At 43.1% G+C, this 128,655-nt stretch overlaps 4 protein-coding genes across 6 annotated transcripts; 1 reads left to right on the forward strand and 3 right to left on the reverse strand.

Annotated features, from left to right (window-relative positions):
* Positions 1-1,139: 1,139 nt before the first annotated feature.
* On the reverse strand, positions 1,140-35,917 carry LOC139474589 (uncharacterized). Of its 3 annotated transcripts, none has more exons than XM_071257658.1 (2): positions 35,528-35,917; positions 1,140-3,092 (listed from the first exon to the last, which is right to left on the reverse strand). In XM_071257658.1, exon 2 carries the CDS (start codon positions 2,991-2,993, stop codon positions 2,367-2,369), a length of 627 nt encoding a protein of 208 aa, XP_071113759.1. In that variant the 5' UTR covers positions 2,994-3,092; positions 35,528-35,917; the 3' UTR covers positions 1,140-2,366. The 3 variants fall into 3 exon arrangements, with proteins under 3 accessions (XP_071113759.1, XP_071113760.1, XP_071113762.1); XM_071257659.1 differs by lacking the exon at positions 35,528-35,917 and adding an exon at positions 10,398-10,668; XM_071257661.1 differs by lacking the exon at positions 35,528-35,917 and adding an exon at positions 9,099-9,350.
* A 5,166-nt stretch (positions 35,918-41,083) lies between these two features.
* On the reverse strand, positions 41,084-65,434 carry LOC139473956 (uncharacterized). The gene is made up of 11 exons (XM_071256803.1): positions 65,318-65,434; positions 50,729-50,944; positions 50,435-50,568; positions 49,675-49,788; positions 48,746-48,850; positions 47,403-47,507; positions 46,870-47,223; positions 44,296-44,331; positions 43,628-43,873; positions 42,579-42,815; positions 41,084-41,780 (listed from the first exon to the last, which is right to left on the reverse strand). Exons 1-11 carry the CDS (start codon positions 65,395-65,397, stop codon positions 41,422-41,424), a joined length of 1,986 nt encoding a protein of 661 aa, XP_071112904.1. The 5' UTR covers positions 65,398-65,434; the 3' UTR covers positions 41,084-41,421.
* Positions 65,435-85,260: 19,826 nt separating this feature from the next.
* On the forward strand, positions 85,261-90,805 carry LOC139475631 (uncharacterized). The gene is made up of 4 exons (XM_071258819.1): positions 85,261-85,510; positions 85,877-89,094; positions 89,510-89,528; positions 90,618-90,805. Exons 1-4 carry the CDS (start codon positions 85,261-85,263, stop codon positions 90,803-90,805), a joined length of 3,675 nt encoding a protein of 1,224 aa, XP_071114920.1.
* A 1,713-nt stretch (positions 90,806-92,518) lies between these two features.
* LOC139474502 (N-acylethanolamine-hydrolyzing acid amidase-like) lies at positions 92,519-103,383 on the reverse strand. Its single transcript, XM_071257548.1, has 10 exons — positions 103,126-103,383; positions 101,008-101,102; positions 100,382-100,451; positions 99,390-99,516; positions 98,708-98,798; positions 97,694-97,773; positions 95,717-95,889; positions 95,082-95,144; positions 93,836-93,931; positions 92,519-92,816 (listed from the first exon to the last, which is right to left on the reverse strand). Exons 1-10 carry the CDS (start codon positions 103,299-103,301, stop codon positions 92,744-92,746), a joined length of 1,044 nt encoding a protein of 347 aa, XP_071113649.1. The 5' UTR covers positions 103,302-103,383; the 3' UTR covers positions 92,519-92,743.
* Between the last annotated feature and the right edge of the window lie 25,272 nt (positions 103,384-128,655).

Genomic DNA, 128,655 nt, shown 5'->3' on the forward strand with positions numbered 1-128,655 from the left:
TGAGTGTGTTAACAATGTTTTAGTTAAACGCGGGTCGTAAACATGAAACACACGAGCAAAGGCATAATGCAGACAAACCATATATTTTTGGGGCAGATATGGAATTGGAATATGGAATTGGAATATGCGGTGGATTCTAGAAACTAAGGAACGCATCATCGCACCTTAGACCACTGGGCCACCTAACCACAGCATCGCAGGGGCAAGACGACCTGTCATCTAACCAATGTTGTATTATAAGATTTCATTTTATTATTTACTTATGTATGAACGTTTTCCGAAGTTGAGAAAAGAGATTTTTTCTATTGCAGTGAACATAACAATTTATATTTTACTGCAGTGAAAATGACACTTGATTCACTGCTGTGAACATAACACTTTAATTGTCATACGAGTGACCTCCCCTCAAATTGTCTCCCTTCGTCTTAAGTGTCTAGCCCGAACAGTTGACTTCCTTTTCACGTTAGTACCACATTGACAAGGCAAAATAATGACATATGGACATTATTCGAGTAAATATAGCTTTAGGCTGTTTGTTATTCTCTTGAAAATGTTTCGTTATACACTGTAAATTTCTCACTTAACTCGTCAAGCGAAACTGTTCGTTTCGCAAAGCGCCATTTTTGTTACTTGACCAGCAGGTATTCTTTCGCTTCCAACAGCGATTTTGTAGTTTTCAAGTATATTTCGTGTTAAACTTGGTTTTGTATATAATCATATCTATATGTAAGATACAGAATTTTCATGCCCCTAAACATTTTTTGTTACTTTTGTATATAATTTTTTAAGGTTTTGCAAACACGAAACTACTTTTTAAGTTGCTAATACAAGGGGTGGTGATCCGTCCCTGTGTGTTAGGTAGGGAGTATATACGTTTTAAGGATTTACATTTGTAATGAAATAATAAAATTTCCGGTAGACAACTTCACAAAAAGTATATAATAAATAGGATATTCCATCTGTCTCGTGAAATATCATGTTTCTCTCATCTCGTGACGGGTGAAAAGAAGATATTTTCACGAAAATATCTTCTTTCCATATATATCTTCCAATATAGCCCCAATAAACCCTATTATTAATTGTGTCTGCCAACGTTGCTTATACCAAAACAACTCATGATTTGTATTGAAATAATAGTTTATTTGGACAAAACATTAATTTGCCCAGTATTGTTTACAAATACGAGTAACAAGGTATTAATCTCATTTGATGGCAAATGCGCAACATCTAACAGAACATTCTTTACAATGCAGCATACGACAGCTGTAGAACCTACAGAAAACAATAAATCCACCCTAATTCATAATTTCAGTTGGCTATAGTACAGCAGCCAAACCATTGTTAGATAACATTGGACAGTTTTCGGCTAACTCTGGATTAACACACACATGATTAGGCGGTCGGGTGGTCCGAGACCCACAGACACTCGGCGCAGAATCATAAAATCAAATCGAAAGGAGCCCTCTGTTCACGTTCGTAGCTGTATATTCGTTCATTCACAAATATAGACCTATGTCCATTTTGACCTACGAAAGGATTTTCCCCTCATAGTCGAAATTCTCTTTTTCATCAGACAGACTTAGAGTTACGAAAGGCTCTATTCGCTCTGCAAGAGATGGACTTACGAAGGACATTTATCTCTGTATGAGCTAGAGTTACGAAAGGCTCTATTCGCTCTGCAAGAGATGGACTTACGAAGGACATTTATCTCTGTTTGAGCTAGAGTTACGAAAGCACTGATTTCTTTTCTTTTCTTTTCTCTATTAAGGTAGCATTGGAATGGCTCATTTTCGATTTCATCTTAATCAGTGCTGTGGGCAAAGCCTACCTTGTAAACATGGCCGCCAGGGTTGACGGCAAGGCACGAGACTTACGGATAACTCCACCAACTAGGCACATCTACTATCGTACATTCCACAGTCGCCATATTGCAGGACACTTATAGGAACATCGGCACTAAGGAAGGCGAAACAGTGGGTAGAGAGTTTGAAAATAAATATAATCCACGAGTGTTGAGGCTCCATGGCAGTCAGCAGTTGATGGCGACCAGCAGATTACAAAGACGGAAGAAATACAGCGATTTTATGTAGAAATCCAAGTCCAAAACACAAGCTCTGTATTGGGAACCTCATCCGAAGCGATCACATAAGCCCAATATTTACGAATGTCACATCCTGACGGTCGCTCCACAACTGTACAACGCTAAGTTATCTCGGGTAGGAGAGGACACTGTAACCACATGGGACAATGTCTAAGTAATTTTGATAATTAATCCAGTACATGTCATCGTATATTGGTATATATTACACAAATAGTGGAGAGCTTCACCTTCAGGCACACTCGTACGTCACTTTGCCAAGACCAGTTTACGTCTCCTTCCCGCCGCCTGTTTCTGAGGCTTTTTGTCTCTTCTTGGCCTTGGCGGTTATCTTCTGTCTCCTGTGCGCTGTGTTGGGGGAGGGAAGAGGCACGACTGGGGAACCGTCTTCCGGAGATGACGGTGTGCCAGGCGGAGTCAACGTTGCCTGCAGCTTCTCCTCTGTTAGGTTTGCTTCTGTGAGTCGTGCTTCCACTCCTTTCCCCTTCGTCGGCACAGCCTTCACCTCGCTCGGAGGCTCCTGTAGTCGTGACTCAACCTCAGCATCTTTCTCTTGGATGACAGGAGGGTGACCAGGATGCCTCCGCCCCGACGACTGCTTGGGCGACCCTGCCGGTAACTTGGGCAACAATCCATCCATGGACCTCGAGAAGGCCTGGAACTTGCCCTTCAGTCCCTCCTCCTTCTTCTCCTCAGTCGACGGTTCCTCATCGACTTCCTGTATTTCATCAAACGTCACTGGTTGCGTCTTGTAGCGTGCCCCCGACCGCTTGGTGCGCTTCTGACGCCGGACGGAGGAGGACAGCTCGGGGTGGAGGTGCAGACGGGACAGACGCTCAGGGAAATGAGTCTCAAAGTTGTACAGGGGATCGTGCACCTTGGCGGGAGAAGACATTCTCCCAGCAGGTGGCGTCACAAAGGAGTCAAAGGTCAATCAGATGCTGCAGACGTCAATCCTTCAAGTGATGACGATTACTTGGCCTCCATACTGGATCTGGAACAAAGAATGGATTATCACCATGGTGCTTGATTGTTTATACATCGTGATTCAATACTATTTTCATTAGAAAATAAAATCTCATAATAAATAAATTAATAAATTGATTGGTAAGCGTACGCCGAATTAAACTCGACAATGACCATTCTTGAGAATGAAAGTACATCTATCTATCGTGAAATTGTTAAATGCCTAGCCTGGCGCTATGTCTTTGTGTTGTACACAATGTGCACCATCCGGAAACCTGTCACATCCACAAGCTGTAAATGTGTGTCCAACAGTTAAAACATTAGTTCAGACAGGACACACAATCACGACATGCTATCTACACATTAAAGGTGATTCATGTGACAGGATGACAGCGCAACCTGCTTCTCGGTATAAAGCGTTATCTGCGACTTCAAGATAAAAACAAAATACGGGCAGAACCTTTGATGCTGATAAGTGTCAATCTTATATCTCGACCAACGGAAATAGCACTAGTACCGGTCCAGCGGGCGTGAAGAATCATTGACTGCGCACAGGGTGTGCGCAGAGACCGATAGTGGTTTATACGGCTTGCGTAATGGAGTAACCGTTTCCAGCTGCGGAAGAGGTCAAGGCCGGGTTACCCCGGCGAACCCCTTGGCTGAACTATATTGGTGAAGCTTGAAACAGGCAGCCTTGGGGCTAGACTGCCGTGATCTACGCCAGATTGGGCCGGGACGATACAAAATATCCTTCGTGGGATAGCCAAAGACTTGCACAAGTCTCAAAGGCAATAATTATTAGTTTAAATCATAATTTCTAGATTAGGCAATTGTAAGAACCAGTTGTCCCTGTAAGAGACTGGTTTACTGTCCACATATAAGACTTGCCTATTAAGAGGATAGAATTACCACACATCCATGGACTTTTCTTTCAGTACAGCCTTGGAGCAAGGCTAGTGATAGCTAAATATTAAACTATAAGAGACGCATGATTTGGTTGGTTGGTTTGTTGTTTAACGCCGCACTCATCGATATTCCAGCTATATGACGGCGATCTGTAAATAATCAAGTCTTGACCAGACAATCCAGTGATTGACATCATGAGTATCAATCTACGCAATTGGGATCGATGACATGCATCAACCAAGTCAGCGAGCCTGACCAGTGACCACCCGATCCCGTTAGTCGCCTTTTACGACAAGCATAGTCGCCTTTTACGGCAAGCATGGGTTGCTGAAGACCTATTCTACCCCGGATCTTCATGGGTCAAGAGACGCATGAGAACAGATAGACTAACATCTAGTCTCTGAATTGAAATTCTATTCAGATTTTCTCTTTTTCTAGGTCTGCTCAATTATTATTGAATATATACTAGTCCTCCAGATACTTTCTTATTACAATAGTTATACTGTCATGGAATGCCACTTACTAAAGTAACATTAAAGACTTCATTAGTGTTTAACTTTTTGTGAGTAGTATGCAACAGCAACGATCCCAAATAATCTCTTCATGTTTAAACTAACCCGTGAAGATTCGGGGGTAGCATAGGTCTTCAGCAACCCATGCTTGCCGTAAAAGGTGACTATGCTTGTCGTAAAAGGCGAGGAACGGGATCGGGTGGACAGGCTCGCTGACTTGGTTGATGCATGTCATCGATCCCAATTGCGTGGATCGATGCTCATGATATTAATCACTGGTTTGTTTGGCCCAGACTCGATTATTTACAGGCCGACGTCATATAGCTGGAATATTGCTGAGTGCGGCGTTAAACAACAAACCAACCAAAATCATTTTTAAACTGAAGTAATACAGACTTGCTTATGGGCTTCGGTTATAATTGTTTCAGTGTCTGTATGAACATAATGAAGAACATAAAGCAATTGCGAGAGATAAAGATAAAAACGTATTTGATATTTAATATAGGTATTAATATTCCTAACTAATCTTGGCAAAAACCATTGTTGGGTTGGGCGATATATATTTCCCAACTGCTGACGCAAGTGGTATTTCCCGGACAGAATCAAGTTACGAAGACTCGATAATAGGAGAACTCACATATTATGACTGGATCTAGTCTCTCAGACCCTGGAAAATAAATTCAAACATGAGTCCAACTCAAGGCTGTTTTGGTTTGGTAAGTCTAGATTTCCTCTGCACACAGCGATATATACATGTACACGTGCATGCATGTCGCAATATTAGTGCAATAATCTAGAACGCGACGTTAAACCCCATTCCATCTCACCTATTTACTTCAGTGTACATGTGAACAGATACAGCGCCGTCCACCAGTCATAAGGTAAAAGATCAAATGCACACTACACCATCGTTTCGAGTGGTGATACCTACCCTATACTTCTACCAGTCAGCAGTTACCATGGTTACTAGCCACTGTCCGTCGTTGCTGGGACCGAGAATTCAACTAGACAAAATAGACGGAATTGGAGTCACCGTGAGACATAACCAAACTATTTGCTTGTACTCGAAATAGGTTCGGATTCTTCAGCGTCTTTCGTAAATATTCCTAAAAGAACAGTAACCATCAACGAAACGCGGTTCCATGTGAGAAACTCATTGTCGATGTTATAACCTACACAGACACTGACATTGCAGTCAGACCCTGAACTCGCGGGGTGTATGTGATCAACTGAAGACACACTGGCAGAATGTAATCATTTAGAGAAACTGAGAGAATGTAATTATCTAGAGACACTTATACAATGTAATTATCTAGAGACACTGATACAATGTAATTATCTAGAGACACTGATACAATGTAATAATTCAGGGACACAGAAACAATGTAATCATCTGGAGATACTGATACAATGTAATCATCTAAACACACTGACAGAATGTAATCATCTAGAGACACTGATACAAAGTAATCATCTGGAGAGACTGATACAATGTAATCATCTAGAGACACTGAGAGAATGCAATTATCTAGAGACACTTATAAAACGTAATTATCTAGAGACACTGATACAATGTAATCATCTAGAGACACTGATACAATGTAATCATTTAGAGAAACTGATACAATGTAATCATCTGGAGATACTGACACAATGTAATCATCTTGAGATACTGATGCAATGTAATCATCTAAACACATTGATACAATGTAATCATTTCGAGGAACTGATACAATGTATCATCTGGAGATACAGACACAATGTAATCATCTTGCAATACTGATACAATGTAATCATCTTGAGATAGTGATGCAATGTAATCATCTAAACACACCGATACAATGTAATCATTTAGAGAAACTGATACAATGTAATTATCTGGAAATAATGATGCAATGTAATCATTTAGAGAAACTGCTACAATGTAATTATCTGGTGATACTGACACATCTTGAGACCTTACTACAATGTAAACTCCTGGAGACACTGTCACAATGTAACCCCCTGAAGACCCTGCTACAATGTAACCTCCTAGAGACACTTCTTCAATGTAACCTACTGGAGACACTGCTACAATGTAATCAACAAGATACACTGCTACAATGTAAACTCCTGGAGACCCTGCTACAATGTAACCTCCAAGAGACACTGCTACAATGTAACCTCCTGGAGACACTGCTACAATGTAATCAACAAGATACACTGCTACAATGTAAACTCCTGGAAACACTGCTACAAAGTAACCTCCTGGAGACCCTGCTACAATGTAACCTCCTGGAGACACTTCTTCAATGTAACCTCCTGGAGACACTGCTACAATGTAATCAACAAGATACACTGCTACAATGTAAACTCCTGGAAACACTGCTAAAATGTAACCTCCTGGAGACACTGCTACAATGTAACCTCCTGGAGACACTTCTTCAATGTAAGCTCCTGGAGACACTGCTACAATGTAACCTCCTAGAGACACTGCTACAATGTAATCAACAAGAGACACTGCTACAATGTAATCAACAAGATACACTGCTACAATGTAATCAACAAGATACACTGTTACAATGTAACCTCCAAGAGACACTGCTACAATGTAACCTCCTGGAGACACTGCTACAATGTAATCAACAAGATACACTGCTACAATGTAACCTCCAAGAGACACTGCTACAATGTAATCAACAAGATACACTGCTACAATGTAATCAACAAGATACACTGCTACAATGTAATCAATAAGATACACTGTTACAATGTAACCTTCAAGAGACACTGCTACAATGTAACCTACTGGAGACCCTGCTACAATGTAACCTCCAAGAGACACTGCTACAATATAACCTCCTGGAGACACTGCTACAATGTAACCTCCAAGAGACACTGCTACAATGTAACCTCCTAGAGACACTGCTACAAGGTAATCAACAAGATACACTGCTACAATGTTACCTCCTGGAGACACTGCTACAATGTAACCTCCTGGAGACACGACTACAATGTAACCTCCTAGAGACACTACTACAATGTAATCAACAAGATACACTGCTACAATGTAATCAACAAGATACACTGCTACAATGTAACCTCCTGGAGACACTGCTACAATGTAACCTCCTAGAGACACTGCTACAATGTAATCAACAAGATACACTGTTACAATGTAACCTCCTGGAGACCCTGCTACAATGTAACCTCCTGGAGACACGACTACAATGTAACCTCCTAGAGACACTGCTACAATGTAACCTCCTAGAGACACTGCTACAATGTAATCAACAAGATACACTGCTACAATGTAATCAACAAGATACACTGTTACAATGTAACCTCCAAGAGACACTGCTACAATGTAACCTACTGGAGACACTACTACAATGTAACCTCCTGGAGACACTGCTACAATGTAACCTCCTGGAGACACTGACTACAATGTAACCTCCTGGAGACACTGCTACGATGTAACCTCCTAGAGACACTGCTACAATGTAACCTCCTGGAGACACTACTAGAATGTAACCTCCTGGAGCCACTGCTACAGTGTAACCTACTAGAGACACTGCTAGAATGTAACCTCCTGGAGACACTGCTACAGTGTAACCTCCTAGAGACACTGCTACAATGTAAAACCTCTACTCAGCATTCAAGACTGCTGTATGATCCTCCAGAAAACGTGATGCAACAGGCACCAGTTGGACTAGTGGGGCTGGAACTTAAGTGTCATTTTCTTCCCTCAAATCAAGATATAGCGTCAACATATGTGTGTGTGTGTGTTTCAGTAGGTTACTCGGGCAGCAGCAGCAGCAGCAGCAGCAAGTAACAGCAATAAAAGTAGTGGTAGCAGCAGTAGTAATGGAAGTATTTGCAGCAGTAGCAGTAGTCGGAGTGGATACTCGCTTGTAGGTTTATTGTGAATACAAACAAACTGAAAATAACCTGTTCAGTCCCAGACACGAAACCATCGATAGTGTCACATCGATTGTGTCACCTTTAATATTGTATGTCTCCAGCCATGCTGTGCCATTTAGTCCTTGCACCACTAACAGAAATGTAATTCTCAACGTAGACTAACATCTAGTCTCTGAAATGAACATATCGTGCATAAAAAAAAACAGTTGTTCAGTTATCTTGATAAAAATATAATAAAAAGGAGCCCAGTGACTCTCTTCATTTTCCTGATACTGCAGTGATCTAGACTTGCCAAACATTATAGACTTGCATGGGCTGTATTTGATATATATTTGTATCAGGGTCTGTAAGACAGACTATTCTCAACGCAAACCAATGCACTACAATCCCATCATGTAAGCATGTAATTCCATGTTACAAGTGACAAAGATGCATTGTATTTTTAAAGACAGCCTGTTCGATTCTAAAGCTTTAGACTGCTGCCCCTTGCCTCACACATACCGTATTACATTGAGTATACTTCCCCGTGGGTAGTACACTCAAATAGTCGACAGATATATCAACGCAGCCCACAGCCTAGACTTGCACACGTCTCTAAGACAAAACATATTTGTTTAAATCATAATTTCTATATCATATAAATAAGAAGAACGCATTGTCTTTGTACGAGCTGTCCGCTAATCTAGACTTTCCTATTATAAGGATAGACTTACTATACGCCCATAGACTTCATTCAGTACAGCCTTGGAGCAAGGCTGCCCACTGCCAGGAGAAACGAGCAAGGTACACATCACGACCGACAGCTGCAGTAGCAAGTCAGTGTGGACCGGATCATCATCATGGTACTCTCTCCATGTAAAAGTGCCTTTGTTTGTTTACTCTGTCTCTGTTGTCGAACACTGCAGCCGATGGAGGAGTATGTGCGCCACAGAACGTGTAACAGTGTAGTGACAAGCGTTCAAGAACTTGGGGAAAGAGCCCGTCCTTGCAGATGGCTTCACCGCATGTTGAGAATGGGTTATACAATGTTAAATGTCGACAGCTCGCTTTACCCTGGTGTACCGAGGGGCTATAATGATGAAATAATGCGTTATACCAGATTGAGAAACCACAGGGTAGAGACATCCGCCATAACGCTTTAATGATATAAGTACTCCTCTGAGACTCCTAGCAGACGGGTAGGGCATAAACAGGCATGTACCAAGGTGATCGTGACCCTGATAATTTCACGTCTACGTTAAGGACTTATATAATCTGGGCCCCGTTCCACAAAACGATCTTAGCACTGAGAAGCTCGTAAATCCTATACATTAACAGAGTAACAATAGTAGTGCTAAGATCGCTTTGTGGAACAGTGCCACGTTCCCTAAAATGCTGAAAAACATTCTTGGGTTTTGCTCCAAAGATATATCGTAAAATACTGGATGCTCTGTAAAATGGCGTGTTTACCATGTATTAACAGGTATCGGTAACGGTATATTACCATGGGAATTATTTCTGCACATAATCAGACATTTATGAGAGTTATTTTGTTAAATGGACACCATTTGAAGGGTCTGCGTCAACACAGACCCTGATAGTATGGATATATTACTGCATGCCCTATATCAAGCACACCTCTGCGCTCAGAACCCGGAGCCGGTGAGGAACTATGCAGTATTGCGTTGTAGGATCTTGTAGACCTGACACAATTATGAACCCCTAGCTTCGTAATTAGCCTGGCTAAATCTAAGTGCTGTCGGTCGCATGTCTGTAGTGCATGCCTGTTAACATTGTCGCCGTGCATGTCGTCGTACACAGAACACTGATTCGACGCCTGTAAACCACACCACTTCTGTTAACCAACATGAATACGTTACAACGACACCCTTCACGGCGTCACACGCAACCAAACCTGCCATATCTGGAACCTATATCAGTCAATCGCGCCAGCCCCTAAACCGAGACAGAAACACATATATTCAATGCTGGATCAAGACGCTACCTTAAATTACAGTTGCGAGTTCTGTTACCTGTTGCGAGAAGTCGTTCCACACAGCCAAAGGGGTTCTGTCTGTACAAAATGTCAGTATATCCACACTTGAGATAAGGTTCAACCAAGCTACGCTTGTCAGCCGTGCTGTAACTGTCGTCTGCTACTATTGAGATAGACAATGTCGTCTGCTACTACTGCCACTGACAGCAGACGACAACACTGCCAGCGAATCTCCTCACGTGTCGCTCCAGCCAGTGCTGTACACTGACGGTTGATCGTATCTTTCTGACCCCACACCAGGTCTTATATTAATCTAAAACAACGGTGAGATCACCCCTCTCTCAGACGTGTGCACAACTCCGTGAAGGCTCCCGCTTTGCCCGTGATAGATAGATACTTCTCAAAACAAGTTAAGGAACACGATTCTTTTACATTACTACACCTTATCTGTCACGGCAGGACAGATTAATATTAATGTAAAAGAATCGTGCATTCTTGTAATTGTGTGTTGTATGTAATATACTAAATGCTCATTACATATCATACAATGGTAACAATACGATTAGCTATAACATGTTTAGAAACGGAAAAAAGGTTCCATCCGCTCATATCAATGGACGACTGATATGTGTTTATTGAAAAAACAAACGTATAATAAACGGATGAAATACGTTATTCCTACGCACAAGTGTGTTTAAATAGTTATATATTACGTGGACGCAGCCGATGCTGATTACGGAACAGTATCGTCAACCACACTAACAACAAAAGGATTTGTACATTACTGGTTTTCGTACACCTTACACGTATTGACGTCACCACTGAAATGGTATAATGAGTGAGTTATATAGTTTTTAAGCAATAATCCAAGCAATGGGCTTCACATATGGTGGGAATCGAACTTCAACTCTCGCCCGGCATGACAAATGAATGCCTATACCACTGGGCTACCCCCCCCCCCCCCCCCCCACACACACACACACACACACCTAGACTAACATTTTGTCCCAGAAATAAGAAATAAGTTATCTTATTTATAAATATATTTTACAAAATAAATAAAACAAAATACAAATGGGGTCCAGAACAATGCTTCATTTTAGGTCCTGAGGTAATCTAGACTTGCCAAATCATTCTAGACTGGAGTTGGACTCCTTTTTAATATATTCTCTATTCTCCACCCTTAATGACACCACGACAGTACTGTGATACAATAATCACTCACGTAAATACCAGTCATCTTATATCACTATCGTACTAAGAACAAAGCAATATATTCACCCCACAATACACCCACCGGGACGGTATTTTAACAATAACGGTATTTACTTGGATGTTAAAACTACTGATAATTACTATCTCTGATAACACCAGACACCCAGATCGACATAACCTCCTCGATATAGGAACGCAGACAGTAGAGGCAGTTGACACAGATAAGCCCTTACACAGAACGCGCCCTTCAACAGTCATTTACTCGAGTTAATCGCCCCGAGCCTTTAATAATTTTTTGTTCTAACAAATTATTCAACGAGCTGTGTTTTGCGTTGCAACTGTGTCTACATGGCGGAAATGCTCTTTGGCGTCGGCTAATGGCTAAAGTCCAAAAGTGCAGATTACTGCTTGTTTACTTGTGTTCGTTATCAGCGACACACAATACGCCATCAAAGCCTTGATTCATATCCTCACAGCCGACAGGAATTCTGTATATAACGGATTTGAAATTACCAACGTATGTAATCCCCAGTTATAAGTGGCGATCTCTGAACCCTATAACTACACACACTAATTTCAACACTCATTGGTACATGAAAGCGTGCCGCGTATTAAGTTTGCATTTACATAAGACTATGTAACGCTGTAAACAACAATATTTACTTTTCTCATAAGCAGCCACGCGACTGTGTTGAAAACGTGCCAACCGTCCGAGCATCCATGTCAGTGCGCAGGTTGAACTATGGCAGGCTAAAGGGTCGCGGGCCGAGCTGTTACTGGGATGTGGCAGGCGCCGTGAACACCGCAGGATTTATTGGCAATGGAGAATTGATAGAATACTTGCACAGGATATTAAAACTACTTGTTTGCGTGTGTGATGTGATAAAGTTACTCAAGAAACACGGCGGCCAAATTGTAATGTATCAACGTCATATGATTTGTTTTGGCGCATCTGTTTACAAGAACACTCTTGAATTATGTAGGTTTATTCTCCTTTTAATTAAAAACGCCATAGGGAAAAACTTTAATCCGCAGTATGTCTTTGAAGTTTACGATTGATTAATTATCCAAATTAGTCCCGCAAAAAATATGTGTCATATAATAAAGTAGCCTTGCTCCATGTCACTACTGAATGATAAGTCCATGTTTGTATAATAATTATTTAATAGAATTAGATCTTTAATCTTTAATAGGCAAGGGACGCCAGTCTTTTATAGGGACAACTTGTTATTATATATATACTCAAAGAATTATGATCGAAAAACATAATCATTTGCTGAGAGACCTGTGCAAGTCTAACAACATAGAGACAGAATGCGAGTATGAAGAAAAACTAGTATAATGTGGTCATTGCGGGACGTGCCTCTCTTACGTTCGTTGACACAACTCTGATGACTGGAGCAAGACTAATTTAAAGTAAAGGAATTGAAACATATTGTCCGGGAACATTTTTTATATACACATGTATATTATGAAAGTCAAAACGTACCTGCGCGTCATATAAAGTTTATTCAAAAAAGAAATCTGAAATTAAATAATGCGTCTTTTGATACATATTCCTGACGTCTCCTCTGTTACAAGGTTGTGATTCACATTTTGCACGTACATGTTTATGCATGACGCACAATTTGGATGTTTGTGTGTTTGTTGGGAGCTTGATGGGACACGTGTTGTTTCTAGTGTGAACAGCACACAATGTTTGTTTACCTATCAGGTGCTCATAAAAAAAAACTTTTTTGTTTAACCGTAAATAACGCCTAAGCAATACCATGGTTGAAATTCAACGTCTACGCGCCCTGGGTATGCTGCAAACAGGAATGGCGCAAAGTTGCCAGACATTTTAATGTTCATCGCAACACAATATCATCTCTTTGGAGACGTTACCTACAGCAGGGCAATACTCATTACTTGCCACGGACCGGTCGTCCACGTGTGAAGTCACAACAAGACCACCATATTTGGTTGGAATCGTACGCAACCGGTTGACGGAGCGCAACATCCGGCCCCGCCGTCCAGTGATATGCCCAGTTTTGCTTCCAAGTCACCTTCAGGGATGCCTAGCTTGGTGTAGACAGCATCTGGGTATGTCATTGAATTTGAAATCAATAAAATATTTATCAGACGACCAAATAACATTTTATTTTCAATAACATGACATTTACACCATTTTATGTGAAGCACAGTTACTTTTTTCCGTAAGTATATATCTGGAATAAATTCGCCAACAAACACCTACCCCACCCCCGAAAAATGGGCATCTCCTAAGTGCTGTACCAGCTCTAAAAGCAAGGCATGCACGCCGACCCCCCGGAGGAGCATTAATCAAGAAATATGATAGCTCTATAAGCTGGTACGCTGCATTTGAGCAATATCCCCAATGGGGTGTATCTAATATATTGTCAGATGTATTACATATTAACTATATTATTACAATCGGCTACATTCAATAGTCAGTGTATATACGAGTAATATGTTATCTGTCATGACACAGCTATAACCTAATGTGGGCGGTCGGGTAGCCTAGTGGTTAAAGCGTTCGCTCGTCACGCCGAAGACCCAGGTTCGATTCCCGACATGGGTACAATGTGTGAAGCCCATTTCTGGTGTCCCCCGCCGTGATATTGCTGGAATATTGCTAAAAGCGGCGTAAAACTAAACTCACTCACTCACTCACTATAACCTAATGTACATATCAGCTATATTTTGTTTATTGTTTTACGCCGCATTTAGCAATATCACAGCTATATGACGATCCGGGTTGGTCTTCAGCAATTGTTTAGATCGATGCTCATATTGACAATCACTGGAGTGATGTAATAGATGTAATATTGCTGAATGCGGCGATAAACAACAAACAAAGACACAGGTTAACCCGGTAAATCCACACATCGGTATATTCCAGACACTGTACATAGGATGTAATGTGTCTCGATGAAAAGGGTTCGTTAGAAGGTAGTCTAACTGTTCTGAGAATGCTATGCCCGTAACCCCTGCACCCATACTAACGGAGACCGCCTCCTTGGTCTAGTGGTAGAGCGTCCGCACGGAGAGCGGAAGGTACAGGGTTCTATCCCCTGCCGCTTCATACCAAAAGACGTTAAAAGATGCTACTTGTTGTTACCCTGTCTGGCGCTCGGCATTAAGGGGCTAAAACAAGGACTGGTCGCCTCGGAGTCAGTATACTGTGCCTGAGTGGGGTATTCATGTTAAACTGCGGCATGGTATCTCAGTGAGCTAGCACTATAAATCGGTATCAGTCCGGACTAGTACAAGCAGCCACACACACATACACGTGCATGCACGTCGCTATATAAGTGCAATAATCTTGGACGCGACGTTAAAGCCCATTTCACCTCACCTCACCTCACAACGATGAAAAATACTGTCGTAATACTGCCATATACCATGGTATATTTTCACATCAGCTATATTCTTGTCAGTGTACGTAATATGTTGACCCGTGAAGATTCCGGGGTAGAATAGGTCTTCAGCAACCCATGCTTGCCGTAAAAGGTGATAATGTTTGTCGTAAAAGGCGACTAACAGAATCGGGTGGTCATCCTCTCTGACTTGGTTGATGCATGTCATCGATCCCAATTGCGTGGATCGATGTGCATATTGTCAATCACTGGATTGTCTAGTTCAGACTCGATTATTTACAGACCGCCGTCAAATAGCCGGAATATTGCTGAGTGCGGCGTTAAACAACAGCCAAACCAAACCAAACCAAACGTAATATGTCGCGATGGGTGTCTTTGTGGGCTGTGTGAGAGAAGCAAAGATTTCAGGATGCTGTAGTGGAATGAGGACACTGGTATATGCCAACATTGGTAAACAATCAGGGAGGAAAGAAGTACATGGCTTTCGAAACACGTGTGACTACATGGTGCAAAGTCCGCCTTATTGCGCATCAACACCAATGACAGAATCTGAAAAAACGTCCCACTTGTGTTTTTCCAAAGTAAACAAATATTTATCTCGCCACCTTGCCACAGTTATCAATACTGGGTCCGGTTGGCACCGGGCCAATCTCTGACTAAGGGAGACAATCCTCCATGAAAACAAATCTCACCCAGTTTTGCAGATGTACTACGAATATATATGTCTTGTTTGTTTTCTTCTCTGATGTCAGGTCTAACGTGTGTGTTTGCGAATTCCAAACGTAACATGGTTCACTTTCTTGCACTTGAACTCACAGTAAACTTCACTGCACAGAGTTCTCTAAGTTGAGTAGAAGTAAGCAGGCACGCTTTAACGGGGGTCGTAATTAACACTGAACGTCAAAACGTTTGTTGGCGTTTATGTTGACAACTCCGCCATCTTGCACTACCCAGCTGATATGACGTGTGTCAACGGTAAATGGTGATTAAAGTACCGGTTAATGACCAGGACTGCAGGGTCAAGCGCCTCCTGAACCCCCCCCCCCCCCCCCCATCTGATGTCTTAATTATCCCCTCTCTTCGCACCGGTCACATCAATGCCCCTGGTCACTCGTCTGCCAAACCGACTGCTGGTCAACCAATTGTTTGTCCTTGGTCACCCACTCGCTGCTAGACACTGCAAGCGTTATCGCCAACGTGGTATTTAACCCACCTTCGCGAGGCAAGGGAGTTAACTCATGGTAAAAGTCAAGTTTCCACCCTTACCGAACTAGGGCTCGACCGTAGCGCCCCAGTGGCTATTACGTGTTTTGTCCATTCTATGTCCCTCCTATTGACCAATCAGATTCCACTTCTCATATCACTTGCAGTTGCTTCAAACAAAATGGCGGCGCCTGGTGAAGACGATCAAGATCCATATTGTGATAAAACGGGATTTGCTTCGCGAAGTGCATCAAATCACGTGACCACCTTGATTAAACACATGAAAAGATCTGGGATATATATGTTTACGCAAAATTCACAGAACATATGCTTTGCAAATCCTGCAATCGACCGAAATCTGCACGGCAGTTTACGAACCGGATGTCTAGTTCGTTACGCGATTTTGATTGGTCTATGCATAGGCTCGTAGGTCAATCCAAACTATGAGTCCATTATTCCAGCCTAATTTCGAAAGGGTGGAAACTGAACTTTTATAGTCAGTTAACTCCCTTGTCTCGCGAAAATGTATTTCACCCGTATGTTGTTAAAGGGTCTGTTTTAATAAGTGACATTTTTCGTTGATCTCACCAAATCCCCTTAACCCAAAGAACTAAATTACACCTTTTCCATGCATACCTAATGTAAATAACGGACACTAACCCTGACCAAGAGAAACCACAGAGCACCGACTCATCCTTACATCCGGGTAACCATGGAAACCAAACTTGGTAGTGACCATAAACCCTTGAAGCCAAAAGGTCAAATCTGGCACAGAAACCATGAAAATTGCCATCGCTGAAATACACAACCAGCTGCTCCTGTGGCAGCCAGGGGGCATAACTCTGCGCAGACAGGTGGTCCACGGGTGGCTCGTGACTGAAGTGAGTTCACTACTAATCAGATGGGGTAGCTTGGGGTTGAAGGGAGGTGCAATTGTGTTTAACGTCGCTTCAGATTATTGCACTTATATAGCGACGTGCATGCATGTGTGTGTGTGTGGCTGCTTGTACTAGTCCGGACTGATGCCGATTTATAGTGCTAGCCCACTGAGATACCATGCCGCAGTTTAACATGAATACCCAACTCAGACACAGTATACTGACTCCAATCCGACCAGGCCATGTTTTAGCTCCTTAACGCCGAGCGCCGTCTTTTTGGTATGAAGCGGTCGGGGATTGAACCCTGGACCTTCCGCTCTCCGGGCGGACGCTGTACCACTAGACCACGGAGGCGGTCCCCGTTAGTATGGGTGCAGGGGGTACGCGCAAAGCATTCTGATAACAGTTAGACCACCTTCTAACGGCAGACGAGCGAGAGATGTTTGTTTGTGCACCTAGTTGGAATGTTCGCGCTAACCCAGACGATCTTACTTGAAACGCTATCTGGTGGTTGTAGAGACTCGCTCCCAGCAGGGGATCCCATACCTCAGTCAGCTGCGTTAGTTGGGGAACAGACACGTGTATTACTTTAATACAACATCACACAGGAACAACTGCGGGTTTTCTTGTCAAAAGCTTGTAATGACACCTCTCTCACAATTTCATTTAGATACGCATACGAGGCGGTGTTTGTGTGTCGTCGCCAGATTGCTTCTGAGAAACGTCTGGGCTGACCTTTAAGAGTGCTTCCTGCTAATTTAGCTGGCGTAACAGGCAGTATGGGCAACATTGTGTAACATTGACGAGGGAACTGGGTGAAACATTGCGTAACATTACCGCGGGGTGATGTGGAAAGCATTGATTTGTAAGGTAAAGGTAGACTCGAAAAATAACGCCGATATACACATTAAATACTCCAGGAGGATAATACTCACATCACTGTAATATCTATAGTACACTCCACCACTAAGATAACACTGATAACACAGGAGAAGCAATATTCTACCTGCATGTGTTCAGGTCCACACAGAAGGAGCTAGTTTCTATCTGGAAGTGTTCAGGTCCACACAGGAGAAGCAATGTTCTACCTAGAAGTGTTCAGGTCCTCACAGAAGGAGCTAGTTTCTACCTGGAAGTGTTCTGGTCCACACAGGAAAAGCAAAGTTCTACCTAGAAGTGTTCAGGTCCACACAGAAGGAGCTAGTTTCTATCTGGAAGTGTTCAGGTCCACACAGGAGAAGCAATGTTCTCCCTAGAAGTGTTCAGGTCCTCACAGAAGGAGCTAGTTTCTATCTGGAAGTGTTCAGGTCCACACAGGAGAAGCAATGTTCTACCTAGAAGTGTTCAGGTCCTCACAGAAGGAGCTAGTTTCTACCTGGAAGTGTTCTGGTCCACACAGGAGACGCTATGTTCTATCTGGAAGTGTTCAGGTCCACACAGAAGAAGCTATGTTCTACCTGGAAGTGTTCAGGTCCGCACAGAAGGAGCTATGTTCTACCTGGAAGTATTCAGGTCCACACAGAAGGCGCTAGTTTCTACCTGGCAGTGTTCAGGTCCACACAGGAGACGCTATGTTCTATCTGGAAGTGTTCAGGTCCACACAGGAGAAGCAATGTTCTACCTAGAAGTGTTCAGGTCCACACAGGAGACGCTATGTTCTATCTGGAAGTGTTCAGGTCCACACAGGAGAAAGTATGTTCTACCTAGAAGTGTTCAGGTCCACACAGAAGGAGCTAGTTTCTACCTGGCAGTGTTCAGGTCCACACAGGAGACGCTGTGTTCTATCTGGAAGTGTTCAGGTCCACACAGGAGACGCTATGTTCTATCTGGAAGTGTTCAGGTCCACACAGGAGAAGCAATGTTCTACCTAGAAGTGTTCAGGTCCACACAGGAGACGCTATGTTCTATCTGGAAGTGTTCAGGTCCACACAGGAGAAAGTATGTTCTACCTAGAAGTGTTCAGGTCCACACAGAAGGAGCTAGTTTCTACCTGGCAGTGTTCAGGTCCACACAGGAGACGCTGTGTTCTACCTGGCAGTGTTCAGGTCCACACAGGAGACGCTATGTTCTATCTGGAAGTGTTCAGGTCCACACAGGAGAAGCTATGTTCTACCTGGAAGTGTTCAGGTCCACACAGAAGGAGCTATGTTCTACCTGGAAGTGTTCAGGTCCACACAGAAGCTAGTTTCTACCTGGCAGTGTTCAGGTCCACACAGGAGAAAGTATGTTCTACCTGGAAGTGTTCAGGTCCACACAGAAGCTAGTTTCTACCTGGCAGTGTTCAGGTCCACACAGGAGACGCTATGTTCTACCTGGAAGTGTTCAGGTCCACACAGAAGAAGCTATGTTCTACCTGGCAGTGTTCAGGTCCACACAGAAGGAGCTATGTTCTACCTGGAAGTGTTCAGGTCCACACAGAAGCTAGTTTCTACCTGGCAGTGTTCAGGTCCACACAGGAGAAAGTATGTTCTACCTGGAAGTGTTCAGGTCCACACAGAAGCTAGTTTCTACCTGGCAGTGTTCAGGTCCACACAGGAGACGCTATGTTCTACCTGGAAGTGTTCAGGTCCACACAGAAGCTAGTTTCTACCTGGCAGTGTTCAGGTCCACACAGGAGAAAGTATGTTCTACCTGGAAGTGTTCAGGTCCACACAGAAGCTAGTTTCTACCTGGCAGTGTTCAGGTCCACACAGGAGACGCTATGTTCTATCTGGAAGTGTTCAGGTCCACACAGGAGAAGCAATGTTCTACCTAGAAGTGTTCAGGTCCACACAGGAGACGCTATGTTCTATCTGGAAGTGTTCAGGTCCACACAGGAGAAAGTATGTTCTACCTAGAAGTGTTCAGGTCCACACAGAAGGAGCTAGTTTCTACCTGGCAGTGTTCAGGTCCACACAGGAGACGCTGTGTTCTATCTGGAAGTGTTCAGGTCCACACAGGAGACGCTATGTTCTATCTGGAAGTGTTCAGGTCCACACAGGAGAAGCAATGTTCTACCTAGAAGTGTTCAGGTCCACACAGGAGACGCTATGTTCTATCTGGAAGTGTTCAGGTCCACACAGGAGAAAGTATGTTCTACCTAGAAGTGTTCAGGTCCACACAGAAGGAGCTAGTTTCTACCTGGCAGTGTTCAGGTCCACACAGGAGACGCTGTGTTCTACCTGGCAGTGTTCAGGTCCACACAGGAGACGCTATGTTCTATCTGGAAGTGTTCAGGTCCACACAGGAGAAGCTATGTTCTACCTGGAAGTGTTCAGGTCCACACAGAAGGAGCTATGTTCTACCTGGAAGTGTTCAGGTCCACACAGAAGCTAGTTTCTACCTGGCAGTGTTCAGGTCCACACAGGAGAAAGTATGTTCTACCTGGAAGTGTTCAGGTCCACACAGAAGCTAGTTTCTACCTGGCAGTGTTCAGGTCCACACAGGAGACGCTATGTTCTACCTGGAAGTGTTCAGGTCCACACAGAAGAAGCTATGTTCTACCTGGCAGTGTTCAGGTCCACACAGAAGGAGCTATGTTCTACCTGGAAGTGTTCAGGTCCACACAGAAGCTAGTTTCTACCTGGCAGTGTTCAGGTCCACACAGGAGAAAGTATGTTCTACCTGGAAGTGTTCAGGTCCACACAGAAGCTAGTTTCTACCTGGCAGTGTTCAGGTCCACACAGGAGACGCTATGTTCTACCTGGAAGTGTTCAGGTCCACACAGAAGCTAGTTTCTACCTGGCAGTGTTCAGGTCCACACAGGAGAAAGTATGTTCTACCTGGAAGTGTTCAGGTCCACACAGAAGCTAGTTTCTACCTGGCAGTGTTCAGGTTCACACAGGAGACGCTATGTTCTACCTGGAAGTGTTCAGGTCCACACAGAAGCTAGTTTCTACCTGGCAGTGTTCAGGTCCACACAGGAGAAAGTATGTTCTACCTGGAAGTGTTCAGGTCCACACAGAAGCTAGTTTCTACCTGGCAGCGTTCAGGTTCACACAGGAGACGCTATGTTCTACCTGGAAGTGTTCAGGTCCACACAGAAGCTAGTTTCTACCTGGCAGTGTTCAGGTCCACACAGGAGAAAGTATGTTCTACCTGGAAGTGTTCAGGTCCACACAGAAGCTAGTTTCTACCTGGCAGCGTTCAGGTCCACACAGGAGACGCTATGTTCTACCTGGAAGTGTTCAGGTCCACACACAAGCTAGTTTCTACCTGGCAGTGTTCAGGTCCACACAGGAGAAAGTATGTTCTACCTGGAAGTGTTCAGGTCCACACAGAAGCTAGTTTCTACCTGGTAGCGTTCAGGTCCACACAGGAGACGCTATGTTCTACCTGGAAGTGTTCAGGTCCACACACAAGCTAGTTTCTACCTGGCAGTGTTCAGGTCCACACAGGAGAAAGTATGTTCTACCTGGAAGTGTTCAGGTCCACACAGAAGCTAGTTTCTACCTGGCAGCGTTCAGGTCCACACAGGAGACGCTATGTTCTACCTGGAAGTGTTCAGGTCCACACAGAAGCTAGTTTCTACCTGGCAGTGTTCAGGTCCACACAGGAGAAAGTATGTTCTACCTGGAAGTGTTCAGGTCCACACAGAAGCTAGTTTCTACCTGGTAGCGTTCAGGTCCACACAGGAGACGCTATGTTCTACCTGGAAGTGTTCAGGTCCACACACAAGCTAGTTTCTACCTGGCAGTGTTCAGGTCCACACAGGAGAAAGTATGTTCTACCTGGAAGTGTTCAGGTCCACACAGAAGCTAGTTTCTACCTGGCAGCGTTCAGGTCCACACAGGAGACGCTATGTTCTACCTGGAAGTGTTCAGGTCCACACAGAAGCTAGTTTCTACCTGGCAGTGTTCAGGTCCACACAGGAGAAAGTATGTTCTACCTGGAAGTGTTCAGGTCCACACAGAAGGAGCTAGTTTCTACCTGGCAGCGTTCAGGTCCACACAGGAGACGCTATGTTGTACCTGGAAGTGTTAAGGTCCACACAGAAGCTAGTTTCTACCTGGCAGTGTTCAGGTCCACACAGGAGAAAGTATGTTCTACCTGGAAGTGTTCAGGTCCACACAGAAGCTAGTTTCTACCTGGCAGCGTTCAGGTCCACACAGGAGACGCTATGTTCTACCTGGAAGTGTTCAGGTCCACACACAAGCTAGTTTCTACCTGGCAGTGTTCAGGTCCACACAGGAGAAAGTATGTTCTACCTGGAAGTGTTCAGGTCCACACAGAAGCTAGTTTCTACCTGGTAGCGTTCAGGTCCACACAGGAGACGCTATGTTCTACCTGGAAGTGTTCAGGTCCACACACAAGCTAGTTTCTACCTGGCAGTGTTCAGGTCCACACAGGAGAAAGTATGTTCTACCTGGAAGTGTTCAGGTCCACACAGAAGCTAGTTTCTACCTGGCAGCGTTCAGGTCCACACAGGAGACGCTATGTTCTACCTGGAAGTGTTCAGGTCCACACAGAAGCTAGTTTCTACCTGGCAGTGTTCAGGTCCACACAGGAGAAAGTATGTTCTACCTGGAAGTGTTCAGGTCCACACAGAAGCTAGTTTCTACCTGGTAGCGTTCAGGTCCACACAGGAGACGCTATGTTCTACCTGGAAGTGTTCAGGTCCACACACAAGCTAGTTTCTACCTGGCAGTGTTCAGGTCCACACAGGAGAAAGTATGTTCTACCTGGAAGTGTTCAGGTCCACACAGAAGCTAGTTTCTACCTGGCAGCGTTCAGGTCCACACAGGAGACGCTATGTTCTACCTGGAAGTGTTCAGGTCCACACAGAAGCTAGTTTCTACCTGGCAGTGTTCAGGTCCACACAGGAGAAAGTATGTTCTACCTGGAAGTGTTCAGGTCCACACAGAAGGAGCTAGTTTCTACCTGGCAGCGTTCAGGTCCACACAGGAGACGCTATGTTGTACCTGGAAGTGTTAAGGTCCACACAGAAGCTAGTTTCTACCTGGCAGTGTTCAGGTCCACACAGGAGAAAGTATGTTCTACCTGGAAGTGTTCAGGTCCACACAGAAGCTAGTTTCTACCTGGCAGCGTTCAGGTCCACACAGGAGACGCTATGTTCTACCTGGAAGTGTTCAGGTCCACACAGAAGCTAGTTTCTACCTGGCAGTGTTCAGGTCCACACAGGAGAAAGTATGTTCTACCTGGAAGTGTTCAGGTCCACACAGAAGCTAGTTTCTACCTGGCAGCGTTCAGGTCCACACAGGAGACGCTATGTTCTACCTGGAAGTGTTCAGGTCCACACAGAAGCTAGTTTCTACCTGGCAGCGTTCAGGTCCACACAGGAGAAAGTATGTTGTACCTGGAAGTGTTCAGGTCCACACAGAAGCTAGTTTCTACCTGGCAGCGTTCAGGTCCACACAGAAGCTAGTTTCTACCTGGCAGTGTTCAGGTCCACACAGAAGCTAGTTTCTACCTGCCAACGTTCAAGTCCACACAGGAGAAAGTATGTTCTACCTGGAAGTGTTCAGGTCCACACAGAAGCTAGTTTCTACCTGGCAGCGTTCAGGTCCACACAGGAGACGCTATGTTCTACCTGGAAGTGTTCAGGTCCACACAGAAGCTAGTTTCTACCTGGCAGTGTTCAGGTCCACACAGGAGAAAGTATGTTCTACCTGGAAGTGTTCAGGTCCACACAGAAGCTAGTTTCTACCTGGCAGCGTTCAGGTCCACACAGAAGCTAGTTTCTACCTGGCAGTGTTCAGGTACTACGACGTCCGCACCCACGTATATAAAACCCTTGGACAAGGCTGGTGTCCTCACCTCAAATACCTTGCTACTGGTTTGGTCAGATTGAAACTTGGGTTCCGTTAGGAAGTGGTTATAGGGGCAGTTTTTTCTCTGATACTGACTTACTCTGGTGGTATTGAGCTAAAACTTATTGGCTAGGTATTTATATTTTGTACTCCGTTTTTTTCTAGTAATCTGTGAATTACCAATTATCTCGCAATTGTCTAGTTTAGGTCAAGTACCTGTTTTCTATTAGTAGTCAAGTTGGTCAAGTACCTTGTATTTTTGGAAAGTTTAGAATTTCCTTTCCCAGTCAAAGTGACGGTGTCTTTAGTCAATAAGACTAGTTGGCTATTCAGGCGTTTTTCTTCTATTTTATTGTCCAATAGACTTATTTTTTAGAGATAGGCCCTCTGTGTTTATTTCCCGCTAGTTGACCCAGCCGAGGTTAGTCACTCATTTGAGTGTTGAGTTATATAGTTAACTGTCAGGTTTAATTGGTCGCAGCCAACTTAAATGGCTGTCTATATATCTTGTCAATTATCTTTTCAAGTGTTCATTTAGCTACTCTCTTTTTATTACTGTTATACAGTTGCTTAGCTAATCAGCTTGAATATTTGTTTTAGTTTATTAATCAGTGATCGTTGTCAGGGTAATTTTTATAATCCTTTTTTTTGTCATCTATATTTACACCTAGTTCATAATAATAAACCTGCGATCATATCACCACTAATTCTTTACGTTGTTCTTGTTTAATGACACTCTGGTCTCTGGAGGACAGATCCGTCACACTTTCACAGGGACATCGTGTTCTTCTTATCAATGTTCTTACAACACCCCTAACCCTGTACACATAGTATACTCAGTGTATAATAATATAGAAATTATGATATAAACTTATGATCCTTGCCTCAGAGACATGTCCAAATCTCAAGGGTTGAGGTCCACACAGAGGTATTACCACACAAATGCATGTCCTATCCGAGTGAGTGAGTGAGTATGGTTTTACGCCGCTTTTAGCAATATTCCAGCAATATCACGGCAGGGGACACCAGAAATGGGCTTTACACATTGTACCCATGTCGGGAATCGAACCCGGGTCTTCGGCGTGACGAGCGAACGCTTTAACCACTAGGCTACCCGACCGCCCCCCGTTCGTCAGTGACAGCACATGGGAGTCTATGTACTGCCCTGGTGGGGATTTTGTAGACTAACACTTAGTCAATGAAAACATGTTTTTAAAATAATAAAAATATTTCTTCGAAAAAAACTTCCCTCTTCTGCTGTTTTCATATCAAGCAAACTAGACTTGGTTAGTTTGATCTAGACTTGCCTAAGCTTTTAGTAAAGAAAAATACCTAAAATATATATTTTCCACAGTCATGGTGCAGGACTAGGGATTATGGTAAGCGTGGAGAATATATTGCCTTCGTGGCCAGAAAATCCAAGTGTGCCTAAGTAGATAGATAGTCATGCCCTTCCTTGCGGGGAGTAGGTCAAGGTGACTGTAACACCACACAAGCAGTATCGTGATGGAGGGCAGAACGCAAACCAGGCGCTGTCAGAAGATGGTCCCATATGTATTCCTAACATGTCTGTCAGCCAGCTTACGTCTCCCGTGACGACAGACTGCTGCACCAGTTATCAATGCTCCAACGTCTACTCGTATACATTCCACTTCCACCATTTCCCATTACGCGTCTTCCGACCTACATAACTGTAAGTTCAGATGTTCCTTATAGCTGCTCCCTCTCTACGTCGATAAGGTTATCCTTGGTTATCATTTCACGGCGCCCAACATCCGCATCCACAGGAATATGTCCTGTAACCCGGTACAAGGTCAAAGTACACTATTGTTGGTCGTAAGAGGCAACTCAATTGAATCGGGTGTCGGGGTGGCTGGTTCCATGTTTTCAGTCACAAGGTTGCCTACCCAAAACCTGATTGTCTACAAGTGGGTGTCATAGAGCTGAAATATACACACGCACACGCACACGCGCACGCACACGCGCACGCACTGACAAGCAAGCACGCACGCACACACGTACTATGGCGTAAAGAACATTCACCTAGTCATTACTAAAAGGCGAATAATTCTCGCACCATGTACATTTTATTCCTCCACGTGTAGCGTCAAATGCATAACAATATCATTCTATATAATTCAAACAAATGTTTCGAAGAAAGACTTTCCGATGTACACGATATCTGAGTTTTCAGATGGGAGTTAAAACAAGCTTGATGGTGGGGAAAAGTGATGCAGGTCTTAGAAGTTTACCACTTTGGTGAAACCCGCGAACACGGATGGCATAGAATCATAATCAGGCCGAATCGGGATTCGAACCTACGTTTATTAGTTTCTGTCACACCCAAGGGGCGCAACTCTGCACAGCGAATTGCGGCGCCTTAGACGACTGAGCTACCGTTCCTCCGTATTATTCTTTATTGAATGAATTTATGAGAATGACCTTGACCTTGGACTCAGATGAAATATGGGACGCTGCTGGTTCAGGGACAAATAATATCTGCTGAAGGAATGCCTTGTGAGTCGGGCCCCCATGGTCTACAAGGTGACCTTTGGCCTCTGTAGCTTGTAAAAATACGATGAAATGAGGACTCCATCTATAGAGATGAGGCCCGCCTTGCTCTGAACATTTTCAATTCGCTTCCATAGGATTACTTTAATAAAACCAGTATTGCTTTGGGTCTAATATTCTCATATCAGTTTAATTTGATCCCTTTTCCGTGGAAATGAGAGTACAACACAATCTTGAAATATCTCAAATGTCAAACGGTCGTCACTGAAGTGCGCTGTTGTGAGCAGTGTGTATTAAGCCTTGCTCCAAGGCTGTAGTGAAAGAAATATCAATGGATGTGTAGTAATTCTATCCTCCTAACAGGCAAGTCTAGATATGTGGACAGTAAGATTCCAGTCTCTTATAGGGACAACTTGTTCTTATTTTTTACATAGTCTAGAACTTATGATTTAAACTAATAATTATTGCCTTAGAGACTCGAGCAAGTCTATGTGTATTGAAGATGGGTAGATTCTAAGTGAGGATGCTAAACCCCACTGTGATCCCTTAGCGTGTGTAGCGTTAATGATGTAAATAAACTATACCACTTATGTTACATGTGTTCCGACTGTTCCTTCGTGAAGATATCTTCAATGTGTTTTTCTCAATTCAAGTGTTCGTTTTGTTTGTTTGTTGTTTAACGCCGCACTCAGCAATATTCCAGCATATGACGGCGGTCTGTAAATAATCGAGTCTGGACCAGACAATCCAGTCATTGACATCATGAGCACCGATCTACGCAATTGGGATTCGATGACATGCATCAACCAAGTCAGCGAGCCTGACCACCCGATCACGTTAGCCTCCCCTTACGAGAAGCATGCGTTGCTGAAGATCAATTCCAATCCGGATCTTCACGGGTCGTAGATTCTCACCGTGTATGGATCAATGCGTTGAATCGAACCCGGATCTTCACGGGTCGTAGATTCTCACCGTGTTTGGATCAAACCCGGATCTTCACGGGTCGTAGATTCTCACCGTGTATGGATCAATGTGTTGGATCGAACACGGATCTTCACGGGTCGTAGATTCTCACCGTGTATGGATCAATGTGTTGGATCGAACCCGGATCTTCACGGGTCGTAGATTCTCACCGTGTATGGATCAATACGTTGAATCGAACCCGGATCTTCACGGGTCGTAGATTCTCACCGTGTATGGATCAATGCGTTGAATCGAACCCGGATCTTCACGGGTCGTAGATTCTCACCGTGTATGGATCAATGCGTTGAATCGAACCCGGATCTTCAGGGGTCGTAGATTCTCACCGTGTATGGATCAATGCGTTGGATCAAACCCGGATCTTCACCACTTAATCATTCAACCAACGACTAGTCAATAAAGACCAAGTACCAATAATGCGCCCTTTAGACAGTGCATCCTATGCATATGGTGGCTGTGGTTAAATGAAATGCTCGATACGTCGAAGGCCCATGTTCGAATCCCCCCAAGTTAATAATGTGCGAGCCCCTGTGGGGATCCCACGTGCATAATAATATTAATAAACGACGACACAAATTCATTGACAAATGTCTCGTTACTGCCCCGGACACGAAATGTGCTGTGTCCAATACCTTAGAGAATGAATTAGAAAAAAAGATCCAATTCAAGTCTAGGAAGATTTAGCAAGTCTCATTGTTCTGGTTTCCATTTGGATTTTATTCTTTATTTTGTAGATTTAATACATTTTAAATAATATATCTTTATTAATGGGACTCAATGCCAGTCTAGACAGACGGGGAACCATTTTTGGTTGAACTTTTCGATAACTTCATGTTTTCATCGGTAGTGATTACAGAGATCAGACAGGCCCCAGTCATTGAAATGAGCGCTGGTAGTAGCAAGAAACAGAACCGGTCGAAACTAAGTCCCTTCTCACAACAAGCGGTTTGTTCCATTTAATACCAATCCAAATATGTAAAGACCTACGTCTTCATGCTTATTCTCTCTAATCCCCACTAAAATGATACGACGATGGTAACTGTAGTAGTCTTCATTAGCAACTAATGTAGCAAAGGCTATTTACTTAACGTGTGTAGCGGCTACAGTTTTAGCTGTAGTATAACAAAAGTTCACTGACCACTTAGCATCCAGCTGGGCGAAACATGCGTGGTGCACGTGCCCCTGTTTACAAAACATCAGATACTGTTGGCCACCAGTGTGGCTAGTCACGTGACCATCCAGTTGCTATGGCAGCGGTATTGTTACAAAACATAATTCACTGAACGCGGCGTCAGTCCTGCAAGTGATATACCACAAAATCGCTAGAGGCGTAGAATGGGTTCAGCATGGCCAGTTTTGTCAGCTGATGAATTCCAGTGCTAGTCAGTATGTGAATGTTCACTGAAGTTGCATTCGGGGAAAGTAGCCTCGACTGTGTTTCTTAGGGCGACACGAAATACATGTTTAGTATTGTTTGTTTGTTTGTTTTTAAACACCGCACTCAGCAATATTCCAACTATACAACGGCGGTCTGTAAATAATCATGTCTGAATCAGACAATCCAGTGATTGATAGCATGAGCATCGATCCACGCAATTGGGATATGATGCCAGGCATCAACCAAGTCAGCGAGTCTGACCACCCGACCTTACGAGAAGCACAATCCCCTTTCACGGCAAGCATGAGTTGCTGAAGAGCTATTTTAACCCGAATCTTCACGGGTCGAAGATTCGCCCGTTGAATGGAGCCTGACCACCCGAACCCGTTAGTCGCCTCTGGCATGGGTTGCTGAAAGCCTACTCTCGCCAGTATTTTCCGGGACCACTGAGCGCGTGCATCCTTGTATGTACAGATTCCCTGGGAACGATATAAGGGCGAGTTTCCGAGAACGATAGTATACGCTGTTGTGTGTAGATTCTCTGGGAACCACATGGGGTTGTATTTGTCTGCATGTTGTATGTAGTGTTGGGGCATGGAATGTTATATTGTGTGTCGGAGTCGGTGTGTAGTGTATGCTGTGTTGGGGCACAGATGTTGTGCGTGTATACGCTGTCGGTTGTGGTACATATGCTGTGTCGGGCACAGATGATGTGCGTGTATACGCTGTTGGTTGTGGAACATATGCTGTGTCGGGGCACATATGTTGTGCGTGTATACGCTGTTGGTTGTGGTACATATGCTGTGTCGGGCACAGATGATGTGCGTGTATACGCTGTTGGTTGTGGTACATATGCTGTGTCGGGGCACATATGTTGTGCGTGTATACGCTGTTGGTTGTGGTACATATGCTGTGTCGGGGCACATATGTTGAGCGTGTATACGCTGTTGGTTGTGGTATATAAGATGTGTCGGGCACAGACGTTGTGCGTGTATATGCTGTTGGTTGTGGTACATAAGATGTGTCGGGCACAGACGTTGTGCGTGTATACGCTGTTGGTTGTGGTACATAAGATGTGTCGGGCACAGACGTTGTGCGTGTATAAGCTGTTGGTTGTGGTACATATGCTGTGTCGGGGCACATATGTTGTGCGTGTATACGCTGTTGGTTGTGGTACATATGCTGTGTCGGGCACAGACGTTGTGCGTGTATACGCTGTTGGTTGTGGTACATAAGATGTGTCGAGCACAGATGTTGTGCGTGTATACGCTGTTGGTTGTGGTACATAAGATGTGTCGGGCACAGACGTTGTGCGTGTATATGCTGTTGGTTGTGGTACATAAGATGTGTCGGGCACAGACGTTGTGCGTGTATATGCTGTTGGTTGTGGTACATAAGATGTGTCGGGCACAGACGTTGTGCGTGTATATGCTGTTGGTTGGGGTACATAAGATGTGTCGGGCACAGACGTTGTGCGTGTATACTCTGTTGGTTGTGGTACATATGCTGTGTCGGGCACAGACGTTGTGCGTGTGTATGCTGTTGGTTGTACATATGCTGTCAGTCCAGTTTCCACCCTAGCCGAACTAGGTTGCAATTTCGTGTTTCGATTGTAACGCCACCAGTGGCTATTACACGTTATGACCCTACTAGGTGCCTCCTTTTGACCAATCCGATTCAACCTTGTAACTCGCCTTTGCTTATACCCAGTCAAGACGAACTGATCGATAAACAAGATCTATAGTGTTAAAAATCGGGTCTTACCTCGCGAAGTGTATCAAATTACTTGAGCACCCTATTGATTAAAAACATGAACCGATTTGGATAATATCCGTCGGCGCCCAGTGGAAGGTACACAATGTTAAGCTTCTGAAGTCGAGCGAAATCTTCACGGCAGTTTACCAGGAGGATGTAGATTTCAGGAACCCATGCTTGCCGTAAAAGTGACTATGCTTGTCTTAAGAGGCGACTAACGGGATCGGGTGGTCAGGCTCCTAATTCACTGGATTGTCTGGTCCAGGCTCGATTATTTACAGACCGCCGCCATATAGCTGGAATGTTGCTGAGTGCGGCGTTAAACACCAAACACACAAACAACAACCGTGTGGAAGCACAGTCTCCACGCACATGCTTTAAGTGTCATAATGCTTTCACACACACACAGCTAGCTATCGTTATTTAAACCATGACAGAATTGTCTTTCACCGTGGTCTGACTAACTGAATTATAAGTTAAACACAACTTGGAAATGACGGAACTTCTTTTTTCCTGTATCTTTTGTCTTGATGATAGAACAATTTCATGAAAAACGTTTGTCGCCAGCGGTATTCGAACCCGCCAAGTCCGCACTGAAGGCTAACGAATGTAGTCTTCTGCTACGGCGACATGGGAGATAGGGTATGAAATTAACAACTAAATATTTACTTACATCAGTACCAATTGCTTATCCCTTTATGAATTGCGAAATGTGTTTTATGCAATTTTTATACTGTACGTTACCTTAGTATTTGTACAGTACTAGTGATTTTGTAGCTTTTCGTTCTTAAAAAGAACAGATAGAAAAGAAATGACTATTATCTTGATCAGGGCTATGTTTGCTCATAATAGGCCCATCAACATGGGCAAGTAATATTTGGTTGATTGATAAATGTGCTCGAGTTGGTCCAAAATGAATGGTATACTTGCCCCGGGACATGCATTTCATAACCTGTATCGGCAAAGTGCGAGGTGCACGTGCAAAAGGCTCGGGGAACACATTTCACGTGCATCACGCAGGGCCGACTCACACAGTGTTCTCACAGTTGAGCAAAGAGTTCCTGAATATCTTTCAAGATACCTTTAACAAAACAATGTTTTTTAAGCATTTTAAATATGTTTGACCACTCGGACCCCAGTGTCTATTCGTTGAAATGATCGATCGCTGTGCGCCTCGTCGTTTAACGAACCATTTCAACGATCAGACACTGGGTCCTCGTGGTCTAACCTATACATAACGTTTTCGTAACAAAATGAAGTATCTTTAGAACCTAAGATAAAAATTGTTCCTGCAAGCAAACTCGAGACGTTTCTCAAATATCACAAGTGTATTTGATAGTGATATCTTGGTTTACCTGTAATATGCGATCTGCCCCGGCTATGCGGCTGTGTTGCGCGCGATAGCACTCATATCTCCCCTCCCATTAGTGCAACATGCAGAGGGGAATCACGTTTCAAAAGTGGCAAAATAATGGTAATAATTTCACAGGTGGCGTTGTTAAAAACAAATTAGACATATTTATCCCACATACATTTAACGATATATGAACAACACGTCAGTCACATGGTAGAAGAAGGGAAAAGTTAAGAGCTCGTTCTGGGGAAATATGTCCGCGTTACGTGAAGGCGGGGATCTACACGGCAGATAACAGGAGGTTTTGGGGGAGATTAATTGCATCATTTATTGCAGCAACAGGATGAGGCAGCTGAAGAGGGATGCTATCTCCCTCCCCACAACGCCACACGGCTGCCCTGTTCGCGACACTTTCACACAGTGCGTGCAGAGAGATAGGCATTACACACAGAAAGGCATTCATTTGTTACTTTTTTGAAAGAGCGACCTACATTACATGATGCGTGGAGACAGAGACCTCATTAATCCAAGAGAGACACAATTACATGATGTAAACAGAGGCCTGATTACGCGATGTTTACTGACTGACAGTTCACTACTCAAAGAGTGAGTGAGTGAGTGAAAATGTAACGTCAGATCGGCACATTTCAGCCACATCGTGATGAGTAAGAGAGATACACGAGAAACTAAGGACACACTTTACGCACTTTGAGAAACTAATGACACTTTACGCACTTTGAGAATCTAACGACCCCCTTTACGCACTTTGGGAAACTAACGACAGTTTACGCACTTTGAGAAACTAATGACACCTTTGAGAAATTAATGACACTTTACGCACTTTGAGAAACTAAGGACACACTTTACGCACTTTGAGAAACTAATGACACTTTACGCACTTTGAGAATCTAACGACCCCCTTTACGCACTTTGGGAAACTAACGACAGTTTACGCACTTTGAGAAACTAATGACACCTTTGAGAAATTAATGACACTTTACGCACTTTGAGAAACTAAGGACACACTTTACGCACTTTGAGAAACTAATGACACTTTACGCACTTTGAGAATCTAACGACCCCCTTTACGCACTTTGGGAAACTAACGACAGTTTACGCACTTTGAGAAACTAATGACACCTTTGAGAAATTAATGACACTTTACGCACTTTGAGAAACTAAGGACACACTTTACGCACTTTGAGAAACTAATGACACTTTACGCACTTTGAGAATCTAACGACCCCCTTTACGCACTTTGGGAAACTAACGACAGTTTACGCACTTTGAGAAACTAATGACACCTTTGAGAAATTAATGACACTTTACGCACTTTGAGAAACTAAGGACACACTTTACGCACTTTGAGAAACTAATGACACTTTACGCACTTTGAGAATCTAACGACCCCCTTTACGCACTTTGGGAAACTAACGACAGTTTACGCACTTTGAGAAACTAATGACACCTTTGAGAAATTAATGACACTTTACGCACTTTGAGAAACTAAGGACACACTTTACGCACTTTGAGAAACTAATGACACTTTACGCACTTTGAGAAACTAATGACACTTTACGCACTTTGAGAAACTAATGACACTTAACGCACTTTGAGAAACTGATGACACATTACGCACTTTGAAAAATTAACGACACACTTTACACAATTTGAGAAATTCATCACACATTTTACGTAAAATGTGAATCTAATGACATACTATATCATAATAATATAAAGTCCATCGATAGAGCGCCAGTTTCCATTCACCCCGTGAATACCCATGGCGCTACAGTGTGTTGACCCCGGTCTTTGTATCAGCGTGCACTCACACGCCATTCTCAGCTCCATGGGAGGTATACAGTTTGTGATTAAATACATAAAGTGTAGCTCGTGAAATATAACATAAAGATAGAAGCACTCGTTACATACTGCCCCATAGAGAACACCAGGTTAGATTTGACCCCCAGCAACCTGTGCTGGTCGTAACAGGAGACTATACGGACTGGGTGGTCAGGCTCGGTGAGTTGGTTGTTTGCGTGTCATCGTACCCCCGTTGCTCATAATATCGATCACTGGATTTAGTGGTCTAGATTTGATTATTTACAGGCCGCTGTGATACAGCTGGAACGTTAAACAACAAACAAACAAACAAACAACATACCACTTATAGACAGATGCAAGTGGTTATAATATGTACATTCACATACTCTCACCAGACTTGCTGGTGATACTGTATACAAAACAGGTTGTGAGGTGAAATGGGGTTTAACGTCACGTTCATGTGTGTGTGTGTGTGTGTGTTTGTGTGTGTGTGTGTGTGTGTGTGTGTGCACTAATCCGGACTAGTTGTATAGTGGTAACCCATTGAGATACCATGCTGCAGTTTTAACATGGATATCCCACTCAGACACAGTATACTGACTCCGAGCCGACCAGTCCTTCTTTCATCCCATTAATGCCGAACGTCAGGCAAGCTAACATCAAGCACCATCTTTTAAACACTTTTTGTATGACGTGGCCAGGGAATAGAACACCTGACCTTCCATTCTCCGGGCACATGCTCTATCCACTAGACCAGGCAGGCATATAAACAATATCTCGTTAAATACCATTTACAGATAGAAGTGAGTGAATGAGTATGTTTTTACGCCGCTTTTAGCAATATTCCAGCAATATCACGGCGGGGGGCACCAGAAATGGGCTTCACACATTGTACCCATGTCGGGAATCGAACCCGGGTCTTAGGAGTGACGAGCGAATGCTTTAACCACTAAGCTACCCGACCGCCCCTACAGATAAAAACCCACGGTACATACTGCACAAAGATTGCACCATTCGTTACGTGACGCAAGCAGATGACGAGATATCAACACAGGCTCTGCTCCGATTATAAGCCTACTTCTTTCAGCGGCCACGGTTCGTAAGCACCGATATGACCGCAGACGGTTAAATTCAGTGACAATGTTATCGCGAGACGAATCTGTTATTGCGTGTAATATAGCTACTATGGCATGCTCAGAACAGCCTAACCGAGGTATTAACGTTCTATAGTGATCAGGTTAATGCCATGGGCGTACTTGAAACATAAACATATTGGTGGCCTGGTCAAACCTCTAATGAGTCACGTCAAGATACATCTCATGTTGTAGAGATGGTATACTTGTCTGTCATACAGACCCTGAAACAAATATATCTAATACAGCCCATGCAAGTCTATAATATTTAGCAAGTCTACATCATTGAAAATGAAGAGACTCTTAGTCTGTCATACAGACACTGAAAACAATATATCCAATACCGCCCATGCAAGTCTATAATATTTAGCAAGTCTAGATAATTGAAAATGAAGAGAGTCTATCTCTTGGCTCCTTTTTACTATTTTTCATAAATGTAATTTAACAACTGTTTTAATCCGTTAAATATGTTCATGTGACTGACGAAATGTTAGTCTCGTAACATCCAATCGAGAACATTTCACAGAACAATTCTACATTACAGGATTTGAACGACCATGTTGGTCGCGATGTGTGTGTATTGTAAACCATTCTATACAGAAATCCCTGGTTTTATTTCTTCCACCTGTATACGTGCTTAGAGCAGCCTTCATAGATGCTGCCGTATATCTGCATGAGATTCCTGACAGTGGTTAGCGATCTACGAGGGCCTGTTTCACAAAACAACGATACACACTCCGTCTACCTGGACTGATAACGGTAATATACTATCTCAACTATTCCCATCTGACCATGGATGTACATACCTCTCTGTCTGTTTGAGGTCCTAGTATCAAGGGAGGGTGTGTTAGATCCTCTGTAGACACAGGCTCTGCCAGGAGTAGGATCCCCGGGGTCACCTGTCGGTCTCGGCCGCTGTCGGAACTCGCTCAAACTAGCTCCTTTCTGTGCAGGCGAAACATCCACAGAACTCCAGCTTAAGCTACAAGTGTCTCTTTCCTCGATGTTTACAGTTATAAGTAAACACAGGACGTGAGAATCTCGGATAACACGGACGGACGAACGGACAATGCGAAGTCGTTACCGTTAGATGGCTGAGCACCCGAACCAGCCTACAGTACTTATTGGGCGATCCTGGCATCGGTGTTTGGTTTCGTGACGTCAGACGCTCGCAGTAGCGCGAGCCAGGCACGCGCCCGGCAATGGTTAAGTCGGCCATGGCGGTAGCTCTCCCCTATCTATCTGAGTGTATCTCATGGATTCCATTGCATCCACTCAGGTTGTCTCTCTCCATCACTTTATGTCGGCCATGAGAGTTGTGGCAACTGTGCTGTCGTCGCCGCGAGTCGCCCGAGACAGCTGAAGAAACAGGTTGATGCAAGGTGTGTGTCAGTGTCCTTGTCTGTGATATGTCGCATAAAATGATGACACAGTTGCCTTATTAACGATATATATGATAATATCAAAGTTATTTTAATTACAATGTATGAGACAACGGGTGTGTATGTAAACACGATACAGGGCGTCGTCTTTCTTCGCAGATACAGTTCCTCAGTGTAATGTAATAGTGCTGGAATATTGATAAAAAGGGACCTGGGGAGGGGACGGTCCTGTATGTGTGTGTGTGTGTGTGTGTCACAGTCATGGCGCAGGACTAGACAATGGGCAGACGGACCCTTTAAAATATATATCTCTTCCAGACCCCAGACCATATTTTTTTATATCACGCACACAATTTCTATTTCATCTCCCTTCTCACCCATATATGCAGGTTTATCCCCTTTTCAGATTTGAAATAAGAGGGGTCCATAATAGAATTATTTTAATTTAACCTAATCCGAAACGTTTTTTTGGTGACTTGTGGTGCGAGGCAACTTAATTGTGGGATGGTCAGGATCGTGCTGGTCTGGTGACGTGGATGACGTGGTCAATCACTGATCGGGGGCGGTCGGGTAGCATAGTGGTTAAAACTATCGCTTGTCACGCCGAAGACCCGGGTTCGATTCTCGATATGGGTACAATGTGTGAATCCCATTAGCAATATTGCTGGAATATTGCTAAAAGCGGCGTAGAACCATACTCACTCACTCACTTATCATGAATTGCCTGGTCCAGATTCAAGTCCGCCGTAATAGATGAAATACTGTTGAGTGCGGCTTTAAACAATATACAAACATGCAGACAAGCAGAGATCACGGTAAGCAATAGCAGATACTTCCTTCTACAGATCGAGGATAGGGGGGTGAGGAAATGATTCGACCTGATTGGTTCCTAAAGCTGGTGTTGACAGTTTGAAGTAGCTCCGATTTGTCTCCGTGCGTCAGCTGCACAGTGTGTTTTCCGAACAGAGAGAAGTCATGCAAAGTTCGTGATGATAATGGATGTTATAAGGCGCAGAATCCACCCACTGATGCGTGCTCCCGGCACTGTTTTATGATCCCTATCAATGGAGTGAGTGGGTTTGATTTTTCGCCGTTTTTAGCAATATTCCAGCAATATCAAGGTGGGGGACACCAGAAATGGGCTTAAACATTGTACCTATGTCGGGAATCGAACCCAGGTCTTCGGCGGAGTATACAACCCACGCTACCGTATGAGGCGTTAGACGGGTTCACAGTCACAATTCCATCTCATCCTCCCGGGTACCCTATTCACTGCTGGGATACAGGAGCATATTCGAACAGTCACTTGCCTGTGGAGACTCAACTGGCAGGTCAACTCATCTCAAAGCTCCAGAAACTCTCAGGATTCAACTTGCTGAACACGGTCACCCATCCACCTACTCTCCGCAAACCAACTTTGCTTAACTTGATCAGGGAGTCTATGTCGGCTTGTATAGTCTCCGTGGCTTGGTGTTGCTTGATTTATGACCTGTGCGCTGTGCATAGGACCACGAGTGAGTGAGTGATCATTGTTTGACGCCGCATCAGCAATTTTGCAGATATAGGCGTACAGATATGTGTCTAGTCGCAGACAAATATCACATTCAAGGACACAGGGTCACGTACCAGGATGAGATGAGGTGGACACATATTGCCAAGCAGGCGGTATAAAGTATCCTTGTCCTCATTCTATTATAGTGATACTACGATACTGATATATACATATTGACACATGTCCATCCCCCATACAAAATACCATTGAGATTGTGATAGACAAAGGGGGTACGTGTGGCCCAGGCGTCTATAGCGCCGATTTCGCTAGCGCTGTGCAGAGTTACGTCCCTTGGGCACGCCAGAAACACATGACTGTGGGTTCGAATTCCGGTTCGCCCAGATTATGTTTCTAGGTTTGTCAGCACCATATCCATGCTCGTGGGTTTCACCAAAGTGGTTAACGTCTGATACCTGCATCACTTCGGGCTCTCCTCCAACATTAAGCTGACACGCCGTGTTTTAACTGGAAAACTGTTAAAAGGAGCGTTAAACCCAACTGACTCCCTGTAACAGACGTCCCATGCAGAATCCGGGTTAGAACTGGTCTTCTGCAAACCATGCTTGTCGTAAGAGGCGACTAACGGGATCGGGTGGTCAGGCTCGCAGATTTGCTTGATGCATGTCATCGTATCCCAACTGCGTAAATCGATGCTCATGATGTCAATCACTGGATTGTCTGGCCCAGACTCGATTATTTACAGACCGCCGTCATATAGCTGGAATATTGCTGAGTGTGGCGTTAAACAACAAACATCACCACATCACTGTGGTAGACAGATGCCAATATTTATCGACGGTTTACCTACTCTGCAATGTTACGGCAATTGTACCACACAATATCATTGTTTGAACACAACGTAGGCTGTCCACTGTCAGCTACATAAACTATAAGGAAACACCAAGTACATTGATGCACGTGTGAAGAACATATTTGTTCATGAAAGTAAAAGTATAGTAAAAACGTCCATAAAATACCTCGTCCGGCAAGCATTCAACTAGCAAAGTGGAGTTACCTCCCTTCCTTCAGACGCCTGCCGTTGTTCGACCATCTTGTATGACAGTTGACGTCTTTCAGATTTCCCGGACATGTCATTGAGTTAACTGAAAGGTCATGCATTGCTATCGATGTTTCCACCATCCTGTTTTTGACCGAAAGGGCAAAATATATCGATGTTTGGTTCCCATAGTGTTTGTGGGCGACATATAGCATGGAGATGTGCCGACACACTGACACTGGAGTGAAACATTGAGTTAGGCCTATACAGTAGCGAGGTGGTTTGACAGTACTGCAGCAAAATAGTTAACATGATTAAGCTGGTGGTCGTGATAGAGTACCCAGCTGTGGTTTCTCCGCAATATTCCAGCTGTATGACGGCGGTTAGCAAATAATCGAGTCTGTACCAGACAATCCAGTGATTAACATCACGAGCATCATCTACGCAATTGGGATACGACGACATGCATCAACTAGGTCAGCGAGTCTGACCACCCAATCTTACGAAAAAGCCTTTTATGGCAGGCATGGGTTGCTGAAGACCTATATTAACCCGGATCTTCACGGGTCGTATATTCTCTCGTTGTATGGATCAATGTGTTGAATCGAACCCGGATCTTCACGGGTCGTAGATTCTCACCGTGTATGGATCAATGTGTTGGATCGAACCCGGATCTTCACGGGTCGTAGATTCTCTCGTTGTATGGATCAATGTGTTGGATCGAACCCGGATCTTCACGGGTCGTAGATTCTCTCGTTGTATGGATCAATGTGTTGAATCGAACCCGGATCTTCACGGGTCCTAGATTCTGTCGTTGTATGGATCAATGTGTTGAATCGAACCCGGATCTTCACCACATAATTACTCAATAACGGCCTAGGACCAATAATGCCTTCTTTTATATGGTGCATCCTATGCATATGGTGGCTGTGGTTAAAGATGTGGGTATGTGTGTGTGTGTGTGTGTGTGAGAGAGAGAGAGAGAGAGAGAGACTTTAAAACAGACGACAGTAACAAACGATTGGTTTCAGAGATTTCCTGGTTTTATTTCGGTTTATTTATTCCAACAAACATTATCACCAACAAACAATGGAATGTTTTAATGAAACTTTAACAAAATCTATCTCACAAACACCGCTTCGTCAGAGGATAATGATGTACACTTGTAGAAAACAGTTACCAAGAGCGAACGGCCTCCACGCTCAAGACGTACATAACATAACAAAGGTTGCGTTTGAGGACTTATAACGACATTTGCTCTTTTATCAATAATAGTCCGGGTAATCTGTAAAAGTAGAAATATGATCAAGGAAACCTTTTCTGAACTACGTGAGTTGAGTACGTGAAGATCACAGATAGCTCGTGCTGTTAGTTTGTATTTAAATTCAATCAGTTCATCTCATTTGTTATAATCCTAAGAACAAATGCACGGCAAAGCATACCTGTTAGTACCTTAACTACCTATTATAGAACTAGACTGTCGTTGACAGTTGACGTTGTTGTCAATTAGACGAAAATAATCTAGGATATAACATTCTAGGCCGTGATATACTTCGTATAGTCACAACAATCCAAACTCTTGAAAGACATTTGTAATCAGAGTATGGTTGCATCGTCACCGTGCAAGCTATAGATTCTGACAGAACTATTGCACTAAGGGACAGCACTCTTCTGCCTCATATTATTTTCTCCTATTCCAAAATCATTTATGAAAGTAAAAATGATTTTGATGTAAGCTTGTTACAAGAATAATGACTATGAAAATACAATAATCAAAAATAGCAATATACATTAGTACATATTTGAGTCACGATACGCCAACCTTTCGTACGTATCATACGTAATTTGAGCCGATTTTGCGCAAAAGTCTCCATGTTCCAAGCGTCCTGGCCAAAAGCAGGTTGTTGCTTTTAACCAGTCTGTATTTAACTCCCACGACTGGTTAATTTAGGCTCGTTCTAAAAAATATTTTGCAACGCGGAGTTATCGTAAAACTTCGAAAACATTATTTCTTGAAATTCAGAATTAAAGAAACAGACATCAATAATGCATGGTGTATGGTGTTTCGAATCGCAAGGTGTAATATAAATTGCGATGCAAAGATTCATAGGGGGCCTTGACACACCTGGTGATGCACATGTATGTTTCCTGGAATTCTTCATAAATGACGAATCGGATTCATTTCAGAAAACCTCAATTATTTAAGTAGTAATTGTACATGGATAATTATATTAGTGAGCGATGATATACAAAACACAGCATAGTAGTAGCATAGTAACGGACTGATTAAGGGGTGGTCATAAAAAAACATAACAGAGCGAAAGTGGAACATTAAATAAGTTGGGTGTGTCACCAGTAGATGATGCAGTCCAAATCCCCCCAGCACCCCCCTCCCGCCCCCCCTCCCCCCCCCCCCCCCCCCCCCCCTCCCCATCCCCTAATAATACATGACCAGTCCCTAAAGTAGCATGGCAAGTGGTATTTACAAGATCCAGCGGTCCAGGGCACCGTTCCACAAAGTGATCTTAGCGTCTTACTTATCTTTTGCCAGTGTGAAAGTATGAGAGTTATGATCACCTTAGAGACAAGATGGCTTTGTGGAACGGGGCCCAGCTCGCTATACTCTGAGTATTTTAATATCAAACTGAAAATGAGCGAAAAGAAGGGTAGCGTTAGGGTGTATCATCTGAGCTGGGTTTCGTCTCCATTTTATCACTGTCGGTGTACAAAGGGAGACAAGCCAACTCAGTCTTGCCCAAGTTGTGTCCCCTACATCCGGTAGGACGGGTTGTCGATGCCAAGTTTGACGTCCACGTCGTCGGCATCCAAGGGGTATTTGTCTTCCTCTCCCATAGCTTCCTCCTTCTTCTCCGGGATGACCTCGTTCTCGTACACTGGGGGCTTCTCCTTGTAGGCTGGGGGCATGGGCACTCCCGTTAGTGAGTAGATGGCGTTCTCGTAAGATGGGGGAGGTGGTGTGGCTTGAGGCTCCCGGCGACGGTGGCGACAACACAGCACGGCAATGATGATGATGACAACAACGAGGAGGAGGAATGCGATGCCACTTCCGATAAACATGAGGGTTTTGTCCTTGGTATAACTGTCATGGTTTTTATTAATGAGCGCGTCTGAAAAAGAAAAGAAAGAGGTGAATAAAGGAGTGAGCGAGTGAGTGACTGAGTGAGTGAAGTTAATCATATCATTGTACGTCATATGATTGTACGTCAAAGCAGTATTGAAAGGTTAAAACAATGTGAGTATGTATTTAGTAGGGACAAAAATTGAACTAGACCGCCTCCCTGGTCTAGTGGATAGAGCGTCTGCCCGGAGAGCGGAAGGTCGGTGGCTCCATCCCCTGGCCGTATCATATCAAAAGACGTTAACGATTGTAATAGCGGATATTGTTACCCTGCCTAGCGCTTGGAGTGAGTGAGTTTTACGCCGCTTTTAGCAATATTCCAGCAATATCACGGCGGGGGACACCAGAAATGGGCTTCACACATTGTACCCATGTCGGGAATCGAACCCGGGTCTTCGGCGTGACGAGCGAACACCACCAGGCTACCCGACCGCCCCTCCTATATTCTATGAGTTCATGTTTCCATTAACTGAAAAAAATTGTTAGGCTACGCCCACTAATGGATTATAGTGTCCTGATTGGCTGATAAAAGAATGGGCGGGGCTTGTGTTGCATTTTTGCACTGAACGACGCCACTGATTTCGTATTGTTCTCTGCAAGTTTTTATCTGAATGTGCAATCAGTTATAATTTTTGGCGCGGATTTACACACTGCGCGCGTCTTTTTTATGTGTATTCCTCTGTAAGCGCAAATAAATATTGAAGTCAATTCTGAAGTAGCACATTCCAGTTGTGTTACGTCATAACATGATCAAAAGCCTACTCCGACCGAAAAATGAGCATCTTACCGCTTTCTGGGACCTTGACAAAGAAGTGGCAGCGGGCGATGTTCCCTTCGTAGTCTTCGGAGACATAGACAACAGGGTGATCTCCCTTCTTGAAGTAGTCTCCGGACTTATGGCGGGAGGTGGGGGGACGAACGAGCCCCACGTTATCCTCTGCCTGGGGCATTACCCACGTGGCCTGTCCCTCCTTGGGCAGGGAAACGTCCGTCGGGCAGTAGGTGAAGTTGGGCGCGTGGACGTCTGGGGAGACAACATCGTGGTAGTCAAGGTCGTGACCATCACATCAATATTTCTGCAAACGCTCTCTAAGAACGTCCAAATTAGTTTTTATTTCAGACAAGCTGTTTATTAAACGAAATCGGAAGTAAACTCCCGTGCAAAAGAAAGTACACATCCGGGTATTATTGTTGTGTCTTGGACATTAAGTTTACAGTGTTTCGGCGACTGTTTTCAACCAAGTCATTCATGATCACTAACCCAATTGAAACATTTTGTTGAGTTGTTTTCAGGGTGGTTTTCGCAAAGGATATTCCACCTTCGATAACAATTTTACATTGCAAAGTATCATACAAAAGTATATCTCCAAAACTAAAGGTAGTTTTTATTGTTCATTTGTTGATTTCCGTAATGTTCATACCTACCAGGGATCGTTGAAAGTCGTTCGTTACATCCGTAGTTCGTGAATTCGAAATGATGATAAGTAGAGGTGCAGTTTGGCTCTGTGGTCTAATGCCCCGCAATTCGCTGTGCAGAGTTGCGGCCCTTGGGCACGCAAGGAACCTGTGATTGTAGGTTCGAGTCCCGGTTCACCACGATTATGTTTCTAGGTTTGTCAGCACCATAGCCAAGCTCGTGGTTTCACGAAAAAATGTAATCGTCTGAGACCTGCATCATTTTTCCTCCTACATAGCTGACGCGCCGAAAAATAATTGGAATACTGTCAAAAGCTGTGTTGAACCAACTCGCTTTATCACTCACTCACACTATAACTATGTCTGCGCCATTACTGACAGATCAGGTGCACCAAGCTCACACTATTTAAAGCAACATACCTCGGATTCTGACATGGAACTTGCAAAGAGCGAAATTTCCCCTCGCGTCCCGGGACGAGGTAGCGATGACAATTTCGTAGTTCTCCCCGCCAATGCCTGCCGTGAACACTGTTTTGGACAGTACGACACCGAGGACCGCGCCCTTGTGATCACGTGCGTGCAACGTCAGGCGCAACCGTGCCTCGTTCTTGTCGTGAGCTACATCGATTGTGACGAGCACCTTCGGACAGTTGAGAAAGCTGGGCTCTGTTGAACAGACAACAGATAATCATGTCTTAGACTGTTGAAAATATATAGAAATTGTTTGCCGCAAAACATACATTGCTGCAAAATGTTTTTAAGTATTCTTTATAAAGGCCAACATTTTAATTTCTGTTTTTTCAGCTGAAGCTGAAACAATATGAAGTCTCCATAGAAATTTAGGACTAATGCCAGTGTTGTAGTGCTATCGCTCGGGGGTACCATGCCGCAGTTTAACATGGATACCCCACTCAGACAATATACTGACTCCGAGCCGACCAGGGGGTTTCATACCCAATTGCCGAGCGCCAGGCAGAATAACATGAAGTACCATCTTTAAACGTCAATTGGTATGACACGGCCGGGGATCGAACCACGGACCTTCCGTTGTCCAGAAGGACGCTCTATATGACATCGATATAACTTACCATTATACACTTCAGGCGCTACTGTTACCGGTGGATCTGTGAAACAAAGCAAATATGCGATGCTTATTCAAATTAAACACGAATAAAACAAAATTGCGGTCACAATATTTAGTAGCTTTGAAGTGGTTAGGTCATATCAAAGGAGAGCGTATTATTGCCTGGATACAACACGCCATGTTGGACAGTCCTAAAACACTCTACACCCGCGTCTGGTGAGTGAGTGAGCGAGTGAGTATGGTTTTACGCCGCTTTTAGCAATATTCCAGCAACGTCACAGCGGGGGACACCAGAAATGGGCTTCACTCATTGTACCCATGTCGGGAATCGAACCCGGGTTTTTGGCGTGACGAGCAAACGCTTATACCAATAGGCTACCCGACCGCACCTCCCGCGTCTGGTGTTAAGTAGGTTATAATGTCTAACGTATAGCAGCCTACAATATATATGTATAAGTTTAAAATCGAAAAATGCACGCGAACATAGACACTATTACTGAAGTATGCTGCCCACTGACACGAAAGCATTGTGACACTTAAAGCATGTGCATGGAAACTGAGCTTCCAAATGGTTGTTTGTTTGTTGATCAACGCCGCACTCAGCAATATTCCAGCTATGTGACGGCCCTTCGTAAATAATGGAGTCTGGACAAGGCAATCCAGTGGTTGACATAATGAGCATCGATCCACGCAATTGGGATACGATGATATGCGTCAACCAAGTCAGCGAGTCTGACCACCCGATTCGTTAATCGCCTCTTACGACAAGCATAGTCGCCTTTTATGGCAATCATGGGTTGCTGAAGATCTATTCTACCCCGGATCTTCACGGGTCGCTTCCATACGGCACATGGGGTAGACTAGATACGAACAGTATACATATGCACGTGTAACCTGTCAAAGCAGACATCAGATCTGTAATACTTCCTCCAACACAGACACGATCATGTGTAGGTCAACGTGACAGACACAAGTATAGATCGGGTTCACATTCACATGCATGTGTGGTGCCACACGTGAAGAGTCGTTACAGATACATGCACGTGCTTAGACGTTAAAACTAGACTCTTGCACGTGTGCACCGCCTTTACAGACACAGTGGACATGACCATCTCTGTTACACATGCATTTGTACATACCCGTGTACGCCGGCGTCAAATATACATGCACACGGGCGTCATATATCTAAGCACACAGACGTCAATTATAAATGCACACCGGCGTCAAAAACACATGCACACCGACGTCAAATACACATGTACACCCACGTCAAATGTACATGTACAGCAACGTCAAATGTACATGCACACTGCCATGAAATATACATGCACACCGACGTCAAACATACATGCACACCGACGTCAAATATGCATGCACACCGACGTCAGATATACATGCACACCGACGTCAAATATGCATGCCACCGACGTCAAATAAACATGCACAAAGACGTCAAATACACATGCACACCGACGTCAAATATACATGCACGCCGATATCAAATACACATGCACACAGGCGTCAAATATACATGCACACTAAACGAGCGACGAAGCATAGCACACATAGTACATCAGTGACAACATCGACTCCAGGGACATGCACGGGGAATATCCGAATGAAGCGACACAGTGATCCCCACGACATCGACAAACAACACTGTTGTTACCAGTGGAGAAGGTGTGGTCCTCGATAGTAGGGGAACTCCTGGGTACCGTCGTCATAAGCGACGTTGTGACATTGGGCGCTACAGTGGAGAGATATTGGAGGGAGTTATTGGAGCTTGATTGTTTGTTTATTTGTTTGCTTGTTTATTACACCGCACGCAGCATTATTTCAGCTTTCTGACGACGGCCTGTAAATTACTGAGTCTGGATCAGACAATCCAGTGATTGATACTTTGAGCACCGACCCTGACAACTCGTCACATGAAGTCGCATCGAACGATAAGCATAGGTTGTTGGGGACCATTTCTAACATCATGACTTATCACAGTGATAATTCAGGAATTTCACTGGCATACACATTACACAGTTTGATGGTCAGCAATATTTTAGCTCTGGAGGCGACCAGTCCTTGTATCAGCCCCTTAATGCCGAGCGCAGGCAGGGTAACAACAAGTACCATCTTTTAACCCCTTTTGGCATGACGCGACCAGGGATCAATCCCCCAACCTTCCGGTCTCTGGGCGAACACTCTACCACTAGACTACGGGGGGCGGTCTCTACTACTTAAAAGACATTAAAGAACACCCAGTTATTTCATATTATAAGTTAATATGAAAGAATAGGGTTTCTCTAACTTCTTTTGAGTAGTATTTATAACCACGGCCTGAAAACCAGTGATTGAAAGCATGAGCAGCGCCGATGACACTCAACCTAGTGTAAGAACTTGACGACCTCGTCCACTACTATAGCCTCCTCTTACGGCAAACATGGCGCATTATGGATCTATTTTGACCCACATTCCATATCAATTATCCACTCAATGAAATATGTACACAATTATTAATATTGCTTATGAGTGCATTCCGGTAATTTGAATTTAACGATTTATTTTTTTCGCTTTGAATCCGTACCTGCGCAGTACTCGCAACATCTGGTTTCATCCTGTTTGATTTCTGTGCAGTTCTCAACTTTGGGACAAATCGGACGCTGACATTTGGCACCGCCATATACCTTGCTGGGGTCAGGGGTCACGCACGTGCACACGTCACATGGCGTAGGGTTGAAAATGTCGCCGATCTTGTAGTTGTGTCCAAGATAGGGGCAGGTGTAGTTGGCCGGATGGGCACACATGTGGCCGCATCCGTTACTGCAGCACTTCTGCTTCCCGGGACATTCCGAGTCCACTTCACATGTCTCTGCGCATGTACCGACGGAAGTTGGAGTCAAGGGGGGACAATCGCCTTCCTTCTCTGGCTCGGGGACACCTGTGGATTAAACGTCTGTTGTTTACAGTGAAAACATGCGATATGTGCTCCTCCACTTCATTAGTGAACCTGAAGGTGAATACGATACCAATGTCCACTGGGAAGCGTATATATTTATATTGGATTCAATCACGATAGTAAAATGTGTTTCTGAAAGAAGATTGACATTTAGTACTCACGTCGCTCACAATTCCTCCCCATGTAACCATGGATACAGTTACATCTGGCTTCCCCCTCCTCAGCAACGCAATACCCGTAACTTCCACAACCGTTTTCACAGACAGCTGGAGACATAAAAGTGAGTGAATGAATATTATTTTACACCGCAGTAGCAATGTCCTCTCCGTATCCCTGCGTCTTGTGTATAATCCTATATAGGCTAGGGTTTCTCTTTTTTCACAAACGAATTATTTCCTACAATGTATGGGGAATTGCATATACAATCTCAACGTTGGCAAACTAGTGGTTGATGGTATGACCAGCCAGTAACGCCATCGGGACATTATCCTATATTGTGAGCTAGATAACAAATTGTAAAACGCATTTGCATTGGCCAGCTCTTATGACAAGAATAAAGTACTAGGTTCACTGTATTCCGCCCCGGGATCCGCATTGGTGAACCCTCGCGAAGATCGGGGTTAGAATTGATCCTCAGAAACCCATATTGTGGTAAGAGGCGATTAACGGGATCGGGTTGTCAGGCTCGATGACAATAAAGTGAATCACTGGATTGTCTGGTCCAGACTCGATTATGCCGTCATATAGCTAGAATATTGTTGAGTGTGGTGTTAAACAACGATCAGGGCCTGACTTCTACAGAGGGGTACAAAAAAGGTTACTGCTGAAACACGCACTCGTGACCACTCGAACCTTTCCGTAACCTGCAAGAAGTCACGCGGCATGTCCCGGAATTACACGAGTGATCACGAATGGTCTAACAGGTGTCCGGAAAAATATCACGGGAGACAACTCAGACTTTCCAAGACTATAAGGAAATGATTATCAGTTTAAATCATGCCACAGATTAACTAGATATGAACAAGTTGTCCCTATAAAGGATTGGCGTCCTTAGACTGGTTATCTGGACTTGCCTATTTTAAGGCAAGACTTACTATACATTCATGGAATTATCATTCAGTACAGCCTTGGGGGGCACGGGTGGCCCAGTTGTCTAAGGCGCCGCGATTCGCTGTGCAGAGTTGCGTCCCGTGGGCATGCCAGAAACCTATGGTTGTGGGTTCGAATCCCAGTTCGCCCCGATTATGTTTCTAGGTTTGTCAGCACCATACCCGTGCTCGTGGGTTTCACCGAAGTGGTAAACGTCTGAGACCTGCATCACTTCGGGCTTTTCTCCCACATTAAGCTGACACGCCGCGATATAACTGACATACCGTTTGAAGCGGCGTTAAACCCAACTCACTCACTCACTCACTCACTCAGTACAGCCATGGGGCAGCCCAGAGGAAACTCTGAATGGTATTTTATGGAATTTTTCAAATGTTATGAGGAGCTAACTACTCACGGTTCTCGCAGCGGGTTCCATTGAAGTCATCTGAACACACACAGCGTGGACGTCCCTCAAAGACACTGCACATGCCGTCGTTCATACACTCAAGCTCACACCGAACTGAGGAAGAAACAATGAGATGTCACTGGAGAGGCAACAAGGACTCCAATAATTTTGTGTGTTTGCACCATTCGTGTTTGTTATACCCCTAATTAAGAATCTTGCAATTTCATTGGTTAATCCGTACCACGTGATGAAACATTTCAATGTATTTCCCGAAATGATATGATTGACATTGACCTCGAATAGTGACTCGTCACACGATCAGTATTGACCTCTCACGTGTTGAATAGTGACTCGTCTGCAATATTTCACGGTTCGCAAGTTATTGTAATGGGACTTGGATGGCCCAGTCGTCTAAGGCGCCGCGATTCGCTGTGCAGAGTTGCGTCCCTTGGAAATCTATGATTGCGGGTTCGAATACCGGTTCGCCCAGATTATGTTTCTAGGTTTGTCAGCACCATACCCGTGCTCCTGTGTTTCACCGAAGTGGTAAACGTCTGTGACCTGTATCACTTCGGGCTTTCCTCCCACATTAAGCTTACACGCTGTGATATAACTGGAATAATGGTAAAAGCGACGTTAAACCCAACTCACTCACTCACTCACTCACTCACTCACTCAATCACTAAGTTACTGTAATTAAACAGAGGACGGTTTGAAGACTTCAATAACTATTAAGTGAATTTCGGTTTAACAAAACGAATGACTACTCTGGACGAGGTCCATATGCGAAAACAAGGACCCTTGGACCCGACCCTTCGGCCTCGGCCCGGTGACACCATCTCATCGGTCGGGTCCTCGGTCCTTGTCTTCGTATATTGACCTCGTCCAGAGTAATTGTTTGTTTGATATTGTCTCTGAGTGGCGAGGGAGAGGCTCACCTTCCTCGCATCTTGTGCCGGTGTACATGGAGGGACATTCACATCTTGGGCCCGAGTCGCCCTGCACGGCCGTTCCTCCGTTCATACACTCGATGGCGGGTTTAGGGTCCTCACCTGCAAAAGTAACGCGACCATTAACTTCATCATCAGAACTGGTATCAACTTCAACATCAGCACTGACATTAACTTCAACATCAGCACTGACATTGACTTGAACATCAGCATTGGCATTAAAATGAACATCAGTATTGACATTGACTTGAACATCAGTATTGACATTGACTTCAACATCAGTATTGACATCGACTTCAACATCAGTATTGACATTGACTTGAACATCAGTATTGACATTGACTTGAACATCAGTATTGATATTGATTTGAACATCAGTATTGACATTGACTTCAACATCAGCACTGACATTGACTTGAACATCGGCATTGGCATTAAAATGAACATCAGTATTGACATTGACTTGAACATCAGTATTGACATTGACTTCAACATCAGTATTGACATCGACGTGAACATCAGTATCGACATTGACATGAGCACCGGCATTGGTATGAACATCAGCGTTGACATTGACCTGAACATCAACATTGACATCAACATTAATATCAGCATCAACCTCGTTCAGGATTCTGTACAATCATATTCATCTCACAGTATGACTTAAAGCTTTGTGGTTTGTTTGAAAGAAATAAAGCGTTTTTCCAGGAACCTTTATCAACGAAAGTAAAACCAGTTTTCAACTCACGGATGGAACAGGTCCCCAAGTCATCGTCCACCTTCCACCCGGGGCAGCAGGCGATGTAGCAGCGGAACATGATGCAGGTGTACGTCTCCTCCTTCTCACACCACTTCACGTTAGAGAATCTACGTCGGTAGCGGCTGCAACATCGGATACGGAAACACTTTAAAACACATGACCAACCAACACTCGGAATGTGGAATCAGTTTCACCAGAGACCATAGAATCTATTATAACGTTTCTGGTTTCACCAAAGAAAAATAATTTTTAAAATCCAACTGAAACCGTATACTGACTTACAATCTCCAGAAGTTGGCAAAGTAGTCGGACGAGCGCCGTCGCCTTGACAACGCGCCATCCTCGTGCTCCTCTTCCGACGCGTCGGTGCTGTCTTCCTGACTGTCTCCCTGACTGTCTTCATCCGGGCAGGGGTAGTAGACGGTCCGGGTACAATTGTCTACCTTGGTCTCCGTGTATCGGCAAAGATGGTTAACAACGCGGCGGCGACCACCGTAACTGCAATGAAAGTATTTCGATGATATTGTAAAGAGACTTAATTATTTGCTAACCCACTTTTGCTATGCTTGATTCGGGGGTCCATTTAGAGGGTATGCGGGACTCGGCAGTGTGGTAAGCGGGACGCAAATAAAATCGTATTTGGTAAGCAAATTCAACATTTAAGCAGAAATAATGTATGTACAAATTTCCTTCATATCATGCCTTTTTTTTTTATTTTTCAATAGTTAACTTCAAATCGCACCCCTTTCTCAATGCTTTATATATAGTAGTATTAGGGATTCACGTGTGGGCATTGAGGTGTGTGAGGTGAAATGGGGTTTACCGTCGCGGCCAAGATTATTGCACTTATATAGCGACGTGCATGTACATGTATGTGTGTGGCTGCTTGTACTAGTCCGGACTGATGCCGATTTATAGTGCTAGCCCTCTGAGATACCATGCCGAAGTTTAACATGAATACCCCACTCAGACACAGTATACTGACTTCGAGCCGACCAGCCCCTTAATGCCGAGCGCCAGACAGGGTAACAACAAGTACCATCTTTTAACGTCTTTTGGTATGACGCGGCCGGGGATCGAACTCCGGACCTTCCGCTCTCCGGGCGGACGCTCTACCACTAGACCACGTGCTGGCATTGAGAAATTGGGCAATGTGAGGCATTGAAAATTAGATGATGTTTGGGATTCGGGGTTGGGGTGCGGTGGGGTAGGGAAGGTTGGGGATTAGCTCTTCTCTGGGACTGATAACTGACATAGATGTATATACAATGCACCCAGGGGGATTTCTGACTAGACTCTCCTCAGCAACCCCTGGTGGTTATAAGAAGCGACCAAATCGGGTGGTCCGTCTTGGCGACTTGCTCGATGGCGTGTAATCGTACCCCGGCGGCGTGGATAGTTGCTCACAATATCAACCACTGGATTGTCTGGTCCAGACTAGATACTTGCTGAGTGCGGCTTTAAAAAGCAAACAAACAAAATGTTGTTTTTTTAAGTATTTGGGAGAAGCAAGTTTGACCGCTGTCTCAAGTTCAACTAAGGGGCGGTCGAGTAGCCTAGTGGTTAAAGTGTTCGCTCGTCACGCCGAAAACCCGGGTTCGATTCCCGACATCGGTAAAATGTGTGAAGCCCATTTCTGGTGTCCCCCGCCGTGATATTGCTGGAATATTGCTAAAAGCGACGTAAAACCATACTCACTCACTCACTCACTCATGTTCAACAAGCTGCTGTCATATGGTGGAACCTGACCTTACTCGCTAGGCTACAGTACAAGATATCTCATTAAATGGACAGCCCAGTCATACATACCTTATTCGGATTGTAGAACAGAATTTAAAAACTGTCTGAAATAACAGGTTTTGATCAAGGATATCGTTGCAAGCGTCGCCCCAGCATTTGAAAATGGATGGAGCATTTGTGATGTAGAATCCGCGTGAAGTAATGTGTTATTTATTAAGAAATAAATCACTAAATATGATATAAGATAGTGTTGTTAAACGTTTACGTTAAGTATTCCCGATTACCTATAAAGTTTCCGATAAATGAATGTTTCGCGTGTGACTCGGTTACAAGGATTATCACTGGTATATGCCGGGGTAGAATAGGTCTTCAGTAACCCATGCTTGCCATAAAAGGTGACTATGCTTGTCGTAAGAGGCGACTAACGGGATCGGGTGGTCAGGCTCGCTGACTTGGTTGATGCATGTCATCGATCCCAATTGCGTGGATCGATGCTCATGATATCAATCACTGGATTGTCTGGTCAAGACTCGATTATTTACAGACCGCCGTCATATAGCTGGAATATTGCTGAGTGTGGCGTTAAACAACAAACCAACCAACCAATATGTCATCGGCATTGAGATGCTGGTAGCTCTGTTCCTATTTTTCAATCGTGACACAGATAGATGTCAGCCTTGATGGCGGTACCTTTCGCTGATAAAACCTCTCGTTACAAAGACGTTATGTTTAGATTGCATGACCTCATACAAAGCCCCGCGTTCGTTATTGACAGACCTATACACAAGTACAGCTCCAGGCCTATCACACTATGTACACGTGTAGCCGGGCGTGACTGATCCCGGGTATACAATAGCTGGAGCATAACAAATAACGATTCAAGCAACGTGACCCACTTGGCACGTGACCTAACAACAAAGCCCAACACACTCCACAACATCACACAGTTAACAACAGACGAAGTTTCTATTATTTTTTGCAAACATGATGCAAGATTCTACATTTTTTAGTTGTTTTTTCTTATTTAGTGTACAATTCTATACTGTCATATACCGGTACGTTAAACTTTAGACCCGTGAAGATTCCGGGGTAGAATAGGTCTCAAGCAACCCATGCTTGCCGTAAAAGGTTACTCTGCTTGTCGTGAAAGGCAACTAACAGGATCGGGTGATCAGGCTCGCTGACTTGGTTGATGCATGTCATCGATCCCAATTGTGTGGATCGATACTCATGATATTAATCACTGGATTGTCTGGTCCAGACTCGATTATTAACAGACCGCCGTCATATAGCTGGAATATTTCTGGATGCGGCTTTAAACAACAAACAAACAAACGAAACAAACGTTAAACTTTAACCTAAAAACTGTTCAGCTTTTTCGATGACGTTGACAATGGCTTCTCCTGTTGATGGTTTTCTTTTCGTCCATAGTGAAGGGGACGATCACCGGAACGTCGCGGACACCATTGTCACCATTACGCAACGACGTTGTCAACACGACAGACTGTTACTGCAAACGCATGCAAGTATAGCAAGTTAATCATTCTATACTCGTTAGACCCCGATTAGAATTGATATTCAGCAAGCCATGCTTGTAAGATGTCAGGCCCGTGACCTGGTTTACGTAGTACATCGTATCCCAATTGCGTAGATCAATGCTCATGATGTCAATCACTGGATTGTCTGGTCAAGACTCTATTATTTACAGACCGACGTCAAACAGCTTGAATAATGAGTGCGGATTATAACAACAAACAAACAAACAAACAACGCCCGCCCCGTCCGTTTGTGGAGATAAAAAAAAGTCCAAATACCCCATTGCGCCTGCGCCGTATAACAACATTCACTCCTGGCACGAAAACCAAAACTGTTTTCTGATACACGTTTATGTTAACTGCAGTCATACCGTCAATGTCTTTCGCCTTTCTGCGCTTTTGAAAGAGCGTTATATAAACACGAATTTTGCATATGTCCATCACATTCTTTAAAATGCCTTTGTTGTGTGTATATATAAAGCCATGTATATAAACTAAAGCTCAGTGAAGCATAACTAATATCTTGCATTAACAAGTCACCCGCAACATAAAGCCAACATACCTGGCTATCCAGGTAGTTCCCAGCGGTTACGCTAATCACAATTGTGTGCCTGAGTCCTTGTGTGGGGTATCAGCCATGTTTTAAATCTACATACTGCTTCGGTGCTTCATAAGAGGTTTTTATGTGTTTTAGCGTCACGTAAATGTGCAATATTCGACAACAATAAAACGCTATTTAGCTATAAGAATCACGCCATGTGATATATACACGGTGTCCAGTTATGTTATACATGCATAGGTATTGCTGCTATGGACGCTGTTAAAGTCGGCGTTATTGTTGAGCGCGGCTATGGAATATATTTTTCTAAGGAAAGCTATTTGACACGCTGTTTGAACAGCATGCACAACTTGTCACGGAAACATTAATTGGTCACGTCACCTTGGTAATCCTGAGATCCAGGGTGAGTCAGAACTACCCTATCCCATCTATTCTGGGTAGTATTCAGGGTGTTGCGATCAGGTCTCGGGTTACGAGATCACACGTGTCTGTATGTTATGAGAAGGGTAGACAGAAATACCTTTTATCATATGGAGGCCACATGCATCTTATAAACACACAGGGGAGGCGGACGCCCGTAACATACCAGCCAGACATGGGATGGTACAGATTGAGGCCCGTAACATACCAGCCATACATGGACTTAAACAGATTGAGGCTTTTAACATCTAAGACAGACATGGGGTCGTACAGATTGAGGCCTTTAACATCTAAGACAGACATGGGGTTATGCACATTGAGGCCTTTTACATCTAAGACAGACATGGGGTTTTACAGACAGGGGCCTTTAGCATCTAAGACAGACATGGGGTTATACAGATTTGGGCCTTTAACATCTAAGACAGACATGGGGTTATACAGACAGGGGCCTTTAACATATAAGACAGACATGGGGTTATGCAGATTGAGGCATTTAACATCTAAGACAGACATGGGGTTATACAGATTTGGGCCTTTAACATCTAAGACAGACATGGGGTTATACAGACAAGGGCCTTTAGCATCTAAGACAGACATGGAACTATACAGATTGAGGCCTTTAACATCTAAGACAGACAAGGGATTATACAGATTTAGGCCTTTAACATCTAAAACAGACATGGGGTTATGCAGATTTAGGCCTTTAACATCTAAAACAGACATGGGATTATACAGATTTAGGCCTTTAAGTTCTAAAACAGACATGGGGTTATGCAGATTGAGGCATTTAACATCTAAGACAGACATGGGGGTTATGCAGATTGAGGCCTTTAACATCTAAGACAGACATGGACCTTTTACAAAACAGGATGGGACCTCTAAAGTCTCAAATAAGGGGTAATATGAACTGGGGCCTTAAACATCCTAGGCAGACATGGGGTTGTAGAGGTGGAGAAGGCTGACATTTCACACAGACATGGGGTTGTAGAGGTTGAGACGGCTGACATCTCATTCAGACATGGGGATGTAGAGGTTGAGACGGCTGATATCTCACACAGACATGGGGATGTAGAGGCTGAGACGGCTGACATCCCACACAGACATGGGGTTGTAGAGGTTGAGACGGCTGACATCTCACACAGACATGGGGTTGTAGAGGTTGAGACGGCTGACATCCCACACAGACATGGGGGTTGTAGAGGTTGAGACGGCTGACATCTCACACAGACATGGGGTTGTAGAGGTTGAGACGGCTGACATCTCACACAGACATGGGGTTGTAGAGGTTGAGACGGCTGACATCTCACACAGACATGGGGGTTGTAGAGGTTGAGACAGCTGACATCTCACACAGACATGGGGGTTGTAGAGATTGAGACAGCTGACATCTCACACAGACATGGGGTTGTAGAGGTTGAGACGGCTGACATCTCACACAGACATGGGGGTTGTAGAGGTTGAGACGGCTGACATCTCACACAGACATGGGGTTGTAGAGGTTGAGACGGCTGACATCTCACACAGACATGGGGGTTGTAGAGGTTGAGACAGCTGACATCTCACACAGACATGGGGGTTGTAGAGATTGAGACAGCTGACATCTCACACAGACATGGGGTTGTAGAGGTTGAGACGGCTGACATCTCACACAGACATGGGGGTTGTTAAGCTAGAGTCTCGACTTGCATACATTATTACATACATTGCGATCCAATTGTCAGAGCACATAACAATAAATGCATAATTGCACAAAGCGTTCGCGGCGATTAGACAACTCGACATTGACCAATGACGGCGGACGCACCAGGAAGCGCCTCTGGTACGGCAATGGATACAGTTGTATGACCCTATTATGTGTACGACAGCGCGCACGACATCCAACCAGGTGTCCTCAATGAGAACCAGCCAGGATTAAGTGTATGTGGGTTACTCTATATGGAAAATGACACAGTTTTGGGACTTCATGTTCTCCTAACTAACTCAGCAGAAAAAGGGATTCCAATAGAGAGGCCCTCCACCCTTCTCGGTGACCTCTGGGTATCCTATAGACGCCTTGCCAAAGGAGAAATAGTCACTATCGTATCGTGATGAACAGCGACTTGAAACTTCAGATGAAACATGACTGCTTGACAAACATGACCACCCCATTTACATCCCTACACCCTACAGCGGTTCACGATTTAGGCTTTTGTGTTGACAATCTGTCGAAGTTGGACAAGATTGTGACCTCGGACCCGTTCTCCAAAACGTTCTTAGCGATACGAGTGTCGTAAGTATCGGCGCTGTAACAGTCGTAGTTGTGCATGTGCAAAACCAGCGTTAGCAGTAAAATCATCAAGTCAGACAAGGAAAGGGCTAGACTAAAGCTAAGTCTCTGAAAACATGTAATTTTGATAGAGACAGACAACTACACTTTAATTAGAAAGGAGCCTCGGTGAGAATAATTAGAGGAGGATACCACATCGTCATGAATATTAGGAAACATTATAAGTTGTCCACAAAGAATGTATCTCAGCACATACCTAATTATATTACAGGTATGTCTTATGTATGTATGTTTGGGTAAGAAAAGGTGAGAATACCACAGTTAGGCAATTCCAGCGGAAATGTACCTTATATGTGAGCGGAGTACATTGAAAATCAACCAATCAGAATCCTACATTCGTGGTGAGGTAAGATAATATATATTCAGGGTATCCATTTCAGTTAAATTGTCGAGAAAACAAAAACATGAATGGGTAATGACTACAACATTTACATATGCATAAACAAAGGGGCAAAACTCTTTCAGCTTTGTCTGAATCAGAATTTTCAATCGGTATATGATGAGACACACCAACATCTGAGGCGGTGGGGTATCCTAGTGGTTAAAGCGTTAGCTCGTCACACCGAGGACCCGGGTTCGATTCCCACATTGGTATAATGTATGATGTCCATTTTGTATGTCTCCCGCTGTGATATTGCTGGAATATTGCTAACAGCGGCGTAAAACCATACTCACTCACACCAACATCTGAAGCCGCTGAAACAACGCCAACACGAAAGAAGACGATATCTTGTGCGGACATGCTTATGCATGTTACAGTTTGCTGCAGTAGAAAAAAGTCCCATCTGATCACAGCTGTGACAATCCGGAATTGCCGACTGACCTACTTTACGTACAGGCGATAATAGTTTACAACACGCAAGTCGTTACAATGGCTTGTATGTGTGAAAGCTGTTATGTCGGACACAGACAAGGATTTCATTTGTTAACATTAACGACATATGGAACAATAGCCTTGGAGACAGTATAGATTCGGGCAGTGGGAACGCCTAGCAAGGGTTATCAGAGTTATCCAATGAAGATTTTGTCTGCTAACTCAAAGGTCCCCGTTTCAACTTAACGATTACCATATTTTGATTACATAGAAGGAATAGCTCAGTTTCACAACAGTTGTTACTGTAATGCGGACACGATGCGCTGAAGCGTAGTCCACCGGTAACAACCAATCCAATTGTTACACAGCCTTTAGATAAAAAAAAATTGACGTAAGCCAGGGCCGCATTCAAGAACGTGGCTGTAGTAGCATGTCGCCCGTTTGTCTTTGTTAAAGTGTGTGTGTCTATATATATATATATATATATGCATCAAACTTGAGGATCTGGACGTGGACATGGTTGTTACAATGGCTACCGTCATGAACAGCCATTATATTATGAACCTATTCACATCACCGATATCGCTGGTCTACATAGTACATTGTAATACCTTTATATTATCAGTTCATACTATACTGAAAAACACAACTACATTGAGGTTCCAAATGAAACACACAATGGTGTATATGACTAAGCGACGAAATCGGAGATATGAAATCTGATAAAGATTTGGCATGTAGTATAATGAACAAGTATATACTGCCGGACAAAAGAAAGTCCCCTATTTTTGACGGTAGCTGAAATGAAACAAACAAGGATTGGTTATTCGAGAGTGATGTATTTGATACCGATATCATATAGTTGTGTTTCGGACAAGGTTCATCACAAGGAAATCTACATCTAAGATTACTCTGCCATCACAAAGGGGGGGCACGGGTGGCCAAGTCGTCTAAGGTGCGGCATTTCGCTGTGCAGAGTGCGTCCCTTGGACACGCCAGAAACCTATGATTGTGGGTTCGAATCCCGGTTCGCCCAGATTATGTTTCTAGGTTTGTCAGCACCATACCCGTGCTCGTGGGTTTCACCGAAGTGGTAAAAGTCTGAGACCTGCATCACTTCGGGCTTTCCTCCCACATTCAGCTGACACGCCGCGATATAACTGGAATACTGTTAAAAGCGGCGTTAAACCCCAACTCACACACTCACTCACTAAATTATTTAATTTAACAGGTGGTTACATTGAGAATACAGCTGGAATGTATTTTGTCTAAGTTCTTTTTGCATGTGTGTGTTAAAAAAGAAGTCAAGCCACCATACGCAGAGCGGACAAGTTTCAGTTACACAAATCTAATCCAGATTAATAATTGAATAAGATTGATTGTGGACTTTCTCAGCATGTTGATTCAAGCATAAGGAATAACACAATAAGTCAAGAATAGCACTGGCATTTGTAAGACCGTACAGACGACGAATAACGTCTTCTCATAACTTGTCCACAATATCAATTTATCCGATTGCGATATTCACCTATACATGTCATTATAAAAACTAGTACATTAAAGTTGGGGCTTTTATAGTCTGTCTTAACGACCCTGATACAAATATATATCAAATACAGCCCATGCAAGTCTATAATGTTTGGCAAGTCTAGATTACTGCAGTATCTGTAAATGAAGAGAGTCACTGGGCTCCCTTTTATCATATTTTTATTAAGATAACTTAACAACTGTTTTTTTCTGTACGATGTTCATTTCAGAGACTAGATGTTAGTCTAGGGCATTTGGTAAGAAGTGAGAAACTTTGCGGTTTACTTAATCTTTCCAAATGTGTCTGCTATATCATAAAGGAGCGAAATAGTGGGGTATATCATAGTTCCAAAATACATCATAATTTCTTTTATTTTTCTGACTTTATAAATATGGCTTAACAACATATTTTGTGTATAATAAACAATAGTAGCATGTATTGCTGTGCGAGATACTGTGAAGGTGTATATCGTGTTCGACATGTGGCCTTTGAAATAAACTTTACCTTGTCTTGCTTATGTACTGCTTAACATTTGAACATTTTATATCTTTAGACTCGTTTAATCAAAACCATCGGGTAGATTTAAATGGCTTTTGGTTTGATTTCAAGTAAGGAAATAGGGTCAAAACCATTAGTCTTCCAACTGCCGAACTGAGCATGACAGATTCTAAGGAAAAGGTGAACTGTGCGGACGATCTATGTATACTACTCAAAAGAAGTTAAAGTTCATCCGATTCTTTCAAAAAACTTTAGTTGTTCCGTCATGCCATGACAGATTAGGGGCGGTCGGATAGCCAAGGGTTAAAGCGTTCCCTCATCACGCCGAAGATCCGGGTTCGATTCCCGACATGGGTACAATGTGTGAAGCCCATTTCTGGTGTCCCCCGCCGTGATATTGCTGGAATATTGCTAAAAGCGGCGTTGAACCATACTCACTCACTCACTCACTCATGACAGATTAATTACATATAGTATAGTAATATGAATGAATTCTGTGTTCTTTAAAGTCTTTTGAGTAGTTTATTTATATGGTTTGAAAATCGTGTAATGAAATGCAGACAGATCAGTTTGATGCTTGTATCCCTGAACATATGTAGGCTATATTGGTTGCCTAGTCTGTCTTACAGACCCTGATACATTTATATCAACTACAGCCCATGCAAGTCTATAATGTTTGGCAAGTCTAGATTACTGCAGTATCTGAAAATGAAGAGAATCACTGAGCTCCCTTTTAATTATATTTTTATTAAGATAACTGAACAACTGTTTTTTTCTGTACGATATGTTCATTTCAGAGACTATATGTTAGTCTATTGGTTGCCATGTCAACATGTGCTGTGTTAATTATTAATTATAATTTTATATACATATCTGGTTACTAAATGTCGGTAGAAAGAAAACCTGTTATTGATTCCGTCGTCTTGGTAGAGACATGTACATATTTAAACAGTCCTGTTTCATCTGACACTGAACATGGCAATGCTCTGCACTCGGTAGTGTGGCGTGGCAGCCACGAGTTGCATGGACACAGACGTTAGTCTATCAAAAAACTTTCTTGCACATTTTGATTTATGAAAAAGCAAATCAGAGGGTGGGGGTAGCCTAGAGCTTTGAAATTCGCTCGTCACACTAGACATATCTAGCCTGTATTACACTGACAGTATTTTTCTCTGACTTGCGAGGACATGATATTCTGAGTGTGTATCTATACATCAAGAAGCGACCCGAAAAGATCCGGGGTAGAATAGGTCTTCAGCAAACCCATGCTTGCCGTAAAAAAAAAAACACTTGCGAAAAACACTTTCCATATGCCATATTAATCTATGTTAAAAGCAGGCTTGATTGTACGATTCCGACTGCAGTGGAACCCCGCTTATCCGGACCCCAGATATACGGAAACCCTACCTTCCGGACGATATTTGCATGAGACGAAATATATACCAAATAAATGCTTCCTTTACCTAGAAATCCTGTTTTAGGATCCGTAAAGTGAATTTCAGTTACCAGCCGCGCAAAGTACATATCTTAAGTATGTATTTTTAAACCTTTGCAACGAAACCAAGAACATTTAAATGGCGGGCAGTGTATTATTCACACCCAAATCAAGCATTGTGAAAATTTGAATGTATTTGATTTTAATCTCGTCAGCAAGCATGGTAGAACTTCACGGATAAGAGACCCTGTACATACAAATAGCTATACAAAACAACATTTTCATGTCGGAAAGGGTTCGGTCATTCAAAATCCAGCAATTGTTATAATCTAAGACCACGGGCAGATTATGTGCATAATGATTGGCCATGACGCCTATATCTAAGGTGGGTATAGATTAGAGTATTTATACGTTCGCACGATTTCAACGGCTTTCCTATTATCATGGATAATCTGTCATGCCATGATTAACTATAGTAATAGGAAAGAATCGGGTGTTATTTAACTAATTTGAGTAGTATATATCCTACTACCTGCGAGTATGAACATGACCGTAGTTAACTTTTTTTTGACCGGGGGCAAAAGGAAAAATGTTTTCTATCAAAAATCAGGGGTGGGTGGGGGTGGGTGGGGGGGTGGGGGTGGGGGGGTGTGAGTGTGTGTGTGTGTGTGGTGGGGGGGGGGGGGGGGTGTCCTTAACTGTGAATACTGTGATCCTAAACGGTGAGGCAGCTACGTGGTTAAATAATTGGTTGTTGAAAACGTCGATGGCCCTGATTCGATTTCTCACATGATCACAATGCCCATTTCTGTGTGTCATGGATGGAATTATGCTTAAAAACGGCGTAAAACCATACTCACTCATCCACATTAAACAGTTGAAATATTTTCCTTACATGACACTAAACTGCCGGGCAAAAGAAAGTATACACTTGAAAATACCTGGTTCACTCTGCTCAGTACTGTGTATTGTGAAATTGCGATCCCTATGTTCCCATTCGTGACAAACTCGTGTTATTTCGGGACAAGCCTAATAGCGATTCGTGGCCATTTGGGGAACTGGGTTCCGTCTTAGCGCAAACGGGCATAGCTAAATTAATTGTCAACTCGTTGCTACTGATTCACGCATATTTCCTTCATATGTCATATATATTCCAGATGCTATTGGAAACACGTCAGGACTTATATTATTAAACACTATAGTTTAATACATTTAAATGTATCTTGGGTATATTTTTAAATGCAAGACATTTGTTAAATCAAACATTATTCCTGCGGGATTCTTTGACAGATGTAATTGAAGTCATACGCGCATTCAGATTGGTTTGTCGTATTTTCGCACATGACATTTATCGACAGGGGTACGAGTCTTCTTGCACGTTACGGAAAGGGGCGAGTGGTGACGAATGCCATGTTTATTGAGACGTCACGTGCACGTCACCTGATAATCACTGATATGATACATATAATTACCACCTATGATACCCGAATGAAATACATCGCCATTGAATAATCCATTTCTTGTTTCCTTCATATTTAGCCACCATCAAACATGAGTGTGTACTTTCTTTTGCCCAGAACTGTATATGACCAGAGACAAGATCTATTATATGGTCTCTGATATGACGCAGTCATTGAAAGTTAGCATAAGAGGTGCTGCATATGTAAAGCACATAATCTTATATAATAATAAGATAATAATCTCATATATCTGTCGAACAGGATGTTCTCGTGTGTTTACGTAATATTATTATAAGATCATGCGGTGGGTTAAAAAGATATATACTTTCTAGCATTGTACTAGAACTCGTACACACATTAGAGCAGTTGGTATTCAGATTCTTACACTATACAATGTCAAGGTCGGTGTATCACGTTGTTGTCATGTTCTTGTTTGTGTACATGTATATATATATCATCAGTCGCCCGACGGTGTTGTTGCATGGGTGGTTGACCTGGGTCATACGATTGACTGCCTGTTGAAGTGGAGACGAAAACAAACATGATACATCTACCCAATCGTAAACAGCGACAAGGTCACGTGGTATCATAATATGCATGTCAGGTTAAAAAATACCCGGATCTGTGCACAACCAATCAGAGTTGACGGTACATTTTGCTTTCACAAGGCATGGCTTTTCGTGGAATCATTATGAGATACATATTGTGCTTTAAGACAGTGATGCTTTTGTCATAGAAATATATCATGAAGTTTCTCAACACGAGAACAAAGCATTAGAACAGTTCATTATCATTGCAACCATAATTGATAGATAATTCGGTGGGATGATAATTAAGCGTGACCTCCCGGGCTAAAGAATACTTCTGGGCAAAAGAAAATATACACTTGAAATTTGGATTTATCCACAAAATGACGTACGGTATCAAAATTAGGCTGAACACAGTTCTGGAAACGTATGGTCTAAAGCAATAAGATACCCGTATCAAAGATATCACCGTCAAATAACCGTGTCTTGCTTGTTTCTATTTTAGTCACCATCAAGCATGAGTGTATACTTTCTTTTGGCTGTCAGTTTATGTGCAGTGACATTGCATTTTCTTCCCATTTGAAAGGCCTATCCGAGGAGACTTTCGCGTTCAGGGAACATTGATGCCCGGGTGTGTGACCTTGAAGAAATATTGCATCTGTAGGATTGTACTTTTTGGTCGTTTTAAATTTCTCTGAGACACATTAATAATGTCCAAGAATCCGGTCGGTTCTGTTTGAGTCATGGTTGCCATGGCGACGTCCTAGCTGGGTGAAGAACCTTGAGATCTGATGTGGATTAAAGTTTAATCACCTGTATTGACGTCGGGGCTTGTGAGGTATAGGATAACGTACCGATGTATCTCAGATGGAATTAACAGTCAACTTTAAGGCGTAACGACAAGAATGCATTGTGTTCATATTGAATGACCGATACAGAGTATAATCTAGTGATGATAAAAGTAGTCGTCTTTACATTCAATCTGACATAGATGCCTCTCGGGGACAACTCGGATCAGGGACAAATGTGAGTGCACGAAAACAAGCTTCTTGAAAGTACCTCACTGTTAACGTTCCCTTGAACTCGTCTCTGTTTGTATCAACCCTCCAAGTTCCCAGTGGTCTCGTTCCACCCCTTTCTTCGTTCCCTGTAGTTAACCCTATTCTTCTCTTTATCCTCCTCCCGTCTCCCTGTATTTACCCCCCCCCCCCCCCCCCAACACACACAAACACATACCCCTACCCCCCATCATATCTACATCTCGTTTCCTGATACTACCACATCCCACCCCACCCCGATCGCCCAGCCTGCATATTCTACCCGCTTTCTACAACAACAATATTAGAAGCAGGATATCAACAATTAATCGGACAATGGTACCCAGTTGCATAAGCCAGCCCAGAATCCGGGTGGATCATATACCCGGGTATCGTGTCCGTGTTGGTGCGCCAATGCCACAAAGCAACTACACACTCAAACTCTTGAATATGGACTAACTAGACCATGTGGTAAGAACTATATACAGTAGAACATGGGTATAGCGAACGCGGATAGAGCGAACAAACGGATACAATGAACTGTTTTAAAATCCCCGATTTATCTCCTCTATATCATTATATACTGGTTTATATATTCAAATTTATGCCTTTTATACTTAAGATGGAGTCTATAATCATAACGATCCTCTGTACATGTGAATCTGTCGTGGGCTATACATTACTCGGAGAATGGCTCGTATTTGGTGACCGTGTCGTATTATCGATTAATATTAGCTATTTTCATGTTGTCGTGAAAGTGATCAATATCCATCAATACCAAACATCCCCACATAAGTCCGACACCGACTTCATACCAGAGGAAACTGTGGTTGCAACATGTACAGTATACTGAAATCAATAAAAGCCGATCACATACTAACTATACTGCGCAATTGTAATGTCAATTGGATGCATCCATTGTTCTGTCTTATTTCTTGAAATATGTTTGGGCGTTTATCCCTTGATGGGGCAAGAAAACCAGTGTAACTCACCCTTCAACAGACACGGCCATAAGAACGACGACAACGACGACAGTCAACGTGAGCGCCATAGCTCCACAGCGCAAGCCCATCACACTTGGTACAATGCTGCTCCGCTGTCGGGTATGAGGCGCGCTCGCACCTGGCCAGGTATACCTACCTCCCTGTGGATGTCACGTGATCCGTCTCGCTCTGCTCACCAAGGCCCAGTTTGCTTCCTGGTACAATCACAAAGCTCCAACAGTAGCTGTTGCCTCTCGATCTTTTGTCAAGACGAATATTAAATCATAGCTCTGGTTTATACTTCAGTATATTTCAGCTATGATATGAGATGTGGGGCTGTCACGGCCATTCCTTTAACTTTTTAACTTGTATTTTAAATGTTTAGCTTGCAATTGGTGTGTCGGATTCGTTCATTGTGTTGTGCAAAGTTGTGCTTTCGTTTGGTGATGTGGGTTATGTGTTTCGCTGACTTGAGTGGCTTATTATACAACCGTCACAATTGTATTTCCAACCCTGCTGCTTGTGGGTGTGGGCGAGTGACCCTTTTCTCTGGTGCGGGTACAGAGGGTGGTATAGGAGGTGTTATTGATGGTGGTATTGGAGGTGTCATTGAGGTGGTATAGGAGGTGTTATTGAGGTTGGTACTGAAGGTGTTATTGAGGGTGGTAGAGGAGATGTTATTGATGGTGGTACTGGAGTTGTTATTGAGGTGGTATTGGAGGTGTTATTGAGGTGGTATTGGAGGTGTTATTGGGGTGGTATTGGAGGTGTTATTGGGGTGGTATTGGAGTTGTTATTGAGGTGGTATTGGAGGTGTTATTGGGATGATGTTGAAGGTGTTATTGAGGGTGGTATCGGAGGTGTTATTGAGGTGGTATTGGAGATGTTATTGAGGGTGGTATCAGATGTGTAATTGGGGTGGTATCAGATGTGTTACTGAGGGTGGTATCAGATGTGTTATTGGGCTGGTATTAGAGGTGTTACTGAGGGTCGTATTGGAGGTGTTATTGAGGGTGGTATTGGAGGCGTTATTGAGGGTGGTATTGGAGGTGTTACTGAGGGTCGTATTGGAGGTGTTATTGAGGGTCGTATTGGAGTTGTTATTGAGGTGGTATTGGAGGTGTTATTGAGAGTGGTATTGGAGGTGTTATTGATGGCGGTACTGGAGTTGTTATTGAGGTGGTATTAGAGGTGTTATTCGGGGTGGTATTGGACGCGCTATTGAGGGTGGTATAGGCGGTGTTATTGGTGGTATTGGAGTTGTTGTTGAGGTGGTATTGGGGGTGTTATTGAGGGTGGTATTGGAGGTGCTATCGAGGGTTGTACTGAAGGTGTTATTGAGGTCGTATTGGAGGTGTTATTGAGGATGGTATTGGAGGTGTTATTGAGGGTAGTTTAGGAGGTGTTATTGGGGGTGGTACTGGAGTTATTATTGAGGTGGCATTGGAGGTGTTATTGAGGGTGGTATTGGAGGTGGTATAGAGGTGTTATTGATTTCGTATTGGAGGTGTTATTGACGGTGGTATTGGTGGTGCTATCAAAGGTGGTATTTGGTGGTGTTGTTGATGGTGGTATTGGAGGTGGTATTGAGGATGGTATTGGAGGTGGTATTGAGTTTCAAGCAGTTGTTGAAAATGATATACATAGTCATTTGTTTCAACAATTTGTACACGGATATAAAAGCTATGAAGTTTGAATCGTAAGATGTTAACAAGCCACTGACCACAATAATTGTGAAGAAAACATAATATCCAAATATTTAAGGTAAGCTACAACACTGACCGGAGCATTTCCATAAATCCATCTGCCCTGTTTTTCATCTATTCCGCCATTTAGAAACAAGATCATGTTTATTATATTCAAATTTGACTCCAATCCCCATTTCAAACAAAACGAATTAATACTTACTAAGCCACTTACTTCAAATAAAAATATGACAATTTCATCAGCAAACAAAACACCAGGTATTGAGGGTGAGATGTTATACTGGTTACTATAGAGATGGTACGGAGGTTGGTATAGGGTAGGAATAGATTATAGTATAGGCGGTGATGTAGGTGGTGGTACAGGATCGGCTATGAGTGGGGTAGGTGGGTATTAAAGGTGAAGTGAGGTGAAATGGGGTTGAAGGTCAAAGAAAGAAGGAATAACGCGGACACGATGCACTGGAGCGTAGTCCACCTGTAACACTCAATCCCCATGTTACACAGCCTTTAAATAGAAAAAGATTGAGGTAAGCCAGGGCCGCATTCAAGAACGTGGCTGTAGTGCCATGGTGCTATGGTGTGGCATTGATGATGGTATAGGGGTGGTATAGGGGTGGTATTAGTGATGGTACTGATGATGACATATGGTGGTCTTTGCACGTGTGTGTCTCAAGTGGCTTATTTACAAGTGTGTGTTTGTGTTTGCGTGCTCGCTTGTGTGTACGTGTGTGTTTGTATGTTCGTGTATGTCTTTGATCATGTGTGTATATATATGGGTGTGTGTATGTTTGTTTGACATCACATCTTTGAGTGTGTGTGTGCAGGTAAACAGGAATGCTACTGACGTGAACGCTATATGTGTTACAGTCAATGTGTAAAATGATTCAAATCTTCTTGTAGTCAATTTACAAAATGTCCAAATATTTCAGATATTTTACAATTATATTTCCGTACGATTAACTAAAAGCTATAACGAAGTTCAAAAGGGCTTATAAACATCACAATAGACATATAATGCTTGGATTAGAAACCCAAAAGTTAAAAAATATATACACTGACTTTCGTTTTCGTTTTATCCCCGTCATTTTTAGTCACTGGATGATGTAATAGAGTATAAAAATGTTTGGAATTTGTTATCATAAAATACTAAATAGAAAACAATTGTAAAATGACGAGAATATTTTGCCTCTTTTATAAATTTCCTAAGTGAAAATTACAGTTATTTTACACATTGACTGTAACATATATAAATATCAGCTTCATAGAGTACCTATGTACTCGCAGCTCCAAGGAGCACAATCACTGGGCTTGGGAAGCGTGGGAGCTGGCGCTTACATAAAGTTGAAAAGTTCATGTTTTGGTCTCTATATAATGGCACTTGACGACAGTCATAGAGGGCGACCTTGACCCCCCTGTAACCAATGGACAACTATGTATTTGAGCATGACATTTTGTTCATGATCACTCAACCGCTAAGGTCGGGTATAAAACGTGTAGCCAAAAGCATTAACTCACGTGTCCGTCAATGTGAGGATATTGGTGATGTTGGAGGTGAAGTCTTCACTGTAAGATGGTGTGGTCATTATTCGGAACATGATGTTACAACAACGACGATTAACAGTAAGAGTATTGATTGCGAATATAAAGATATATAGTCACCGACTAAAGAAACGCGAATACCATACACGTTGGTTATTATATGACGAATTACTCATATTCAAGAGATATTAGATTTGTTCGATGCACAAACGAACATACTGGGATGTTGCGTGAACCGACGATTATGAACGCATCATCAGATGCGTCAGAGATCCATGACTCGAGATGCAACATTTGTCTCGTGCAGGATAAGCGTGTAAAGTTTGAAAATCTCGTGCAACCTATCGTGATAATATAGAGAATAAAGACAATGTGTGGTAATACTTAATTGGTACACATTGGAAACATCTCTTCATAACGTACACACTTCTCTATATGTTTCTATGGTTCGAGTTTCTTTTAGCAGTGACTTTATATAACAGGGAGCAGGGGATATGAGAAAACCACACACACAAACACACACCCACCCACACACCCACACATACCCATAAACACACACACAGACACACACGGAGAGACACACGCAGACATGCACAGACATTTGGATACAGACACACACGGAGAGACACGCAAGCAGACGCAGACACACATACACACACACACACATACACGCACGCACGCACGCACGCACGCACGCACGCACACACACACACACACACACACACACACACGAACGCGCAGGCGCTCACCGGAGAGTAATTTTCCTTGTTCCCTTTTTTCCTATTATATAAAACTTCATACATTCACACATGAATACATTAACTGTTGGTTGTCAGTATTCACATGAATGTAATCTCCCTTGTTTCATGGAGAAGACCATATTTTCTGATTATAAACAGATCAATAAACTCCGACAGCCCGGAAATCACGCCTTTTGGTATGTCCACTTTGCTGATCTGACTCTTTACAAAGCGACCTTTTCAACTCGTTAATCCGAACATTTAATTATCCGGACAGTTTCAACGACACTGTCTGAATTAACAGGGTTTCACAGTAGGAGGTAATCAACAAGGTAGGACAACACTAGACTAAGTCACAGTCTCTAGCAATCTATAATTTTGAGAGAAACAAACAATTGAAAAGGAGCCTCAGTGGGTTGCGAGGACCTGTGGAAAATCTAGACTTGCTTCATTTAGGATCGTAGCATTACAATAAGGGCTGGTCAGAAGGGTAAATTATATGGTTCAAGGACTGTGCGACAGACTAGGCCAACACACAATCCTAAGCCCTCGTCTGGAACAGCAGCTCAGATGTACGTAAAAAGAGACAGCGCATAAGGTGTTATGGACAGCTTACACAATGAGATGCGTTCAACCACTGTGCTTCTCTCGGTCCGGACGCATGACTGACTGTGGTTAATTTTGGCATCACAATGGATTGGTCTAAACAGCGCATGCGCTTTGTGGTACTCGATGACTGTGCAAAAAACTCGAAATCACGATGTCATGTAACGCTGTGTTACATATACTTTGTTCGAGGGTGTCAACTGGAATATGTGTCACTTCCCATGACCCACTAGTAATGGCGCTTTATGTATATCGTGTCTGTGTCTTGTACATATTTATATACTGATGGAAACGAATAAAAACAATAAAAAAATATAGGTAAAAAAACTTTACTGTCAGCACATTTGAACTAGCACTCATACAAATTCAACACGTCAGAATCAAATGTTGAGATGTGTTTGTGTGCACTGTTTCAAGGCTGAGAAGACAAGGCTGGAACCCACAGCCTATCATGTCACTGTGTCTACAACTAAGAGTTCCCTTTTTCATTTCATAAGTAAATATGTTCTTTGTTAAACGTACGTATAATATATAACGGAAAGGACCCAGCGACCTTGGTTACTATGGATGTAGTGCCATATGACAAAACATGGTTAATATGGATACAGTTTCATATGACAAAACATGGTTACTATGGATACAGTTTCATATGATGTAACATGGTTTCTTTGGATACAGTGTCATATGGCAAAACATGGTTACAGTGTCATATGACAAACCATGGTTTCTATGGATATAGTTTGATATGACGTAACATGGTTACTTTGGACACAGTGTCATATGACAAAACATGGTTACTATGAATACAGTTAGATATGACGTAACATGGTTAATATGATTACAGTTTCATATGACAAAACATGGTCACTTTGGATACAGTGTCATATGACAAAACATGGTTACTATGAATACAGTTAGATATGACGTAACATGGTTAATATGGATACAGTGTCATATGACGTAACATGGTTACTTTGGATACAGTGTCATATGACAAAACATGGTTACTATGGATACAGTTTCATATGACGTAACATGGTTAATATGGATACAGTGTCATATGACAAAACATGGTTACTATAGATACAGTTTCATACGACGTAACATGGTCAATTTGGATACAGTGTCATATGACAAAACATGGTTACTATAGATACAGTCTCATATGACGTAACATGGTTAATATGGATACAGTGTCATATGACAAAACATGGTTACTATAGATACAGTTTCATATGACGTAACATGGTCACTTTGGATACAGTATCATATGACAAAACATGGTTACTATGGATACAGTTTCATATGACAAAACATGGTTAATATGGATACAGTGTCATATGACGTAACATGGTTAATATGGATACAGTGTCATATGACAGAACATGGTTACTATAGATACAGTGTCATATGACGTAACATGGTCACTTTGGATACAGTGTCATATGACAAATCATGGTTACTATGGATACAGTTTCATATGATGTAACATGGTTAATATAGATACAGTTTCATATGACGTAACATGGTCACTTTGGATACAGTGTCATATGACAAAACATGGTTACTATGAATACAGTTAGATATGACGTAACATGGTTAATATGGATACAGTGTCATATGACAAACCATGGTTACTATAGATACAGTTTCATATGACGTAACATGGTCACTTTGGATACAGTGTCATATGACAAAACATGGTTACTATGAATACAGTTAGATATGACGTAACATGGTTAATATGGATACAGTGTCATATGACAAAACATGGTTACTATAGATACAGTTTCATATGACGTAACATGGTTACTTTGGATACAGTGTCATATGACAAAACATGGTTACTATGAATACAGTTAGATATGACGTAACATCGTTAATATGGATACAGTATCATATGACAAAACATGGTTACTATAGATACAGTTTCATATGACGAAACATAGTCACTTTGGATACAGTGTCATATGACAAAACATGGTTACTTTTGATACAGTTTCATATGACAAAACATGGTTACTATTGATACAGTTTCATATGACGTGATATGGTTACTATGGATACAGTGTCATATGACAAAAAATGGTAAATATGGATACAGTTAGATATGACGTAACATGGTTATTCGGGATACAGTGTCATATGACAAAACCTGGTTACTATGGATACAGTTTCATATGACAAAACATAGCTAATATGGATACAGTTTCATATGCCAAATCATGGTTACTATGGATACAGTTTCATATGACGTAACATGGTTTCTTTGGATATAGTGTCATATGACGTAACATGGTTAGTATGGATACAGTTTCATATGACAAAACATGGTTACTATGGATACGGTGTCATATTGGCATATTTTGACATATTGGTAATTAATTTTCCGAGACACGTATTGTTGAAATAATTGTGTTTTATTTCAAAAACCTGGACGACCCTTGTGAACCCTCGTCGACCAAGGTATAACCCAAGTTAACTTTGTGTTTGACCAATGACTGTTGTCATACCTACTGCTTCCCTAGGTTGCGGTACTCTGGTTAACAGCACTAAGTGACGTCATCGTTAAAGCTCAATAGTTTCAGTGTTTCAATCATTAATACTAACATTTTGAACTTTCTCGTCGTCTTTCATGAATCAAATAGAAATGGAACAATTACAGTTTTGTAAAGCAATAAAACAATTGTTAACCTCCAGAAAAACACATGACTGTTGAGTTTCATCTTCTCCTGTCAGTCATTTTATATTATGTCGAAGCATCCACTTGTATGCGTTTTATTTCAGGCGCTACCCTAAGTTGTGCTTGGTTAACAGTATGTGCGATCAACTATTTAAATGTGAAACACATGGTCCGAGTCCGAATTATCCATGGTCCGAGGCGAGGCAGTTACTGATTACACAAGTCAAGTTTTCACCCTTGTCAAACAAGGCTGGAATTTCGTGGCTCGATCGTAGCGCCACCAGAGTTATGTCCCTTCTATGTGCCCCCTACTGACCAATCAGATTCCACCCACCTATTACTTGCATTTGCTTGAAACAAAATGGCGGAGCCGAGTGAAGACAATCTGGTCGACAGTCAAGATCTATACTCACACGCAAAAGAAACACAAGTGGTTTTAAGCAAATAGGTAACAAACACGGAACCATAAATTGATACGAGTTTTAGCATGTAGTGAAGCCTGATGGTGTTATCAATATTTTTAATTGCATCCTGGAAGCCCCGAGTAAAAACGCAACATAAAAAACGATTCGCCAAAACGCACTATTTCAATGAATATGTGGGTATCAGGCACCCATTTCTCGCTAAATCGAAAATGCACGAACTGTCACGAACTGTAGTGGGTATAAAACTGTGGCCGATTCTTGGAACTACCACTCCTTTGTCAACCATGCCACGCCTAACTCAAATTCAGAGAAACCAGGCTATCGGACGTTTGGAAGCTGGAGAGTCTGTCCAAGATGTTGCCCGCCATTCAACGTTAACATAACCACAATTTACCGTCTCCTGCATCGATACAATGCTACACAGACCACAGATGACCTTCCTCGGAGCGGTCGTCCTAGGGTCACCAAAACCTCGACACGATCGGCAGATTACCCGTCAACACCAGCGACATCCGTTCCTAACTGCAAGCGAAAGTGCTTGACAGACCATAGGAACACATAATCGACACATTAGCCGGGACACTGTTATCCGACGTCTCCGTTCCAACAACCTCAGATGTCGCCGACCAGCACGTCGTCCTGTTCTCCAACCACGGCATCGACAAGCACGACTTCAGTGGGCACAGGTTCATCACAATTGACGTCATAGTGAGTGGAGGCGTGTCATCTTCTCTGATGAAAGTCGCTTTTGTGTCTCCCATGCAGACGGAAGAGTCAGAATTTGGCGGCGTCGAGGTGATCGTTTCGCTGACAGAAACGTTGTAGAAAGGGATTCATGGGGTGGACCTAGCGTCATGATATGGGCAGGGATTGGACTTGGACCCTTGTGCTTTCTGAATGTTGGTCAAGGTCGGGGACACGGCGTCACTGCTCAGTGGTAAATCGACCAAGTGATCAGACCCCACGTTGTTCCATTTTTTTAACAACATCAACAACACATTTTCCAGCAGGACAACTCTCGTCCCCATGTTGCCAGAGCTACCATGGCCTTTCTGCAACAACACAACATCCGTGTTCTGCCGCGGCCAGCCCTCAGCCCTGTTCTGAACCCAATCGAACACTTGTGGAATGAGGTTCAAAGGCGTCTGCACAATGTGCGCCCAGTCCCTACAACTGCCGATGAACTACGCACAGCTGCTCTGGATGTGTGCAGGAGGATCCTTAGGGCCTTCACAAATCGTCTGATCCACTCAATGTACAGGAGATGTGTGGCAGTGATCAATGCTAATGGTGGTCACACCAGGTATTGACTGACATTTTAGGTATTGACCCGAAACTGTGTAAGCCCTTAACATTTGGAAAAAAACAATTATGTCATCTGCCTTTGAATCCATTAAACTGTCTTCAGTCAAATTTTTGTCAATCTTGCACTATTAGTATTTCTTGTCTTTAATGTTGAAAATAAATAACATGTATACTGCATACTCGACTTGCGTTTCTTTTGTATGTGAGTATATATTGTTAAAAAACGGGTCTTACGTCGCGAAGTGCTTCAAATTATTTGAGCACCTTGATTAAAAACATGAAAAAATTGGAATATTTGTCGACGTCCTGTTGATGGTAAACATGTTTCGCAAATCCTGCAGTCGACCGTCTGTTTTCGAACAGGATGTCGATTTCATTAGGCGATTTCGATTGGACTATGCATAGACTCGTTAGTCCAGCTAAAAGATAACTCCGAATTTGCAGCCAATTTCTGCAAGGGTGAAAACTGGACTTAGTTAGTTAGTTCCCTTGCTTCGGGAAGATGCTTGCAGTGTTGACATATAATACATGTGACGCAAAAATATCGAACAATTATTGAACTGAATATACCTGGATAGGTCGTCTTGTTAACTTCCTTGCCTCGGGAAGATGGGGGTTACCAGAATTCTGGTACCCAGAGTTGTCTAGATCAACTTGTATTTAACCAGTGTTCATCAAGGATAAGTTAAGGCAGTACCCGAAATAAAACGCAAAAAATGCAACCTTAGTTTCTGTGTGCACCGACCACACCACACAGTGCTGAATGCTGCTGTACGCTCTTCAACAAATCAATATTTATCTACTTTGTCAGTTACAATCACACAGTCTCATGGGGATGGTAAGAAGGAAAACTGTTTACTTATTTTCACAATCCTGGAACAATGGTCATATTCAAATAAAAAAGCGACAAAATCTTTTCAATATTCATGAGATCATTGCCGAAAGCAATGCCGAGTCGATTTACGATACATAGACCGAGTAAACACAACACCGCTAACTTTATATTTCCACATCAAAGATAATATTTTTCTATCCCATATCCTGATTCATTTGTTACCAACATTCCAGCTTTACCTGTTTCAATGTGTATGCAAGTAGGTTGGTGGGTAAACCAAGTAGAGTTTTATGTCCATCTCATACGCTAGGGCACCACGGGCGGATTGCTGTGATCACACAATTCCGGGCATACAACATCTCACATTTACCATGGCGCCTTTGTTTGGCTTCACTATGGCCAGGTGAGCTAACAACTCTAAGGTCCCATGATACGTGTTAACCAGGCCACGTGATCCATGCAGACTCGGTTAGTTAGTTTCATTCTGGATGACGTCACCTCAGCCATCTACCGTATATTTCTTGAGTTGTGTTCTTTTACACCACTTTGAGTAATACTTCAATACTTCAGCAGCTTCAAAACGGAAGAGGGGCGGTCGGGTAGCCTAGTGGTTAAAGCGTTCGCTTGTCACGCCGAAGACCCGGGTTCGATTCCCGACATGGGTACAATGTGTGAAGCCCATTTCTGGTGTCCCCCGCCTTGATATTGCTGGAATATTGCTAAAAACGGCGTAAAACCATACTCACTCACTCAAAACGGAAGTGTGATTGAGTCAGTAAAGTTTTACGCCGCTTGTAACAATATTCTAGAATTAACGTCACTCACTATTAGCTAATCAGAGAACAGCTTTCTCGGGCAATACGACACTAGTTTCAAACAGGGGACTTTGAAAAATAGTTTGACAAAGTTCTCGATTCACTATTTGAAAACTGAACAAAAGAACATACGGCAATGTTTGTTTGTTGATTAACGCCGCATTTAGCAAAATCAGGTCTGTAAATAATCAAGTCTGGACCAGACAATCCAGTGACTGGCATCATGAGCATCGATCCACGAAATGGGGATACGATTAGATGCATCAACCAAGTCAGAGCACCTGACCCCCCGATCCTGTTAGTCGCCTCTTACGACAAGCATAGTCGCTTTTTACGGCAAGCATGGGTTGCTGAAGACCTATTCTATCCCAGATCTTCACGGCTCGGAATGTCTTATATATGGCATAGACTGTACGGCAGGACTTCCCACAGGTAATGCAATGTCTCTTCGGGTTCATCGAGAGCGAGAGATAAACGATGATTTGGACGGATTCAGTCGTAAAGCCGCTGACTGTTGTTCGGAATACCCCGTGTAAAAAAATTCGAGGTTGTATGTTTAGAAAACACTCCGACCTGGTCATTCGTGACCAACTCGTGTTATTCCGGGACAAGCTGAATAGTGTCTCGTCTCGTGGCCTCTTTTGCAACTGGGTTCCGTCCAAGCGCAAACGAGTATAGCTACGAGAATTGTCAACTCGTTGCGTAATGATTCGCGTATATTTTCCTGATGCTATTTAAAACACATCTGGACTTAAGGTATTGTACAGCATGCTTGAACACATTTAACCGTATCTTGGGGATATTTTTAGATGCAAGACATAGGTAAAATATAAAATTAATCCTGAGGGATTCTTTGCCTGAAGTACATAAAGTCATACGCGCGGTCTGATTGGTTTGTTGTTTTTTCGCACATAACATCAGGAGGACGAGTCTTTTTGCAGGTTACGGAAAGGGGCAAGCGGTGACGAATGCGACCTGGTAAGCGACACTCTGATTGGTCGGATGAAAGGTCGTTCTGACATGACCTATAATGGGATGTCCTGAGATCCTTGTTGGGCGGCAGGGAGAATTTACTAGTTCTAAAATTGGAGGGGATTGTGCTTCATGCCTTACGTCACGAACGACGTGATGTGTTTCTGAATGTGTAAATATATATATATATAACTGAGTCATCCCTAAGCTATGTCGGAGTCCTAGACTGTAACACAATACCCGAACTTTGTGTTGAAGTATCCATGCTGGACCAAATAGTTTATCTGAAACTACCGACATTAGTGAGCTGAGAACGTGCATGTAGGTTCAATATAAAATACAGGTTGTGTCATAGATAGAGATTATTATGCATGCATATGAGTCATACTGATTTTACGAAACGAGTGTCAGAGTTCTTGTACTTTCCGCGCGAGAGCTGCCCTGCAGAAAAATGCCCTGATCATAATCTCAAGCTATGACGTCATTTCTAGTGTAACAACATATCGAATGACGTCAACAATGTCGCCCGTATGACGTTAATATTAAAACACGGATATGTCTAACCCTATGGGGCCAGAACTACCTTCACTTCAAAACCGAGACAAAATATTCTCTACGAGTTTAAAATGGTTTGTTTATATGAATACTTTCCTAATCCTTGGATATTTTAAGCGGGCGAAGGTGACCAATGGATATAAATCGTCCATGTCTAGAGTTGCGTCCCTTAGGCGTTCCAGAATCCGTCGTGTTCGTTGCTGATGGTCGCTCCGATCATGATTGGTTTGTGAGCGCCAGCACTCATGTGTTTCACTGAAGTGGTAAACGTCTACGAATGGGTCACATTTGGTTTCCTCCTCCCGCGGTGGAACTGGAAGTGGCGTTAATCCTAGTGTGACTCACTCCCTCTTTAGGCTACATGCTGGCACGCTTACCTCGCGTGTTAATACGTCTCTGGTCAATACTAGTGTGTAGTCATGGTATCCCTTTGGTTCTGCCAGACAGTGTATGTTGCATTTGAGTGAGTGAGTCAGTGAGTGATTTATCGTCACTTTGAACAATATTCCAGTTATATCACGACGTGTCAGCTTAATGTGGGAGGAAAGCCCGAAGTGATGCAGGTCTTAGAAATTTATCACGAGCACGGGTATGGTGCTGACAAAACCAGGAACCATAATCGAGGCGAACCCGGATTCGTTCCCACAATCATAGGTTCCTGGCGTGCAAAAGGGACGCAACTCCGAATTTCGGCGTCTTTGACGACAGGGCCACCCGTGTCCCCTGTTTCATTTGAGGACAGTTCCGCATCATTGCCCTATATATCCTTCACATCGTCGTTCAACGGGTACAAAGAACCTCACAACACACATTATTATGAAAAAAACAACCTTAGCCGTTCAGCGAGAACAATACCTGTACAAGGCTGAGCAAATGTCTTGAGATCGTGATCACAACATATCCTGTTTGTATTTAATAGCACACTGGACACGCTACGTAGAACACATGTAGAGAATCTGTCCATGTGGTGTTTTAATAGCCTACGGGGAAACAGCTCGTCTTGCTGGTGACACTGAGTTCGTCTTCCTTTGTGGCTATCGGTGAACATGGCATACCCGGAACATCCCTGTCTTTCATATTCGTTGACGCCAGACATATGCATGTGGCCCACGGGGGATTTCCTTTGCTTATATGATTATTATGTTGCGTAAACCTGGGAGTGTAACCCTGCGTTGTGATCGCTTTCACTGATTTTTGTACTAAATTGTCTGCTTATTTCAGTTTGGATCACCGACGAAGGTTATGCAGTCACATAAATGGTTACTAGTATATTTAATATGTATATACTGCTGAAGCCTTCTTCCGAAGAAAGATAACTAATGTTCAAGTATGAATTACACAGACACCACATCATATGTCACACAGACAACGTTATATGTTACACAGACGCCACATTATGTGTCACACAAACGACACATTATATGTCACACAGACAACGTTATATGTTACACAGACGCCACATTATGTGTCACACAAACGACACATTATATGTCACACAGACAATATTATATGTTACACAAACGCCACATCATGTGTCACACAAACGAAACATTATATGTCACACAGACAACGTTATTTGTTGCACAGACGCCACATTATGTGTCACACAAACGACACATTATATGTCACACAGACAACGTTATATGTTACACAGACGCCACATTATGTGTCACACAAACGACACTTTATATGTCACACAGACAACGTTTTATGTTACACAGACGCCACATTATGTGTCACACAAACGACACATTATATGTCACACAGACAACGTTATATGTTACACAGACGCCACATTATGTGTCACACAAACGACACATTATATGTCACACAGACAACGTTATATGTTACACAGACGCCACATTATGTGTCACACAAACGACACATTATATGTCACACAGACAATATTATATGTTACACAGACGCCACATTATGTGTCACACAAACGACACATTATATGTCACACAGACAACGTTATATGTTACACAGACGCCACATTATGTGTCACACAAACGACACATTATATGTCACACAGACAACGTTATATGTTACACAGACGCCACATCATGTGTCACACAAACGACACATCATATGTCACACAGACAACGTTATATGTCACACAGACAACGTTATATGTTACACAGACAACGTTATATGTCACACAAACGACACATTATATGACATACAGACAACGTTATATGTTACACAGACGCCACATTATGTGTCACACAAACGACACTTTATATGTCACACAGACAACGTTTTATGTTACACAGACGCCACATTATGTGTCACACAAACGACACATTATGTCACACAGACAACGTTTGATGTTACACAAACGATACATTATGTGTCACACAAACGACACATTATATGTCACACAGACAATATTATATGTTACACAGACAGAATGTCTTCTCGGGTTGGCACAAGGGAACTTTGCCAAAGAAGTTTTATTTAAGCTTGGGGTATATCGATAATCTGATATTGTTCATAAATGGTCAAAAAGCCAATTGCCTCCCACTGATATACCTACCTGGGCTAGAGATAAGAGAGAAACTGCCACATAATGTTTTATATTAACATCTGTGCAATATATTCATAGTGACAATTAATGATCCAGAAGACAGTAGGGGCGGTCGGGTAGCCTAGTTGTTAAAGTGTTCGCTCGTCACGCCGACGACCCGGGTTCGATTCCCGACATGGGTACAATGTGTGAAGCCCATTTCCGGTGTCCCCCGGCGTGATATTGCTGGAATATTGCTAAAAGCGGCGTAAAACCATACTCAGTCACTCACTCACTCACAAGACTGTGTGGCACAAGACACGACTTCATCTTTCCAACCGTCAACTTACCATTTATGCCGAGCAATATTCCAGCAGCTCCAGCCCTTGGTGTCTACATTTTACAACTTTTCAGGCACAAACGACCATGCTTCTTCCACGAAGAGCGCAAATCTTACTCAAAACTTGCTTGATCAGGGTTGCAAAATAAAGCGTTCAAAACGTTTTATGGTAGACATGTGGAGGACATTTCCAAATTTGAGGCCACGGTGACAAAAATGATTCAATTCCCTATTTAAACTTGTCCCCCATGTCCCCGTATCTTTTCAGGTAAACAGTTGACTCGCCATTGCATGTGTTTGTGACGGGTGCCATCGGTGGGGCAGGATTTGCTCACCTTTTCGTGAACACTTGGTATCATCACTATTTGACATTGATTCATAAACACATGATCAAGATACAGTTGGAATCGTACGATCAGAAGAGGTTGCTGATGATTATGGAAGCGTTTCGTGGCTTTTATTCGCAGGTGTTAAAGGTGCTGAACATCTTGCAATCAACTGATAGATATCCCGAGTAATAGTGATTGGTAATCAGTTTTTGCTTTCCTAGTACAGATACATGTCAACATTTACACCTTTGACTCAGTGTGGACATGGAAGCCTGCTGGATAAAGCGTTTACCAATGTTGACTTTACATCTGTTTTTCGCAATGCTGGTATGTTTTGTTTATATGACGTAAAGATCTTTTAGTAATATAATTATGTATGCCGTACAGATATTGCTTACTGTGGCGGAAAGTAGCATTCAATCACGCACATATGTTACATATTCTTCCATCATCCAGAGCGTTTTGGGGTTCCCCAGACACACGTTAAGCTTACAGTAAACTACGTTTATAACGAACACGCTTATAACGAACTGACGGATATAACGAACTTACTTTTTTGTCCCGATTATTTGCTGTCGTTATGTTGTATATATGCTTATAACGAACTACGGTTATAACGAACTAAAATTAGTGGTCCCTGTGATTTCGTTATAACCGTAGTTTACTGTACTTTGTTGTTTAACTCCGCACCAAAGTGTATTTACCGAAATGGTGTGATCCGTGGGGCCAAAGATCTTAAATAACGCATTCAAACCCACGATCAGAGGATCCTGGCACAGATAAGGGAAGCAACTCTGTAAAGCTAAATGTGGCGTTATCACCACTGGACCAAGGTTGACTCCAAAGTTTCTGTATTAACTGTTTTCCTCACAGACCGATGCAAGTGTTGACTGACATTCAAATTGTGATTGTTTGTTTGTTGTTTAACGCCGCATTCAGCAATATTACAGCTATATGACGGCGGTCTGTGAATAATCGAATCTGGACCAGACAATCCAGTGATTGATAGCATGAGCATCGATTCATGCAATTTGGATACTATGACATGCATCAACCAAGGGAGCCAGGGAGCCTGACCACCCGATCCCGTTAGTCGCCTATTACGACAAGCACAGTCGCATTTTACGGCAAGCATGGGTTGATGAAGACCAATTCTACCCCGAACCTTTACGGGTCTCTCTACAAACATAAAAACCCAAAGCAGTGGAACCCATGATTATATTTTTCGTAATGCTGCTCTTTTGTTGACAGGGACGTGATTCCAATTAATCGTTGGCTGATCTACCTCATGTACGTAGTAAATATAATCTCGATAATCGATAAAATTAGACTCGATAATTTGCCGAAACCAAAGTCAAAATGGCGAGAATAAATATTATATGAATGGACCACTGTGCTACATGTATATATGTATATAAACACTCGACAAATAGGACAAGGGAAGTAACTCCGGTGGCCCTGATTGCCGCACGATTCATCAACAAAAGAATTCGCCTCAACACTCTTCTTTGAGTACATACCGCGGAACCTTCTCCGAGCTTTCGGCTTTCTATAAGCTTTTATAAGAGTTATTAAATACATTCATGAAGTTATTTAAGGAGTTTATGGCCGCAGTTCAGACTATTGATTCTTGAATGCCTGGAACAAGATGATATGTTATCAATGAAGTTTGAAAGACTGACATACATCAACAACGATATTGTCGTGGTTATGACCCTGGTCGACGTCGTAGGAAATAAGTAGATCATTAGCCACACTAGAGCTAGCAAGATCAGAGGTGAACTCTACCAGATTTAGTTCATTTCTAAGAGATGTGGAAGTTTACAATAAGAGGATGTGTAACTGTAATCCAGGGATGATGCTGCAACTGGACGCCATCTTTATTCTTTATGTTCAAAGGTTGGCTCGTATGTCACAGTTAACCTACGTAGTGGCAAACAGCGGCTAGAACAACTAGCCACACCTGTAAATAGACTAGCCATACTCGTAAATCAACTAACCACATCTGTAATTAAGCTAGCCACACCTGTAAATCAACTAACCATACTCGTAAATAAACTAGCTACACCTGTAATTAAACTAGCCACACCTGTAAATCAACTAACCATACTCGTAAATAAACTAGCTACACCTGTAATTAAACTAGTCACATCTGAAAATCAACTGGCCACACCTGTAAATAAACTAGCCACACCTGTAAATCAACTAGCCACACTCCTTAATCAACTAGCCACACCTGTAAATCAACTAACCACACTCGTTAATCAACTAGCCACACCTGTAATTCAGCTAGCCACACCTGTAAATCAACTAGCCACACTTGCAAATCAACTAGCCACACCTGTAAATCAACTAGCCACACCTGCAAATCAACTAGCCACATCTGTAATCAACCAGCCACAGCTGTTAATCAACTAGCCACACCCGTTATCAACCAGCCACACCTCGTCTCTCAAGATCAGAGATGAACATTGGTGAGTTTAGTCCATGTCCAAGAGATTGATATTGACACAAAGAAAAAGTTCTAATTGTAACCTGGCAACAGATGTGGGATGATGATTGAACAGAAGGAAACAGTTGTTCTTGGTTGGGTTGGTATAGCTCGTCCAAATACACTCGATTAATATGGAAGTGCTCGCCCAAACGCACCTGTTGCTCATGTTCTTTTTTGTGGTAAATCTCGTGCGTGTCATGCTGATGAGACGGACCACTACGTTGAACGGGGTACATGTAAAAGTTGACATTTATTCGTTGTGGGACGAAGACGTCCTCAGAGCTCCAGTCAGGAGATTGCCTTTGCTAATACTAGAATTAACTTCCATTATCCACTTTATAACAGAAAGTGGTCAATTATTCACTTTTGATGAATATATAGAAACATTACATTTTGGGGCCATTTGGTTAGTGTGGCAATGAAGGTTTGTGTTTCTGTCTTCTGTTTCTGTTTAATTAAAATGCCCGACATGATATTTTTGACTTGTTGTTTATTTAACGGGGAATAACGTGCCTCATTCCCATATGGTAGCAGAGCGTGGTTTCAAAAGGTAAGTCAAATAAATTATGTCGTATCTGCAGGAGGGAGGCTCTGTAAAGAGCAATGAGTCTCTGGCCCAAGAAACAGAAGGGTCTCTGTTAAAACTGGAGAATATTTTGAAACTAAAACAACAAAAAGCAAATGTTAAATCAACCTTTACAAAAGCCAAAAACAAGCTGTACAGCTTACTAGAATCTTCTGACCAACCATCTCGAATAGACATACGAGATGGTATAGATAAAGTAAATGAAAGTCTGGTGAAAGCAATCGATGTTATGACACAACTCACTCTGGCTTTTGCAAAGAATCAGCAAGGTGAAAATGTCGCTAAAACTGAAAGAGAGATTAGTCACCTTGAGGATGAAACTAATGCTGTAGTTGAACAGGCACAATTTCACTTAGATAATAGGTCAGATGTGACTTCCTTGTCAAGTAAGGGACGCAATAGATTGTATAGACCTGAACAGGCTGCGGGAAGTGAGCCATGTATTCAGAAAGACATTGGGCATGATGTTCATAGCATACCACATGAACACACACATGCTTATAAAGCAGAGTCACACAGTTATGCAATAGGCACTGATCTATGGAAACAACTCAAGCGTGTTTCTATCCCAGTATTTTCTGGAGATGTTAAATGCTATGAAAGTTGGAAGGCTGCATTTCTGACATGCATAGACCAAGCACCAGCAACTGCTGAATACAAGCTATTACAGCTAAGGCAGTATCTTTCTGGTGAGGCTTTGAAAACAGTACAAGCTTTGGGGCATAGTGCTATAGCTTATGACATTGCATTAGAGCGCCTAGAAAGGAAGTATGGTGGTAGGAGGCGTCAAGTAGCGTTACAGTTAGAAGAAGTGACAAATTTGAAGCCTATTCGCCAAGGGAATGCTAGAGATGTTCAAAGATTTGCTGATGTCTTGGACATTGCAGTCGTTAGTCTGAAAGAAGCAGATAGAATAGAAGAGCTTGGTAATGGGTTATTTTATGCCACTTTACAAAAGAAAATGACTGAGTCAATGATCGCACAATACCAAAGATGGATTCATGACAGAGATAGGCAAGAGTCTGTCGAGACTCTAAGAGAATGGGTACTTCAGGAAGCTGAATACCAAACGATAGCAGCGGAAACAATACATGGTGTTTCTGATAAAAACAAAAGACTAGAGTTAAAAAGAAAAGAATCGTGCTCATTTGTCGGTGAGCTGAATAGAAAGTCAAAGAAGGAGGTCATATGCAAGGTTTGTGGTGAACAGCATGTGTTATGGAAATGCAATGTGTTCAAGAATATGAATGTTTCTGAGAGATGGAACACTGCTAAGAAAATGAAAGTATGCTTTCGCTGTCTTGGTGGTAATCATCGTGGCTCACAATGTAGATATGCATATCGCTGTGGGATCAATGGGTGTACGAAAACCCACAATAGACTCTTACATGAGAACATACCCAGAATTGACATTGCGCAAGGCAATAGTTTAGTTGTGGATAAGGAGGATATTCAGGTAGGTTCTCAAACAAAAGGTCATGACCAGGGCTTTTCTGAAAGGGCACATGCAACTATGCCATTGGAATTTGACCATCCGTTCACAGCACTTCGGACAGTCCCAGTAGTGCTGAAGAATGGAACTAAAAGGATCCGTGTCAACGCATTATTGGATGATGCAAGTACCAAGTCATACATTAATGCTGATGTAGCTTCAGAATTAGGGATGCAGGGGTCAATAGAGAAAATATCTGTAAGTGTCTTGAATGGTAAGAAAGAAACATTTGAGACCAAGCCAGTGGTATTTGGAATTGAGAGTGAAGATGGTAGGGTGGATATGGAAATGACAGCACTGACTACTACTAGGGTCACGGGCGATTTGCAAGTGATTGATTGGCAAAAATGTAGACACAGATGGAATCACTTGAAGAACATAAGCTTTCCAAGTATTGGGCGACGTCCAATTATCGATCTCCTGATAGGTATTGATCATGTGCAATTACATCAGTCATTCGAAGATGTTTGTGGAGATAAAGGCGATCCTATTGCAAGGAGAACGCCTCTCGGGTGGACATGCATAGGCAATGTAAGCAGTCAGGCAACATCCCAAACACACTGTGCATATACATACCACACATACAGCAAAGACAGTGAATTGTGCTCATTAGTGAAGTCATTTTGGGAAATTGAAGAGTTGAAGACTCCTCTCAAACGCCTTATACCAGATGACGAGCAAGCTCTTCACAAAGCACAGGAGACACTAGTGTATATGAATGGCCAATACCAGATTGGTATTCCTTGGAAGAACGTTCCATCATTACCAAATGACTATGCCATGGCATTTCGTAGGCTGCTTAGCACTGAAAAGAAGTTATCCAAAGACCAGGACACGGCACTAGCCTATGACAATATCATCTTGCAGTATGTTGAAAAAGGTTATATCCATAAAGTAGATCATGAGGAATCGAGGGAAGATGTGTGGTATCTTCCTCATTTCCCGATATTGCGCCCAGATAAGACCACAACAAAGGTCCGTATTGTTTTTGACGCTTCGGCAAAGTATCAGGACACATCATTGAATGATGTAATCAGTCCAGGCCCGAAGCTTCATAGTGAGCTTTTTGATGTGCTGATACGGTTCAGGAGAAAACCAGTAGCTCTCATTTGTGATATAGCAGAGATGTTCTTGCAGATCAAAATATCACCGGAAGATAGACCTTACCACAGATTTCTCTGGAGATCTATGAATACAGATATGCCTCCTGAGGTATACGAGTTCAGTCGTCTTGTATTCGGTAACACCTCTTCTCCTTTCTTGGCTCAGTATGTTACCCAGGAACATGCTAAGGCACATCTGGGAGATCTGCCTATGGCTGCAGAAACTGTCATAAAATCCACATACATGGATGACAGTATGGACTCGGTAGAGAATGTGGATGAAGGTATAGAACTGTACAACCAATTAACTCAGTTATGGTCCAGTGCTTCAATGCATGCTCGGAAATGGTTGTCCAATTCCCTGAATGTCCTTGATAACATTCCTGAAGAAGATAGGGCTTCTGAAATTGATCTTTGTAAAGGCCATTTACCATCAGTGAAAGCACTTGGGTTAATGTGGGTGGCTGAAAAAGATATGTTCACATTCAAAGTTGGTACGTTTCCTGAAGAAGAAACCACTAAAAGAGGTTTTCTCAGGCAAATTGCAAGACTGTTTGATCCGCTTGGATTCATAGGACCATTTATAATCACTGCAAAGATTCTGTTACAAGAAATGTGGTTAACAGGACACGATTGGGATGATGAACTGCCTCAGAACCTGCAACAGAAAATAGAAAAATGGTTAGTACAATGGAAAGAAGTACAAGGTGTTCAGGTACCCAGATGTTTGCGCCTTGATGCTGAGGTTTGTTCAGTCTCTATTCATACCTTTGTTGATGCATCACAGGATGCATATGGCACCGTTGTTTACGCCATCTATACTTACATGGACGGAAAGAAGTCAAGCAGGATAGTTGCTGCAAAGAGTCGTGTAGCTCCGTTGAAAGCCTGTAGCATACCACGCCTTGAACTGATGGCAGCTGTACTTGGCCTCAGACTTGTATCTGAAGTGGTCAAAGTCCTTCAGATTGAGATTGAAACGGTTACCTTCTGGTCAGATAGTAGGAATGTCTTGTGTTGGATAAGAAACAATAGTCGTACTTTCAAACCGTTTGTTGCCAACAGAGTTGGAGAAATACACAGCACTACAAATCCATCTCAATGGCGACACGTACCATCTGCAGAAAATCCTGCAGATCACTTAACAAGAGGTCTGTCTGTTTCACAACTCATACACAATGAGTTATGGTGGTCTGGTCCTACGTTTTTGCTCAGAGATGAAACGGAATGGCCATCTGATAAAGCATTTTCCCTTGACATCATCAATGATGATGAAAGAAGAACGAGCAATAAGCAGGTTGCTCTAGTTTCAATACAGAAACCTGACCTTGCGACGTGGAGACTTGACCCTTCCAGATTCTCCAGCTGGAGAAAATTGACACGTGTGAATGCTTGGATTTTCAGATTCTTGCATAACTGTTCCACGTCAGATGATTACAAAATGAAAGGTGAACTGACGGTAGAGGAAATAGCAGATTCTGAGCACAGAATTATTGCTGATGCACAGACGGAAGCATTTGCAAGTGAATATGCAACTTTGTTGTCAGGTAAGATGTTGGCTTCCAGTTCCAAACTCCTTACACTTCAGCCACATCTAGATGAAAATGGGGTCATGAGATTGAGTGGACGCTTAGGCGATGCTGAATGTTTGCCACTTGGAGCACGATTTCCTATAATTCTACCTCGTAGAAGTTGGGTGACAAAGCTCATCATAAAACAGTATCACGAAGATGGTAAACATGTTCTGGGCACAAACCAAACATTGGCTGCAGTGTCATCTAAATATTGGATTATCTCAGCACGAGAAGCAATACGTGAATGGGAGAAAGAATGTGCTCGATGTCATAGGGACAAAGCAAAACCTGCCTATCCAATGATGGCTCCGTTACCAAAAATGAGACTTCGAACATCCTTCCGTGCATTCAGCCAGGCTGCTGTTGACTATGCTGGACCTTTCATAACAGTCCAAGGCAGAGGAAAATCACGTCAGAAACGTTATTTGTGTCTATTCACCTGTTTGACTACAAGAGCTGTTCACCTAGAGATGGCATACAGCTTGGACACCAGCGCATTCCTAAATGCGTTTTACCGAATGGTAAATCGAAGAGGTCTACCACAAGATGTCATATCTGACAATGGAACAAACTTCGTTGGTGCCGTCAAAGAACTCAAGGAACTTCTTCACATGCTGGATCAAGATGCTGTTCGGCGTTCCATGGCCAATCGAGGAGTGAAATGGCACTTCAACCCTCCATACTCGCCGCATTTTGGAGGGGTATTCGAGACGATGATAAAATCGGCTAAGCGTGCTATCTTCGCTATCCTGGGGAATGGTGACGTCACAGATGAGGAACTGGAAACAGCATTCACCGGAGCAGAAGCGCTGATCAACTCGCGCCCTCTGACATATCAGTCGACTCATCCCCAAGATGAGATTCCTCTGACTCCGAATCACTTCCTGCATGGCCAGATTGGAGGAATGTTTGCTCCGGAATCCGTAGACACAACCGATTATCACCCAAGGAAGCGCTGGAGACGTATTCAGGAACTGATGAGGCACTTTTGGAAGCGTTGGATGAAGGAATGGCTCCCAGGTCTGAACCCAAGACGGAAATGGCGAACTCCAAGCAGAGACCTGTGTATCGATGATGTTGTGCTGGTGATATCTCCTGACACTCCACGGGGACAGTGGCCACTTGGTAGAATTGTCAAGACATACCCAGGAAGAGATGGACATGTGCGTGTCGTGGATGTACGGATCGGACAATCAGTGATTACTAGAGCAGCAAACAAGATTTGTCCACTGGAGTGGTCAACTTTGAACTGTGATCCGGGATTGTGACTTCGGATAATGTGACTTTGGATAATGTGACTTCGGATAATGTGACTTTGGATAATGTGACTTCGTGAACTGACGTCGTGAACAGTGACATCGTAAAACTGAAATGTGTTGTGAACTGTGACTCTTGAACTGTGACATTGTAAAATGTGATATGAGCATTCATGGATATTCAAGGACTAATGGATTGTTATAATTTCAATCATTTTGTAAGTATGGTACAGTTTTATTTCAATTCATTGCAAACGCTAGAAGTGTTAGTATTGTGTTGAGATTGTGTTGATATTGTGTTGATATTGTGTTGATATTGTATGTATTGTGTTGCCAGGAATCTGTCAAGGAGGGGGGTATGAACAGAAGGAAACAGTTGTTCTTGGTTGGGTTGGTATAGCTCGTCCAAATACACTCGATTAATATGGAAGTGCTCGCCCAAACGCACCTGTTGCTCATGTTCTTTTTTGTGGTAAATCTCGTGCGTGTCATGCTGATGAGACGGACCACTACGTTGAACGGGGTACATGTAAAAGTTGACATTTATTCGTTGTGGGACGAAGACGTCCTCAGAGCTCCAGTCAGGAGATTGCCTTTGCTAATACTAGAATTAACTTCCATTATCCACTTTATAACAGAAAGTGGTCAATTATTCACTTTTGATGAATATATAGAAACATTACATTTTGGGGCCATTTGGTTAGTGTGGCAATGAAGGTTTGTGTTTCTGTCTTCTGTTTCTGTTTAATTAAAATGCCCGACATGATATTTTTGACTTGTTGTTTATTTAACGGGGAATAACGTGCCTCATTCCCAATGATACAACTGGACGCCATCTTTATTCTTTATGTTCAAAGGTTGGCTCGTATGTCAAAGTTAACCTACGTAAACAGATGAATCCGTTCCTGTGAGACACCAGCCTGCCCATTGTGGCTATATGCACACCGAACCAGGATTGATGAAGACGTTCCTCCTTTATGTAATAATTGTAACGACGCAGTGACACAGTAGCCATACAGGCCCGGTCATAATAGCATTAGGGAGAATGTAAGAAGTGCACAGCTTGAGAAAGATAAATCATTACACAAGAACGCTTTCAAGCTTAACTTTCAAGGTTATTCAGTGGCCTCTTATAGATCTTGAGTCTGCGTCGGGTATATGAAACATTATATTTTCTCGTACGTCTTCTGAAAACAACTTGCAGCAACGTTCTAAGATTTTATCTTATTCTTTTTAGTTTTATCTTCTGTATTGTATTAACAGAACGGCTATCACCTTTTCACCGATAAGATAGTTCTTACTTGAAGTTTTAATCTGAATTCAATTTAATGAAGAAGATTTCTTCTCCTCAGCCATATAACCAAGTATTAATGAATGTTTACACATTAAATTCAACTACAATAAACTTCCGACGGTGAAGTAACGTTTGCATTACTTGTTACCAGGCTTCCATCATAGCCTTCGAAGACCCCTTGTTAACCTTGACCTTGCATCACGGCACGTGACACTGACGGAGGGAATTGTGGGACAATCCAGGAAGTCGCCATGTTGCAATCATCGGCCCGAGAAACGTCCTGAGCAGATCCAGCGAACCAACAAACACCCGACCCAGGTGACTGTAGGACACAGGTGAGGTGAGGAGAGGTGAAATTGGGTTTAACGTCGCGTCCAAGATTATTGCACTTATATAGTGCATGCACGTGTGTGTGGCTGCTTGTACTAGTCCGGACTGATGCCGATTTATAGTGCTAGCACACTGAAATACCATGCCGCAGTTTAACATGAATACCCTACTCAGACACAGTATACTGACTCCGAGCAGACCAGTCCTTGTTTTAGCCCTTTAATGCCGAGCGCCTGAGAGGGTCTTTGGATATGATGCTCTCCTTGCGGACGCGCTACCACTAGACCACGGAGGCGGTCCTGTAGGACACAGAGCATGCAGATAGCACTCATCAGTTTGGCAATGGGTCATCCCCATATGGGATATATAACACCAGTAATACCCTGGCCTTTGTAACATTGGTATCGTGTGGGTTTTTTTCAAGTAAAACCAAGTAGTCACCTGTATTTTCTTGTCTTCCTGATGTTTTGTTCAAACAGAAGCAGCAATTATTGTTTTGAATGGAAGAATCATATTTTTTGTGTCAATTTGTTTGGAACGGAAATGTTGCAATGGATAACAAATTTCAAAGTCAAAGTGATGTCAAAGTCCAAAAAAAGTGCATTCCTTCTACTCTTGTCTTCTCAGTGTCTTTCATCATTGTTATTGGGATCAATAACAACAGTCGAGTTTACCGTATTTCCTCTATTAGACGCCCGGGCTTCTATTTATTTCGGACAAGCCTTTGACCCGGCGTCAATTAGAGGCCCGATGTCTATTGGAGGCCCGGCTTCTATTAATACCCCCATTTCACTATGACCACGAATATCCCGAATCGTCTCGAAATGGAAATATTTCAATTGATCGACCGGGCGTCTATTAGAGGCCCGGCTTCTATTTTTTGCACTGAACAATTGACCCGGCTTTTATTTGAGCCCCGGCGTCCATAGTTAACCTTTCCATGACGGACCAATCCGAGAATCACCTAGAGCCTGACACGCTCTCAAGTCCGCCATTTTCTTGTGGTGTTTGTTTAATTATTCGACAATGTGAATAAAAAAATCTATATATCTTATATACATGATTATACCTTGTAAAGAATTGTATGATATTAAATTCTTTCAACATGGTAACCCATGCCAGTCATGATGCGAGGAACATCTCTACCTATGGAAATGTAACCTGTCATATAGATCCAGTCTACAGGTTGAACCAAGGACATGTGTACGACTAAATCCTTATTTATTCCGTGTCTCGGGCCATCCTCAGGGTTTTCTTGATCCGAACTGTCAATGCAGAACGCGCTAGTCTAAACATGACATGTACGATCGCCTACAGCTAATGGCATTGTTCATGATAACTCGGAAGATGTTTCTGTTTGAAACTAGATTATTTGTCCACTCTACATTGATTCACACAATGAATGATGGAGTGGGGGCACTTTGAGAGTTATCTCCCTTGGTTGATAAGGGCGTGGTTGTCTACTTTGGCGAAGGGTTGGTAAACTGTAGCTAAATTATTATTATATATAATTTGAACCTGATACTGTTAAAGCAGTCATAACTGAAGGACTCCACGAAGGGACTTCGTACACACCATAGCCGTGATGGCAATGGAACCATGATCGGTGTGAAGTGAAAACGCGTGGTTCTCGCGATCACAAATTACTCTCCCTTACGAGAGCTGGAGATACAGAGGATGCATGACCTCATAAACAAAGAATAACATAACAAAACACATACAGATAGAAAATAAAATTCTTTTTATTGTTTGAAATCATATAAACATGTATTTATAACGATGTTCACATGAGTGCGTTTGTCGTACAGATTTTCCGAAACGAGGTTCGAAAAGTTATGTGGATGCACATACGAATGTAACGATCTCTTAAAGATCCCCACTTCATTATGTAGCTCTATGTAGCGGTAGAAATGTGTTGTCTGTGAGTGGGCGAGGCAAGGGCGGGGCTTAAGGGATCCTGATCCAGGAGGTCAGGGTGGTAGGCTGGGCTGCAGACATGACGATGCTGTAGACCGTTTTGCTGTAACAGACAAGTCAGTCAAACAACACGGCGTTCCAGATGACTTAGTTGACAAGAAGTGGTAAAAGCAATTCATGCAATATGGCAGGATTCCGATGCCTTTTGAAAGCGTAAAAAAAGATGGCTTCTCCATTGATTATCTTAATATGTTCGGCTAAATTAGTTTGAACGTGAAATAGCTTTGCGAAAACGACAACCATCTTGGTTGTGCGGACAACAGTTTGCTAAGTTTAGTCTTTTTTATGTGATGCAATCTGTCAGGCATTCGGATAAGAGCTGTACAAAATACAGGTAATGTGGTTGCTGCGGCTAAGGTACTTAATTACTGTATTAGAAGCGAAACTCGCATGGGCGGTTGCTCAAATGGCAAATCTTCATTGTCTGCGTGACTTTGAAAACACTTCTTCATATCCCACCCAACAAAACCAATAACAACCACAATTTGAATGAGCCCGTGAAGATTCGGGGTAGAATAGGTCTTCAGCAACCCATGCTTGTCGTAAAAGGGGACTATGCTTGTCGTAGGCGACTAATGGGATCGGGTGGTCAGGCTCGCTGACTTGGTTGATGCATATCATCGTATCCCAATTGTGTAGATCGATGCTCATGATGTAAATCACTGGATTGTCTGGCCCAGGCTCGATTATTTACAGACCGATGTCATATAGCCGGAATAGTGCGACGTTAAACAAAGAAACAAACACAATTTGAATGTCAGTCAACAGTTGCATCGGTCTTGTGAGAAAAACAGTTGATACAGAAACCTTGGAGTCATGCTTTGTCCAGTGGTGATAACGCCACATTTCGCTTCACAGAATTGCTTCCCTTAGCTGTGCCAGGATCCTCTGAATCGTGGGTTTGAATCCGATATTTAAGATCTTTCGTCCCACGGATCACCTCATTACGGTAAACGTCAACGAACTGCGTCACTTTGGGTTTTCCTGACACGCCCTGAATTGTGTGCACAGCCCAACGCACTCACTCACTCACTCACTCACATAAACCCTTGAACTACCTACTTGTTGAGGACGGGGTGGGTGGAGATGACGTTGTAGAGGCTGGTGACGCTGATGTTGCCTTGGCCCATAGCCTTCATGGCGTTCACGGCGGGGTCACTGTCAACAGAATACGACTAAATCATATTATTATTCCCGGCCACGAAGTGGGGCAGGGAATATAGGAACGGAGTTCGTCCGTCCGTCTGTCCGCTTCTCAAAAGAGGCTAATTTTCTCCAAAACTATTTGAGTCATAGAATTTCACACACAGATTTTACTGGTCATGACCTCAAATGACTTCGAAAATTGGTGTCGTAAATTCATGTTTTATAGAGTTATGGCCATTGCTTCGTGCTTTTCAACTAAGTTTTCATGATTATCTAAGTGATTCTTGTGAAGAATGCGTTCGAAAATTGGTCCTGTAAATTATTTGTTTACAGAGTTACAGCCCTTGGTCCATGTTATTTTGCTTGGTACATGGTGTGTAAAATGTTGATAAGTTTTCTGAGAAACTATTGAAGTTAGCTTATCTAAGAGATACTTATCAAGACCGAGGTTTTTTTTCCAGAGAAGGGGCCTTTTGTTTGTATTAATTTAACATTCAATCACTTTTTCTGATGACATAAAGCGGCCTCAGTGGCTATCTCTATTTAAGGCTTTATATGACTTTTATAGTTTATATTCACTACTGTATGAACAACTAAAACTCTAATGTGCCCCATGGCGGGGGAAAGTGATAATGCTGTTCTCTTGTTATGTTGATCTTGAAGCAATACTTGGAAGCTTAATATCTCTTGCATGTTTCTTACTCGGTAACTGGCATAGGAATAAGTTTAGATCATCACCATCATCATCATCATCATTATTATGATCATTATTATTATCAGATTAAATAAAGAATGCAGCAAAGAGGGTTAGGATGATCCTGGCACAGTCATCATCATCATCATCATCATCATCATTATTATCAGATTAAAATAAGTGATGCAGCAAAGAGGGTTAGGATGATCCTGGCACAGTCATCATCATCATCATCATCATCATCATCATCATCATTATTATCAGATTAAAATAAGTGATGCAGCAAAGAGGGTTAGGATGATCCTGGCACAGTCATCATCATCATCATCATCATTATCAGATTTAAAAAAATGGTACAGCAAAGAGGGTAAGGGTGATCCTGGCACAGTCAGGCTGATTATGCTAATCATGAGCTCAGAGCCCCTGCCCCCTATACACGCAGCCCAGACAGCGTTAAGTCGTCATTACCGTCTGTTGTCATCTGTAGGTGGAGGAACCCAGTGATCGTAGTTCGTCTCTACAATGAACCATCTGAAACAAACACGCCTTACTTTGCAGTCATGTTGGATACAAACACAAGTTACTCATATGCCAAGATCACACATTAAGTTTCAATATCACGGGCTGTCATTGACACTCCATCGGTGTCATGTGATATGTAGACCTTCCCGAAACAAACAAGTCTGAAATACCCTGTGTCGACCATTTACTGATGCCATAGCTCAGATGCACGCAACTGATGACCTGTGGTGTGTCGGGACCATATCAGTCCTCTTCGTATCACTGAAACTGTAATTCAACGACCAGCATTCAATCCACAGTCGCACCCCCCCCCCCCCCCCCCCCTTACCCCTCCCTCCCTCACCTAGGAGCCGCTTCGTTCATGTACCACTGGTCGTCTGCTCACTCACACCGAAACTGTAATTCAACGACCTGAATGGCGTTAAATCCACAGTCGCACCCCCTTACCCCTCCCTCACTCACCCAGGAGCTGCTTCGTTCATGTACCACTGGTCGTCTGCTCACTCACACCGAAACTATAATTCAACGACCTGAATGGCGTTAAATCCACAGTCGCACCCCCTTACCCCTCCCTCACTCACCCAGGAGCTGCTTCGTTCATGTACCACAGGTCGTCTGCTCCGATCCTCGACTTGGTGATGACCACGCCCTCCCCGCTCTTGGCGCCCCCTACAATGAAGTAGGCATCGGCCTCGGTGTCGGTGCTGGAGAGGGTGTCCACGGCGTCAGCATATGTCGTCGAGGTGGCTAAGACCTGGCGTAAGAAAAAAAGCTACCTTGATCAGGATCTGTACCAGGCTCCTTTCCACCACGTTTGTTTGATGCTGATAATTATAGCAGAACTTTCCAGAAACCAATTGCCGCTTGTAATGGGGATCATATGGTTACAATGGCTGCTGAACAGGCCAACTGTCAACTTGAGCTGTGTGACCCATAAAACCCCAACGGCGTCAATCGTTGCTCACACTATCGAGAACTGGTTTGTCTGATGCAGGCTCGATACTGTGGTACTGAATATAGGGCTGGGACGGGTAAGTCGGGTGCTCGGGTCGGGTGGTTACCGAGTAGGACCCTGGTACCCACAGGACTACCCGGACCCGTGGTTAGTCACGTAATATATTGTTTCATGACAAAAATTCACGATATAACAACATATGACTATGAACACGCTCTTCTGACTTTTATATGTTTGAACAAAGCTAAAACCTCAGTCAACTTCAGTGTATGCATAACCACATCGTTTTATACGTGTATATAGATGCATTCTGCCATGGCTACTGTCAAACTGTTCCCAATCGGACATGTTGTACCTATCTCTTTACACCAACAGCAGGTACCCGGGTAGGGTCGGGTAATAGGGGTGTGGGTACCCGGGTAGTAAATTTGGAGTCGTCCCAGCCCTAGTACTGATGTGATACTGTAGCAATATCTGCAGTGCGAAACACTATTCACTCAATCCTGCTGTTCACTCAATCCTGCTGTTCACTCAATGTTGGTGTTCACTCAATCCTGTTGTTCCCTCACACATGGTGTTCATTCGATCATGGTGTTCACTAAATCATGGTGTTCACTCACACATGGTGTTCACTCAGACATGGTGTTAACTCAATCCTGGTGTTCACTCACACATGGTGTTCACTAAAGCATGTGTTCACTCAATCCTGGTGTTCACTCACACATGGTGTTCACTAAATCATGGTGTTCACTCACACATGGTGCTCATTCAATCCTGGTGTTCACTCACACATGATGTTCACTTAATCATAGTGTTCACTCACACATGGTGTTCTCTCAATCCTGGTGTTCACTCATTCGTGGTGTTCACTCAATCCTGGTGTTCACTCATTCGTGGTATTCACTCACTCGTGGTATTCAATCAATCCTTGTGTTCACTCAATCGTGGTATTCACTCTCTCGTGGTGTTCTCTCATTCGTGGTATTTACTCACTCGTGGTGTTCTCTCATTCGTGGTATTTACTCACTCGTTGTGTTCTCTCATTCGTGGTATTCACTCAATCCTTGTGTTCACTCATTCGTGGTATTCACTCACTCATGGTGTTCACGCACTCATGGTATTTTGCCAATCCGGTGTGTTCACTGAACGTGGATGTGTAAGTGGATGCTACATCAGGCAGTGTCCTATATTATATTTCACAAACCGAGGTGTGTTTCTAATGCTGATTCCTATGTGGAATGTAGCCGGCCTATTTGGGGAATCGAGACTAACTTGGAGAAGATTAAATGCATATATTCCCCAGTCACGGAGCAGATCGATATCACATAGCGAAGAAGTGACACATAGCTCTTGGCCAATTATTCGTCACATGAATCAGTGATATATGTAGGGATTCTTGTCATCTTGTAAAGGGTGACATATCTGGGTCGGGCATCCTTCACAGAGCGATCTCAGCTCTACGGTCGTTCTGAGTCCCATAGTTTAACGAATGGTTACAGCAGCCGTATTGCTTGGATCGAGGCCCCAGAACGTACTCTCCTGGCCTCCAGAGGCGACTATTGTCTTCAGAAGCACTCTGCATCATGTCGTGAACAGTACTTACATCCCTGACGAGCAAACTGAGGGGCTTGGCGGTCTGGTCCAAGATGGCGATCAGAAGGTTCATCCACCACTGGCCCTGATCTATAAACACACATTGAGCTATACTTTATACCAGCGATCTATCTGGACTAACATGCAGCCTATAAAATAGTTTATTACACAATACACTTCTATCCTCTATTTATTTTCTGAGGCGATTTTGGAATAGAGCTGGCCTGGCTTACTTTTATATAAATCTAAATTTGTTTTGTTTTCATAAAATACATAATATTCAACAGTCATGGTGCAGGGCTACGAATTGTCCTACATGTATAACATACATAGCCTCAGTTTCGAATTATCGTCGTTAACGACTGTTCTGGACGTTTTCTATCAAATGTAGCGGTCCATTTGCGTGAGACTCTGCAGAGTTGCGCCCCTTAGTCGTGACAAGGTCTGTGGATAGTTTGTTCGAAACCTAGATACATCTTGATCATGATCAAAAGTTGCTCATGCACCACTTTGAGCTTTCCAAAAAAATAGCTGAACACACTGTTCGATTAACATAGGAAACGAAAAATAATTTTACTACTCTTTCAGATAATATGAATAAATTTCAAAATTGTAATTGTAGCAGGCTATTTACCAGTTGTAATGTACAGTAAACTACGGATATAACGAACTTACGTTTTTGGTCCAGACTATTTGCTGAAGTTATGTTGTATATATGCTTATAACGAACTACGGTTATAACGAACTAAAATTAGTAGTCCCTTTGAGTTCGTTAGTTTACTGTATAAAGAGGCCAGTCTTAATGCTAAGTAAGGACACATGTTACAATCGAAAACGGAATAAACAGTGCCAATGGCCAAGATGTGAGAGGCCGTTGTAACGTGTGCTTCTGTACAAAGTGAAACCTCAGCAAAGATCTCACCTCCCGGCCAGTCAGGCTTGTTTGGAAATTAAATATGTCCTAAGGAGCACTACGCTCAATCCATGATTTGTTCAACGGTACTATTTAACGGTATGTTCCTACCCCTCTCGTCCACGGTAACGGTGAAGGCCTGAGGCCGCTGTCCGGTCAGGAGGCCCACGTAGCCGGCGAAAGTGACGCCGGTGTACACCGTCTGAAACACAACGTACACTACAGCAAGCAGAACACGAAATGGTGCCTGATCACACCAAACTGTACCACTTCACCAGACCTCCGCAGGAGATCGTATCTCAAATGATTGGTCCCAATACATCCACCACCACCCCCCCCCCCCCCCCCCCCCCCTACTGCTGGGACTGGGTAGTTTAGGTCCTTACTCCCCCGCGCTTGACGTAAGAGTGATTGAGTATGGTTTTACGCCGCATTTAGCAATATTCCAGCAATATTATAGCGGGGGACACCAGAAATGGGCTTCACAACTGTACTCATGTGGGGAATCGAACCCGGGCCTTCGGAGTGACGAGCGAACGCTTTAACCAATATACTACCCCATGGACCTTGACGTAAGAGCCGGCAAATGAGGATTGGTTGGGTGCAATGTGTGTCCAGACTTGTGTGTCACGTGATCATTGTTCATGCAGTCAACCTTGTTTTGCCAGCCAGGATCGTTTTACTTGCAGACTACAGGGTATATTGCTTACTGCTGAGTACAATAACTTTAATAAAACTCACTCGTCGGTCTACAAGAGTTTCTCGGAGTTCCTGAGAGTACTGCCTGTCTTACCTGGCCCCCCTTCTGGAAGTCCACCTTGATGGTTATTGAACGGAGGATATCGCCATAGCTGTAGTCCAGGTTCCTCGCGTGCCAGATCTGACCCTTGCTGTCCTGGCAGACGATACTCGTGCAAAATCTGAAGCAGGCGACAGAGAGTTGCAGGAACAGAGAAAACAAACACCTCCCACGAACACACATGTCATGCGATGTCGTTATCGTTGGGTTAGTGAGTGAGTTAGCTTTGCGGTTAGCAAATGACACAGGGCATAAAAGAGAAAAGAGAAGGGTGTGTGTTTGACCACCTAAGGAAAATAGGTATGGCGGATCTCGGATTTCGAAACAATAGGGCAACTTGCAAAGATACTCTGTCTGTCTGTCTGTCTGTCTGTCTGTCCGTCCGTCCGTCCGTCCGTCCGTCCGTCCGTCCGTCCGTCTGTCTGTCTGTCTGTCTCAACCAAAGATATACAACCAGCGACGACCCTGGCAACAGATCGGTATATAATCAGATCATGTGCTCAATTCAGCTAGCCTTGCCCCGTGAGGACAGTTTGTTTGATTGTTGTTTTTCGCCGCACTTAGTTATATTCTAGCTATATGATGGCGGTCTGTAAATAGACGAGTCTGGGAAAGTCAATCCATTGATTGACGTCATGAGCATCGATCCACCCAGCTCACGCTCACGACAGAACGGTATATAATCAGATAATGTGCCCTAATCAGTTCGCCTTGCCCCATGGGGACAGATCGGTATAAAATCAGATAATGTGCCCTAATCCGTTATCCTTGCACCGCGGGGATTCGGCTTAGAATAGGGCCCAAGCAACCCGTGCTGGTCGTAAGAGGCGGTCAGGCTCAATGACTTGGTTCATTGCTTGTCCTTGTACCTTGACGACGTGGATCTTTGCTCACAATATCAGTCACTGGATTGCCTGGTCCAGACACGATTATTTAAAACAAATTAGTTGTCTTGTCTTAACGTGCAAGAGTAGTAGGAGACGTACGCTGTGATGTCGTATGCTAGGTTGACGAGCACGATGTCCCCGAGACTGGTGTTCATAGCAGTCGCGATGCCTGAAACAATCAACCAAATACAGTAAAACCTAGCTGAGAAGAAATACAAGGAATAATGTATATCACATGTGTATTTACGATGGATATTCACACATATTCTAACATTCAGATACACTTTCACTAACAGACTGACACTTCAACTTAGGCTCACATCCACACTTGCTGTGAAGATCATACTACCGCTCATTCCCTTGTTCAGTAGGATGCTGAGGTTGAAGGTCACACTCACACAAAAAGGTCACGCTCACGCAGGTCACATTCACGCTGAAGGTCCCGCTCATGGTGAAGGTCACGCTCATGCTGAAGGTCACGCTCACGCTGAAGGTCACGCTCATGGTGAAGGTCACGCTCATGCTGAAGGTCACGCTCACGCTGAAGGTCACGCTCACGTTGAAGGTCACACTAACGTTGAAGGTCACACTCACGCTGAAGGTCACGCTCACGCTGAAGGTCACACTCACGGTGAAGGTCACGCTCACGTTGAAGGTCACACTCACGCTGAAGGTCACGCTCACGTTGAAGGTTACACCCGCTCTCACTCTCAAGCTTCACTGACCTCTCATCTCATCTGCATACTCCATGGGGAGGTAACTGTCCAGTTCACGGCCGATCTCCTCCACCAGGGGGATGGCGTCTTCAGGGACGAGGGATCTGTAACAGACAGATGGAGCCAGGGTGGAGATGAATGAAACACTATAACATCTCACATCACCAAACCACCACCGACTGGCCTCCAAGATGTGGACAGGTAAATGCTACAGTGACTATATTCGTCGTCGGTCAATAGAAAAATTGCATTTAATTAACATGTTTGATAACCACAAGTCCTATAAACCCCGCCCTAACACCATTGATGTGACTGATATCATGTGTATATGTGTTTTAAACATATTCTATTTCTGCAATGTACAGGAAACATGGATCGGTCAACAAGCACCTAATGATATGTTTAAGTCCCTCTGGGAGAATGCTAATCTAATAATATGCAGTGACATTGAAACTTATAGTCTGTGTATGTTTCTGTGTTTCTGTGTGCTAAATAATGGGTTTATATTTCGGAAATACGGAAGTATGAAAACGTATTAGTGCCACAGTCTTAAAAACATATCATCTATGTGAGAATGCTCCCATCTACGTAGATGATCCTTCCATCTACGTAGGTGATACTTCCATCTACGTAAGTGATACTTCAATCTACGTAGGTGATACTTCAATCTACGTAGGTGATACTTCCATCTACGTAGGTGATACTTCTATCTACGTAGGTGATACTTCCATCTACGTAGGTGATACTCCCGTCTACGCAGATGATACTTCAATCTACGTAGGTGATACTTCAATCTACGTAGGTGATACTTCCATCTACGTAGGTGATACTTCAATCTACGTAGGTGATACTTCAATATACGTAGGTGATACTTCAATCTACCTAGGTGATACTTCAATCTACGTAGGTGATACTTCAATCTACGTAGGTGATACTTCAATCTACCTAGGTGATACTTCAATCTACGTAGGTGATACTTCCATCTACCTAGGTGATACTGCAATCTACCTAGGTGATACTGCAATCTACCTAGGTGATACTTCAATCTACCTAGGTGATACTTCAATCTACCTAGGTGATACTTTCATCTACGTAGGTGATACTTCCATCTACGTAAGTGATACTTCCATCTACGTAGGTGATACTCCCGTCTACGCAGATGATACTTACATCTACGTAGGTAATACTTCCATCTACGTAGATGATATTTCTTTCTACGTAAATGATACTTTTTTAGATAAGTAGATGATACTTATTTTTAGAATGTGGCACTATTACGCTTCCATACGTAAGGTTGTCGTCAGAATAATCGTTTCACTTTGTGGGACGCAGTGACCTTTTGACGGAAGTAGGTCACATTTCGACATCAAGTCTGAATGAGCGTCCGCGGTTTCAGCATCTGTTACAGTGGATATATGCATATTCGGCCAAAATGAATCACACAAATTCATGTTAAAATGGATCATGGAGTCCCGTGGTCACATAATACGACAGTTACAGAGGTATACCACAAAATAAAACAAACCCGAATTGATATGACCCTGTCACTATGAAATATACGGAAGTCAATTTATTTCGATCTATGCAAGATCAGTTATCTGAAAGCTACCCCAGTGCCTCTCCCATTAAAGGAGAAAATGTATAGAACATAAAATTGTCCCAAACGTGTTTTAACGTCTACAGATACAACATATGTATTTCTCATGTAAATGTTGTTGTTGGTTGGTTTCTTGTTTAACGCCGCACTCAGCAATATTCCAGCTATATGACGGCGGTCTGTACATAATCGAGTCTGGACCACACAATCCAGTGATTGACATCATGGGCATCATGACATCATGGGATCGATCACATGCATCAACCAAGTCAGAGAGCCTGACCACCCGATCCCGTTAGTCGCCTTTTACGACAAGCATAGTCACCTTTTACGGCAAGCATGGGTTGCTGAAGACCAATTCTTCCCCGGATCTTCACGGGTCTCATGTAAATGTAAATACATATTTGTTAAAACCTATATGTTATTTTCTATTCTGAGCTTTATGCTTCTTGTATCAACAGGAATGGGGTCGAACCCGTCCTAATCCCTGATTGGTCACAACCTAACGCCAACAGCATCGTGTTACTTACTCTATGACCTTGTGTGCATCTTTCGCCAGTTTAGAAAACTTGGTGACCACATGTCCCCACCGCTGAGCAGGGGCGAGGTCAAGGTTGACCGTGAACGCTTGGGGAGTACTGTCCTGGAGGGACAGCGGCGTTCCTACACTCACAGCAACTACAGCGGACAGCAACAGCACCAACATCGTGACGACGAGGGGAGTGTGTGAATACTGAGACAACGGACTCGGGTCCAGATTGTCACATGCTCTCTTTCTATCTCCATGTGTTTCTGTACCTGACCAACAGCTGATAACCTGCCCTATCGCGACACTGACTATCAGTACGTATTTAATTCTCATGCTAGACAGGTACGTTTTTGACCAGTAGAGAGAAGGCTAGGCAAGGAGACCGTCTACTTTGTTATCGTGGTGTTCAGAGTCCGACACTCTCCAGACAAGAGACCTGCTTCAGGCACAACGGACACGGGGACAGTGTTAAGGCAGCACGTACACGTCCTTCTTTGTTTAATATTAAAATATATCGTATGGACAAACACGAACCCAGGCATGAACAAGCAGTGTATGTAATTTAAAGACCCGCATTCATTTATAAACACGAGCACATAACACAGGGAGAGTTCATCATGAGGGCATTATCCACCGAGTCCAGTTAATCTGGTAATCGATATATTATAACCCTGTAACATTCGCCCAGAAATAAATTTAGGTTCCTGGAACTATTCCTCAAGAAATGATGGAAGGATGTGTAAGAGGTCACAACAGTACATTCTAGTCATTGTCACGGTCACTTTCGATGAAAATCAGTTCACCAGTGAAGATCCGGGGAAGGATACGTCTTCAGTAACCCATGCTTGTCGTATGAGGCGACCTACGGGATCTGGTGGTCAGGCTCGGTTGATGCATGTCATCGTATCCCACTTGCTTGGATCGATGCTCATGATGTCAATCGCTGGATTATCTGGTCCCGACTCGATTGTTTTCAGTTCATCCTTATATTACTGGAATATTACAGAGAAAGGTGTTAAACAACAAACAAACAAACAAAATCAGTTGGAGGTTTAAAAAGATTTATCTAACCTTATAACTTCTCATTTTAGCACAAAATGTGACAATGAGGTCCAGATGACTGGTCTATACAGTAATCAGTTGATGCAAGTATCTGAAGAATGGCAGTTCCACTTCCAACAAAGGTCCTACACTGAAAAGAAGAAATATTCATAAGGAAGAGAATTTATGGATGTCGACTTATTTATCATGAGAAACACAACGTTTCGGGGTATATGCTTATTCCTTCATCATATTAATTTCAAAACAAGGACCTAATTTGTTATCAAATACTTTCTGGTAATCTCACCTATCAACATCAGGGGGCACGGGTGGCCCAGTCGTCTAAGGCGCCGCGATTCGCTGTGCAGAGTTGCGTCCCTTGGGCACGCCAGAAACCTATGATTGTGGGTTCGAATCCCGGTTCTCCCCGATTATGTTTATTAGGTTTGTCAACCAATTACCCGTGCTCTTGGGTTTCACCGAAGTGGTAAACGTCTGAGACCTGCATCACTTTTGGCTTTCCTCCCACATTAAGCTGACACGCCGTGATATTACTGGAATAATGTTAAAAGCGGCATTAAACCCAACTCACTCACTTACTATCAACATCAAAAATGCAGGTCTTGACTGCTCAACACGAACAACCTTGCCAAATAGTCACCATTTATTGTTCTGTACTGATACATGTCAACACACTCCGAATTTGGCTGTTACACCTCATATCTCTGAATGGAACCAAGGGACGTCTCCCTTGGTTTGGGATACAGTAAATTAAGGGAATATACAGCAGCAAGCATCCCCCTGAACCGTTCAAAGATACTGCCACACAACACTTCTGACCCATCAAGCATTGGAGCAAAAACATCATCATCCATGGTCAGAATATTTTGATTCACAATCAACCATACATCCTCTGTTGCTGTGTCTTTTCCACCCTTCTTCAAGTAGATTACTCTGCAGTCCGGCTCCTTGAATATGACCAGCAGGCCAAGAAATGCTATGCTTTGTTTCTTTGTTTCTTTGTTTCTTTGTTTGTATACCGCACTCAGCAATATGCCAGCTATATGACGGAGGCCTGTAAATAATCGAATATGCACCAGACAATTCCGTGATTTGATGTCATGAGCATCGATCCACCCAACTGGAATACGATGACATGCATCAACAAAGTCAGAGAGCCTGACCACCTGATCTCGTTAGTCGCCTCTTACGACAAGCGTGGGTTGCTGAAGACGTATTCCACCCTGGATCTTCACGGGTCCACATTTCCAAACTATCATTGATACATGGTTATATGACACAGATGAATACAAATTAAATGCATTAAATTTATTTTGAATTAAATTAAGTAAGAACTAACCTATCTGTGAAGAGTTATGCCCATTTAAATAAAAGAAATACAGAAGATAAAACGGACAAAAAACAATGAAATTGTTTGATTGTCGCTGCGTGTATTTTTCAGAAGACATACGAGAAAATATAATGTTTCATATACCCGACGCAGACACAAGATCTATAAGAGGCCACTGAATAACCTTGAAAGTTAAGCTTGAAAGCGTTCTTGTATAATGATTTATCTTTCTCAGGCTGTGCACTTCTTACATTCTCCCTAATGCTATTATGACCGGGCCTGTATGGCTACTGTGTCACTGCGTCGTTACAATTATTACATAAAGGAGACACGTCTGTATCAATCCTGGTTTCATGTGCATATAGCCACAATGGGCAGGCTGGTGTCTCACAGGAACGGATTCATCTGTTTACGTTGGGTAACTCTGACATACGAGCCAACCTTTGAACATAAAGAATAAAGATGGCGTCCAGTTGCAGCATCATCCCTGGACTACAGTTACACATCCTCTTATTGTAAACTTCCACATCTCTTAGAAATGAACTAAATCTGGTAGAGTTCACCTCTGATCTTGCTAGCTCTAGTGTGGCTGATGATCTACTTATTTCCTACGACGTCGACCTGGGTCATAACCACGACAATATCGTTGTTGATGTATGCCAGTCTTTCAAACTTCATTGATAACATATCATCTTTTTCCAGACACTTTAGAATCAATAGTCTGAACTGCGGCCATTAAATCTGTAAATAACTTTAGGAATGTATTTTATTACTTACACTTATAGCATGACGCTCAGGAAGAGCTAAGCGATGAATACTACTTGCTTGCTTGCTTGCTTGCTTGTTTGTTGTTTAACGCCGCACTCAACAATAATCCAGCTATATGACGGCGGTCTGTAAATAATCGAGTCTGGACCAGACAGTCCAGTGATTGGCATCATGAGCATTGATCCACCCAATTGGGATCGATGACACAGATGCTGAAGACGGTCACGCTGTAACAAACTAGTCGGTGTACCAATGTTCCTGCTAACATATGTGTATGGAATGGTGAAAGTACAAACATCATGATATTTCGCATGACTTTATGTCAAAGTTAGAGTGCACAGGTCTCTTAGGCAATAATTATTAGTTCAAATTTATAACTTCTAGATTATGTAAATAGTAAGAACAAGTTGTCACTAAAAGAGTACTGTCCATATATCTAGACTTGCCTATTACGAGGATAGAATTACTACACATCCATGAACTTACCTTTCACTACAGCCATGGAGCAGAGCCATGTGAAAGTGTGACCCCATTGAGCGTGCAGATAGATAAACACTGCACAACACTACGAATCAGGGTGTTGACAGCTGCTGCGGCACTTAACCATTAGAAGCGGGCATAAAATGGCACAATGGACGTCATTCAAGGGACACCTTCATTTAATGAGGTGAGTTGAAATGGGGTTCAACGCCATGTTTACGATTACTCCACTTATATAGCGACGTGCACAACAATATTTGTTAAAAGATGGTACTTGTTGTTACCCTGCATGGCGCTCGACATTAAGGGGATAATCTCAGTGGGCTAGCACTATCAAACTCGGCATTAGTCCAGACCAGTACAAGCACACACGCACACATGAGCAAGCACACACACACACATACACACGAGCAAGCACACACACACATACACACACACACACTATTCATGAAAACGACATGTAGGTAACAGTAGGTGTCCGCAATACTCTCCTCTTGTTGGTCTTACGCAGTAATATCATGGTAGGTGGGTATGCGTGGACATATGGCGAGTTATACACAGTAATGCCCTGGGTAGTGCATATGCGTGGACATATTGCGAGTTATACACAGTAATGCCCTGGGTAGTGGGTATGCGTGGACATATTGCGAGTTATACACAGTAATGCCCTGGGTAGTGGATATGCGTGGACATATTGCGAGTTATACACAGTAATGCCCTGGGTAGTGGATATGCGTGGACATATGGCAAGTTATACACAGTAATGCCCTGGGTAGTGGATATGCGTGGACATATTGCGAGTTATATACAGTAATGGCCTGTATAGTGGATATGCGTGGACATATGGCAAGTTATATACAGTAATGGCCTGTAAAGTGGATATGCGTGGACATATGGCGAGTTATACACAGTAATGCCCCGGGTAGTGGATATGCGTGGACATATGGCAAGTTATACACAGTAATGCCCTAGGTAGTGGATATGCGTGGACATATGGCGAGTTATACACAGTAATGCCCTGGGTAGTGGGTATGCGTGGACATATGGCGAGTTATACACAGTAATGCCCTGGGTAGTGGATATGCGTGGACATATGGCGAGTTATACACAGTAATGCCCCGGGTAGTGGATATGCGTGGACATATTGCGAGTTATACACAGTAATGCCCTAGGTAGTGGATATGCGTGGACATATGGCGAGTTATACACAGTAATGCCCTGGGTAGTGGGTATGCGTGGACATATGGCGAGTTATACACAGTAATGCCCTGGGTAGTGGATATGCGTGGACATATTGCGAGTTATACACAGTAATGCCCTGGGTAGTGGATATGCGTGGACATATGGCGAGTTATACACAGTAATGCCCTAGGTAGTGGGTATGCGCGGACATATGGCGAGTTATACATAGTAATGCCCTGGGTAGTGGGTATACGTGGACATATGGCGAGTTATACATAGTAATGCCCTAGGTAGTGGGTATGCGTGGACATATGGCGAGTTATACACAGTAATGCCCTGGGTAGTGGGTATGCGTGGACATATTGCGAGTTATACACAGTAATGCCCTGGGTAGTGGATATGCGTGGACATATTGCGAGTTATACACAGTAATGCCCTGGGTAGTGGATATGCGTGGACATATGGCAAGTTATACACAGTAATGCCCTGGGTAGTGGATATGCGTGGACATATGGCGAGTTATACACAGTAATGCCCTGGGTAGTGGATATGCGTGGACATATTGCGAGTTATACACAGTAATGCCCTGGGTAGTGGATATGCGTGGACATATGGCGAGTTATACACAGTAATGCCCTAGGTAGTGGGTATGCGCGGACATATTGCGAGTTATACATAGTAATGCCCTGGGTAGTGGGTATGCGTGGACATATGGCGAGTTATACACAGTAATGCCCTAGGTAGTGGGTATGCGTGGACATATGGCGAGTTATACACAGTAATGCCCTGGGTAGTGGGTATGCGTGGACATATTGCGAGTTATACACAGTAATGCCCTGGGTAGTGGATATGCGTGGACATATTTCGAGTTATACACAGTAATGCCCTGGGTAGTGGATATGCGTGGACATATGGCAAGTTATACACAGTAATGCCCTGGGTAGTGGATATGCGTGGACACATTGCGAGTTATATACAGTAATGGCCTGTATAGTGGATATGCGTGGACATATGGCAAGTTATACACAGTAATGGCCTGTATAGTGGATATGCGTGGACATATGGCGAGTTATACACAGTAATGCCCCGGGTAGTGGATATGCGTGGACATATTGCGAGTTATACACAGTAATGCCCTAGGTAGTGGATATGCGTGGACATATGGCGAGTTATACACAGTAATGCCCTGGGTAGTGGGTATTCGTGGACATATGGCGAGTTATACACAGTAATGCCCTGGGTAGTGGATATGCGTGGACATATGGCGAGTTATACACAGTAATGCCCCGGGTAGTGGATATGCGTGGACATATTGCGAGTTATACACAGTAATGCCCTAGGTAGTGGATATGCGTGGACATATGGCGAGTTATACACAGTAATGCCCTGGGTAGTGGGTATGCGTGGACATATGGCGAGTTATACACAGTAATGCCCTGGGTAGTGGATATGCGTGGACATATGGCGAGTTATACACAGTAATGCCCCGGGTAGTGGATATGCGTGGACATATGGCGAGTTATACACAGTAATGCCCTAGGTAGTGGGTATGCGCGGACATATGGCGAGTTATACACAGTAATGCCCTGGGTAGTGGGTATGCGTGGACATATGGCGAGTTATACACAGTAATGCCCTGGGTAGTGGATATGCGTGGACATATGGCGAGTTATACACAGTAATGCCCTGGGTAGTGGATATGCGTGGACATATGGCGAGTTATACACAGTAATGCCCTGGGTAGTGGATATGCGTGGACATATGGCGAGTTATACACAGTAATGCCCTGTATAGTGGATATGCGTGGACATATGGCGAGTTGTACACAGTAATGTCCTAGGTAGTGGATGACAACCTCCCAAAATGACACCGCATTCATGTGTTTAACATTAAATTTGCGTTTGTTTTGAAGCAGTGACTTAAACGAAAGTGAGTGTGTTCGCTCGAAGTGCAAAATAATCCCCATGACTGATCATATGATCTTTATGTAGCTTTACTTTTGAGGGTCGAAACAGATACTTAACAATAACGGATGACATCCGCGACAGGTCATCACGAGGACATGTTTCCAAGGGAAGTAACTCCGTCAGTCCTCATTTTGGGTCCCAGTTGGATTTTTACAAAATGGCCGTCAATTAAGGAGCAGTAAAAAACCCAAGTTCATTACTTACCTATATCTCTATAAAATGTTACAGCTATACGTTTATTCAAATAACAATATTAATGATAAATGTAGCTTTGAGGGCGTTAAAGGAAATAATTGAAACCACACGCTATAGATTCGTTTCCAAAATAAATTCAAATATACAGGCACGAATAATAAGTCAATTTATAATGTGCCAAATTCTAATCACCAAGTGAATGCTAGGGATCCGGTCCTGCCCCACACTGAAGCACATGTAGCACATCTGGTGATTCCTTAGGCAAATGACTTTGTTCGAAATGTACCTCTGTTTACCAAGCAGTGAAAAGGTACCCGGTAGGATGAGATGGTAATGTTAACCTTGCGCCTCACAAGAAGCTTGGGTTGTATACTCCCTAGGGAGCTGAAATTCGAGTGCACACTGATCCACTGACCGGGGTAATGATTTGGTGAATGGAATTTGGCGCATTATAAATGCACATACACTCTTCAAAAAATGAAACGCACAGGTAGTATGTAGTTCATTGAACCTGACTACACAAAAGATCCGGTAAATCAATTGGATATATGTTATTGGAAAATGTTGGTGGCCTGGTATTCGAAATACGGTGCGTCAAAACGCAGCCATTGTCGATTTGCAATGTCTTAAACGGCATTGTTTTCACACTTGTTTAAAAATGTCATGGAGGAAAACAGTAAAGCAAATGCACGTGCAAGTTATGGCATTCATAACTCGTGGTAGTTGCTATAAAAAAAAAGGCAAGCATAAGCCAATAATTGGTCATTTAATTGTCAACATTTTTCAAGTTCGAAAATGCCGAGACTCAGAGCTGCCATAGGACGTATCCAAAGAGGGGAATCGCAATCTTCTGTTGTACGCAACTTCAACGTCCACCACAACACCATTTGCCGCCTTTAGGACCGATACACACAGTTCAATTCCACTGCAGACCGTCCGAGAACCGACCGACCAAGAGTTACCATCCCTGCACAGGAGCGCTACATTCGACTGTTCCGCTTACGTCCAGAAGACTAGTTATGATAATGAACAGTTTTCAATGCCTTTAGTACAACGACAACAATATCGAGCTCCAAAAGTTCATATTTGTTATATGATATTATATTAAATAAATCGACTTTATTAGGTACAATAAATTTACTAAAAATCTACCTGTGCGTTTCTTCTTTTGGAGAGTGTACTATTACTATGAGTATTATCATTATTATTATTAGTAGTAGTAGAAGAAGTAGTAGTAGTAGTAGTAGTAGTAGTAGTAGTAGTGTTAGTAGTAGTAGTAGTATCAATGGATCGGGTGCACACGATTTTCATTCTCAGCTCCCTGGGGAGTATCCCTGGCTCTACATTCTAAAACGCAGTTAGTATACCTCCTAAATATGCATAATATAAAAGCACTTTTAAATGAAGTGCACACTGAGCTTTACCTATACCAGACTTCCTTAAGGAGTGAGTGTACGTGTACAACCCCATGTAGGGCTGGCTATACAGACACACGGATTGCTTTCTTAATTAAAGTCACGACATTTCAAGAAGATGTATAGAAACACATAAACCTGCACAGCTAGAGTCGGATAGTCCAGGGTCGACAAACACCACACAGACAGCCTGTACGTGACAGAAAACGAGAGACTCATCCGATTTAATATCGACACCTGACTGTCTAAATACACTCAGCGTTTCTCTTACTCATGGGCCCCCCCAAAGCGCATACAGCGTTTTGAAAGGGGGACATTTTGTTATTTGTCAATTCCCGTTGAGTAATCGTGTAATTGTGTCAAAAACAAACCACCAAATGTGTTAGTCATAGTGTTGGTACACTTTTACTTTTACTGCACCCGATCACCAGTTAAATGTTCGAATATTGAAATGTTTGATATGATTCAAACACTATTCTTGTGATATATGTACAACTGAAGGAATAGACGTTATTTGTTTGTTTGTATGTTTGTTATTTAAGGCCGCAATCAGAAATATTCCAGCTATGACGGAGGTCTGTAAATAATCGAGTCTGGACCAGAGAATCCAGTGATTGATGTCATGAGCATCGATCTACGCAATAGGAATACGATCACATCCATCAACCAAGTCAGCGAGCCTGACCACCCGATCCCGTTAGTCGCCTTTTATGACAAGCATGGGTTGCTGAAGACCTTTTTTACCCCGGATCTTCACGCGTCGAACAGACTTGAAGAGGTCGTAGGATTCAAGGTTCACTTATCCTTGGTAGAGCGGCTCAGCTTGACAGTAGACCTTTGAAAGAGTAGTCTGCCCCTGCCGACAAAACAATTGGCAAATTGTTAATGCGATTTGTCCCAAACGTTCGTGATACAGTTCAAGAAAATGCTTTGAAAAACTTGATTTGTTAACACGACATAGGGAATGTTTTCTAGTGCTCTTCGTATTAAACAAAGCATGGGAATGGTCGATACTTTAAAACGGTTTAAACTCTTGGTCTGTGGGACACGTTTGTATTATTTTGATTTTTCCCTGTAAGAGGGTGAAGAAACGATGTAATGTGAAAAAGTAGACGTGCGTTAGACCCTGCTGCACAATTTCCAAACACTATTCAATCAAATGATCGGCAAGAAATGTCCTTTTTTTAACTTGACTGGGGATGAAAACATTTGCTTAAAAAGGAACCTTTGAGACTTTCGTTGGATTGTTACTGCATGATGTCAACGTTTAAACCTTGCAGTTCCAGAAACACGTGACGTTCATGGATGTTGTGTGACTTAATTTTGCCATTTTATGGGATTCAACCAGCAAGAAACCAGCTCGCTCAGACCGTCGGCACGAGTGCAGGAGAGCTGGAACTGAACATGACAACCGGGCAAACCCCACCCCACACCACCCCACCTCACCCCACCCCGACCTCACGACGCTGACCAACTTATGGCAAAACGTATAAGCTCTATCGAGTTATCTCCACCAAAACATTGTACCCAGCTCGGAATCGATCCCGACCCTTCGGCGTGACGAGCGATCGCTTTACCCACGAGGCTAACCCACCATTACTTTAAAGTAGTGAGTCCATTATTATTATTATCATTATTATAACCCGGATCTTCACGGGTCTCGGTAATGTATGTGAGAGATGGAAAGCGTTTTTCGAGCACAGATCTGAGGAATGACATTATATGATTAAGAGGTTATCACGCTTGTGTGTTTGGGGATGGTAAATATCCTGCTATGGGAATAAACACTATGTATTTAGCTAGCCAAGATTCGCTAAATATATACTATGTTTATTACTAATATAGGATATTGACTATCCCCTAACACACATCCGTGATAACCTCTATTTATTACCTACGAGGGCAAACATATCGGGGTTCTTCAAAATCATTTGTGCCATATTATGTCACGAGACAACAGTGTATTGTTTCCTTCATCCGGACGGCATTGTTGACGTCATTCGATTCTTATTGTGACGTGAGGTCGGAATGACGCCACACTAGAAATCGTGGGGCGCGTTGCAAGCCACGAATCGCTTAAAGAAAGCAAATAAATCGCTCACTCTGGGGTCTGCAACTGTCCGAAGCGCTCTTCCAAAATGGCGGCACAACTACCGCTTGGTTGTCTTGACGTAATGAAAAACGTAATAGAAGAGGCTCGATGACGAGCTGATGAAATTTATGACTACTTTGAAGATGAGGAGCAGACTGAGGATGGTAGGTTGTTGGCTGCCTTTGCCCATTTCCGCGTTGATCCAGTCAAGAATTTCTTGTTCCGCTAACAAACTCAGCCGTCATTTTGGTTTGAGAACAAAGCGACCTCAGCCAGCGATTGTTTCGCTTGCAAGCGCACTGTTATTAGGCGAATCGCTGCCCATCGCTTGCAAGCGATTGGCGCTTTGCAACGCACCCGTGGTTGCGCTGCTGTTGCGACTTGCTGTCCTTATACGTTAACACTAAAATTCGTTGTATGTAGGCGTCTTTTTCGGTAATAAATAGAATATTATATTCGTGTTCATGTCTTACTATGTTTACAACACTCGTGCCTAACCATAGTATGAAATGAACACTCATATAATATATTATTATAAATATTAGCAAAGAGTTTGGGTCGCAACTCATCTTAGCATGAACACCGAAGAAGGAAGTGACACTCAACTTCCACTAAGTTCCTATCATAGAGAGTTCATAGTGTCTGTTCAATAAGCATCATAGGCTTGGCAGACCTGCCTGTTTATAATGACAAGTAGAGATTGCTGCAGAGCATCAATTGTTTCCCGCAATATAATGTCATATGCAGAGGAGAAGAGAATATTATTGGTGTAAAGTACAAATTGGTTGTTATTAATGTAGTTATCTTTGGAAAGCACAATAAAAGAAACAGTGTCTTTAAATGGTCAGCACAAGGTTTGTTTGTTTGTTGTTTAACGCCGCCCTCAGCAATATTCCAGCTATATGACGGCGGTCTGTAAATAATCGAGTCTGGACCAGACAATCCAGTGATTAATATCATGAGCATCGATCCACGCAATTGGGATCGATGACATGCATCAACCAAGTCAGCGAGTCTGACCACCCGGTCCCGTTTGTCGCCTTTTATGACAAGCATAGTCAGCTTTCACGGCAAGCATGGGTTGCTGAAGACCTATTCTAACCCGGAATCTTCAGCACAAGGAAAAGCCAGGCAAAAAAAATGGGCCTGCCAGGCAGAACTTGATCTATACCCACTATTAGTACCAATAAAAAAATTAATTGATTACAAGTCCTATATAGATAACACAACAAATGTCATTCTAAAACATGCTTTTGCAGCAAATATCAATATTTCTGGTCAAAATGTTGGTTGGGTTAAATAATCAAACTTGTGTAATCGTAAACACAAAAAATGTAATGAATCCATTGTAAATAAACTTCAGTTCAAATTTAAAAATTCACCCAATTATTAAGGGATTCCCATTTATCTGACAGCAAGTTAAGTACACGCAGTTTGATCAAGTCATCTATAACTATTGAGAATTATCTTACATTTTGTAAAAACAAAGATCATAGGTCACTTTTCTCAAAACTTCGTTTAAGTAATCACAAACTGAAAATTGAAAAATTGGTATATATACAAAAACACCAACCCCATTGGAACAACGTCTCTGTGAAATATGTGATGTCTCAGAAGATAAGCAACATAATGCACTGTTTTACCAGCAGTTATCCAGAAACAACTTCCAAGATCTGTTATCATATCGACAATTACAAATTCCTATTATGTACTTTACCACAGTTTTGCTCAATTCTCATATTGTTTCCATATCATTACAATACACTTGTTTTGAAATAAAATTGTCATAATGTACCTCCTTTGTATGCTGAATGTACCTTTGTTTTTTAATTGTCGTTTATTGTGCATGTATTTTGTAGTTTGTGATAGTGTAATATTGCCACTGTTTCTTCGTGGCATGTTCCGCGATACATATCTCATCTAAAACATCTTTGTTGTATAATAGTTTCTTACAGTTGTGCACAGGAGCAAGGTCGCATAAGGCGCTGCAATTCGCTATGCAGTCGTGTCCCTTGGGCACGCCAGAAACCTATGACAGTGTGTTTGAATCCCGTGCTCGTTGGTTTAAAAAAACAAAAGGAACAAATGTCATGGGTTATCTGCATTACTAAACGTGACTAAGTCTCAGAATAGCAAGACGATTTTGAAGTATCTCTTATTGCTCTTATTTGTATGTTTCGTTTCGGTAAATGCGTGGCTTGAAATTTCAAATAAACCAACATGTCGACATACATGCTACAAGATTAACGGTTCCCATATACTTCCCCGCCTTCAGGGCGGGGAAGAATAAGGGGAGACTACCACATCTGTAGGAAGCTACTATCCACTTCTCCTGCCTTGATATTGGTATAGTGAGATGTCTCTATTGAATCTAAATGTTCTAAATTTATTTTCACCATTTGTTGATCTGTTAACATCCAATACACAACTATACCATTCTTTCTTGTTTTTTTTCATCTAAAAATGTTAAAACATGATTTAAGAACATTCTATTCCTCATCTAAGCACAGTGAAATGATACATTGTCATGTGACGGAACATCTGACACAAGACCCCCGCCCTCTCCCCCTCCACATCCCATTTCCTCACACTCTTGCATAATAACGGTACCAATTGTTAGTTGAAGTTTTACGGAACATCTCCTCAAATCTACTGAAACCGATACCACGGATTGGCAGGACCTGATGCTAACACTACCGAATGAAAAGCGAGTAACGGAGATAGCCAATTAGTTAAGGCACTAAGAACTACCATTGTGTTTGACACCGGCACTTGGCCTACTTACAGTGGCGGAACAAAGATTGAGAGCACACTTTGAAGAACACTTATGTCAGTTATATATTTAAACAAATGTATGTTTTTCAACAAAACTAAAATAAGACGTAACATTGTTTCAGTTTTTATGTAAACCAAAAAGGTTTGATTCAAATCTTATAGTGCGTATTACTGTCACACCTTATACTGCATTTCTTGTTTATTAAATTGGTTAAGGAGTCAGGAAAATAACCAGGCAGTTCGCCTACAGGGGATTCCGTCACAGGGTCGATTCCAAGTACTACATACTGGTGATGGAGCTCAGGTTGTGAGGTAGCCTGTCTCACAGTACCAGAACCATATGTTATTTTCCCTTCCACCCAATCCTTACTATAAGGGACCGGCCCGGTGTGGCTGTGATTTGTCTCCGAAAAGTCTTGAAGAAATAATTATCCTTCTATTGTAGGGAAAAAAATAAATTGCCTGCCACAACAAAATGTTGCCAAAAGAAATAACTGGTATTGCAGCTGTAACTGAAAAATATATCTGGTCTCAATACAAAATCCCAACACCCCACCATCAACCCCACCCCCCGAGTTTCCAATGCTGGCGATTAGGTGCCTCACTCTGGCAGTGTGGGTTCGAATCCCAGACGGGACTCAACCAAAAAAAGTAAGAGAATCTGTACTTTACTAAGAAAGTGTTCCACTTTCTAAATGGCATGGTGTATTCATGGTCGGTCTCTTTTTATCAGAGCGTACCATTAACAAACAAAGTTCATAATTTAAACGTGTGGTGGGGTTGTCCATTGATGAAAACGTTCACTCGTCACCCAGAGTTTGATTCCCCAACGTGGATCCAATGTGCCCACATTTGGTGTCCCCCGCCGTAATATTGCAGAAACAGTGCTATCAGCGGCGTAAAACAATACCCACTCACTGCTTGGTGGAGATTGTATGCACTTCACATAGAAGCCGCGCCACTACGAACTATCCTTTCTACTCAAGCATGGGTCAATTATTGCACTCTTACGATCACTTTAATGTGGGGGCTTAAGCTTAAACAGATCGCTTCAGGCCTTCGTAAAGTTCCGGGTCCGCGTTGTATTACAACACAGAGCTGTGACCCTCTCTCCGGTCGGCAGCTGCTTTGAGGGATTATGCCGGTTTGAAACGAATTACTCCTGCCAATATTATCATCTTTTTATCTAAGACCATGAAATATTTAATGGACATTTAAGTGGATTATTTTAATTCTGTTTCCGTGATAGACATTTTATTTCGGAATATACGTATTCGCACATGATGCTACAGTTTTAACAAAATAGATTACATATTTTTGTGACTCTTTTCAAGAAATAGTGACGCTGAGAGGACAGTTCGTGTTGTATTGTGTTCATATATACTACTCAAAAGACGTTAAGGACACCCGATTGTTTGATATTGCTATAATTAATCTGCCATGCCATGACAGATTAACTATAGTAATATGAGTGAGTGAGTGAGTGAGTATGGTTTTACGCCGCTTTTAGCAATATTCCAGCAATATCACGGCGGGGGACACCAGAAATGGGCTTCACACATTGTACCCATGTCGGGAATCGAACCCGGGTCTTCAGCGTGACGAGCGAACGCTTTAACCACTAGGCTACCCGACCGCCCCTATAGTAATATGAAAGAATCGGGTAGTACTTACTGCTTAACTATAGTAATATAAAATGATATGGTGGTCCTTAACATATTTTGAGTAGTATATTTACCACACACTGCAGTGTTTACATAAAATGGAGTAAGTACATGTAGTTTTTAAGATCAAAAGTCCTCTTCAGTTTAGTAACTGGGATAATATCAAAATATTCATAAATGAAAATAATTTTGATGATATGGACAAAAGTGCTTCACTGATTGTTCCGTCTTTTCAATGTCATGACAGACAAGAGAATTTGATGTTGTTTTGGGGTCAAAGAGAACGTAACATCATAAAACGTGTTTGCCTTTCTGTTGTACTTCTCTAGCGAAATAATAATTTCAACATACCATGTGTAAAATATACAGAAATTGCTAGACCTTGTTCCACAAAAGGATCGTTGCGCAGTGATTCGAAGTACCATCATTCGACACTACCTTCTGAAAGTCGCAGCGCTTATCTCACATCGTGTAACGAAATTACCTTTGAGATTGAGGTCGTGGTTTCGAATCCCACATTTCTCCGAGCGTGGTCCTTGGTTTGTCAGCATTGGGTTTCAAGTGATCACCGACTACTGTCAGAATTGCCTTTGGCTTTCCTTCAACATTAATCGGGGACACGGGTAGCCCAGTCGTTTAGACGTCGTAATTCGCCGTGCATAGTTGCGTCCCTTGGGCACGCCAGAAACCTATGATTGTGGGTTCGAATTCCGGTTCGCCATGATTGTGCTTCTGGTTTGTCAGCACCAATCCCGTGCCGTTGGTTTCGTCAATGTGGTAAACGTCTGAGATCTGCCTCACTGGTGGCTTTCCCACTGTATACTGTTAAAAGCGGTGTCATACCCAACTCACTCACTTACTCACTCACTCCAACATTAATCTGAAATATTATGGGGCAAAAACACAGTTCACTCATTCAGTGAATAAGTATATTTTGGGGGATATTTAAAGGGAATTGTAGGCTCGGTCGACTAAGCTTGTCGTAGGTGGCGACTAACGGGATCGGGTGGTCAGGCTCGCTGACTTGGTTGATGCATGTCATCGATCTCAATTGGGTGGATCGATGCTCATGATGTCAATCACTGGATTATCTGGTCCAGACTCGATCATTTACAGACCGCCGTCATATAGCTGGAATATTGCGAAGTGCGTTAAACATCAAACAATCAATCAATCAATCGTCCTAAAAAAATATTCCTAAAAATATTCATGATCCCTAACTATTTGTGTTCAGTATAGATCCATTACACAACACACGGACATAGTTTATAAAACGCAGTTCTCCCTAGTTCTTGTAATTTCTCGCCGTGTAATCATGTAATAAAAAAACATTGGTAGAAATAGAAATAGAGAGTAATATAACTAATGAAAGAAGCGTGCAGCTTGGGTTGTTTCCGTGAAATGACAAGACAAAGAGATCCACTCCGTCCCTATCGATCTAGTCGGGTTTTTTTCGCAACAAACGCAGCGGGAAGAATTTTTTTCCAAAACTTTTAATTATATCTCTGACATTTCAATGGTGAAACCGTGGACCGTTGCATCCGAAAACCAAGCAATAAAAAGTGTCCATACGATCAAAAGAATAATACCCTTATAACAATGTAAGTCTAAGAGGAATAACCCTCATTTCTTCTAATTTGCGTGTAAATGTCATACAGTAATTCCAGCCCACATATATACATATATGTATACACAGATAACGCTCCCCTGGGAATGATAATTGTCGTATTATCTATCTACCTACCATTTATATCACATCTACTCGGCATTGTGCCAAAGTTTTGGTATTTGTCGTGCGCTGCAAGAGCAACTCTTGTTTCGGATAATAACTCTGTACCGCGTCATTCCTGTAGATTGATATAGCTTTATCCTGTCTTTCCTGCTGGTGTAATGGGCGATTACAGACGACGCTAGCTCGGTCCCTAATGCCGCATAATGTTCCGTAATACAGTCATTCCTATGGTTATTGTCTCGTGCAGGGCAGTCCGGCACGATGCAGGTCGGCGGGGTCTTAGTGGATGAGGATGAGAATGATGTACGAGGGGACCAAACACGGATGATGCGTGCTCTCCTCTCGAAACCTAATGCCGACCAAGTTGGTCGTCTGTCGTGCTGTCTGGCTGCCCTAACGGATGACAGGATTAGCTGCCACTATCTCGGTCCATCTCCATCCATTTTCATGATGACGCTCAGAAACTCTAATGGCGAACAAGTGTGTCGTTTGTCATGTAATGTCCTCTGATAGAACAGATGACCAACTCTGGCCAGGATGTCGCTACCACATGCCGCGATTATCCTCATTCTTAATGTAGCGACCACTCCAAGCCTTACTCAAAGGGTGCCTCTGTGTCCCGTTCTGCCATACTTACTTTGCTATCTGTAATTTGACAAAATTAAAGATTACTCAAGTCTGATGTTGTAGCCATTATTCCCACCCTTATCTTTCCCAAAATACATTTCATTGTTCTGTGAGAGTTATATATCTAGCCCCCTCAACCCCAAGTCCCTCGTCCAAGTACAGTGGCGCACCTGTCAACTGGGCAGTACGTGCCGCCATTTGTTGTCTGTCGTATCACCACCGTCCAATATCGTCCGCTAATTGCCCTTCCTCTCATCTCAGCATCTTCCTCACTTACTGGTCGTCTGATCAAACCCGAGCAGACGACACCGGGCCTGCTATGTGCACCTTGCGGCTGAGGACATGCATCATTCATGAACGGCAAATTGCGTCTGTCAAAACTGATTTAGTTTCGCCCAACAGCAGGTCTTCTACTATAACCCTAGAATAAAGATTTTTGCAAGACACCATCCTTTTATATCCCTCTCCGGGATGGCCATGTTTTAGAACATGGCGTCTCCTTTATTGATAGCATTGATCGGGGCTCCTCAGTTGACTTGGATAAAGTCAGACGTTCTATGGGAGTATTTTGATCTTTTAACTTGTTTGATTGGCCCGATAATGATGTGCGCAGGAGTAATTTCAAAGAAAGGCAATACCGAACTGTGTAAACCAAGTCCCCCACACTGAGGCATACAAATCAAACGAATCACTTCATCTGGAAAACTATTTTCAGACTGTTGCCCGTTCACGCCATCATTTGTCATTTCTTTTCCGAGTGATGATGCCACTGTTCCTCTGGATTATTTAACTCGGTTATCGAACTGTGAGTTCTTCCATGCTATATGGGCCTCTTTGGGGATTAAGGGGCGCCAGAACAACCTGCTTGTTTCAAGAGATGACTGAAATGGGGACGTCTGCTCCTGAGTATTGGGAGAACGCCGACAGCTGACACCGGGGTAGTTCCTCTAGTTATGGTAATGTGGTGTTGCCTCTCACCCCCGATCATTGCAGACCAATTATATTAGATGAATGTGAGGGTATTGTTTAATGCCGGGATAAGCTATATTCTCGACCAGTCTCGAGCCTGGTTTTGACAAACCTAAGGTCCTTATTGTGAGCAACGAGTTTCGGGACACGGTGACCCACAATGTGTCAGGTCACGCAACTTAAAGACCCTGTCCTGTTTAGTTGTTGTTTGTTTGTTTGTTTGTTTGCCGTACTCAGCAATATTCCAGATATAAGACGATGGTCTGTAAATAATCCATTCTGGACAAGACAATTCAGCGATTGACATAATGCGCATCGATATGCGCAATTGGGATACGATGACTTGCATCAACCAAGTCAGCGAGCCTGACCTTCCGATCCCGTTATGTTGTAGCCTCTTACGACAAGTATATGTTGCTGAGCTGAAGTCGACGTTTACAGCAAGCATGGGTTACTGAAGTCAACGTTTACAGAAAGCATGGGTTGCTGAAGTCAACGTTTACGACATGCATGGGTGGCTGAAGTCAACGTTTACGACACGCATGGGTGGCTGAAGTCAACGTTTACGACATGCATGGGTGGCTGAAGTCAACGTTTACGACACGCATGGGTTGCTGAAGTGACGTTTACGACAAGCTTGTGTTGCTGAAGTCGACGTTTACGACAAGCATGGGTTGCTGAAGTCAACATTTCGGACATGCATGGGTTGCTGAAGTGACGTTTACGACACGCATGTGTTGCTGAAGTCGACGTTTACGACAAGCATGGGTGGCTGAAGTCAACATTTCGGACATGCATGGGTTGCTGAAGTGACGTTTACGACAAGCTTGTGTTGCTGAAGGCGACGTTTACGACAAGCAAGGACTGGGGGATATTTTGCCCCAGAATCCCCCCGGAAGTCCCCACGGTAGCGACTGAGTAAGTTGGGTTTAACGCCGCTTTGAACAATATCCAAATTATATCACGGCGTGTCAGCTTGATGTGGAGGAAAACCCGAAGTGATGGAGGTCTTACACATTTAATACTTTGTTGAAACCCACAAGCCCTTGAATGGTGCTGACAAACCAAAAACCAAAATCTAGGCCAACCGGTGATTTGAACCTTCGGTCATCGGCTTCTTGTACGCTTAAGGGACGCAACTCAGCATTTTATATTAGCTAATTGCGGCGACTTAGACGTGGCTGTGATATATTTTAATAACACACTACTCATTCACTCACTCACTCACTCACTCAACGCATGTGCTGTTAATGCCAGACTACAGATTACCTTATCGAATCAACGGCACTGGTGTGGGATGTTGCGGTATGACGCCTCAAGAATTTCAATGTTTGATATTAAATTTTCTTTTCTCCTCAAGTTTCTTCTAATGCAATTGCTTCGCGGTTGCCAGTAGTTTATGCTCCAATAACCCAATTACAAACCGTCCACAAAGCTACAACAGTCAACGGAGAGTGGAATGCTAACAGACCTAACACTATTGATCCCAGTTTTCAAATAGAAACTATTCTATTGAAGTGTATTGCTTTCTCTTAAATAGGTTATTTAATCATATACTATAAGAACACACACGCAAACTGTGTTTGGCGTTGAGGGTTGAGGGTTGATGGGCGACATGTGGTAGCCATCCAACTACCACGTGACTCCATCCTCTTCAACTCATGGGTTGACTAAGTGACGTTCGAGTAAGTGAGTGAAGGTTAAAGTCGCTTTACCTATCCTTATAGCGGCGGTCGGATAGCCTAGAGGTTAAAGCGTTCGCTCGTCACGCTGAAGACCCGGGTTCGATTCCCGACATGGGTACAATGTGTGAAGCCCATTTCTTGTGTCCCCCGCCGTGATATTGCTGGAATATTTCTAAAAGCGGCGTAAAACCACTCACTCACTATCCTTTATAAGTATGTGAACTTCGTATTCGTTTTCTGATATCTGTACGTATTATAGCAGAGGACGTCAAGAGTTAGTGAGTGAGGATGGTTTTACGCCGCTTTTGCAAGACTTCAAGTTGACACTGAAGATACACCCACGATGACGTCCTTAGAGACAGAACAAGGATCATATAGGATTCGAACCAACTACCCACGGATCAAACCAAGGATCATGACAAGGGTAAGTCTAGATTTCGAACCCACTATCATCAGATCCGGGCACGACAAAGGGACTCAACTCTCACAGCAAATTGTGACGCGTTAATCAACTGGGTCATACGTGTCCCCGATGACATTATTATAAAGAAACCAACTACCCACGGATTAAACCAAGCTTCATTAAAAGGGGCAAACCCAGATTTCGAACCCGTTTTCATCGGATCCTGGTACGACAAAGGGATTCAACTCTCACAGCAAATTGTTGTGCGACTGGATCATCCGTGTCCCCGATGATATTAATATTAAAGAGACTTGTCACGACAACTGGCTTAATGGATTAACCCGACAAGGAAGTGAATTAGTTTTTGAAAGTTAACATCGTAATATCTCAGCAATAATGCGAGGAGATAACGTCATAGAATCTTCGACCTTTATTTCAACCATTCCCTTGAGTATCACGATCATATCACCCCGTAAATATGTGACAAGAAACAATTAAACGCAAAAGCAAAAATATTAAGTAGGGAATAAACCAGATTTTAAGATTTCGGAATGCGCGATTATTCAATAACCATATCTTCAACGACCAATTCATGAAATATTCATGATTTTGTTTAGCAGACAAAGTAGTGCCATTCTCGCACAGCTGTTATCTAGCATCAACTGATTTCACTTAATGGTCTGGAAATGGGTCAAAATCAACTGACTATTTCATGTGGCAATTTGTTGGTATTGACAAGCAAGGTTGTCTCTGCGGATAATTGCAAATCGATATTAATTCTGCAAATATATCGTCGATATAATGTTGAAACTCTTAAACTCAGTTGACTCTTAAAGGGGGGGCTTCGCTCCATGATCTGGTGCTCCATGCTAGCTGTCGATGTTGAAGTATGTTTCATACATGACAGCGGGATATTGTATCTGTGTAAATAGGGCTGAAACAAATTTGTTTGGGGTGGTCTGAGCGTAGCTCCCCTTTAAAAATCTCCGCCGAATACACGAGGTGTGGACCCGATCAGCTTGCGGTCACCCGTTTTCAACTAAATCAGGAATAGTCGGCGTTTTATCAGTAAAGAGCGCCAAAAGCCATTCCATTCGACAAACAAGCTTCGCCAAACTAGGTTGCTTGTTTTCTGCGGTTTGTGTGTTGTTTAACGCCGCACTCAGCAATGTTCCAGCCATATGACGGAGGTCTGTAAATAGTCGAGTCTGGATCAGACAATCCAGTGATCGATGTCATGAGCATCGATCCATGCAATTGAATACCATGACACGTCAACCAAGTCAGCAAATCTGACCACCCGACCCCGTTAGTCGCCTCTTATGACAAGAATAGTCGCCTTTTTCGGCAAGCATTGGTTGCGGCAAGCATTAGGTAAAGGTACAGTTTTGTTTGCAGTGCACACTTGCAACTCTGTAATTCGCTGAGATTAGTCGACCTTCGTGCTCTGGCAGGGACAAATGAACTTGAGATCTAACCTTATTAGAATTAAATATTTACTTTGAATGACAACGGTCAGATGATATCAAAGATGACTCTATGCACTTGGTAACGTGACGTGGTCAGAAGTTTCAAAGATGACTGACTCTATATATGCTCTCAGTGTCGTGGTATCATCAGAGATGATTAATAGGAGTTCCACACCAAACCCCTGAATCCCGAATACCATCATTTCCTCTCCATTACTACTCAACACAAATCTCAAAGACAGAACGAACCCCTACAGAACACGTTCCTAGATCATAATAAGAGTGATTCGAATATAAATTGCTGAAAAAATATCGAAAAATAAAATATATAAAGGACAATTCTACATTTGATATTATTATTATTAAAATATGGAATCCGCGTACCGAATACGATTTTATTTGTATCCCGCGTGCGACACTACTGAGTCTCGAAAACACTCTAAAGAGACCCCGAATTCCGCGTACCAAAAAGGGGGTTTGGCAGCCTCTTAATATGACTCGACGCGTCCAGACCCCTTGTGTGGTTGAGCAGTGGTCAACGATGGTTCTCTAGTGCGGTCTATCTTCCCGAGGCAAGAGAGTTACCTGCCTATAAAAGTCCAGTTTCCACTCCTGCCGAACTAGGCTGTTACTATGGAGTTACATTTTGGCTGGACTAACGAGTCTGTGCAAAGAAATCGAAATCCGGTTCGTAAACTATTGTGCAGATTTTCGACGCCGCTTTGGGGGCGGGGGGGGGGGGGGGCAGGTTCACGGTTAATGAAGTGTGTGTTGTGCATCGTAGGAATGGTCAGGCGTCCTTAACCACCTCCATCATGCCTCCCATACCAAACCACCTCCACCATGCCTCCCATACCAAACCACCTCCACCACGCCTCCGAGACTAAACCACCTCCACCATGCCTCCGAGACTAAACCACCTCCACCATGCCTCCGAGACTAAACCACCTCCACCATGCCTCCCATACTAAACCACCTCCGTCACGCCTCCCATTCTAGTCAGATTTCGGTCGATTGCAGGATTTGCAAAACGTGCACCGCCAACTCGTTATATATATTTTTATATATAGATATTTTCGAAATCTTTTCATGTTTGTAATCACGTGATTTGATGCACTTCGCGATGTAAGACCCGTTTTCTCACAATATAGATCTTGATCAGATCGTCTTGACTGGGCGCCGCCATTTTGTTTGAAAAAAATGCAAGTGATGCGAGAGATGGAATCTGATTGGTCCATAGGAGAGGCTTAGAAGGGACATAATTTGTAATAACCACTGGTGGCGCTGCGATCGAGCCCAGGAATTCCAGCCTAGTTCGGCAAGGGCAGAAACTGGACTTTTAAAGTCAGTTAACTCCCTTGCCTCGGGAAGATGAATGCGGTCAGGCTTGGCTGCAGATGCCGACCTTGACAGTATGAGGATCACTTTGAGTTGACTTTCCGAGGAAAATCAGTGGTCAAAGTTTCAGTTCAATATTTATTAACAATAGACGCCGTCCATCAGGAGATGTAGATCAGATTCGTATGCTTTTAACAGTAAGGGTTCACTAATATCGACTCTCTCGGGTTTCCAACAGTGCATCAACTTGACTAGTCACCACACGCCGCCAAGCTGACATTTAAACGTTTGAACAAGAGAAACAATCAGTCATCGTGTTCCCTGTAATTAGTCTGAGTCAGAGATAGATCTATTGCATAGTCACCACTATATTCGTACATGATTCAAGACGGTTCGTGCTGTCTGGGAAGGTGTATATCACAGGACGAAAAAGTGATCACGTTGCACGCGCGATGACGACCCGTTGTGCATGGGCATGGGCATCACGTGATGCATGATATTTGCGGGCTAGTTTCGTTTGCCGTGACATGTAAGTATTGGAGCGAGCGTGTTCAGGAGTCACGTGACAGGTACATTATGGGCAATTTACTGTATAACCCCGGAGATATACATTATGTTTGAATGTCAGATTCTTGATTACTCGAATTAGACCCCGTGGAATGTGTGAGCGTTGTGCCCCTTTAGTATCAACACAGTGTGGCTGTATACGTTGTACACGACGCCGTGCCACCTGCCTCACACGACACCCTCGACCACGAACAAGAACACAATTCCGTTAGATTGCCAAATAGTGTGCATCAGTGTTTACTGCGGTGGTGGCGTTATGTGTTTGGAGTAACCGAGTTGGACATCTGATGAAGTAGCTAGTTATCCCGCCTGTGTCGTTGCTGCCCCTGGGGTACGATCTATGTAATAGACACGAGTAGTAGTTGTAGAGACGCCGCTTGGGGGGAGGGGGGGCAGGTTCATGGTTAATGAAGTGTGTATTGTGCATCGTAGGAATGGTCAGGCGTCCCATCCTTAACCACCTCCACCACGCCTCCCAGAGTAAACCACCTCCACCACGCCTCCCATACTAAACCACCTCCACTATGCCTCCCATACTTAACCACCTCCACCACGCCTCCCAGAGTAAACCACCTCACCACGCCTCCCAGACTAAACCACCTCACCACGCCTCCCAGACTAAACCACCTCCACCACGCCTTCCATACTAAACCACCTCCACCACGCCTCCCAGACTAAACCACCTCACCTGCCTCCCATACTAAACCACCTCCACCACGCCTCCCATACTTAACCACCTCCACCACGCCTCCCAGACTAAACCACCTCCACTACGCCTCCAGACTAAAACCACCTCCACCACGCCTCCCAGACTAAACCACCTCCACTACGCCTCCAGACTAAAACCACCTCACCAAGCCTCCCATATCAAACCACCTCACCACGCCTCCCAGACTAAACCACCTCACCACGTCTCCCAGACTAAACCACCTCACCACGCCTCCCAGAGTAAACCACCTCCACCACGCCTCCCAGACTAAACCACCTCACCACGCCTCCCAGACTAAACCACCTCCACCACGCCTCCCAGACTAAATCACCTCAACACGCCACCCACTCTAAACCACCTCCACTACGCCTCCCAGACTAAACCACCTCACCATGCCTCCCAGTCTAAACCACCTCCACTACGCCTCCCAGGCTAAACCACCTCACCACGCCTCCCATATCAAACCACCTCACCACGCCTCCCAGAGTAAAGCAACTCCACCAAGCCTCCCATACTTAACCGACCCCATTACTCCTCCTATAGTACACCACCTCCATCACGCTTCCCATACTAAACCACCTACACCACGCCTCCTATTCTAAGCCACCTCCACCATGCATCCCATACTAAACCACCTACACCACGCCTCATATTCTAAGCCACCTCCACCACGCCTACCCGGCTAAACCACCTCCACCATACCGCCCATTCTAAACCACCTCCATCACGCTTCCCATACTAAACCACCTACACCACGCCTCCTATTCTAAGCCACCTCCACCACGCCTACCCGGCTAAACCACCTCCAACACGCCTCCCATACTAAACCGCCTCCATTACGCCTCCCATACTAAACCACCTCCATCACGCCTCCCATACTTAACCACCTCCACCACGCCTCCCATACTAAATCGCCTCCACCATCCACCACCCTGCGTCCCATTCTAATGTACATCCAGACATTCACACCTATCACGCGCCCCAATCCCCACCCCTCCTTCTATACATTCGACCGCCTCAGGTGGCTAGTGGTAGAGCGTCCGCCCGGTTCGATCCCCGGTCGCATCATACCAAAAGACGTTAAAAACATACTTATTGTTAC

Source organism: Haliotis cracherodii, unplaced genomic scaffold, assembly GCF_022045235.1.
Source record: "Haliotis cracherodii isolate W230 unplaced genomic scaffold, xgHalCrac1.p SCAF_3, whole genome shotgun sequence".
Lineage (NCBI taxonomy): Eukaryota > Metazoa > Mollusca > Gastropoda > Lepetellida > Haliotidae > Haliotis > Haliotis cracherodii.

Coding starts and splice junctions, on each gene's coding strand:
- LOC139473956 (XM_071256803.1), bottom strand. CDS start 65,397: ATGGGCTTGCGCTGTGGAGCTATGGCGCTCACGTTGACTGTCGTCGTT. Junction 47,508..48,745: donor TGGAACCCGCTGCGAGAACC/GTGAGTAGTTAG, acceptor TTATGTCTCCAG/CTGTCTGTGAAAACGGTTGT. Junction 44,332..46,869: donor ATGTTGCGAGTACTGCGCAG/GTACGGATTCAA, acceptor TTTGTTTCACAG/ATCCACCGGTAACAGTAGCG.
- LOC139474502 (XM_071257548.1), bottom strand. CDS start 103,301: ATGTTGGTGCTGTTGCTGTCCGCTGTAGTTGCTGTGAGTGTAGGAACG. Junction 98,799..99,389: donor ACTTCCAGAAGGGGGGCCAG/GTAAGACAGGCA, acceptor GTTGTGTTTCAG/ACGGTGTACACCGGCGTCAC. Junction 92,817..93,835: donor ACCCACCCCGTCCTCAACAA/GTAGGTAGTTCA, acceptor TGTCTGTTACAG/CAAAACGGTCTACAGCATCG.
- LOC139475631 (XM_071258819.1), top strand. CDS start 85,261: ATGCCATTGGAATTTGACCATCCGTTCACAGCACTTCGGACAGTCCCA. Junction 85,511..85,876: donor TGGAATTGAGAGTGAAGATG/GTAGGGTGGATA, acceptor GGGAAATTGAAG/AGTTGAAGACTCCTCTCAAA.
- LOC139474589 (XM_071257658.1), bottom strand. CDS start 2,993: ATGTCTTCTCCCGCCAAGGTGCACGATCCCCTGTACAACTTTGAGACT.